General features: G+C 41.3%; 2 protein-coding genes across 3 annotated transcripts; both read left to right on the top strand.

Moving 5' to 3' along the window:
* Nucleotides 1-65,149: 65,149 nt before the first annotated feature.
* Nucleotides 65,150-93,603, top strand: LOC142487690 (metalloreductase STEAP4-like). Of its 2 annotated transcripts, XM_075587405.1 has the most exons (5): nt 65,150-65,272; nt 69,762-70,214; nt 71,473-72,000; nt 88,848-89,012; nt 92,610-93,596. In XM_075587405.1, the coding sequence occupies exons 2-5, from the start codon at nt 69,765-69,767 to the stop codon at nt 92,877-92,879; spliced, it is 1,413 nt and encodes a 470-aa protein (XP_075443520.1). In that variant the 5' UTR covers nt 65,150-65,272; nt 69,762-69,764; the 3' UTR covers nt 92,880-93,596. The 2 variants fall into 2 exon arrangements, with proteins under 2 accessions (XP_075443520.1, XP_075443521.1); XM_075587406.1 differs by lacking the exon at nt 71,473-72,000 and having other exon boundaries at nt 92,610-93,603.
* A 7,255-nt stretch (nt 93,604-100,858) lies between these two features.
* Nucleotides 100,859-116,696, top strand: LOC142487689 (metalloreductase STEAP4-like). The gene is made up of 6 exons (XM_075587403.1): nt 100,859-103,295; nt 104,395-104,565; nt 107,567-108,025; nt 110,345-110,872; nt 112,620-112,784; nt 115,692-116,696. Exons 3-6 carry the CDS (start codon nt 107,570-107,572, stop codon nt 115,935-115,937), a joined length of 1,395 nt encoding a protein of 464 aa, XP_075443518.1. The 5' UTR covers nt 100,859-103,295; nt 104,395-104,565; nt 107,567-107,569; the 3' UTR covers nt 115,938-116,696.
* Nucleotides 116,697-144,179: the final 27,483 nt, after the last annotated feature.

Below are 144,179 nucleotides of genomic sequence, written 5' to 3'. Positions count from 1 at the left end.
AACTGGTTGAAGGATAGACAACAGAGGGTTGTCAGAAATTGAACTATTTTAGGCTGGCTAAGGTCGTGAGTGGGGTACCTCAGGGATCGGTACTGGGACCCCTGCTTTTTAACTTGTTTATTAAAGACCTGGAGGTTGGCATTGAGAGTAAAGTCTCCATCTTTGCTGATGATACTAAATTGTGAAAGGTAGTAGAATCAGAGCAAGATGTAATTTCTCTCCAGAAGGACTTGGGGATACTGGAAACTTGGGCAGGTAAATGGCAGATGAGGTATAATACAGATAAATGTAAGGTTATGCATTTGGGAAGCAAGAATAAACAGGTGACATACAAATTAAATGGGGAAAAATTTGTGGGAATCCTTGATGGAGAAGGATTTAGGAGTGCTTGCAGACAGCAGGCTTAGCAATAGTGCCCAAAGTCATGCAGTCGCTGCAAAGGCAAACAAGATCTTATCTTGCATTAAACGGGCAATGGATGGAATGGAAGTAAACATAATTATCCCCCTTTACAAAGCATTAGTAAGACCATACCTTGAATATGGAGTACAATTTTGGGCACCATTCCTTCGAAAAGACATTATGGAACTAGAGAGAGTGCAGAGAAGAGCCACCAAATTAATAAAGGGGATGCACAATCTAAGTTATGCGGAGAGGACAATTCATCCCAAGAGCAGTACAAAAAGCATGGGGTCATCCCTTTAGGTTGGAGGAACAGAGATTTCACCAGCAACAAAGGAAAGGGTTCATTACAGTAAGGGCAGTTAAAATGTGGAATTCATTACCCATGGAGACTGTGATGGCAGATACAATAGAATTGTTCAAAAAAAGGTTGGACATCTTTTTAGAAAGGAAAGGTATACAGGGATATACCAAATTAGTAAACATGGGAAGAATGTTGATCCAGGGAGAAATCTGATTGCCAATTCTTGGAGTCAGGAACAAATTTATTTATTTCCGCCTTTTTTCAACCTCATCTACTACAGTATGTAACTATGTAACTGTACACATGCAGAGACAGAGTTTAGTGCATGCACAAAAAGGTTTTTAAGCTTACAATATAGCATCATCAGTCCAAACAACACCTGCCCCCGGCTGCATGAGTGTTTGAATAGAATGAGAACAGCCTTACCAACACCTTCTCATGAAAGGCCCCTTGTTTGATTATCAAGTGTTCTACTGTAGCAGTGTACTGCAATGAATGGAGCAATGCCACATCTATATTGCAAATGTGCATAATATTATGTAGATACTCATACACAGTAGAGTGAAATGTACAGCTGCTGCCCACAGTGCGCTGAACTATTATAAACAGAACGCCATAAAAAGTAGTTGCTTACAGTTTGTAAAGTAAATACCTAATGATATTTAGATATTTAGCAGTGTTCAAACAGGATCAAGTCTTTAAATAATTAATTTTACACTATATAGTCCCTATCATTGCCATGCTTGGTAGGAATAATGGAAAATTAAAGTAGCTTTTCTCTGAACCACACAGTGTGCAGTTATGGAGCACCTGGTGAAGATTTATTGACCCATCACCATTACCTTTAATTGCTATGGTTATCCCTTTTGGTCAGTTGGAATGATTGGAAAAAAAATAAGCTAACATCTGCATGACAATACAGGAGTGCATTACATTGCAATGGAGCAACTACAAAGAGCTCATAAACTGCTTTTATGTAATGCCCTACAGTATACAGTTTGTTCTTTTTATTCCATGGAATTGATTTAGCTGGTACAATTAAACTAAACCCTTAATTGGGGAAGGACACTTCTCACTGCATTCATTGCAATGGACTGTTACTATAGAGCAGAGGTGAGCAAAGTTTTACACCGAGCCCCCCTTCTCATCTGTGATATTAGCGGGTCCCCCCTGCCTGATCTAATCCAAATCACATTACTTTTTTTATTAATCAGAATAACATTTTTAAAACAGTAAAACATGACAAACGGTATCGTTTTAAACAAAAATAAAATAAATAGTAGTATAAGATAAAGTAATACTGACTTTTTTTCTCTCTTCCCACCTCTTCCACTCCCTGATCCCCTCTCTCTGCCTCTTCATCCTCTTCTCCCCTACTTTCTCCCTCCTCATTCCCTCTCTCCCCCACTCCAGCTCTCTCCCTGTCCACCTCTCTCCCTCTCCATCTCTCTCTAGCTCTATCCCCCTCCTCCATGCCTACCTGTAGAACAAGGTGGTGATAGAGGACGGTGGCAGGAGATGATAATGGCAGTCGGCCGCCAGAGTTAAGCAAATGAGCAGCCGGCAGAGGAGTTGGGAATTGCACGTAGCAGAGCAGGATGGCCAGGAAGGAGAACGTTGTAACAGTATAGTCACCGGAAGTAAGAAAGAATTCTGGGTCGGACCGCTGAGGCATGCTCCTCCACGGCCATCCTGCTCTGCCTCCGTGTACCTCCTAACTCCTCTGCCAGCTGATTCCCTCAGACAGCCCGCTTCCGCCACGTACCGTCATCTCCCTCTGTCTGTCTCTAACACCACCCTGCTTCACTCTGCGCCCCCCCCCCCCTACAAAATCTTTGTAAGTCAGAACAAAAAACAGTCAAAGACAATATTTTATTGTTGAATAATATCACAGAAATCATTACTTCTGTCAATTGCTCTGATTGCACTCATCTAGCTGTCTAGGTGTATTTTCTAAGTATTTTGTACTCCTTGATAAAATGGTAATATATGTATCTTTTCTAGCTGGCACGATTATATTAACTCTTTCCACACGGCTTAGCAAGCTGTGAATGGATAGAACAACCCCTGTAGAAAGATGGTATAAAAAAAAAAGTTTTTTTTAATTTCCTAATAAAATATTTACTTATCTTGAATTTGTTCTAAGGCTGTCAACCAAGCAAAATGTACAGTTCCAATATCCAATTTAGATAATTCAACAGACATGCACTGTAAAGCCCACATATTTAAATGGTTACTTTAAAGTGCAACATTAATATTCAGCCATCTGGAAATTATTTGCACAATGCTTCCTTTTTGTTCTACGAACTAGAAATTAAGAATGCATCACATTATTTTCAAGAATATCATGATATTTGCTTAGCTTACAGTTCCGTTCATTGCAAATTGATGTATGGTGAATTCTAATAGCTATGTTATCTCTGATGCAACTGTTACAATTTGAATAGTCAAACTTGCAAACATCTATCATAGTTATTATTAATTTGAAGAATTTCATGCTTTGAATTCTCCTCTACCCTCAAGGAAAAATATGCTTCAATTTAAAATGTATTAGAGAGATATCCTAGTGTTTTGGACTGTCACTGTATATTTCAGTCTGATGTAGAAATAGGTGATATGTTACAAGCTTTCAATCAATCAACTTGAACCGAACATGGAAGATAATTGGAAGTCATGCAGTAATATGCTCAAAGCGAGAAACATGTCTCAGCATCCAAGGTGCAGGGCTCTGCACAAGCTGGGGTGTCCGGTAGTCTTGCATATAAGGCATTTTCGTAGTCCAACAGCATCAACATAAAGGCTCTTAGATGACAGGAGTGGATGGTAACTCAGATAAAGCAGCCTCAGATAAAAAAAAAACAGTCTTAACACAGAGGCTACTTGGATTTGAATGTTGAAACTATGTACCCCATTGATTAAGGGCCACTTGCAAAAAATATCGCCCAGCAGTCTTATATACACGTTGAATAGGAGAAGTGACATCACAAACCCTTGAGGGACCCCAAAGGGGATAGGACCCACTGGTGACACATGGATCCAATAGTCACATGCTGATTCTGTCACTGCAGGAAAGAGGTAACCCATTGCAATGCGGTTTCACTGATACCAGCTATGTCCCTCAGGTGGTGCAATAGCACCCCATGATAAATCGTGTCGAAGGCCACTAAGAAGTCCAACATGACAAGGGAAGATTTACAGTCCTTGCCTATGGCCATCAATAAATCATCCGCTAAACAGATCAGGGCCAAGTCCATGACCAGCTTTAAACCCAGATTGCGTGGAATCGAAGAAGCCAGCCTTTTCAAGTCAATCTTCCAGCGGGATGAGACTACTCTCTACAACATTTTCCCTGCCACAGGAACGTTAGAGATTGGATGATAGTTGCCGAGAACATCAACATCTAGAGCCACTTTCAGGATATACTTGAAAACGAGAGGTAACTCTCAATGTATTACTTCCTGGTAAAATATTTTATAAATAAATAAATAAATAATAACTTTCTTCAGCAAGGGATGGGCGAGCACCTTTTTCAAGGCTACTGGCATCTCGCCTGCTGAGAAGGATCTTTTGATGATCTTCCCCAAACATGGAGCCACTGCATCAATGGTCTCTTTCAGGAGCCATGAGGGACAAAGGCCCAAGTCACAAATAGTCTAGTTCATCCCACCCATGATTGAGAGGAAATCCGGGATTGATATGATGCTACACTCTTCCAAGAAAATTATTGCCTGTGGGGTGAGGAGGACCACGGGATCCATCGAGCAACAAATAGTGGCATGGATGTGGGTGATCATATTGCAAAATAAATTAGATTCACCCCATTGCTTCTCAGTTGGACAAACCATGATGGAGGAGCAGTCCTGATAAACCAGTTTGCTCATTATTGTGAAGAAGCCTGCTGGATAATTCCTTGCGGAGTCGATCGTCAGCTGATGTAGGCTTTCCTCACCATGAAGATAGCACACTTATACCCCCATTGACATAACTTCACAGCTACCTGGTCAGCATCCTGATGCGATCTTAACCACTGATGCTCTTTCCTTTGGAGAGCCTGTTGCAGGTCCCAGAGGTCATGAGAATACCATGGAGCACTTATCGATCAGCAAGCAGGCATTCTCTGAAGAGGGGTCACTTTGTCCATGGCGGCACGGAGAGCCAAATTGTATTTCTGGACGCAGGCAGAGATGTTGTTGTCCCGTGAAAATTAAGACAAATTGGGCCCATGGGTAGCTCTAAATCAAATGGGCTCAAGCTGCCTCCTAGCCCATACCCAAGCTGTCTTGGGCCACTTACATCACTACCGTCATGCTTTTTCGTTACAACACAAGGGATTTTTCCTATCAAAATACTGTACAGTAGGTATCAGAACAGAGAAAACCAGTTAGCTCCTAATTTATATACCCCCAAAGTAACCACAATATATATATTTGCATATGAGTGTCAAAAACGGAGTGCTACTGGGCATGGCAATATATAGTTAAAATCAAGGACAGAACATAGAACACAGACAGAGCCCAATGCTACTTCCAATGACACAGATACACGGTAAAGAACATATATATATATATATATATATATATATATATATATATATATATATATATATATATATATATATATATATATATATATATATATATATATATATATATATATATATGTATATATATATATATATATATATATATATATCTAAACTAAAAACATATGGTCATTTAGTTTGATTCTTTGGCCAAAGTATCTTAAGCCTGCACACCAAACGTCAAGGTAGACCAAATCTGTGCAAGTCCTAACACGAATCAAATTCTTAATAACCTGTATAATACCAGGAATAAAACCTTATAATAAAGCTGTTGTGATTAGCTGCATATTTCTTAGTTTGATTGAAGCTCTTATTTACCTATATAATACCAGGAAAAGCACTCTGAATTAGATTTGTCGCAACCAAACTGCATGCATGGACTTTCGTGTGTGGAATATGAATGATCCTTATTAACCATTTGGAAGCATAGTGGGATGGGGGTGAGCTTGGAACCTGGGAAGGAGGAGCCACCCTCCCTTAATCAGCTGTGACCAGCTGGACAAGATTGCAAAAAAGAGAAAAGCAGTAAGCTCCTAATTTATATACCCCAAAGTAACCACAATATATATATATTTGCATATGAGTGTCAAAAACGGAGTGCTACTGGGCATGGCAATATATAGTTAAAATCAAGGACAGAACATAGAACACAGACAGGTAGGTATCAGCAAAGAAGTTTCACTTCAAAAGTAGGTATATATTGTATAAACAATCAATCTTTTGGAAGATTTCTGAGCATATAAATTGTATTCACATTACAGAAATAATAAAAGGTGTGGAGAACAGAATACATGGAGACAAGAGACGTTGATATACCTATCCATAAAAAGTAGCATCCATATTATTGATCACTTCCTGAGCACTCATAATGATTTACACATTTAGAAAATGAAACATAATAATATTTGGAGGAATAGGCACCACAGAGTGCAATCTATGTACCAATAATACTTCAACCATTTCTCTTCATTTCTTCAATTACAGTCAGAACAAATGAATATAAACAAAAGTCTATAACTTTTTCATTAGTTCTCTTAAAACTATTTTGGTATATATTTAGCACAGTTAGCTACATATACAATGTAGTGATAGCAGGTCAGAAGGAGACCATTTTTCCCCATCAAAAATAAAACAGAACAAACTTTGGATGTTTGTGAATTCTTCTAAAAAATAATATGAAGTTGAGAATCACTATAAAGTCATTTTTGTAATACTACATGGGAATTTCTCTGTATATGCAATGTATTTTATTCCTCAGTCCATCTGACATGAAAATATACAAAGTATATACAGAGCTACATTGCTAATAATGTACTAATAATAGATGACATGGGCAAACTGAGAATATCCTATTTCTCAAGTTCTTATTTAAAAACTATGACTCTGCAAAGCAGTCACTTACTGTAGGTTCCCTAGGCCTTGAGGCAGAAAGCCATATTCGTTTGGTTTGCTGAACATATTTACAGTAGTACATTGCATACAGAGCTGCTACTCACATACAGTATGTAGCATGGCTGCTCCAGACTGCCTCTCTATCCCCTGTCACGTAAGCCCTTAGGAGCTCTAGGCTGTGACATGCTATCCTGTGGGCATTGACACCCCCCCTCATGCTGACCCTCTGAGTGAAAGAATAGGTGGTGCCACTAGTGTCTGTGTATAACCAATCATGGTACAGATCATGTGCCCTCCCCTTCTGTTGTTTCAGAGAGGAAGTACCAAATTATAGTCAGTCAGGTTCCTCTCTGCTTGAGTGTGAGACCTATCAGTCAGTCCCTCCTGGGCTGACTGGTCAAGAGAGATGAGAGGTGTTACTATTAACACAAGGCCAAGCACCATCCAGAGACCTGGGACTCTCTGTAACATATCTGCATCCGCTGTATAACATCTGTAGTAACTCAACAATAAAGCATCCCTTTCTCTATACCTTTGCCTGAGTCTACAGTCTATTGGGCAGGGGTGTGAAAGAAGTCTGCTTTGGTGGGGACAGACTCTGGGAATACTGGAACTCACTGAAGCGGGAGGCGCTGACACCATGAGCGAAGTCTGAATTCACCAAAAGCTTGCCTGTTCCCAACACCATCGCAGACCACTCAGCTCTCCTGGACCCTCACAGGCATGCAAGCACCACAAACACCTGTAGCAGCAGTACATCTTCCAGAGAGGGAGGGAAACAGTGCTACAAGTATATCCTTGTCAAATCATTTCTCTCAATGGCTGAGCTCTACATAACATCATCAACACCTAGAAAAGCATACACTTTCCCTTAGTGCTGCAAAATGGAAGCGAATCATCCCAGCTTTCCAGGTTTTGACATTTGTAAAATTCTATGGGGCCTATTCAGTAAACTCCGAACAGTGACTTATCAACAGTTTTGAGCAGTTTTCAAGTGAGTTTTCATGTACAGCTATTCAGAGAGCTCCGACAACATGCCAAACTCATTAGAAAACTGCTTCTTCTCGATCAATAGTACTCTCGCTGGGACCAACTGAGCGGTATCTTAAGAAATCCTCAAACTTGCAGATTCAGCTCATCATATCTACAACTCGCAGATTCTGATCTCGCCACCTGAAGGGTGATGAGATGGGATCCGTGATATGCATGTGAAGCTAAAAATGTATCGTCAGAGTCAAAAGCAAAGGTCAGAAGCAACTACCCCTTCACCTACCCCCTCTACCACCAATACCACACAGGAATGGGCAAAAGAGCTACAGTATCTTAATAAATGTGAGCTTTGATCTTTAATTATATTAATATTTATTTGTATTACTTATCTTTTTTGTTATTATATAAATGTATATATCATTTTATAGATAAGAGGGAATCGCATATAATTTAGAAACAGTGTCTGTCTTTATACCAGAAAACAACCCAGATCTATGCTGATATTAAACTACATTTTTCAGTTTATATATCTGCATTGTTTCCTTTTATGGAATATTTTGTATCCTGTCCCATTTTCTTTTGTTATTTTCTATTTGATCAATTCCCACAAAAAAAGAGACCTTTCTGGATCACTGGAATTACATCTTTTGAAATGACTGGAGATACTATGCGTGTCAAGCCCTCTCTGGATATTTCTACAATGCTCACTAGCATTAAAGCAAAGGATGTGTTATCATTGGCACTGTGGGAATGGCACACATTGAAGCTACATCTGTAAATCATAAATATGTCTGCACATTGCATGGCAACATGTCCCCTGCATCACCACAGCTGCTCTAATAAAGAATGATCCTTTTACATGCAAACAGATAGCAAACAAATGTGTTTCTATCTTTATAATGCATCCTGTCCCTCAAAGGCTACACATGCCCGGCAGGTTGTCAGTTGCCTGATTAATTGTTTTGTGCGATCAAACTGAACTAAAAAATGTTGAATTAAAAAAAAAATGCTGTTTTGTATTTATTACTGGAGGGTGTATAGGGGGGGGGGAACGCTCGTCTTCTTATTCATTTTTGTACAACTTTACTTTAATCTATATGCCTTGATTCCTAATGAGCTGCTACAATACTGCAACAGCATTTTATAACTGGCTGTTTCCTTATTTCTTGAGCTTTACATTGTAGAAAACAAAACTGTCACCTACTTCATATTCATCTCTTCTTATCTAAAATGGTCCTATCTAACTACTGCTTCAATTTCAATATACGGGGTTGTAATGTGAATTGTGAAATTACGCAATACTATTAAGTAGCTCTAATTAAAATTTTGTCTAGCTATGAAAACATGCCAAACGAAACATTTTTTTTAAGATTCAACCTTGAGGAGATATTTTACACCCTTTTCCATTTTGTCCCTGCTGGTACGAGTCAAAGCCAGAATATCTAAAGTAACTAAAGAAAGACAAAGTGCAGAATATGGCTAGCTGAAGAGGGATTTGCTAAATATTATAACTCAATGTTCATATAATAATATAATAATAATTAAAAAATTACTGTAAATACAAATCAATCATATCCATGGAGTGAGGTGCTACATTATTGTTATTAAATTGTTTGTTGTTGCAACATGCACTACAGTATAAGTTAGATACACAATTTAACCAACAGAGATGTTATTATTCCCATTATTGCACAATATCGCATTACCGCTGGTGCAAGTTTTAATGTGCCATTTCTGAAGGCTCCATTCAAACAAATGAATCCTGGAAAGAACCGTGTGATAATAGGAGTAATAATGCCTGGTACAGCTGTACAGTCTGTTCTCCTTAAACACACTGGGTGAAGCTAATTGGAAATACTTAATTATGTGCCAATATATTCTTTGAAAAATGTGCTTGTTGCTTCACTAAACATTTGAATTCAATACAAATTCTCTGTCTGTGGAGAATTTATTTTTGTTCTACCAAACTAATTCTTCATGGCAGCAATCTGTGAGAACATTTTGAAGAAAAACAAGAGCTCTCCTGGGGCTCAGTCAGTCCCCATACATTTTGATTTAGAATGTGTAGTCAATGCATAATGCAAAGCAGAGCCCTGTATTTTGTGGCCTATTTTTTACAGTAGTAGTAGCATTGGCTAATCCATGTAGGTCTATGTTGTCAATTTGTATATAGATTAAAAAAGAGTACATATATAAAGACAAGAAAAACAAATGATATATACAGCACATCCAAATGCTCAAATTTGCAACTATGTCTGTGGTAAATACCGAAGATAAATATGTTGATAGATGTCCCCTTTTGGGGATTCAGCCTTCTCCTCCACCATTGGATGGCTTGTATAAGATTTAAATTAGACTGTGGGATATCTAAAAGTGCTGTATACAAAGTGTGATTGCATCAGCCAAAAATGATAAGAGGATAAAACAAGGGAAAATAATCTGTAACCAAACTCCTGTGGAAAAATATGGACCTGAATATAAATATTTCCACTATGAATTTGCAGTTTTGCCCAACTTTTTTCATCAGAAGCCAGAGGAAGGTACGTTTGTGAACGTTGGTTTTTACATTAATTCTAAATACACTCTTACTGAGGCTGTGCTATGTCTATTCTTCCAAACATGGTTTGGGTGATGCATATTTTGCTATTTGATACAGTATGTGCTATGATTATGATTTTTACAGTTGTAGAAACGCTTACTGAATATTGTATAAACATACATACAGTATAAATATATATCAGAGAGAGAGTGCGAGAGAGAGAGAGAGTGCGAGAGAGAGTGCGAGAGAGAGAGAGAGAGAGAGAGAGAGAGAGAGAGAGAGAGAGAGAAAACTCATATAGAGTGGTATATCAAATAGACATACAGTATGGAGTAGACAGCACTCAATGAATAAATAAAAGATAATAAAGTGTGAAGAAGTGATGCAACGGGAACGGGGGGCGGGGATAAACCCTCCCACTAGTACTAACAGAAGAAGTCGTTCCCAGCACTCAATGAGAAAATTGTCTGATGATAAGCAAAAATAGGGGAATTTAATGTGAAAACATATCAGCACAATTTGACATATAGTTGAAGATGTGGAATAATTGTAAAAAGGAGGTAACAATTACTCAAGGTGCAAAATGACACCTGTGGGAAAAGGGTACTAAGGAGCATAAGGGATAGGGGAAAGGAGAGAAGGGAAAACAGAGGGGGGATGAGAAGGGGGGATAGAGGAGGGGAGAGAGGGGGAGAGAGGGGGTGGAAGAAAAAATGGAAGGTGTGCAAATCAAAGGTAATAGAGGGGGGCAACGTTTCAGGTATAGACCCCTTCTTCTGGCCAGTTCCTTACTATCTGTGAGACCACAGGTACTTCCCTCTCCCTTTATCCTAACCTCCAAAAATGCAAAATGTAAGGAACAAGTGCAACCAACAGGCTCTCTATGGGGGTCAGCCCAAGCATACCAAAATGGGTATAGAAAATAGCAATGGTCCTGATTAGGACACTAGGGAGTCTAAATGGACAACAACTGTGTAACATCTTAAGAGTCATATATGAAGTGTCTGTGGACTTAAAATTGGAGTTATCATCTCTGGAAGTTTTCTATATATTTACTGAATATCTGGACTAACATTCTAATTCATTTCTTCACACAGATATGTTTGTCTCAGTTGATTTCCCTTCTATCAATGTAACCCCAAGGGTAGAATTATTATCACATTAACATCTCCTTATTATGTCTGTCTGAGTTGATTTCCTTTCTATCAATGTTACCCCAATTGCAACATAACTATTATCACATTGACATCTCCTTGGTTGTCTGAGTTGATTAGGCACAACCCCTCCCTTAATTAATATTGTCATGTGATTTTGTTAGAGTATTGAAGTCAGACTGTATTGGCTGTGTCACATTTGAAATGTCTATGGAGTTAAAATTGTGAAAAATATGGGAGGAACTGGACTCTGCACTTCATCAGCCACTCTGTGAGAATTTTGCTTTCTAAATGCTTTGATCATTTTTACACATCTATAAACTAACTGTCAAAGCTGCTGTTAAAGCGTCACTGCTACACTGCACTCCCAAGCCTGATTTTATACCCCATCTCTTTCAACTTTTATTCTTCTTATCCTCCAATACCTTCTTATCCTCCTACCTTTCTCTCCCTGCATCTCATTATGCCCTCTCTATTGCATTATTCTGTTTGCTGTTTCCTCAATCCTTTGTAAACTTTTCTATTCTCTCTAACTTTTCCACTCTCCTCCTTCTATCCACATTTTGTCATCTCTCCTTCCCGCGACCTACTATATGCTTGTGTGCATACACTGCACCACTATGTACACACCTCTTTCCCAACAACGTCTACACCGCTCAATAAAAAAAAACCTCAAATCCTTTTCTCACCTCGTCTCTCTCCTTTTTTTTGCTCCCCTAAATTGTCCTTTAGGTGTAGCCCTTATCAGGCTTTTAGGGTGGCAGCTGTCCGCTCTAAGATAAGTGTTCTTAGAATTGTCCTTTTGGAAAATATCTGTCTGAATCGTTAAAGATAGATCAATATAAAGTAAAAGATATAAATATCGTAAATGCTGATAATGATGTGTATAAGTGAATGCTAACTGATATGTATTGGTATTTAATAAATCAATAAAAAGTGAAATTGTGGTGACATCAACCTCCCAAATAAAGATAAGATCATCAATGAAACGACAATAGAATATAATGTGTTTTCTCTAGGGGTTTCTATCTCCAAACATGTGTAACGACTCCCACCATCCAATGAACAAGTTAGCGGAGGATTTTAAGTAAATATGTATTTCTGTTCATGTTCTAGGATTAAAGTTTGCTATTTTTGTTTGCTACTAGCTAATGATAACCTGCACTCCCCTCAGTAGACAGATGTAGGCAAGGTTTTGATGCATAGTGTCTGACGTCATGGCAGTGTGAGAATTTAAAAATGCCACTTTAACCACTTTTTTATACACCATGATGAAGCGCTACATGCGCGAAACGCATTGTGTGTTGTTTGGGGGTCTATGTATGATCCATTAAAGTTCTCATATTTTTATTGAATACCCTCTCTGGATCCTTATTTTACGCTCAGATAGAGCTCTGTTTTTCCTTCCACACTTGTTGTTCTACTACAGCGGATAGCACATTGCAGGACCTCCAAAGGATGGAACAGGATTTCTAAAGTGAGTTCCTTTCTCCTATTTACTTATGGGGGGACTTATGGGGGGACACTAGGCACCAATTTCCCTGATATATATATATATATATATATATATAAAACACACAAAAAAGAACTAAGACAATCCCCTGACAAGCACTCTAAAATATACCACAAATATAATTAAATTAAATTAAACTGATGTGTAAAGAACTGGATGCTCCTCAAGTGCAGAAGTTGAACAAGGTTTTATTTAGAACAGCAACAAACGTGAACTTGTTTAAAAAACATAAACACACAAATGGCAGCTTCTAAAGACGACATCATTCTTGGCTTTTATAGCAAGACATCATTGATGTAATACATGCGCATTTGTATGTGGATTAGGAGTAAATTCTACAGCTGGGATTTTTCCTCCTTGATGGGTTGGAAGCAAATAATTGATCACATACACCGGTGCGGGTGACGTCATCCATCCATCCAGATACCTGTGATTGGCTTTGAGGAACGGACCGCAGCTTGGGCAATTTAGAAATTTGTATAAAGACTAGCTCACGTCCACTTGTCTGTATCACTCCGGGATGAAGCCCACCCACGGGCGAAACGCGTAGAGTGCTTTCCTTTTGGCGGCTTCTTTCACGTTATTATTTACAAGCAGGACTCTCACTGCATGATGCAGTCTCTGTGGATATCTATACCCTTTAATACCAACACACAGAGGAGCTGAAAGAACCGGGAACTGACCCCTCTGTTACGACACGGCGGCTGAGTATAAAAATATTTTCTCTCCGGCTAGGAGTCAGGTTTTCCTGCGATACATATGCTCCTGTGTGCTTGGCTAATTTAAGGATGTCGGCACCTTAATATATCATGATACATTCTCTTGCATCCTGTCTACCTTTGTGCCTGGACCCCAGAGACTTTACACACTTTTCCCATGCTGTATTTTTTTGACCCTTATTATTATATATATACTTTTTGGTATTTGCTGGCCAGGGTATGAGTTTTGATAACATCCTCTTTTTTTCTCCCCTGTGCTTTTCCCTTGGTATAATTTGTTTTTTGTCCTATGCACACTTTTGTGTGTCGAGGTTTATTACATGTTATATTTTTCCAATGCCTGTAGCTTTAACTATTTTAGTATAGCTAGGGGTTTTTGCTTTAAGGGTGTTTTTTCTTTAACTTAGATTTGTGTAATATTATAATTTGGACACATTCTAGTTATTTGATTATTAGTTAATTTTGATAAATTAAATATATTTTTTTAGGAGTCATAGTCAGTGCCTGTTTCATATTCTTTAGAAGCTGCCATTTGTGTGTTTATGTTTTTTAAACAAGTTCACGTTTGTTGCTGTTCTAAATAAAACCTTGTTCAACTTCTGCACTTGAGGAGCATCCAGTTCTTTACACATCAGTTTAATTTAATTTAATTATATTTGTGGTATATTTTAGAGTGCTTGTCAGGGGATTGTCTTAGTTCTTTTTTGTGTGTTTTATATTATTCTTATCCCCTAGCACCAACAGTTTATCTTTTATACTTTTCTGATTTCTTTTGGGTTTTATTTTTGTTATACCCTATTAATCAGTTATATTCAGGTACTGGATTAACCACTTATTTATAGTGTGAGCAATATTCCCTTTTTGTGTGTTTGTATTATTTTTGCTTTTCTTAGCTTATGGTTTGTTAGCTCCACTATTTTGATTATTTTTTCTTTTATTCTGGTTGTTTGTTTGGACCTGGGTGCTCCTTATAGTTTAGGTAGTGAACATGAACAGCAACGAACAGAGGCGTTTAGCTAGCGCTAATGAAATTTTTTCTATTCAAGAGGAGGATGTTTTACCAGAGGTATTAGTCTCCACCAATAAAGATAAGGATAGTATCCAAACACTTAGATTACTCACTCAGAAAAAATTAAGAGTATGGTGGAATAAGACTGCCTTGGAAAAATATGTGTTTAATAAACTTATACCAAGGGGTCTGAGGTTACAGACGTTCCCAGCATTTCAATTCAATGATATTAAATTGAAAGAGCAATGGGAAGAAACATTGAGTGTTTGCTCTTTCCAGCTGATGCACATCCTCATCGCACATGATGAGAGTGTCCTAAAGGATGTTGCAGAACAAACTGAGCAAATAATTAAGGATATGGAGACTGACACAACCGATCTTATATCCAAAATTGAGCTAGAACTAGCAAAATTTGAGGAAGAAATCACTGCAATCAAGAAAACCAAGTTCTTACGTGACTCCGCAGATTATAAAGCGAATAATGTGTACCGCTGGCAGAGGGGTAAAAAATATGCCAGAAAAAATGTTTCTAAAAATAATGTGGCTGATGTCTCTCCAGGCTTTACGTCATCTGAGGCTGAATCCTCAGACATGGATACCCAGCTGAATACTGGCAAGAGAGCACCTTTTTTAGACAGAGGTGGCCCAAACAACAACGAAAGAGGAGGACAAGGAGGGGACGTAGGAAGACTTCGCGACCGCAAGAGATACGGCTACAAAGGGAAGAACAAATGACAGAGGAAACCACCACAGAAGAACTAACGGTGGTAAACCTGTCTGATGTCATCCTAACTACTGATCAAACTTCAGTCCTGAAAAGGGGCTTATCATTTGCTCCTACATTCACTTTGGACAAATTTGAATGGATAAAGGACTTACACCTTTTCTGCCGTAAGTTGTTGTTGAAAAAATTCTATTCTAAATCTAGAGAGAATGCTATCCAACAAGAAGATGTTGATGGCTGGAATGTGATAGAACGTCAATTAATCTCTGATTTGTCAACAGAGTTTACAGCTGACATTGACTCTACTTATAATGAGTCTCGGTTTCTCTCACAATTCCGCCCTAAGTCAACCTTCTGTCCCCCATTTCAAACCTGTCCACAGATTGAAGTGTTTGTTGCTTTGGTGACTAGTGATATTCTAAAACTCTCTGAAAGATCAGGGGCTAAAAACCTCACATACAAAGAGTGGCTCGCCGTTAAGGAACTTGGCAGGATGACAACAGTCGAGTTCAAGCCAGCAGATAAGGGAGGTAACGTCGTTGTATGGCCCAAATCCCAATATGAACGGGAGGCTTTCAAACAACTAAAGGATCGGACATGTTATACAGAATTGGCGGCTGATCCCACTGATAAATTCAAAATTGAACTTAATATCATCCTCAGTGAAGCATGCGCCTTGGGCACTATAACATCTAAGAATAGAGACAGTTTGACTACAAAACACCCCACAACTGCAACTTTTTACCTATTACCCAAGATCCATAAAAACAGGAACAATCCACCAGGGAGACCAATTGTGGCTGGTATTGGCAGCCTATGTGAGCCCATCAGCAAATTTCTGGACCCCTTCTTATGTCCAATGGTTGAGCTGTTACCATCATATCTCCGTGATACCATGGACGTGCTGTCCAGATTGGATGGTATCACGGTAGACAATAATACAATACTTGCCACATGCGATGTGGAGTCACTATATACATCTATAGACCATAGGGATGGTCTACTTGCTGCAGGATTTTTTCTAAGAAGATCACAGCTTAGTTCTAATCTTGTAGATCTTCTTTTACAGCTCCTGTCCTTCATTTTGTATCATAATTTTTTTGTTTTCAAAAGTAGATTTTACTTACAGATTAGAGGGACAGCGATGGGGGCTACCTGTGCCCCATCATACGCAAACTTATTTTTGGGGTGGTGGGAGAGTGAGGTGGTGTTTTGTGAGGAGAATCTACATCTGACCACACATGTTTTGTTGTGGTTGAGATACATCGACGATATTCTTATTCTCTGGCAGGGCACTGCCACAGAGCTTAGGAGTTTTGTCGATGTGCTCAACCACAACAACCTCAATATTAGACTTTTGTGCAAATCCAGTACCGCATCAATTGATTTCCTGGATCTCAGGATTTTTATTGATACGAATGGTAATGTGGGCACAGATATCTTTAGGAAGTCCACCTCCACAAACTCGATACTCCATGCCTCAAGCTTCCACCAACAGCATCAGATTCGGGGCATTCCACGCAGTGAATTTCTGAGGTTAAAGCGTAACTGCTCTACTGAGGAATGCTTCGAATCTAGGGCAAATGAGATGTGCAATAGATTTGTATCCAGAGGTTATAGCAAAAAATATATTAAACAGGGGTACAAAAATACTGTGACAAAAAAACGTGCAACATTATTGCAACCACAGAAGAAGACAGAGGATAACAAAACTCGTTTTATAGGAACCTACAACGATAGATGGGGTGATTTAAAATCTATCCTCCAGAAACATTGGCCAATATTATGTACAGATGTAGAACTGAAAGAGGTTTTGGGTGACAGGGTGAATTTAACTAGCCGACGATCACCAAATTTAAAAGACCGTTTGGTGCACAGTCACTACATTCCTCATATTAGTGAAACATTTCTAACTGTAAGGTCTAAGGGTTTCTCTAAATGTAGCAATTGTTCGGCGTGCAGGTTTATGCTAACAACAGATAAGTTCTCTAATAGTGATCACACCAGAAATTATGACATAGGCTATACCCTTAATTGTAAATCTAGGGGGGTTGTCTATTGTTTAACATGTCCTTGCAAATTGAAATACATAGGAATGACCACCCGCGAACTTCGGTTCAGGATTTTAGAGCATTCAAGAAACATAAAAACAGCTCAGCGGGATTTGGATAATTTTAAAAAGATTACCTCTGTGGCAAGACACTTTTTACAGTGCCATGCCTCAGACAGTACATGTATTTCTGCATTTGCCTTTGATAAAGTCACCTTAGGCATTAGAGGTGGGGATCTGGAGAAAGCCCTCCTTAAAAAGGAATGCCGCTGGATTGTCCTTTTAAATACAATGCAACCCAGGGGAATGAATGATTCCCTTGGTTTTGCCATGTTTTTATAAACATAATACCCTTCTGTTGACCCCATGTATATAATTTGCTCATACAATTATAAGCTAGAGGTTTTTGAAAAGCAAAGTTTATTGTCTATTAATATTGCCTTTTTCATTCACATTTCATGTGTTATCCTGCCCTCTCTCCTGCCTTTTTCTTTACCCCATGATCCCACTATTCTGTTTTACTATTTATATTCTTAATCTTTAGGTTATTTCAATAATTTGCTTATTTTAAATAATTACTGCAAGTTTTTTTCTATGTGCATTTTGCTTATACTTAATGGTTGGGAACTTAGTTTTCCATTTCTGTATATATTTTTTATGTCTAACCTTTATTTTCCTCTTCTGCTGCCTATCTATTTATAGACCTCTAATCCTGGTATGCTGCCCTTTAAATCTATTATCGCCCGACGACATCATTCTTGGCTTTTATAGCAAGACATCATTGATGTAATACATGCGCATTTGTATGTGGATTAGGAGTAAATTCTACAGCTGGGATTTTTCCTCCTTGATGGGTTGGAAGCAAATAATTGATCACATACACCGGTGCGGGTGACGTCATCCATCCATCCAGATACCTGTGATTGGCTTTGAGGAACGGACCGCAGCTTGGGCAATTTAGAAATTTGTATAAAGACTAGCTCACGTCCACTTGTCTGTATCACTCCGGGATGAAGCCCACCCACGGGCGAAACGCGTAGAGTGCTTTCCTTTTGGCGGCTTCTTTCACGTTATTATTTACAAGCAGGACTCTCACTGCATGATGCAGTCTCTGTGGATATCTATACCCTTTAATACCAACACACAGAGGAGCTGAAAGAACCGGGAACTGACCCCTCTGTTACGACACGGCGGCTGAGTATAAAAATATTTTCTCTCCGGCTAGGAGTCAGGTTTTCCTGCGATACATATGCTCCTGTGTGCTTGGCTAATTTAAGGATGTCGGCACCTTAATATATCATGATACATACTCTTGCATCCTGTCTACCTTTGTGCCTGGACCCCAGAGACTTTACACACTTTTCCCATGCTGTATTTTTTTGACCCTTATTATTATATATATACTTTTTGGTATTTGCTGGCCAGGGTATGAGTTTTGATAACATCCTCTTTTTTTCTCCCCTGTGCTTTTCCCTTGGTATAATTTGTTTTTTGTCCTATGCACACTTTTGTGTGTCGAGGTTTATTACATGTTATATTTTTCCAATGCCTGTAGCTTTAACTATTTTAGTATAGCTAGGGGTTTTTGCTTTAAGGGTGTTTTTTCTTTAACTTAGATTTGTGTAATATTATAATTTGGACACATTCTAGTTATTTGATTATTAGTTAATTTTGATAAATTAAATATATTTTTTTAGGAGTCATAGTCAGTGCCTGTTTCATATTCTTTAGAAGCTGCCATTTGTGTGTTTATGTTTTTTAAACAAGTTCACGTTTGTTGCTGTTCTAAATAAAACCTTGTTCAACTTCTGCACTTGAGGAGCATCCAGTTCTTTACACATCAGTTTAATTTAATTTAATTATATTTGTGGTATATTTTAGAGTGCTTGTCAGGGGATTGTCTTAGTTCTTTTTTGTGTGTTTTATATTATTCTTATCCCCTAGCACCAACAGTTTATCTTTTATACTTTTCTGATTTCTTTTGGGTTTTATTTTTGTTATACCCTATTAATCAGTTATATTCAGGTACTGGATTAAACACTTATTTATAGTGTGAGCAATATTCCCTTTTTGTGTGTTTATATATATATATATATATATATATATAATCGGAATACTATAGGAGGTCCTCCTTCTCATCATTACTCCTTATAGGAGATATGTTTCTCAAAGCACCGGATCTACACCTCTCTTGTACTGCACACTAGCAGATTTATTTAAACATCTGAAGCGACTTTTTAACACTCCAAATGTCCACTCTATTAAAAAAAGTATTGATAAGTGTGCCTCATTATACAGCATTATACAGCACTCTACCTGTGCTCTGCTGGAGTTTCACCAGCAGGAAAGAAAAAAAAATGTCCCCAAGTAAATTATTAATACATGCCATTCATACATGTCTGATATGACCGCCACCCGTATTCATACAGTATCTCCCCTCGTCGAGGTGCCTGGCAACTGAAGCGACACAGAATATGGGAATCATATAGGAGCCTGGAAAGCCACATTGAGACTATTTTGAGATGCATCACATAACATTAGAACATTGAAAATGTTTCCTATTATGAAATTATTACTCTCTCTCTCTCTAGGTGGTGCCAAAGCTATACTGTTTGTGTTCAATCTCTCACTCCGATCACACAAGAGAAACCACCTAGACTAGTATTCCATAAAAATTATTTTACAGTTTCTGCCACGTTTTCGTTTTATTGTTGTATTGGAATTTTATACCCAGTGTGTCTTTCGTTTTCAGTGCTAGGAGAAAAACATTGCAAAATTGTTGGTTTTGACCAAAATTGTTGGTTTTGAAATGCCACCAAATGCAGTCACTGTATTCTGAAAAGAATACAGAAATGATATAATGTAATAAGCACATAATTTTCACAAGTCCAGGAATTGATTACTTGGGTCTAAATCTTGTATCAAATCTGGTCTCAGTCATTCATGTAGAGACAAAATTATCACTGTACTCAAACGAAAATAGTCTATGACCGCCTCCTTTCTAAAGCGACGTCCATGATCGTCGAGACCGCGCAGACGAGTGCACGTGCGACATGATCACAATGCCTTAAGGCAATGATTGCATCCATAGACCACACGTGCGACAGCGCGAGTGGGGCGAGGAATCAGATAAGTTTGATTCCACTGCGTGACTGTCAGGTCATGTTAGCAGTTCGCTCAATGTGGACAAACCAGCTCGGTGACATCACGGCCACAACCCCAGCCACGTCTCCCCATCTCGTCTAGCCTGCCCACAAATGCTTCCGCTAAACACGGGTGACGTCACGCACACGGACTCAAGTGCGCGATCACCTAGCCTAAGGCCTGCGAGAGTCTGCCTGGCCCTAAAATATTTGGGTTTCAATTGAATTTGCTTCTATTGTGCTCTCTCCCACTTCTCCTACTTCCTCTCTCCATCCCTCTCACTCTTTCTCTGTATCATTCCTCATCTCTCTGTCTCACTCTCCTCCAATCTCTGTTCCAAAGGGACCCCTGAGTCCCTTAGTAAAAGTTAGACCACAAAATGATATATTTACTTAAGAAAACATATACAAAGGCACCATATCAATTGCAAGGGAAAATATGCTGACAATGAGCACAATATAATAGCAAAGGCTATGAAGGCATAATAGATGGAAGCAATTAAAACTTAGCTTCGGCTCACTTAAGGTGGCTTCAGGACAATTCAATGAGGTACACATAAGGAAACATATACTGGTAAGGAGGGGGGGGGGGTGGGTGGATCATACTGGGGGAGGCAAACCAAAAAACCAAGGGAGAGAAAAAAAAGGAGGGGGAGAAGGGGTGAGAAAAATTCTCCCCCACCCAAAGGGGAAAATAAATAAAGGGGGCAACGTTTTGTGAAAACACATTTTAATGCCTTTTCCTGTCGGTTCTAATCCATCGGTTGATATGGTGTCTTTGTATATGTTTTCTTAAGTAAATATAGCCTTTTTGATTTAAATAGTTGTAGCGTATTTCTCTCTCTGAATGTGCGGGTATCCTCCTGTGTGTTGTCTAACTGGTATTTAATAAGAAATATTGCTTGGTAAAAGCCTTCTCCCGCCTTAAACCCTTTTCACTGACTGCCCCACACCTCTGGAATGCCCTTCCCCTCAGTACCCCACTAGCACCCTCTCTATCCACCTTTAAGACCCACCTTAAGACACACTTGCTTAAAGAAGCATATGAATAGCACTGTGGATATTCTGAACACATGATACATAAATCTTGGCCCCCTGCAGACGCACTTACCAGAACTCCCTCCTACTGTCTCTGTACGTTCTCCCTACCTACCAATTAGACTGTAAGCTCCTCGGGGCATGGACTCCTCTTCCTTAATGTTACTTTTATGTCTAAGCACTTATTACCATGCTCTGTTATTTATTTGATTACCACATGTATTACTACTGTGAAGCGCTATGTACAGTAGAGGCAGCGATTATTCTAATAAAAACCAGCGGCAATTCCCCAAAAGACCCAGTTACACCCAGGTACATTCTGAATACATTTCCTTAAACTAGCCCCAGCATTTTTGCATTGATTAATGGCCTATCAGATTAACAGCGGGGGTCCCTGGCAGTCCCATTCAAACTGAACTGGAATGCCAGGGATCCCTGCTGTGTTAATCCTATGGGTCGTTAGTCAATGCAGATATGCCTTAAACGTGCCTCAAACTAGCCCAGAACATACCCAGCACATACCCTGAATGTAACCCGGCTAGTTTAAGGCAAATGTTCGAATAAGCGTTGCATCTACTGTACATTAATGGCGCTATATAAATAAAGAAATACAATACAATACCATTTGGAACAAAAATTACATACTGCACGAGTTTCAATTTGCTTTTCAAACGATATACCCCTGCAATTTCGCTCCAGTCTGGAAGATATGTGCAGAGAGAAAGTGCATCTCCCTGCACAGCAATTAGGCTATGGCCCCAGTGCTTCCTGCTGAACGTTGCCTGGCGACATGGAGGCGCGTGCAGAGACTACAGCCATGATCGGCGGTCTGTAGGGGAGCTCTAGGGGATAAAGGGGGGCGGGGCAATGAAGGGGGGCACGGGGAATACCTTGCCATTGGCCACGCGCCAACCATGTGACCACATTGTGGCACGGGAAGACAACATTCTTGTCTTCTTTGCTAGCGTACATGTCACAGCGCTTTGCACGTCCACACAGCCACTGGGGCCTTCTGTGTTGTGGTGTGTTGCGCGCATGAAGACCAGGGACTCAGCCATACAGGCAATCACGCTACTTTTATTTTAATTTTATTAAACATAGTATTAAAGCAGGGGGTCTCCGGAGATGAACTGCATTATTTTAAAGTCCAGGGACCCCCTGCTCCCAGAGTTTTATAGGCCTCCGTATCGGGTGCCAGTATCTCCGACAAGTTTAAATGTCCGTGTTACGGTCACATGACACAGGAGAAACTTGCCGGAGTTACCGGCACCCCATACTGGGGCCTGTAACTCTGGAAGCAGGGGATCCCAGGAACCTGAAATTAATGCGGTTCAGGTCCAGAGACCCTATGCTTCAATACTGTATAATTAAAATGAAATGAAATAAAAACAGAGCTTCATTACTTAGTGGTTAACCGCTAAGGTAATGAAGGGGTTAAATAATTGTACTTTTTTTTTGGTGGTGGAAGGGTAGGTGAAGGTTATACAGTAGTTGTCCCAGGATTGGTGTGTAGGCCTCCCGTGAGTGGTTACAACCGCTAAGCAAATGAAGGAGTTAACCCCTCCCGCGAGGCCTAACCACCCAGTCTGAGGCAACTATAACTTTCACCCACCCCCTGTACCACCAACACCACAAGAATGTGTAAAAAAAAATCCATTAACCAAATATGGATAATAGGGCTTTTTCCCATTCAAATAAACAATGCAGTGCAATAAAATACTATATTAAAAAAAATACAGTAACCATTTAATCCATTGATTGTCAATATAGCATTGAATGTGGCTATCTATGCCCCTAAACGGGAGATAGATAGTCACATTGGCAACTAATAACCACCTTACTATACACCTCAAACACATACAGTAATGGGCAAATGCCCTATTATCCATATCTGGATAAAAGCGCATTTAACCATTAAAATAAAGCAATATCCTGCCAATATATATATAGTAAATAAAAGTAGTACTTACCCCTGCCAGGAGGAAGGCCATCCTCATCTTCGTTCTCCTTTTCCTCTTCCATGGTACCAAATTTAACTAAAAAGACTAGCTACTGGCCAGTAACCCTTAATCACCTTAGTGGGTAGTAACCACTATAGTAATTAATGGGTTAACCCTTCTGCAACCCACCCAGGTGGCCTAACCTCCCTCCCTGGGGAAACTACCCTGATTCCACACCTCCTCTACCCCAATGACCACACCCACAAATGGGCAAAAGCCCTAGTAAGCTTTGGTGATCAACCAGCTGGTGGCCAGTCAGATGTGGCACTGGCTGATAGCCATGAGTCCGACCCGTGAATTCGTCAGTAAGATCCAGACAAAGTTGCTCGACCTCCTCTGAATGGAGAAGCACTGGGTCTCTGCAGCTGTTGTGTGCCTCCCAAATACACACTTTCCATCTGCAATGCCGGCAGATACCTTTACACAGATCTGCCTCCCCAGTCGTGCGAGTTGGCATCCAGCTTTTCTGGCAGGTGTGCAATATGGGGTATGATAGAGAGCTCTTTATTATAAAGCCAGAGGGATTAGGTAACAACTCTAAGGTACTGCCAGCATACTACTGGGACCTACTAAATTCCTGGAACCTGGTCTACAGGACGAGGAAAAGAAGGGCAGTGGTGGGGGCGATTTCCTTGCAAAGCCTCTGCTGCTAAATCCTGCAATGTGGCCTCAAATATTGGAGTCTCCCATTATCCACCACCCACGAATCCTGGTGCAGACCTCCTGGACTATATGTGATGTATTTGGGTAAAGGCTGAGGTGTTCACGCACCATATCGATCTGCCGTATCCTCACATCCTTCTCTTTCTGATCAAGGAAATAAAGGACACGTTTTCTCCCAATTCACGTACCTTCATCAAGGGGATTTTTCAGACCAGAGAGCCAGGCTCACCCTGCTTTCTGGATTTTTGCGGGGAACCTAAGCCACGGCTACCCTATCAGGGTCCTCCAATTCCCAAACTAAGCAGTTTGGAGGACATAACCCTGGCATGGTTTCCGTGGCATACCAAGGAAGGGGCTATACTCTCTCGTGTTCCATATAGTGCACTACCTTGCCCTTGTTGCACACCCTAATGCTATCTGGAGGTGAATACTACCAGCTAACAAGGGAGAGAGACCCTTGTGAAGGGAACCCTATACCCACTGGAAATCTAAGTTGGTGAACCCTTCACGGTGCACTAAGCACAGAAGAGTACTTGGAACACGTCACTATCCCCACAAATTGCCCCTATTGTGGCAAGTTGATGTCGGTGTATCATATTTATTCTTCATGCCAACTGCAGCCCCTCTTATCCACCTTGAGGGGCCTTCTCCTGCAGTTCTGGATCCACTTTTCCCCACATTTATTTATTTTTGGGTACCCAGTGTCCCGGTGCAATAAGCCCAGTGATCTCCTTACCAACCTGCTCCTAGAATTAGCAAAGCTGACAATATACAAGACCAGAAGAAAACAAAACACACATGCTACAGACATCACACAGACTCCACATTACCAAAGGAGAAGTGAGAGACGTGGAAGGTCTTGATCGAGGTGGACAAAGACAATGCTGGAAAGCTATTCACAAATGATAATGTGAATTAGCTGTTTGTGAGTGCATCCTGTTTTAACTATCTATTGTTATTACATTTTATTATGCCATGTCCTTTTCTCTTTACTACCTTTCAAGATAATTCTTACTAGATGATGTGAAGTGTATATACTGCTGTACTCCAATAGGATCTATTCACATGTAAGGGTGTGCTATTTAAACCTAGTGTCTGGTATATATCTGTGTGACAGGGTGAATGAACGTCACCAGCCATAGACCTTTGCAAACCTATGTTTAGGCTTGCAGTGCAGCAGTGACGAGGTTAAGTTTCAGGTGAGAAGGGCTGCTTAATTAGTCTGACCCTAGCTGCAAAATCAAAGTGTTTTAAAACCCCCAGGCTGTACACACATGCAAGCTAGCTGGTCAGGAGACAGGACTGAAATACTGAAGAGATTACTGTTATAAGGTCTGTTTTTCAAAGTACATGTGTGATAACTGTCTGTGTCCTGCATGCTGAAGAGAAGCTGCCTTGTTTTCTCTGCTGAAGAGAAGCTATTTTGTTTTTGTCTGCTAAAGAGAAGCTATTTTGTTTTTGTATGCTGAAGAGAAGCTATTTTGTTTTTGTGTGCTGTATGTTTTTAAGGCTCAATAAAATAAGCCTTATCAAGAGAACCCGCGTGTGTGGTTGCATGTACCCTGCAACATATGGTATCAGAAGTGCTGGGATTTTGAGAGGCCCCTGCAGTTCAAGGGCCACACACACAAACAAAAATGAGAAAAATGGAAGAATTTTTATAAGAGTTTCTGTGCGAGCAGACCAAACAGCAGGGACTGTTAATGCAGGAACAGGCCCAACTACAAGCAGAGAGAGATGAAAGACTATTGCAGCAGCAAACCCAGCTCCTAACCCAGCAGCAGACAGCACAGGAGAAGCGGATGGCCAGGCTGCTGACCCAATTCCAGGGGTCTGCCAGTCCAGAACTTGCGAACAAACCCCCGGTCCTCCTGAGGAAAATAGCTTCAAACGAGGATCCAGAGGCTTTTTTACTGACGTTTGAAAGGGTTGCCGAAGCTCAGGGCTGGTCTGCAGATCGCTGGGAAACAACTTTGGCCCCGCTCCTCATAGGAGACGCCCAGGCCTCATATCAGGGCCTCCCAGCAGATCAGGCAATGGACTACCAACAAGTAAAAGCCGCCATACTGGATCGCTTAGGTCTGACCCCAGAGACCTACCGGCAGCAGTTCCAGAACCTGAAGTACACCCCTAAGATGAGACCCCGGGTACTCGCTCAGCGGTTATTGGACTTGTGTAACCGCTGGATACAACCCGAGGAGCGCAATAAGGAGGCAATTCTTGAGCAATTTGTTTTGGAACAATTCCTACAGATAATACCCCCTTCCACACGCTCGGGGTAAAACGCCATGCTGCTGAAACCCTAGCTTTGGCGGTCCAACTCGTTGAGAACTTCCTTGCGGCCGAGGACCAGGCGAGTGCCCTGGACCCGATGGATCCAACTTCGCCAGCACTTGCGGACACCCAAAGAGGGAGATCGGAACAACGGGGAAACTACGGCCCCTCTATACGCAACTGTCAAGTGCCCCGAAAGGAGCAGTCCTTCCAACAAGGAAGAAGTCAAAACGCCGGGCACCACCGAGACCCTCATCCCCTTACTGATTACGGCTTGTTGCCAAATGAGAGGAACCTCCAAGGCTGTTGCCCACAGGACCCACCAGATGCCTGGTCACCAGTATCCAGTCCAGCGGAGCGCTATCTGCGGCACCCTCCTGCGAGGGAACCCTCTCCATGTTCCACTTGCAAAGAACAAGGCCACCGGCATGTGGACTGTCCACAAATGGATTGTTCTTTCAGCAGGACCGTCGCCTCGGCCTTCACTGGAGAAAATTACAAGCCCTGGCTACTTCCAGCCCAGGTTGGGGGTAAAGGTTGGGGGTAAAACCGTCCAGGCCCATGTTGATTCGGGCTCTGGGAAAACTCTGGTCTTTCAGGAACTGTTACCGCCTAATGTGTGTTCTTTTGACTCCCCATGGAGTATAGAATGTATACACGGCGATGTAAAACGGTATCCGACGGCCAAAATCCGGCTACAGGTAAAAGGTCAGGAGGCCTACCTCGAAGTAGGAGTCGCTCCTTGGCTCCCTGCCTCTGTTGTGCTTGGCCGGGACTGGCCTTTCTTTTTGGACCTAATGGCTCCAGTCGCTCACGAGGAGCCTTATTCTATGGCTCAGGAGAACCCTGGTAAACTATTCCCCTTCTCGGCAGACCTTTTTCCCAGTAGACACTGGGTTCAAAAGACTCAGAAGCAAAGACGCTCTAACAAACAGGACTGGTTACAGAAATCTGGGTCTCAAGGTGACCATTCTAGTAGCCAGAAGTCACAAGTGATGGCTGGGGATGGCCAGAGGGAGGGGGATATGGGCCCTGGAGATATACTAGACCTATACCTCCCTGATTTTCACCAGAGACAAAGGGAAGACCCAGGCCTTGCTAGGCAGTATGATAAAGTGGTAAAAATTGATGAGCAGATATTGAATGCACAGGGGGTGATGGTATCCCCCCATTTTGAATTATCAAATGATATCCTGTATAGGGTGAATAGGCAGACACAAACAGGGGAGGTCACCAGACAGATATTGGTTCCCAAGGAGTTTGTTAAATCTGTGTTCACTCTAGCCCATACTGTCCCTTGGGGTGGTCACCTTGGCAGGGATAAAACATTGGACCGTATTTCATCCCGATTCTATTGGCTAGGGATGCATAGTGATATTGCTAAGCTATGTGCGGCATGTCCGGAGTGCCAGCTAACTAGTTCGAAGGGACAAAAACCAGCCCCTTTGGTTCTTCTACCCTTGGTTTCAGTTCCCTTTGAGAGGATTGGGGTAGACTTGGTAGGACCTCTAGAACCTTCTGCGAAAGGACACAGGTTTATTCTTATAATAGTTGCCTATGCAACAAGATATCCTGAGGCGTTTCCCCTGAGAACAGCAACGGTGAAGCAAGTAGCTAACAAGTTGTTGGAGCTGTTCTTCCCCAGGTTATATTGACAGACCAAGGTACAAATTTTATGGCTAAACTGATGCAGGATGTCTTAAAATTACTAGAGGTCAAGTCGGTTCGGACATTGGTCTACCATCCACAGACTGATGGATTGGTGGAAAGATTTAACCGAACTCTAAAAGGGATGCTGAGAAAATTTGTAGATTCAGAGAAGAGTGCCTGGGATGAACTTCTCCCTTTTCTGCTGTTTGAAGTGTGGGAAGTTCCCCAGGCCTCCACGGGATTCTCTCCATTTGAACTGCTGTATGGCCGTCAACCCCGGGGTATCCTAGACCTCCTAAAGGAGTCCTGGGAGGAACAGCGGTCCCCTTCTAAGAATACCCTGCAATTTGTATTGGACCTTAGGAAGCGCCTAGATGTGGTCGGGCATTTTGCTAATGAGAATCTTAGATCAGTCCAGGACAGTCAGGAGAGACATTACAATCAAAATGCTCGTATGAGAGTGTTTCACCCAGGAGATCAGGTGATGTTGTTGTTACCCAGTTGTGAGAGCAAACTCCTAACCAAATGGCAGGGCCCATTCGAAGTACTCCGTCGCACGGGTGATGTGGATTACGAGATCGCTTTACCAGGGTCCAGGAATGGTAAACAAATTTACCATGTGAACTTGCTGAAACCCTGGAAGATGCAGCGGTCTCTATTCATCCACCCGGTGGAGAAGGAAACAAATTTGGGTCCTCAGCCGCCACGGGAGAACATCGGGGGTGACGATAAAATCCCAATGGGTAGTCAGTTGTCCTCTGAACAAAAAGGGGACTTGTTAACAATAATGACACAATTCCATGATGTTTTTTCTGATTTACCAGGACAAACTAACTTAATTTCACATGCGATCGAGACAGCACCTGGGGTAAAAGTACGTTCCCGTCCTTATAGGTTGTCTGAAAGTCGTAGGGCCCTGGTAGAGAAGGAGGTGCAAGAAATGTTACACTTAGGAGTGATTGAGGAATCATGCAGTGAGTGGTATAGTTCACTAGTTATGGTCCCTAAACCCGATGGGAAGGTAAGATTTTGTGTGGTCCTCCGAAAGGTCAATGCGGTATCCAAGTTTGACGCATATCTGATGCCAAGGGTGGACGAGTTAATTGACGCACTTGGTAACGCGGAATATATATCCACGCTGGACTTAACAAAAGGATACTGGCAAATACCTTTAGAGGAAAAGTCCAAGTGTAAAACAGCCTTTGCCATTCCCATGGGTTTATACCAGTTGGTGACAATGCCATTTGGACTGCATGGAGCCCCAGACACATTTCAGAGACTCATGAATAAAGTGCTGAAACCCTATAGGGCTTATGCCGCAGCCTACCTTGATGACATTGTCATTTATAGTAAACACTGGCGGGCCCATCTAAATAGGCTGAAAGCGGTCCTCAAATCTCTAAGAGAGGCAGGGGTCACAGACAACCCTAAGAAATGTGCCTTAGGTAAGGCGGAAACCAAATACTTAGGGTATGCAGTGGGAGGTGGGTTTAGCAGGGTACTATCGGCGGTTCATCCCCAACTACTCGGAAGTTGCAGCCCCATTAACGGACCTCGCAAAAAAGTGTGCCCCTACACAAGTGGTATGGTCAAGGGAGTGTCAGAGAGCCTTTGAGGACATAAAAAGGTGTCTATCACAGGGTTCCGTCCTTAGAAGCCCAGACTTCAACAGGCCTTTTGTAGTGCAAACCGATGCATCAGAGATAGGGCTAGGGGCAGTGTTGTCACAACAGTTTGAGGAAGTGGAACATCCAATCATTTTTCTGAGTTTGTTCCCGAGGGAAAAGAACTACTCAGTGATTGAGAAAGAGTGCCTTGCAGTAAAGTCGGCAATCGAGGCTTTGAGGCATTACCTGGCAGGAGTCCATTTTACTCTGGTGACAGAACATGCTCCATTGAAGTGGTTAAATTGTATGAAGGACTCCAATGCTAGATTGACCAGGTGGTATTTGGCCCTTCAACCCTTCTCATTTGAGATTCAGCACAGGCCTGGAAAAGAAAACGCAAATGCTGACTTATTTTCTAGAGAAGGGGTGGATGGTCGGGCTTCAGCCGTGCGTGGCCCCAGCCACATACTAACAGGGGAGGAATGTGACAGGGTGAATGAACGTCACCAGCCATAGACCTGGAAAACCTATGTTTAGGCTTGCAGTGCCGCAGTGACGAGGTTAAGTTTCAGGTGAGAAGGGCTGCTTAATTAGTCTGACCCCAGCTGCATAATCAAAGTGTTTTAAAACCCCCAGGCTGTACACACATGCAAGCTAGCTGGTCAGGAGACAGGACTGATACTGAAGAGATTACTGCTATAAGGTCTGTTTTTCAAAGTACATGTGTGATAACTGTCTGTGTCCTGCATGCTGAAGAGAAGCTGCCTTGTTTTCTCTGGTGAAGAGAAGCTATTTTGTTTTAGTCTGCTAAAGAGAAGCTATTTTGTTTTTGTATGCTGAAGAGAAGCTATTTTGTTTTTGTGTGCTGTATGTTTTTAAGGCTCAATAAATAAGCCTTATCAAGAGAACCCGCGTGTGTGGTTGCATGTACCCTACAACAATCTGGTCATACTTTTATTATACCATTGAGTTTTTGTTTTGTTTTCTTCTTTCTTTTCCCATCTTGCACACCTGGGATGACAACTTGAGTCTATGTGCTGGAGGACTTTTTCTCTTTTCTACAAGCTGTTTCTGGAGGGAGTGGAACTACCTCCTTGGACTCTAGCAGCGGGACTCTAAGTACACTATACATTTTTATATTTTTAGTATTGTATATATTGTTATAGACTACGTTAATTCCTGGTATATTGGTTGGCGCTACTTCCCATCTCATTTCAATATTCAAGGAAGCAATATTTGTAAGGGGAGGTCCCAATGAATCTCATGGGGATGTTCCAAGTACTGGTGCACTCCCGTACCCGAACAGAGTACACCCTCTGAAGTAAGAGTTTGTCTACCAGTGGGTACCATGTAGGGGATTCTGCTCAGTTTCCCCCAATTAGATTCTATTATTCTCCCCCACCCCCTCCCTTATTTAGTGCAATTTAACACTTATCATTATTTTACTGTGCACTGATCTGGCGTTTGTCATTGGCGTGCCAAGCCGGCTCGAAAAGCCAGGTGAGTGGGAAATATTAATTAGCCAATGGGAGAAGTGCCTATGAGCTGTATCTCACCCGGCTAACTCATGGCCACCCGCTGGGCCGGCTCCGCCAAGTCTAGGAGACTCAAAAGGTGTCCCTCAGGATGCCCTTTGTTTTCCCGACCTGGACAATCGCCTTTCCTCACCCACCAAACGGTTTTCTCATCTCTGGACATCCTCTCCTCTTTGAACTACAGACTCTATGCAGACATGCTGCACCTTAAGCAGATGCCCGGGCTTACTGCACAGAGACATAAGAAATATATAAAACACAATAAAACATATTTTAATACATGGGGGACCTTTGGGAGACTCATAGCTGTAAGGGAAATAGGACTGAGATATTTGGGCTCGAAAACAGGAGTCTGGGGGACACTGGACAGCCACGGTGTAATTCACCCAGCGTACAGGCAAATCATGCCTGCTCGCCGGGGAGAATTAGGGGACTACTGGTGGCTTCGGCAAACGAACCCCTGCAAACAAAATAATTGTATTTCTACCCAAATATCCCACCTAAAGCTTACACACAGAAAGTTTAATGAATCTGGGGCAAAGGGAACATTGAAAGTTGAAAAGAAGGGGTCACTTTAACTTTTTATCAATGATACCTGGCCCCTGGCTTATGGTGTTAGATAGCTGCCAGGGACCCACGGGGCCCAAGTGTAACTACTGTAGTTGGGTTTAACCTTTATTGTATAGCCTCATTACCCTTGCCCGGAGACTCTCACAGCCACCACCAGTCTAAGTTCTTTCAAAACTAAAGCTGTCTCTCATTTTAATCTGGTCTGTAACTGTTACATGTGCATGCAATGTATTTATATATAATGTATAACCCTGCTCACTTAATGTAACCATGTATTTGTCATCATAACTCATAACCCAAGACATACTTGAAAACGAGAGGTAACTCTTAATGTATTACTTCCTGGTAAAACATTTTATAAATAAAATAAATAAATAATAAATAAATAATGCTCATGAGAAGCATCTTCAGGAGTGATGGACCTCTTGAAGGAGCAGTTTATGGAGCAGCTGATGGAGCAGCTAGAGAAACCGGTGATGGAGCAGGTGGTGCAACAGATGACAGAGCAGGTAGAGCAGCAAATGATGGGCCTAGTAGTCCCACAGGTGATGGAGCAGGTGGAGCAGAAGATGATGGAGCAGGTAGACCAGCAGCTGAAGAAGTTACAGCTGTATATTCCACTTCAGGAACCTCTGTGATGTTTAGAATAAGTGTTTCCACCTCTTTCAGCTCTTTAACTAACAGGAGGTTCCTCCAAGGAGGTTTGCATTTCAAAAGATTAAGTACTACAACCTTTATATAACAAAATAAATATTCATATTGTGTGAATAAGCATACATTTCTTAACATGTTAATGTGCGTTGAATGTGTATTAATATGTGAAATATATTAGTTTATTACAGAGTCACTTATTTGCTCTATCATGGGGGAATGGGTGATAGGCTCCTGCATCTATATGGATAGGGTGGAGGTCCGCCAGTGTAACGCTTGCGCGAGCCCACAACCAAGACCTGACCCAGGCACTGAGGTGGGAAGGACTGTGCCACACACCCACAGTAGCGGGGGTGGGCCCAGAAAATGGTTTGTAGCGTTGCTGGATCTGGGTATGAAGAAAGGGTTAATCCAATATTTGCCAGGGTCCGTGGGTTGGAGAGGTACACGTAGTTGACGTCCGTAAGCCTGTGGTCTGGGGTTGGAGAAGTACTCGTAGTCGTTATCCATAAGCCAGGGGTCAAAAGCCAGAGAGAATCCAAATACAAAGCCAGGTCGGTACACGAGAGGTTAACTGCAGAGAACAAGACAAGACTGGGCTGGACAAGACAGGCACACGCAAAGGCTACACAAATTTATGCTCAGCAATGAGACTGAGCACTGAGCAGGTTCTTATACAGGAAGTGACCAATGACTTGGGAGGCGGAGCGGAGGCGCGGCCTAAGAGGAAGCTGGGATAGGTGCAGGCAAACAAGGGGCTTGTTAGTAGCTTGACACACATCGGGGGATCGCTGCACGATACAACACGTGCACGCTGCGCGGAGGCGCGGCTTGACCGAGGGGGTGGAGCTCTGCTCCGTGACACTCTGGAAGAGGAGCGAGTGCGCGCGCACTCTGTAAGCACAGCGGGGTTGCGCGCACCAGCGGGGGGAAGAGCGGAGGCAGCAGCAGTTGCAGTACTGGAAGTAAGAGAGGAGGGAACACGCCGCAAGGGACGTGTTCCCCGATACCTCACAGTACCCCCCCTTGAGGATCGAACTCCGGACGATCCATAAAAGGCTTCTCTGGGTACCTGGCATGGAACCGTCTGAGTAAGCCAGGAGCGTGGATCTGGTCCTCAGATACCCAAGATCGTTCTTTGGGCCCGAAGCCCTTCCAATGTACAAGGAACTGTATTCCTCCTCTGGAGTACCTTGAGTTGACTATAGACTGGATCTCGAATTCTTCATGACCTTGTACCAGTACAGGAGGAGGAGGAGGACGACGAACATCAGGATACCTGGGACTCTGCTTAACAGGTTTCAGAAGAGAGACATGAAATACCAATGGTATCTTCATAGAAGGAGGTAAGTCCTGGCGATATGTCACAGGATTAACCTGCTCCAGGATCTTGAAGGGTCCCAAGAATCTGGGAGCCAATTTTAAGGCAGGGGTCTTTAATCTGATGTTCTTTGATGAGAGCCATACCTTGTCTCCTGTTTTAAGCCTGGGCGCCTCTAGACGATGTCGATCCGCCTGGGTCTTTTGTCTCCGAACGGAATCTTGGAGGGTTTTCCGAATCTATTTCCAAGACTCTAGAAGAGAGTTGACTCTGGCATCAGCAGCGGGAACTCAAGAAATATTAGACGAGATATGAAGAGAGTTAGGATGGTAGCCATAATTGACGAAGAAGGGTGACTCTTGGGGGGACTCGTTTCTGAGGGAGTTGTGTGCGAACTCAGCCCATGGTAATTGATCAGCCCAATCATCCTGTGTATCCGAAACAAAACATCTTAGGTATTGCTCTAACGATTGGTTTACCCTCTCAGTCTGTCCATTGGTTTGCGGGTGGTACCTGGAAGAAAAAAGAAGAGAAGTATTGAGCCTTTGAGAAAAGGCTCGCCAGAATTTTTACAGAAATTGTGATCCTCGGTCAGAGACGATTGAGACAGGGGCCCCATGTATGCGAAAGATCTCTCTGATGTAGACATCCGCTAGAGTGGCCGAGTTAGGGAGACCCTTGAGGAGTATGAAATGGGCCTGCTTGGAAAATCTATCCACAATGACCAGGACTGTATTCATACCATTGGAAACAGGCAGCTCTACAAAAAAATCCATTGATAGATGGGAACAAGGGCGTTCCGGAATGGGAAGCGGACGTAGCAGACCAAAAGGCTTTTTTCGAACAGACTTATTTCGAGCACAGACTGAACAAGATTAAACAAATTCCTGCTTGGCTGCCTGCAGTAGGAGAAGTTTGCTGCCATGACCTGTTTTTTGCCATTGGACATTTCCTGGATTTACTGGACTCAAAGCTCTCCAGCATGGGGCATTAACCCTTTAGCACCCTGCTTTGCCAGCTAACTCCACTGCTACTTAGATAGCATTTATAGTGTTGATATATACCTTTTAGGTTTAGACCCTTATCATCCAGTTTCCCTGTTACTCACTTAGGGTTAGTTGGTCTGAGTCTTGTGCCTCACAGCCTACCTTCATTCTGTTGGGATATTCAGTGATAGCTTGTCACTGTGTCTCCCAGGGACATTGTTGCAGGGTTTAGGGAAGTACCAGGTGACTACGGTCTACCTGGGAACGGGCCTGTAGAAGGGGTTCCTATACCCCGAAACGTGATGTTGCCCCCCCCTTGCCCTGGACTTTTAACTCCCCGTCTTTTCGTTTTTCTTTCCCTCTCCCCTTTCCCCTTTCCACTTCCCTGTCCTTGTCCCTGCCTTAGCACATAGTGCTTTCTTTTTTGGTCTTTGTTTGACCATTTTTTACATCATTCGTGTACCATTAAATACTTACTTTTGGCTGATCCATTTACTATCTGTTCTTTCCGTTTGAGTGCTGGGAACATTTGTGTTTTATAAATTCCTTTATGTCGTTCAGCATCTCTGGCCACCAAAAAGTATGTATGATTAAATCGGTGGTTCTTCTGATCCCAGGGTGACCGGCCAACCTGGAAGTATGACACCACTCAAGAATCTTTCGACGGAAGTTGGTTGCAGCGTATAAGCAGCCCTCAGGTACCTCTAGGCCATCCGGAATCCGAGTTTGAGAGTCTAGAATTTTGTCCAAAATATCGAAGGAATTTGCTGCAATGATACATTTTGAAGGAAGAATAGTCTCTGGAACGTCGTCGGATCGGTCTTCGGAAATCAATTTACGAGACAAAGCATTGGCCTTCAAATTCTTTGTACTAGGAATGTAATATATTACATAATTAAATCTGGAAAAAAAAAGATCCCAGCGAGCCTGAAGGGAAACAAGGCGTTGAGCGCCTTCAATATACAATACAGTTTTGTGGTCATTATGAATAAGAATCGGTTTCTCGGAACCTTCAAGAAGGTGTCTCCACTCTTGAAGTGCAATTTTGATAGCCAAAAGTTCTCTATTACCAACGTCATAGTGGATCTCCGCGGGGGAGAATTTCTTGGAAAAGTAGCCACATGGATGCAGGTGATCTTGAGGAGAACGTCTTTGGGAGAGCACTGCCTCGGCTCCAATATCCGAAGCATCGACCTCCAATGTGAAGGGAAGGGAGGGGTCGGGGTGATGCAAGATGGGAGCGGTGGTGAAGGCCTTCTTTAAAGACTCGAAAGCAAGACAAGCCTCCGGAGGCCAGGAGGAAGGATCAGCACCTTTCTTGGTCAGGGCAGTAATAGGAGCAACCAGTGTGGAAAATTTATTGATGAACTTTCGATAATAATTGGCAAAGCCAAGGAATCGCTGGATGGCTTTAAGCGACGTAGGCTGGGGCCAATTTAATACCGCCTTTAGTTTCTCAGGATCCATGGAAAATCCCTTCTCGGAGATTATATAACCCAGGAAGGAAGTCGAATTTTGATGAAACATACACTTCTCCATCTTGGCATACAGATGATTCTGACGAAGATGAGAAAGTACTAGCTTGGAATGCTGGATGTGTTCAGGCAAGGATTTAGAAAAAAATAGTATATCATCAAGGTATACGATGACGAATCAATTGAGAACATCACGAAAAATCTCATTAACAAATTCTTGAAAGACCGCAGGAGCGTTACAGAGTCCAAATGGCATTACTAGGTACTCATAATGGCCGTCGTGGGTGTTAAAGGCCGTTTTCCATTCGTCTCCTTCCCTTATGCATATCAGGTTGTAGGCACCCCGAAGATCGAGTTTGGAAAAAATGGAGGCACCTTGTAGACGGTCAAACAATTCTGATATGAGTGGTAAAGGGTAACGGTTCTTCTGTGTTATCTTATTCAAGCCTCTATAATCTATGCAGGGGCGAAGAGATCCATCCTTCTTTTTTACAAAGAAGAACCCTGCCCCAGCAGGAGAGGTGGAGTTCTTAATAAAGCCCTTTTTAAAGTTCTCCTGGATATACTCGACATGGCTCGGGACTCTGGAAGGGACAAGGGGTACGACTTGCCTTTAGGAAGAACGGCACCAGGGATCAGATCAATGGGGCAATCGAAGGGACGATTCTTCCTCCAATCTCTGAACGGACTTTGTTGAAAACATCAAGAAACTCATTGCAGGCTTCAGGAAGGGACCCTTTGGAAGGATCCGCAGTCTCTAAACCGTCAAGAGAAAGTGAAGTGGGAACACAAGGAATGGCACATGGGGTAGACCAACGTATGGGTTGTTTATCAATCAAGGGATTGTGTAGTTGTAACCAGGGGAGGCCCAATATTATCTGTACAGATGGTGAATGAATGACGTCCAACGAGATTTGTTCCTTGTGTCCATCCTTGGTGGAAAGGGTGAAGATCACGGTCTCCAGGGTGATAAAGGCAGGCTGGAGTGGACGACCGTCTATCGCTTCGAGTCCTATGGGAGTGGACTTCCTAAGCAGTGGAATCCGGTGTTTCATTGCAAAATTCGGATCCATGAAATTTCCTCCAGACACAGAGTCGATGAAGGCAAGTGCAGAAGTGTGAAAGTCCGTACCCTCCATTATGATAGCAAGGATGAAGAGGAGCACAGCAGCGTTTCCCAGCAGCTTCCAGCTAGTAGATCGCCAAAAAATAAGGGTAACTCCAAGCAGGGATGAGTATTAAAAAGGGAATTTAATGGTCAGTTACAGAGAACAAACAATGGCAGGAACGCACCTACGCGTTTCGTCCGTAAAGGACTTTTCTCAATTCCAGCGTGCTCCTCTTCATCCTTGCTGTTTGTGTTTACCTTCAGAGGACAGCACGCTGGAATTGATCCATCAGCCGAGGACACCACCAAGGAAGGTAAAGGGCTATAGCCCATTATACTCTTACCATCCAGTGCTGGACTGACTTGAGTTATTTCCCCAGGGTTGAGTATACCACTATTAGGAAACATATTTCGGGGTACCCGCGTGGGGACCACCAGGCCTCTAGTCTCTCACCCTGGGATGTTATGAATTATACTCTATGTCCTTGAATTTGGATCTATTATGGAAAATGGAATTATTCTACTATTAATGAGCTACTCATGGTGATGCACCAATACACTGCCTGTCTATCTATGAATCCTCCATTATGATAGGCTGAAGGATCCTTTTTGGCATGTTTTCCTTGGAAGGAGGGCAAGAAGATATATACCCAAAGAAACTCCATCATACCTCATAGGCCGCTGGCGTTCTCCCGGACGCATAGGACAGCAGTACGCCAAATGATCACCTAGGCCACAATAAAGACATAGCCCCTCGCTTCTCCGGCGCTGCTTTTCTGTAAAGGACAACTGGTGAGTACCCAGCGGCATGGGGTCAGGTGTTTTAGGAACTGGAACAAAAGAAGGAGAGAGAGAAGGAGAGAGAGATATAGGTGCAGGCGTACGTGTAGTCTGGCGTTCACTTCGTCTCTCTTGGAGGCGTTGATCCACCCGTATATATGTAGAGATCAAATCTTCCAGGGCAGTGGGTCTTTCACGTACACCCAATTGATCTTTCAAGGAGTCAGAGAGGCCCTGCCAGAAGGCTGCAGTTAAAGCCTTGTTGTTCCAACCGGTCTCCGCGGCAATAGTCCGAAATTCAAGAGCATACTTTGCGATGGTCCAGTGGCCCTGGGTGATGTGGAAAAGAGAAGAGGCAGCAGTAGCCTCGCGACCACGAGTATCAAAGACCTGCTGAAACTTTTTTTTTTTTAAAGAAAGTTCTGCGTGAGTTCAGGCATTATCTCCAAGATAGGAGATGCCCAAGCCAATGCGTCTCCAGCTAGCAATGCAATGATATAAGCCACTTTAGATCTATCGGGTGGGAAGCGAGAAGGGGTTAATTCAAAGTGGATATCACATTGGATAAGAAAGCCTTGGAATCCTAGGGGTTCACCCGCATACCGATTGGGTGTGTTTCCCACTATAGTAGAAGCAGTTGTGGTTAGGCCCACCTCAGGGGGGTCAATGTTTGTTGGGTTGAGCATACTATAACGCTTGCGTGAGCCCACAACCAAGACCTGACCCCGGCACTGAGGTGGGAAGATCTATGCCACACACCCACAGTAGCAGGGGCGGGCCCAGAAGGTGGTTTGTAGCGTTGCTGGGTCTGGGTATGAAGAAAGGGTTAATCCAATACTTGCCGGGGTCCGTGGGTTGGAGAGGTATACGCAGTTGAAGTCCGTAAGCCTGTGGTCTGGGGTTGGAGAGGTACTCTTAGTCGTTATCCGTAAGCCAGGGGTCAAAAGCCAGAGAGAATCCAAATACAAAGCCAGGTCGGTACACGAGAGGTTAACTGCAGAGAACAAGACAAGACTGGGCTGGACGAGACAGGCACACGCAAAGGCTACACAAAGTTATGCTCAGCAATGAGACTGAGCAGGTTCTTATACAGGAAGTGACCAATGACTTGGGAGGCGGAGTGGAGCCGCGGCCTCAGAGGAAGCTGGGATAGGTGCAAGCAGACAAGGGGCTCATTATTAGCTTGACACGCAGCTGGGGATCGCTGCACCATGTCACGTGGGCACGGGAGCGGCGCGACCGAGGGGGCGGAGCTATGGTCCATGACACTCTGGAAGAGGAGCGAGTGTGCGCGCACTCTGTAAGCACAGCGGGGTTGCGCGCACCAGCGGGGGAAGAGCGGAGGCAGCAGCAGCTGCACTACTGGAAGTAAGAGAGGAGGGAACACGCCGCAAGGTACGTGTTCCCCGATTCCTCACAGCCAGCAAGCTAGTGTACCCAAGGTCTACTCAGTATTGGTAGAGGATTACGATGGGTGGCCAGGTAAAAAGCCGGACCCTTGCCATTACCACCAGGGGTAATACAGTTATCCCTGTCGGAAGTGAGTGTATATGATAATATGTATAACCATGTTGTTTATATTTATGTCATCTTGTAATTTCAGGATGAAGGATGGTGCAGCAAATTTAGACCCATATGAGGGCATTGGGAATTGCACCCAGGGAAGAGTGTAACATTGTAAGTCAATTCTACCTGTCTCTCCCACTGTTACGTAAGCCCCTAGTAAGTTCAGGGCAGTAACAGGTTAATTCTGTTGGTATTACACCCCCTGCAGCCTCCTCTATAATGGACAGAAGTCAGGTGGTGACTCATGACCTGTGTAAGCCTATCAGGATAGGTACAGCTCATGAGCCCGCCCCTTCTGGAATCCTAATCAGAGGAGTGGCCCATAGTTAAAGCAGTCTTGCTCTGCCTTCCAAGGTGAGAGCATGGGCTGTCAGACTCTCCTATGGCATGGATGAGCTGGCCCACCCTATGCCGAAAGGCCTAGGGAACATCAAGACTCAAGGCCCCATACTATCGGGGGGAGCACCATCTGAAGTCCTGAGATGTTGGACAGTATCACCTATGCTGCATGAAGAGCTGTGCAGCATGTCAAATAAAGCTACGTGTTCATTATACCTCTGCCTGGGTGTCAGTTCATGGGCAGAAGGGGTAAGGAGTGCAGTGGTGGGGACTGACATCCATATACCAAGGATCCCATCACAGCTGGAGGCGTTGACACCATTAACCACAACCCAGAGACCACCCAAAAGCCTGTCCTGTTGCCCCTTACCATCTCGGCAGACTCAGCTCTCCTTTACTAGCAGGTATGCCTCAGCACCACACCAGATAGTAATTCAGTGTATCTCCCAGAGAGGGAGGGAACATGGATTACATACGGTTATATTAATATTATTTCCATGCTCTAAGTATAGATAAGAGTGTATTCGTGTGATCTACTGTAATAGGGAAAAGTTTAAATTACTATGGGGATAAAATATACCTGATTACTTTATAGTTATTATCACTGTTTTTAGTCACTTAAAAAAACATACTCTATAGAATTGTTTTTTAATTTGTAAATAATTTTCTACCATATATTGATTTTTGTAAATGTCTTAGGTAGTGTTTTCCGCTAATAAGGTAGCTATGGTGTGGATTGTAGGATCATTATTTTATTCATTAACACGGTTTTCTTTTGTTATATTTTATTTGTTATACATATGAATTTCCATGGTAATCAAATTACCTGAGCATCCAAAAGTTCTTATAAAGAGGATAACAACATCCCAGCGGCACAAACAGAGAGTAGCAGTGTGGCAGGACGGCCTGTAGCCGAGGTCAGGGAACAGTCCACACGTGTAGTTTCAGGATAAATGAAAACGTTCAGTGGCTTTATTTCTCCACAGCAACATAACATGCGGGTACACTGTCCCTTTAACAAAATAAATCCTGCTCCACTTTGGGAGAAAAACTGACTAACACAGGAGTCATAGCAAGCAGGCTGGCTGGTTAAACCATACCCAAACCGTAAGAGTCTTTTTAAGCAGTCATGCAAACAAATGAAACAAATCTTACTTTGGCTGCAGTAAGTAGTGTGCTGTATCCTTCTGGCTAGCAGCACATCTATCCATGTGCTCTCATCTGAGACAGGCAGCTACTGCTAGTAACAAGATCCTTATCTAGCTTGCTGGCTCTCAGGTGTCAGCTTACATCCTGATTAGCTAACTTCCACCTGAGTTAACCCTTATTAGTTCTGGATGAAGCACTCAGACATATGTTTCCCAGGCATAACTGATAGGGGTTGACTTCACCCTGTCACAAGCAGGCCTCAGAAAGCGGAGAGGCATTAACTTATCTACAGTAGTGTGATTCAACAGGATGTTTTCTGCTTTTAATTTATTATTTACATATAGTAAATTGCTTTTGTAAGTAGGTGGAATAGTACTTACTGTGGAAGTAATATACTCTATGGTAAAACTGGGACATACAGTACCTGAAGGTGCCTTTATCCACAGAGAGAGAGACACACATTTCTGAAAAATGTTAAACACATTTAAACAGATTCACATGTCTCTTATGCTAAATTTGCGTGATATATGGCTTCAATGTAGCTAAGCATTAAGATACATACAGTAATTCACATCTTTTGCTTTTCTGATCTAGACATCACACAGCTCAACTACTGTAGCATGGAAACACAGTCATGTCTATTAAAAAACGATATATTTAAATACAAAATATATTTTAATATTTTGTCAGATTTTATAAAAATTAAAAGTGTTGCTGTACAAAAAAAGTGATGTACATTACAAGGTATAGAAGTTGGATATGGAGTGTGAAAACGTTTACAGTATGTTAATACAGTACATTATGGAATAAGCTGAAAATAGAAGCTTCTTTGGTATCATAAGTATTGGTTTTGTTGTCTACACATAAAAAAATATTTCAGCATGATCAGACAGAATTAACTTCCTAAGATTTAAAAAAAAAAAAAACACAATATGATAATAAACAGAGGTACAGTAATGTGCAAAATTCATTAGGATGTTAATGTAATACAGGAGGCTAGAATTGTTTTATTTAAATGTAGAGTATGGCAAGATTTCGTTGCACTGAACTGTCAACAAGCAAGAGTGTTCTTTGGCCTAGAAAACCATAGCAAGAATATTTTAATGTGAATTCCAGAATTATGCAATATGTCAGGAACACATGTTTATCTTCAGGCTTAGTACAAAGGGACTGCTGTACAAACTGCTGCAAAGTACATAGTAGCCTGATAACTAAAGTATAAAAGTTGGCAATATAGTCTGTACACATTGAACTCTAAATATGAAGTATTCTCAACTTATAATTAAGTGTATTAATGTGTATTCTCTCAAGCTGCTCTGCAAGCACTGAGAGTGGGGGGAAATTGCTGTTTTACAGTATGCCTTGCATAAATATGACTACTTTTTAGCATGTTCCACATGAAATCGAATGTGTTTTCTAATGTTCACCATAATGTCCTCAGAATTGTACGTGCATTAATGAATTTTACAGTAGGTTTTATCTCTAGATGGAAAAACTTAATCTTCTATTGTTGTCATGTTGTTTGGTCAAGAAATTACTTGTTTGAAGACAGATTTGATGAATGGGCTTCTGGTTTCTTAAATTAGATAAACATTACATAACAAATTATCCACATATGAATTCAGGCCAACTATTCCTTCCCTTGGGTAATACTAGTTTCTGTAGGCAATGTGCAATGATTACATACAGATGAAGTGGTCTCCATTCTGTTCAGATACTTTGATACTGTGAAACAAAACAACTCTGAAAAATAACAAAACAGATGTTTTTTGGTACCTTATTTTCCCCCCATTTGGAATGGTCCATATTCAATATTATTATTATATTTACTTATTCATTTATTTTAGATGTCATTTTATGACTTCCCTGCATCTCTCCAGCATAAAACCTGTAGCATGTAAAATGTTAGTGACATGTATGCGTGTGTGAAGGTTTTTATCAAATCCAAGAAAGGACTCTTCTGTTGCCTCTTTCAGAGCATTCAAAATAGTTTGAAGATTGACTGAATAAAACTTTTACCTCACGAGAATTAAAATGGTGTTCAGGTGCAATAAGGACCTTAGTGGTAGAAAACTGTCCTGAGAGACATAAAAGAAAAATAAACAACAGTTTGTATATATCTTAACCTTTAACCTGGTCTATTGCTATTCTTAAAATGCAATAGGAATCAGCACTCCAGAGGCCCTCTTCAGAGACTTACTTTTTGTCCTGGTGTATTCCTGTGACTGTTTGGTAAGCAGCAGAAGTGCAAAAGTAGAAACGGAGTGCACATCAAAAGGATCAGGGCAGCAATCCAAGACAGGGTACATGGGCCATCTGATGATTTTTGTGTCCAATAAATTGATCAGATATCACATATCTCTTGTAAGCTCTATAGGGCACATTTATAAAGTGCTGGTACGGGTTATGGCAATAACTGCCATTATCTTCAATTGCGTATTTTAGCATTCCCACATCTTACCAACTTAGCAATGGGAAGCAATGAGAATTAAGGCTGAAACGGGTGCAATAATGTGTGCTGCCTATTGATAAATGTGCCCCTATGTGCAATGAAAAGCACATTATTTTTCTATATTTGTGCACTCCTGAAGTCACGTGGTAAGTTGTGGGAATGCTAAATATTTTCTGATTTCATCCTCCCATCCTACTTTTGGTCGACGTCTTGGTCTTATAATTGCCCTTGGAATTCAGTCAGGAATTCACATTTCTTCTTACGATATATCTGGTACCATTTTAATTTTGTGACCCTTGAGATGAATGGACTTTTGTTTGGTTTTTAACCTATTCATTCTTTTTCCTGTCTCTTGTCTTTAACCTATTCATTCTTTTTCCTGTCTCTTGTCCTGTCTCTGTCAGCATACATCTTTCCCTACTTCTTTGAGTTGTCTTAAGCTTCTAAATTATTTTCATATAAATATACTATTTGTAAGGCTAAATAGAGTCAAAATGACCCAATTAATTTTCTGGACACACAGCTCAACCCCATTATAGCGCGGCCCTTGAGGGCCACCTGATCCGACTGCGTTATAACCGTGGTGGCGCTAATTTTTTTTAAATGGTCGTGCACGCTCGATTGGGGGAAGGGGGGAGGAGGGAGGAAGAGGTGGAGGGAGGCCCCACACGTCCCCCAGCCCTACATGTCCCACAGCAACCACCGTAACTCCCTTCGCACTTCACCCCGCCAGCCCTGCTCCGATTCCCCCCCGCCAGCCCCGCTCCGATGCCAGCCCCACTCTGATCCCCCTCGCCAGCTCCGCTCCGATGCCAGCCCCGCTCCGATGCCAGCCCCGCTCCGATCCCCCCCGTCAGTCCCGCTCCGATCCACCCCCGCCAGCCCCGCTCCGATGCCAGCCCCGCTCCGATCCCCCCCGTCAGTCCCGCTCCGATCCACCCCCGCCAGCCCTGCTCCGATGCCAGCCCCGCTCCGATCCCCCCCCACCAGCCCCGCTCCGATCCCCCCCGCCAGACCCGCTCCAATTCCTCCACCAGCCCTGCTCCGATTCCCCCCACCCCCGCCAGCCCCGCTCTGATCCCCGCCAGCAGCCGACACCAAGGGCCGACACCAAGGGTAGGGGGGCTGTGAGTGTGTGCAGTGTGCTGTGAGTGTGTGCAGTGTGTGCAGTGTGCTGAGTGTGTGCAGTGTGCTGTGAGTGTGTGCAGTGTGTGAACGCAGTGTGCTGTGAGAGTGTGCAGTGTGCTGTGAGTGTGTGGTGTGTGTGGTGTGTGCAGTGTGTGCAGTGTACTGTGAGTGTGTGCAGTGTGTTATGAGTGTGTACAGTGTGCTATGAGTGTGTGCAGTGTGCTATGAGTGTGTGCAGTGTGCTATGAGTGTGTGCAGTGTGCTGTGAGTGTGTGCAGTGTGCTGTGAGAGTGTGCAATGTGCTGTGAGTGTGTGGTGTGTGCAGTGTGCAGTGTGCAGTGTGTGCAGAGTGTGCTGTGAGTGTGTGCAGTGTGTTGTGAGTGTGTGCAGTGTGCTGTGAGTGTGTGCAGTGTGCTGTGAGTGTGTGCAGTGTGCTGTGAGTGTGTGGGTTGTGCAGTGTGCTGTGAGTGTTTTTGTTGTTGTTTTTTTTAACATTCGAGGACCACGCTCAAACCGCATTATAAGCGGATCGCGCTATAACGGGGTTGACCTGATATATTTGTCTAATTTCAGGTGCCTTGAATCTGCTCTGGTTATTCTCAATGCAGTGGAAGAAATGCATGAGACAGTATAAAATTGGAAGTGTAGGAACTACTGAAATGGGTCTTCTATGACGTGGTTGTCAGCTTACAATATTTTGGCTAAGTTATTGAACTAAATTACCCTTTTTTATGAAGAAAGAACACAGATAAAATACATATTAATGTACTAAATAATTTGTCATGTTTGATCTAGCATTGGGACTCTTATCTTTTGTTGTATACATTAGGTCACAAACCCAGTAGCACTCCAAATTATATATATATATATATATATATATATATATATATATATATATATATATATATATATATATATATATATATGTATACATTACCGCATAGCAGCAAAAAGGGAGACAGCACTCAGGTGAATGAAAATAAATGTATTAAATACAGCACATAACTCCAACGTTTCGATCCCACAGGGGGATCTTCCTCAGGGTGGTGCAACAGACACAGGACAGTGAGTGACTTATATACCCCAACGGTTGGGGTATATAAGTCACTCACTGTCCTGTGTCTGTTGCACCACCCTGAGGAAGATCCCCCTGTGGGATCGAAACGTTGGAGTTATGTGCTGTATTTAATACATTTATTTTCATTCACCTGAGTGCTGTCTCCCTTTTTGCTGCTATGCGGTAATGTATACTTTTATTATTTATATGGGACATGCACCTATTCATTATTGAATTTCTATTGGAGTGCCAGTGATTTTTTATCACATATATATATATATATATATATACAATGCAGTGGGTTTGGTTTTTGTGCTGTGTACATTCTCTAAGACCAAATTAAAGAAGAACAAACTCTCATGGTTTTGTGAAAGCAGTGTTTATTAGCAGTAATCCATGTTTCCATCTTAACCTCAGACCTTTCTTAAGGCTTTGGGAAGCTTGGTTTGCAAAATCAGTTTTGTCATAAGTAATGGTGGCAATCACATGTTACCGCAAGCAATATGATTGGTTGCTGTACCATGTGATACCATGACATGTCTTCTGCGACAGCCATGTCACCTATAAATGGCAGGGCTTTCACAGAAAACTGAAAGTTGTAGCAGAGGCCATGGCAAGTGACTGAAGAAAGATGATAGAAGACATCTAGAGGAAGAAAAGAAGATTAAAGAAGAAATACTTATAGATGAAGTCTCTTCAATCAACTCAGGATTGAGGGCATCGGTCAAGATGAGGATCCTTCATCGCCAGGCCAAGGATTGTCTCGGATTACAAGGACACCATTGGGCCTGATATTTTTTTTTTTTTAAATTCCAGGGGATCTTGTTTCTGTTTTGTTTGGGCGTGTGTATCGTTTTCATTTTTTATGATTTTGTGATTTTTTCTCTTTTCAATGATTTTTGGCCATCAGATCTATGGAATGTATATGTTATGGTTTGGATTTGGTCCTTTTTGGAGGATTACCTCTGTGGGCTCCATTGCCCTAAGAGGCTATCTGCTAGGATGGAATAAGTCCAATATTGTTTTCAGGTACCCATTGAGTGACATTGTGGCTACCTAGGCTGTTTGTGAAAGAGCCTAGGTAGCCCCATTGACACTCATTTGTTTATTGTTAACCTTTTAAATGTTTTTTTTAATGTGTGTAGCCAAGCCACCTGTGGCTACTATTCTATCTTTCTCTTGGCAGTAAGTCCTGGTACAAGCAGGCCTTGCCAGTAGTTGATATGGGGTTTTCCCCCTATGAGGAGCTGCACTTGAGTGACAGCAGGAGGTGGTGACATCAGGCCTGGGTATGACCAATCATGGTCATGACAAACCTGATGCCCTCCTACTGGCTGTGCCACCCCAAATTTTGGAGTGCCTTTCCCTACTTGAAGAAGGCAGGTTACACACTGGAGAGGCTGATTATTGAGCCTTCTCCAGTCCTCTTCCCTCCGGGGGAGAGTGAGTATTGACCATGCCTCTGCCTCTGCTAGGGAGGCAGGGAAGAGCTAGGATGGCTGCGAGTGCCCTTGGCCTATAGTGACGGTCGAGGGACCACCCTTCAGTGGTAACTGAGAATTACTGCATCGGGTAGAATCCAGCCTTGTTACTGTGCTGTACAGAAGAGATAATAACCCGTTCCTGTTGTTATACCTCATGCCTAGTGCGTGACCTTACTGGGGGGAGAGGTAATAGTTCTACATGGGAGATCACCTTCAGTTCTGGAGCCTACAGTAGATAGAGGCACTGCACAGCTAAAGAGATATGTAGGGTATGAATCCCAGAAGCCTAGTCCTGTGTCCCCACTACCATCGGCGGACAACTCAGCTCTCCTGTTACCAGCAGGTATCATGCACCACAAGTATAGTAATGGCCAAATCTCCCACCGGGTGGGGGAACCACCGTTACATGTGTGTATGTATAACTACATATACATATAATGTGCAATAGTAAAAAAAATGAATTGGATTGTTTATGGTGTAATTCTTTCTTGTCATTATATTGGTCATTAGTCCTATTACCCACCTTTTGCTAGAAGGATTAATGGCCAGTACTGTATAGAGGGTCTAGGCTTGTTTAAGGGGTCATTTAAGGGGACATACGGGCAGTTGCCCCAGGGATGGAGGTTAGGCCATCCAGGGGAATTAAGGGGATGCTAACCCCTTGTACAGTATGTTATAGCGGTTGTACCTCTTTGCCATACAATGGGTTGTAAGGTACAATAGTTAGGGTTTTTGTACTAACCCCTTGACTACCTTAGGGACCATGAAAGCAAACATTAAAACAAATGGTGTTTGTCTAATTAAGTTTCGACCATGAAATACTATATGATATAAATTCTGATCTATTTGTCTTGGAAATAGAAAGATAGTTGGTGTTTTTTTGTGTGTAGAATACGGATCTGCAAATGTACTACACTATCAGTCTTAGGCCAGGTCCCTGCTGCCTGCAGCGGCCAGGTCCCCGCTGCCTCCTACAGCACCCACTATGGTGGACGCTGCAGGGACAAGAGCCACCCCTCAATGGGGTCGGCCCCACTATAAAGGGTGGCCACATTGCTGCGCAGCCAGTTTTTCATGAAACCAGGAAAATTGAGCTCAATACTGACGACGAGTGCAGTGGCCATGCCCCCCGGCGGTTCAGCCAATGAGGGCGAACCTGCCGGGTGACAACATGGCCGCGCCCCCACCACACCTCCGTCAAGCCCCCCCATCTTTCCCCCTGCAGCTTACAGCAGACTGGAGATCAGAGCTTCACGCGCCTGCCAGGCAGCGCAGACAGCGGGCCGTAGCCTTAATCCTGTCTGTTTAATCAGAGCCTAATCTTTAGAGAAAATATGATACAAACAGTTAGAATTTTTGGAATGTTTTCATATTTTTTACATCAACATATGATAAGCGATCTATATTTGGAAGACAAAAATAAAAAGCTCACCTTGTATGAAAAAAATATATTATATAATTTTCAAAGGTACCGTACTTAGAAAGCCTTTCATCTGCATTAATGGAAAGGAAAATGCTGAAAAAATGTCTATGGCCACATACTGTAGATGGCACTCTTAATAGTGAAAACCTGTAGCACACGTGAAGAAGTGTAACATGCCTATATTGTGCAGCTCAGAGATGATACAAAGGCTGTGATGTACGATTGTCATCACTAATATCCAAAATGGTCATCTCCTATGTTATGTGCAAAATCGTTTGTTCCTTGAGCCAACACTGATGTACACTGGCGACACACTTTATTCGAGCTCGGCTAGTCCCACGAATTCGGGTATACCCGGGTGTATTGAGGTTTGTGACTGTTTTCTGCCCGAGTGCATTGGGTTATTTTCCAAGCAGGGATTGAAGCATTTTATTCCCACTGGCTGCAATACTGCACAGTATATATATATATACTGCATTACAATTCATGAATTTATGCCATCTGGTAGACACGCGAAGCATTGCAGCCTATTAAATCCTAATCATTATCAATTAACAGATCAGCCGCCCGTCAGCCAGGCATGAACCCGGGCTGGGAAGGCAAACGCAACGGGGCTTGTCAGAGGTGAGGAGCGGCGCATTCCAGGTATCTGCCAGGTACATACTGGGTATTTGCTCGAATAAAGTGTGTCGGTGCAGTAATCCCTCTTTATTTTACCTCAGACTATAGAACCTGTCACTGAGGTGGGGGCCTGAGTCCTGTTACTTGGGTTTAACTCTTATTGTGGGTGGCACACAGAGTGGGAAGCAGGAGTAATTAGACAAAACAAAACTGTAAGGAATTATGATAAACGTTATATTACTTTATCTATGATTTTGAACAGGAATACATACATAGGGCTACCACATAACCACACCGTATTTCTGCTTTCCTATTATACAATCACTAAGGCTATGCATCTGTTTTTATATATCTTACAGTCACTGAAAATTAGTTCTCATACCCTGTTGATCAGACAGGGTATTTTTACAATAACCTTTCATTGGAGCTCTGGATTCAAACAGATGCAGGCTGGTGCTTGTTACAGTTAATTTGAAAAAATAAATTGTGTTCCAATTGAGGGTGATCTCTTTCTTCTTTCTGTTAAATCCTGATATTTCTCCTCTTTGCTGTTGTAGTGCTCCCTGAGGTGTCACTGTACTTTGTACTGGCCAGCAAAATCCACCAGTCTCCCCACTCCATGGATCTGTCAGGCACTTGCAGAGTGTTCTGCAGCAGCCTCACCATATAAACACAAACTACCACTCCAGTCCCTCAGTGTTCCACTCCCACACTGGCTGATCCCAGTCACATGTCCACTACTTAGTATAACTCTTAAAGGGGCAATGTCCTGTGCTGCTTGCAAGTCCGGGGGGGTTAGATCGATATATCTAAAATTGTCACCCCAATCAGAAACGACATTTATGATTTACAGTATTTGAACAATTTAACACACAACTTTTGTTCTTCTGACAAAAATGTGTATTTTTACATTGACTTTCAGAGGAAGAACTACAGTATGCTTATCAAATCAAAAACATCTGAAGAAAAAGAGACATTAAGATATATTGCTGGTGACAGAATACAACAAACGACAGAAAAGTGCAATGCTACATCTAATGTGACAAAATATATAGTAAATAAGTATATAGTTAAATACTTAAATAATAATATTCTCATGAGTAAGGGTCATTTAGTTAAACCCTTTGGCCAAAGCATTATAAGCCTGCAAGCCACGTCAAGGCATAACCAAATTTGCAGGTCCTAACACTAAACTGTGAAACTTCTCCTTTACCTCTGTTGGAGGAGAATGACCGCAGCGGGTCTGTCCACACAGCAGAATGAAAAAAACTACAAGTTTAAAAAGTGGGGAGGATTAAGCTTAAACCCTGGGAGGAGGGCCACTAACCTCCAAACAACTGATGCCAGTTGAAAATTGAAAACCAGTAAATCTCTGGTTGGCCAGTGGCTCCTTCCCATGTAATGGTTAGCCACTGAGGGCTATGTAAGGAGTGCCACCGATCAGAGTACCAGACAGAATGTGGAGTTTGACAGAGTTCAACTGGTGGAATATTTTCAGAGTGGCTGCAGTGTGTTCAGCACTCTGATATCCCGGATGAGAAGCGGACAGGGCAAGCCCACTCGAAGCAGGCCCCTGCACCTAACGAGGCTAGAATCTACTCCCCAGGTCGCCAGTTGGTATCGTATCTTGTTACATATTGTGTATTTTGTCTTGTCAGCTGGCTTGCCATAATAAACCTCAATTTATTCAACAACTTTGCCCCGTCTGGTGCTAGTGATCCCGGTGGTTTCGGTGTAAAAGTACTGGTCTCCCGTGACAGTCATGAACATGGTAAACAAGTTGTGCTGGTAAACAAGCTGTGCTGCTGAACACTGACTCCATTAAACATTTCCTTGTTTTCAGACATCTATTGCACATAAATACAATACTTGTTTAGTAAAGCTGGTGGATTAATCTATCAATCAGACTGATCTATCATGCTCTCAAGTCTAAATTAGCAAACAAAAATACATTTTGTACACAATTTGCCAAAATAATTAGCATCAATAAACTTTTGGAAAATAATATTCTTTGAGTTAACTGAAGGGAAACCTCTCCAATGTTTCCTCATTCAATACTTGTTTGTTTCCTATTTTATTTATTTATACATACATGTTTTATTGTTATTACTAAAGAATGCCTAGAATGTCACCTAAATGTATCCATTTGGCAAGTTATTGTTCAGACCGAACTTTCTTCATCTTAAGATAATATGAGACCCATTCAGACAAGTGATGAAAAGGGGAGTAAATTACCTGACCCAAAGGTAACCTAGCCACACTGGTGTTTGAAATAGGATTATCTCCAGGCCAGACACCATGCAGGAGTTCCAAAAGTAACTTTTGTTACAGATGCAAACCAACAGTAAATCGACTGTACTGCAGCAGAAATGCAAAATGTAGCAGATGCAAAAGCACAGCAACCCTCTAAACCAGCTATACAGACTGTGAATTGGCACCCAGGGGTCAGTCACTTCCTCATTAAGATGACAGCAGAAGATGACATCATGGTATGACTGTGTTCAAGGGGACTGCCATTAGGGACTCATGGCTGAAAGAATGTTGGGCCAGCATTGTTGCATCCTTCTTGCTGGGAGAATACCAAAAAAACTATTCATGATTAAAAGCAGAGATCTTGGTGCAAACGGGTGTGATCATGACTGTCCGAGCTCAACATTTTCATGGCTGGCAATATGTTGAGGAAAAACCTACCTGGTCACAGGTATGTGATCTTTCCCACCTGATAAGGAAATGGTTACACCCAAACTTTTTGTCCATGAGAGTCATAGACCTTGGTTCTGGACTGCTTTATGTGCAGTTTACCAATGGGTCTTGGTGAGTCAGTTACCCAGCCTAAAAGATCTCAGCTTATTTGTTGAATGGCTCATAGCAGCTAAAGAATTGAACAAGGCCCTACCACGCATATACCCACCAACCCTGCAACAGCCTAATTGCCCAAAACACAGAGATGGGGGTCCTAGTAGGACCACCATGGGGTAGTCAGTTTGTGAAAGACTGGTAAAAGGAATTAAGGTTACAGTGGGCTTTGGCCCCCAGGAGCCCATCAGGAGGTCTGATGTTACAATGGACTGGACAACAGACTCATACTAAGTCGATTGTTTTGATTGTGGGTGGTTTAGGACACCTTGCAACTACAGTAGCTGTCTAAATAACCCTGAAACCATGAATTATAACATGGGAATACATTTTTCAAGTATTGTGGTTAATTTAGCGAGGGCAGTCAAAAGAGCTCACACTTTCTTAAAGACAGTCAACATTGAAGGGAAACCTGCCAATTATAAATTGATTTGGAGAGCGAAATAACCCTTATTTCGGAATGCCAATTTAGTTGATTAAACCTAAAACAAATAGAATGGGAATTTTGTGTCTCCATGGTACAGTGCATTATAAACACTCCCCTACAGTGTGGATTGAGGTGCAAGGATACATCGCCGTGTCTGTTGGGGTAGTACAGATGCAGTCACAAGTATTAGAACTCTTGCCGTTTAAATTCTTGGGCAGTATCACAGTGAAAGCCGCAACATACAGCAACATTGCCTCAACATTTCTGTGAGATTCTTAATGGCTCATCGGATTAACACAGCAGTGGTCCCTGCAGTCCCTTTCAGTTTAAATGGGACTGCAGGGAACCCCCGCTGTGTTAATCCGATGGGTTATTACAAATCTCACAGAAATGTTGAGGCATTTACTGTGAGAATCTCGCAGAATTTCCCAGGTAAGTGTTCTAATTCTGGTGGCTGCATCCTGTACCTCACTTGCAATACATAGTGGACTATCTGGGTGTCAACACTAGTGCACAAATAAGAAGGAAAAAGAGCCCTGAACAATTATTGATCCTGGAGACACGCACTCAAAAGAAAGCCTCTCACACGTTTCCCCTTACAGATCCTGACCTGCTGCCTGGAAAAGGTCAGAAACCCAAGTCTAAGTATGACATAAAGAGGAACAAAGATTTGAAATGAGTCTATCACTGGAGGCATTGGTAGAGGTAATGAGGACTTCCAGGCTTTTGTAACCCATGCTTTCCAGGAACTCCCTCAAAAGACTAGAGACCCCTTGTGTAGAGACACAATATATGTGTGAAAATAAATTGAAATGAATGGAAGCCTGTAGAAGGACAAGGTCTTCTCACTATTACAGTTTAATAGCTCTATTGAGTAGTAACAGAAAAGGGGTAAACTTCAGCAACTTTTGGTATCACATTCTAGAAGGAAAGAAATAAAGGAACTAACCCAGAATCACCTATTTTGGGGGGCACCTGGGATCTGAAAAAATGTGTGATCATATATTATGAAGGTTCTGGTCTGGGGTACTCTATTTATAAGGAGTTAAACAGTTATGTCAATGCTGCCCAGAATGTCAGATGAATGCTCTGTGAACACACTTTAAAACTCCATTAACCACACTGATAATTGCATCCATCTCTATCCGTCACCCCTATTGATTCCTTGATATAGCCATGGTATTAGAGGAATAGCCTATAACTTCTCAAAATAAACTGAACTATGTACAACCCATGAGGGACCACATAAACCAATTTACCTCAATCCTGTAACGCGTAGCTGACCATAAACGAAGCGCGACCACGGTGCTGAGGCAGGGAATTGAGATACGCTGACCCACAGCCACGCGGGCGCGCCTGGAGTGTAGAGTAGTCGTTCAGGCCAGGTCAGGATTATAGATAGTAGACTAGTCGAGGTACTTGCCAGGTTCAGGAGTGGAGTGTTGCGGATCGTCAGTGTGCGTAGCCAGGTTCAGGATTGGAGTGTATCAGATGGTCGGGGTATGTAGCCATGTGCAGGATAGGAGATAGTCGGATAGTAGGTGTACTTTAGCCAAGGTCAGGACAGGAACCAGGAGAAAGGACAACAAGCCGGATCAGGAGTAGAGAGAGTCGGAGTCAAGGTACTAGCAGGGTTCAGGCAACGAGAGGTTAACAGCAACAAAGTCAGACAAGGCAAGGTACAGGAACTGGATGTGGCAAGGCACGGCGTCACAACGACTATGCTCAGCGAAGATAAGCTGAGTGAGCAGGGTATATAAAGGATGAGGTTATTGAGCAAGCAGGGGTGGAACCAGGAAGTGGATCCTCATAGGCTGCTGGTGCACGCAGGTGTGTCCAATGATACAGCCGATCAGGTAGGAGGTTGCTTGCAGCCCACGCGTGTCACAGAGATCCGATGGCGGGACTTGGAGTGAGTGATACTCCCACGCCGGTTCTGCGAGACGACAGAGCTGGGGCAGAGCCTGAAGCGTGCATCATTGCCATGCTGGTTTTGTCTATCAACAGAGCGGAGGCGGAGCCTACCGCACGCGTCAGCTGGGAGACTAGATGAGCGCCCGTGACATACAGCCAGGCGAGGGGCAGGGTCAGAGACCGCAGGAGGTGGAACAGACTGCGCAGGGTCTGTTTTCACTACGGTCCAGGTTTTCTGTCTCTCCTGCCCTGTCTGCTCTCTGTGGCCATTATGGGTACTGGCAGCCTGCTTTATAAGGCTGCAGTTACCATAGGGAGTCACTGAGTAAAGTTCTGTGTGTTTGCAGCTCCTGTCGGTCTTTGCAGTTACGCCTTACCCTCTTGCTTGTTTTAAATTCCTGCTGCTGACCCCGGACCGTGCCCCCGACCTCCCTGCCTTCCGCCTGCCCTGACCTCCGCTTGCCTCCTCGACTTTGCACCTCTGCCACCAGCCCTGACCTCTGCCTGTCCCCTGGACTTTGCAAATCTGCCGCCAGCCCCGACCCCTGTTTCCATACCGACTACGGATAATCCTACAGGACTCTGCAGGTCCGCCTCCTGATTTGAGATGAGCACCGTCACAGTTCCCACTGCCGAGAGTAAACTTCTTCCGAGGGGCAGGGCCCCTGGGTATTTGGGGATGTAAATTAAAAAGTTAGGCATACCATGTGAATCCCTTAAAACTTTAGAGGGACAGAGAGGCCATTGTAGCCTCTAGTGAGGTAAACATCCATAGACTACTGTAATGCCGACGAGTATTCTAAAACAAATCTTGGGCAATCACCAACAAGACCCAGGTACATGCTGGGTACATGCTGGGTACATGCTGGGTACATGCTGCAACATTTCACTGACATTTCTGCAGACAGACTAATGGCCCATCGGATTAACAGCGGGGGTCCCTGGCAGTCCCATTCAAACTGAATGGGACTGCCAGGGACCCCCGCTGTTAATCTGATGGGCGATTCAAACTGAATGGGACTGCCAGGGCCCCCCGCTGTTAATCCGATAGGCCATTAGTCTCTGCAGAAATGTCACTGAAATGTGGCAGCATGTACCTAGCATGTACCTGGATCTTGTTGATGATAGCCCTAGATTTTCCAAGGCAAGTTTTAGAATACTTGTCGGTGCACCGGTACCTAGCTTTTCCATCTTATTTACTGATAAATTTTTACAACAAATGTAAATGTGTTATCAAGTTTACTCATTACTCATTAAACACGTCTTTCAACATACTGTATAATCATGTATAATTTAACTCTGCAAATTTAGAAAGATAACACTCAGGGGCTTATTCTACATATGCCAATGTGGCCGATAGTGCTGTTTTCGGATAAAACATTATTTTAGGTGAGCAATAAGTGTTGAAAGTCCCGGGTTACATTCTCTTCTACAATTTTGTATTAACATTTCCCCTAGTAACATCTTGAAAGTATTAGCAAACCTTTGCTTCTTACATTTATACTTCTCATTTCTCCCATGGCCCTGGGACTATTAACTCTTCAAACCCCATCACCCAAGGGTTTTTGAGACCTGAAACGTCCCTCCCTTTAAATATTTCGGAGTGTATTTCTGCACACACTTCACTACCACTATCCACACATTTGCACCATAGTTTATACTTACAATACTTCACCCAAAGTTTCCTGCAAGGCTATGCTGTCAGAGATGTGTTGACATGTGCAGCACCTTATTCTGCTTTATGTTGCTGACCAAGATGGGTCAGACCAGAGTTGATTGTCTTCTCAGCTTCTATATAACGAGTTAGAAATGAATTCTTCATTCTAAGCCCTGTGCCTCCAAATGTTGAAAACAGGATTACCCAAAGAACAATATAGCCTGTGTCTTTTTGACGTACCTGTAAACAGGGCAACTGTGATTTAAAGGTTAACTTGCCACTCTAAGGTTAGAAGTGACCTAGCCCTGTGTAATAAGTTATATATTATTCCTATTGTGTTTGTAACTGTTTGGGTTTATTTTGTTTGACTCATTCTATGCCTGAGCCAGGTATAAGTGCTATATATTAGGCCTACAAGGAGTCAGTTGTGTGGACAAGGTGCTATGTCCAGGGACAATGGGAAACTAGGGAAGGACACACCCACATGATAGGAGAGTACACACTCCAAGGCAAGGGGAATTGTTCTCTAGCTGCAGCAAGGCATCCACCCCTGCGGAACGCCTGGAGATGATCTCAGGGACAAGCATTTGGGTCCTAGCTCCATTGACATTGTCGCTATTGGTCATTTCTAATTTCCCATGCTCCCAAGCCCTGTCGCTCTGGGCTGTTCTTTGCCACTCGGCTCTACCCCCTCTCTGGATTTTTCTTTTGCTGACTACCCCTTTGCTTTGGATTGGCTCAGTGGTTTAAGAGACACTGCTGATTGGTCGGCACCCGGTCCTCTATGGTTCGGAATGGAAGCAAGAAAACTTTACAAGCAGATGCCGATCTGAGTACCACAGAAGTTGCACGCTGGTCTCGGTGACTAGATACCTTCCTATCCCTGGACTTTACAGACCCTGGAGTGGTCCCCTTGTTACTGGAAACTGGGATTCATTGATTTTGGTGGAGGCATCCAGAGTAAGCTAGTTTTGGCAGCACCCTGCACCTAGTGAGTTAGGATTCCCCTGGAAGTGTCTGTATTATGGATTTTGTGTCTTACTTGTATGACTGTTGCTTACTTACTAGACAAATAAACTCACATCTCATTAACCTCTGCCTTCTGTCTGTTAAACTAAAAGACCATTTTATTTATTAGTTATATATACATGTATATTTAGGCACTGTACCGTATATAAGTTTTCTGGATGTGCACTGAGCTTTGTCTGTGTTTTATGTTATGTCTCTGGTTTTAAATATATATTGCCATGCTCAGTAGCACTCCTTTGTGAAACTTATATGCTTATATATATGTTGTGGGTATTTTGGGGGTTCAATTTGAGCTTGTAGGTGTTCTGTAAGTTGTTAACTGCGATCCCAAGGTATCTGGTCAAGATGTTGACAAAAAGAATATATGATATAATACATATCTAAATCAAAGTACCTTTCCAAAAATAAAAATAATAAAATATGAATTGTTTTATAATTCAGAGACACTATATATATATTGAATATAAAACTTGAAGTAATAATTATTATGATTATCAGACTATCTTTATATGTAAGTTTATCTTAACATCTACCTTGTTAAGAAATCTTTCATAAGGTACCTTAATAGTTGTTAACAGTACATGAACGGTATTAAAAAATCATCAGAAATCACTGAAAAGCATGAAAGGTTAAAGAACTTGGCAAAATATCAATAAGCTCCTGAGAGTATGAAAAACATGCCAAATATAGGCCGGAAAGAAATGTTTACTAACATGTTGGTACTGTATGTAGAGGGAAAACATCTGATATGTATATTGTATTATAACCCCTTTGCTTTCACTAAAAGATAGGGCAGATGTTCCAGTCTTTCACAAAATATCTTACCATCTGCTCTTTTAAACTTTATGCAAAATATTCCTCATACCTAAATTAAAGTTACAGTTGATGCAAGAAGAATGATGAAGGAATTAAATAACAATAAGAAATGATATCAATGTTAAACAGCAAAAAATATACACATGGTCTTTGTCTTTATTTTTTTTTTATTTTTTTTTTCAACTTGTAATTTTTTTTATTATTTTTGAAGGCACCGCCAAGATACAGGTTATGAACATTACTGCGTCATGCAATATCAATAACATATGTGCATCTTAGCAGGATGCAAACGTTAAGCGAAATTTAACAGGGTGGTATAAACAATGAACATATACGACAAGTATTAAATAGTATAATATATATTAAATAATATAAGACAATGGAGAGGGGGTAGGGGAAGACAGGGGGGGTGGGGGAGGGAAGAGGGGGCCGTGAGCTCCTACTAAATCTGTGGTTCCTGAGTTTATCAATCCGCGTTGGTGGTGATCGAGAGTATTGTAATACTAATGTATTGCTCCCTAAGCTCTAGTAGCCCTTTCAGACTGTGGGCCTTCGTTATCAACCGCATTATAGGAGAACGCATCTACTGATTATTAATGCAATATTGTAGATCTATCCACCCCTGGGATGTCTGTCTGTTCCAGCCAAGGAGTCCAGACTTTTAGGAAATTTTCGCCAGTGTCATTAACTAAACTCGTTAATTTTTCCATCTGGCATACGAACCAAATTCTGTTCCGAATCTTGGGGATTATAGGAATTTCATTCTGTTTCCATAGTGCTGCAATCTCGCACCTCACGGCTGTAGCAAAATGAGCTATTAATTTGAGTTCTGTTTTTGTGATACTCCGCATTGCTCTGCCTAACAAGAAGAGCCCGGGATCAAATGGAATTTCTATGTCCAATAACCTTTGTAGCCAATCTTTGATCTTTTCCCACAATGGGATTAACCGGGGGCAAGACCACAGCATATGTAACAGATCTGCGGGTTCTCCACATTGTCTAGGACACAATGGGGAGCTTCCCTTTACAAATTTAGATAATCTAAGCGGGGTGAGATACCACCTCATAAGGACTTTATATGCGTTCTCCTTTAATGTTGTGCAGATCGAACTTTTTGCCGCAGAGGTTGCGATTTGGGTCCAGTTTTCCATATCTATGTTCTCTCCTAAGTCTGCCTCCCATTGTAACATATATCCTAATTTGTGTGTTACTTTAACGCTAGAACCGACCACTTCTCTGTACAACTGCGATGTAAGTCCTTTTGTATTTGTCTTTCTGAGACAGAGCTTTTCGAATTTTGTCAATGGTGAATGTGGTTTAGAGTTGTTGAAAAAGGCTCTAACCTGGAGGTATCTATAAAATTCTGAGTGTGGCATATTTTTAATCTCTTTAATTTGTTCAAATGTTATAATTTTGTTGTCGTCCTCCAGATCCTTTAATCTTGTTATATTATTGTGTTTCCAAATTTGAAAATTTGAGCTAAGCATCCCTGGAGCAAAATGGGGGTTTCCCCATAGTGGGGTCATTAAGGTATTTTTGGTTGTAAGTCCACATTTGAATTTAGTGGCATCCCAGATTGCTAAAGAATTGGTCATTGAGGATAGCGGTGGTTGTATAGCATTTTTCCTTGCTATTTTTGGGGTCCATAATAAGTTGCTTAGCTCCAGTGGGGAGCAAGCTTTATTCTCCAATGCAACCCATCTTTTCAATTCTGGGTGTGTCTGCCATTGGGAAAGTTGGCATAATTGGGCCGCTTGATAGTATGATAACAAGCAAGGTACTGCTAGGCCTCCCTCTGATGGTTGTCTCAGTAGGGTCTGTTTTTTAACTCGGGCTTTTTTGCCCCCCCAAATGAAGTTAAGGATGGAGGCCTGTAACTCGCTAATATCCTTCAGATTCAGTGGTATCGGGAGGGTTTGGAACAAGTATAAGATGCGTGGGAGGAGGTTCATTTTTACGCTATATATTTTGCCGATCCATGAGATCTTGAATCTCGCCCAGCGCCTTATATCTTCCTTCAATATTTTGATTAGTTTAGGGTAGTTTGCTTTATATAGAGATCTATAGTTGTCTGTGATTAATACTCCTAGATATTTGATTGCTGTGCGTTGCCAGCGAAAGTTAAAATTTAGGGAGATTCATTTTTCGTCTGTTTTTGGAATAGTTACATTTAGGGCTTCGGACTTTGTCTGGTTTATTTTAAACCCGGATATTTTATTAAATTGGTCTAAAAGGCTAAAGAGGTTAGGGAGAGAGGTGAGTGGTCTTGACAAAACCAGCAGGACGTCGTCTGCGTATAATGCTATTTTATGTGATTGGTTATCAGTTTGGAGTCCTGAAATATCAGGATTGTCCCTAACTTTGGTTGCTAATGGCTCCATGCACATGGCAAAGAGTAGGGGCGAGAGGGGGCAGCCCTGTCTCGTCCCACTCTTAATCTTAAATAGCTCTGATGGAAAGCCTTGGTGTATGACTTTGGCTGTCGGCCCTGCGTATAGCGCCATGATAGCGTGTATTAGTTTATTCTCGAAACCAAATGCTCCAAGTGTGGCCCGTAGGTATGCCCAGTCGATCCTATCGAATGCTTTTTCTGCATCTAGACTTAACACCATAATTTGTACTTTTTGTGAATTGGCTATTTCTAGCAGATCAATGATTCGTCGGATGTTGTCTCCCGCTTGTCTATCTTTAATAAAACCGACTTGATCTGGGTGTATCAGTCTAGGTAGGATCTGACTTAATCTATTGGCAATCAATTTAGCGTAGATCTTTATGTCTGTGTTAATAAGCGAGATGGGTCTGTAACTTTTACAATCTAATGGATCTTTACCAGGTTTGTGAATTATAGAGATCGACGCTTGGAGCATGTTTTCTGGAAATGGGTCTCCTGCTAATACCGCGTTAAACATGTTAGTAAGTAGGTGCGGGGCCAAGGATTCGCTAAATTTCTTATAGTAAAGGCCTGTAAAGCCGTCTGGACCTGGGGCCTTTGAGGGTTTTAGATTATCGATAACGCTAGTAAGTTCCTCCATGGAGAAATCGTAGTTCAATCCCTCTCTCTCTTCCCTCGTCAACCTTGGTAGATTTGAGCTCTCGAGAAAGGAGGCCCGCGCTTGCTCCGTAGCCTTATTTTGTAATGTTTTATCTCCATTATATAACTTCTCGTAATATGCCTTAAATTCCTCGACAATTACGGAAGGATTCCCGGAAATGACTCCAGATGATCTTCTGATGGCTTGTATGCTATAATTAGGGGGTCTATTTCTTAATTTGTTTGCGAGCATAGTATCTGGCTTGTTTGCTTTATCAAAAAATTTCCTCTTTGACCAACTCATTGAAATATCAGCCTGGGAAGTCAACAATAAGTTAAGTTCAATTTTGGCGTCTTTAATTGGTTTAAGTAAGTCCGGGTCGTTAGATTGTTTGTGGGAGTCCGCTAGGTTTTTTAACTTGGATTGTAGGAGCTTGATCTTTGCCTCTCGTTCCTTTTTACGTCTTGAGGCGATACTAATTAAAACGCCCCTTAGCGTGGCCTTATGGGCTTCCCACAATGAGAGGCTGGAGTTAACAGAACCCTTATTTAAGGTGAAAAACTGATCAATTTCCTCAGCTACTACCTGGGCTGTCTTAGGGTTTTTTATTAGGGATTCATTTAGTTTCCAATTTGCTCTAGGTCTGTCTAGGGTTAGCTGGGTGCACCTTAGCTCTATAGGCGCGTGATCCGACCATGAAATATCATGGATCCCAGTATGGGAGATCTTCGGGACCAGTCTACTAGAAACAAAGAAGTAGTCGATTCTGCTATAGGAAGAATGAGGGTGCGAATAAAAGGTATAATCTCTTTCATAAGGATGTTGTTCCCGCCATATATCTATGAGACTGTTCTCTTTTAGGCCCGAGCGAAGTGTGCGGGAGGCGGTTTTCGTGTTGCGAAGCTGTGGGCCCGATCTGTCTAGCTTGGGATTGAGGGTTGTATTAAAGTCTCCTGCTACTATCAGTGGACCTTGAGCGACTTTGCTTAATTTGTTGAATACTAAAGTGAAGAATTTAGGTTCAGTATCTCCTGGTGCATATATGGATGCTATTGTAAGCATCTGTCCATTTATCGAACCGATTAAGATTATGTATCTGCCTTCTGTGTCTCTGACTATTTTATCTGCTTTAAATGGACATTTATTATGGAACATAATTGCTACGCCCTTTGTCTTTTTTGTGGATGATGAGAGATAAAATTGGTGGAATCTTTTATCTAAGAATTTTGGGGCGCTAGTCGAACTAAAATGAGTCTCCTGGAGGAGTACGATATCTGCTTGTTTACGTTGATAGTCGGCAAAGGCAATGCGACGTTTTCCGGGGCTATTTAGTCCCTTTACGTTATGTGACAAGATTATCAGGCCCATTGTAATATCCCTGGCCGAACTGTCATAACCATATCTTGGAGTGTGAGGAGTGGGTGTTTATGTATTACCTTCTCGATGACCCACCGATTTGGAGATGGACGACTGAGGTGTCCTTTGTAGTATTGTGAGTCACATGGCCAACTGGGATAGGGAGGGGTAGGGAAAGAAAACATAAGGTAAGACAAAAAATACAAAAACTTGGGAGATCCTTTTGGGGTAAAAGTCCCCGTCGGATCTCTTGCCTTTGGGTGAAAGTTTGCAGCCCAGCTTCTTAGTACTGGCGTAATGGTGACCGGAAAGGTCCAGTCTGTTTCACCACAAAGGACTTTGTTGAGTGTCCTGTTTTTATCCAGGACAATCACTTTCGGCAACATTGTGAGGGCCGGGGATGGGAGCCGGCCTCCCTCGACGTTGCTTAATTTAAAAACATTAAATAACACTCATAGAACATTCACAAAGAAATAGCAATCCCATTATTAATAACTCTCTAGGTGGGTATGACTCTTTTGAGACCAACATAGTTAACTTTACTAATACAACATAACTAAGGCTATAAACGTGGCAGAATGTGTCCCTTAAACAGGTATATCCCTTATTGTAGACTGTCTTGGTCAGCTCTGATCCTCCAGGTTACAGGGCTAGCACTATGTCTCCTGGCTTCCGTTCGGCTATTACCTACTAGTATTACCCCATAGCTTTATAATAAGAAGGAAAAGTGGTATTAAAGTTGGAGCATACTCCCTCTTTCCCCTATGTGTCTTCTCATATTACTTATAAATCATAATACATTTGACTGCCGGGCCTACATCTGCATAAACTTCAACCCCAACTATTTTATTATCCTGACAAAATAGGAGTCTATATGTAGCAGCTACATTCACATTATGGTCCTGAATTGGAGGGCCTGTATATCTTTGCAGTATTATATTGCCTGCTTGTCCATATTGCAATGACGCGGTGTCTGTTTTGCTGGATCTCGGCCTGTAATGCAGCTTGCCGTCGGTCTATCCACATATTCTCGACTGTTGGCTGGGGGGGACGAGGGGGTGATGTTGTGTCCTTTCTTCGTTATGCTGTTCTTCTGTTCTCCTGCCTCCTGGGGTAAATCTGCGTAGTTTATAGCTGATGTCAGGAAATCCTGATGGGTGTACCAAGATGGCCGCTGTGTCTGGGTGTCAGCTTGAATTGACCAACTTTATTCCACCGTTCTGCGAACAAACGGACAGTCTACAGGTATTGCCCTTTTAAGCCTTAATTGATCCTTAATTGGTATCAATTGTGTGTCTTTTCTTGGGCTTTTCGCGCCGAAGTCGTCACTTTGCTCCAGCTTGGCTCAGGGGAGGACGTGGATGCAGCAGCTCCCTCCCGGTCAGTATTTTCGCCCCGTAGGCCAAATTTTTTCAGAAATTGGCCCATTTCTTCAATTAATCTCAGGGTAACGGCAGCACCATTCCTGAGGACCATTAGACCAAAGGGGAAAATCCAACGATAACGTACCCCTTTGTCTCTCAGCATCTTAGTTCTAGGCAGAAGGGTCCTTCGCTTCGCCAGGGTAGTGGGGGACAGATCCTGGAAGATTAACATTTTAATTCCCTCGAATTCCACTGTGCCTGCTGCTCTGGCGATTTGGCAAACCGATTCTTTTATTCGAAAATAATGAAGGCGGGTAATAATATCTCTTGGGGGATCGTTAGGCTGTGGCTTAGACCTCAGGGCTCTATGGCACCTGTCCAAATGTAACTCTGCTTCAGATTTGTCAGGGAAGAGGCTGGTCAGCCATTTTGTGACAAACTCCTCGTGGTCTGCAATCTCTTCAGGGACACCTCGTATCCTTATGTTATTACGACGGTCTCTATTCTCGGCGTCCTCTTGCCTACTGGCTATTTCGTTTATTTGCTCCTGGAGATTGGCCGAGGTCTTATCTTGTTTGCGCACAGCTTTTAATGTGGAATCTAATTTTGTCTCCATTTCGTCCGTTCTGGCGCCAATGTTGTTAATATCGCGTCGCAGCTCTGCAAGTTCGTTGTGCATATATGTTTTCATTTCGTTGCAGAATTCTCGCATCACTCTGCGGGTGATCGATTCTGTATCTTTTGGGGCCGTGCTGTCCTCCGGTGTCTGATCTTCCTCGGAATCTGAGCCTGTGGGTGGCGTCGGGGATCCCGTTCCATCTTTGCGGGCCGCATCAGGTTTATTGAAATATTTGGTGAGTACCGTGGATGCACGGCCTGATTTTGGTTTAGTTGGCATTGCGAGTGTTTCCCCTGCTGCAATCGCTGTATTTTGCGTGGTTTTGAGTGAGATTTACGTGTTTGAGTGTTTAATTAGTCGTCGAGAGGTGCGGAGCTCACACTCTAGGCTTCCATGCACCTAGTCCTCGCGCATGCGCCCCTTTATTTTTTTTTTTTTAATGAATTTTAAGTTCACAGAAACTTGGAGAATGTTGAGTAGAACTCACGGTGCATTTGTATGCCCAAATTCATGGGATCTTCCCTGTCTCTTACTTTTAATACAAATCGATTGTAAATCACCATTCAGAAAAAAAATACTTCTGCAAAGAGACTCAGAGGATTTTCCATCATTTCACAAAAGGGGGGTGGTTTGTTTTATTTAAACTTGCGCAACAACTGATGAAATAAATAGCACATTCCAAGATACTGGCAGGAGAGTGGAGAAAATATTTCAGCTAACGTGGCACACTTACTCTGAGGAAAGCAGCTGTATTTTATTAACCTTTACTTTACCATCTTAGAACAACGAATAACAAAAATATAGGTAAGTCCTGTTTCATTTTGTGCAGATTTTATAGAAGTTCTAGAGTGGTTTAACGTATGTATTAATCTATGGTTAATCTTTGACTCTTTTCCGGACTACAAGATGCCGTTCTTTCTCCAAAATTAATCTCTCTAACTGTACTTTCATTGCTACATTTGTTTGTAAATGGTGTTGAATGCACACCACACAAACATTTGCATGTTCCCCCATTTCCCCATTACCTCAAGGCAATAATTACTGCAGTTACCCTTTATTTCAGTGTATTGAACTGAAAATGTACACACGGAACAGCTCACGAGCACACAAAAAATCAGGTAACTAGATAATCTAATCTAAGATTTCTTTGTTCCTCTATCTCTAAAAGAAACCTTAATTGAGAAATAAGTACAGTTTGGTAACATTAACACATTAAGAACAACATTAACACATAAAAAAATGTGGAATTTAAATAAGGTTCCTAAAGTGTTAGTAAAATAATAAAGTCAAACTATATATTTGAGTTTCTTAAAGAAATCATAATAAAATAATACTTACATACACAATAAGGAAAGAAAAATGTATTTCATAGTCTATTGTATGTAGCTAAAGTGAGTAAAACACAATGGATATGAATGCCAATTATAGCAAAGACCATAGACAAGCAACTTTACAGCCATATGTAAACTAGTGAGCATCTACGTGATAAGTATTTGTATGTTTAAACAAATGTACCTCCATTAATGTATCTTTCTGTGTGGATGTGTGTGCGTGTGTGTGTGTATGGTGCATATACCTGGTAAGTGTGTGTGTGTGTGTATGGTGCATATATCTGTTGTGCATTTGTGCATGTACTTTATCTGGTGCACAGGAGGGCCCCTGGCATGCAGCGGGTTCCTTTCTAAGGGCCCGCCACAAAGCGAAAATCGCCGGAAAGCGCAACCGACGACTTTTGGCGTGTGCACATGCGCAAACCGGCAATTCCCCCTTCTGCGTGTGCGCACCCTCGGCAACAACCCATTCTGCGCATGCGCGACCTCGGACTTCCCCGTTCTGCGCATGCACAGACATGGCGGCCCCCTTCTAGAGACCGCTGTATCAGAGAAACGGGGCCTTGCTGTATATGTTTGCATGGTACATGTATCTGGTATGTACTGTATGTGTGTATGATCATATATATATATATATATATATATATATATATATATATATATATATATATTACACACCCTACCCGACTTAACAAACAAACAAGTCATTACCAATCATTATTATTATTGATAATATTGTCATTTATATATAGCAGGACCCCCCTTTCCTCCGGTTGCGTGCGCGCACCCCGACGAGGTGCCGGAGGTACTGTGGGGGTAGTGGAGTGGCGAGTGGATCGCCTGTGGCTCCCTTTGCAGGGCACCGGCATCTTGCGCATAGTCGCGCATGCGCAGTGAGTGCTGGAGTGCGGTGGCCATGGCAGAGCTCGCCCATGCGCAGTATAGGTGTAAATGTAGTACTAGGCTCCACGGGGAGCTACAGTTCCCAGCAAGTACAGTATCTGCTTATGAGCTGGTTTGTCTTTCACCAGATTTACTAACGGTTCAACTGGGCCTTCTTAGTAGTGAAGCCAGCCCTAGAAGTCAAGACTCTCTTGTTCATATTGTTTACCATAAATCTTCAAAAATAGAAACAAAATTGTAAGGTACAGAGGATTTCAACTTTGTTTTATTCTACCTTGCATTATGTAACCTTTGTACAATACTTTTATACTATAAAGAAAAAGAAGTAAAGTAGGGGGTATTGCACCTTTTATACCCATTACAGCTATTACTTGGATTGTGTAGCTTTGCTACTAAGTGCACTAACAGCACTTTTATATCCTTCAAAATATATTTATTCTATATAGGATTTTTAAAGTGCTCTATAATTTCTTATAGATGAGACAGTTTGTTAATGGTAAGTGTTGGTAAGGGTGTCAGACATTTGCTAGTGTTCGTGATGTTACTGCTACTCTGATTTTGGTCTTGTATAATTAAGCCTTTCCAACTTCACACATTACCTTGCTCTCACTGCTCTATCTCTGCAAAATCCAATGTACTGTACTTCTTCCCCAACTGCAGCTCCTTCCAATAACAAGCAGCTCTCAGAACCGCAACAACCTTCTTCTCCCCCCTGTACCTTCTGTTTCTGCTCTCCCTTCAACATACTGTAGATTGTAAGATTGTAAGCTACTTGAAGCAGGACCTTCCTTATCTACTTAACCAATGTACAATATGTTAATGTTTGATATTTTATTGTTATTTTATTGTTATCGTGCTATGATTTTATTTACTGTATATGTTGGCGCATTATAAATGTAGCGCACTTTCCCCCACCCCCTGGGAGATAAGGCGTCTACAGTGTGTGTATGCATTACCTGTGGCTCGCAGGAGACCTGAACCTCCTCCGCGGGGTGCCTGGGGTGTACCTGATTCGATATGTGACAGCGCCTCCACCTGCTTGGGATCCCAACTAAGCGGGATAACCCCGTGCAGGATATGTACAACACACACTGATGCAATAAAACAAAAGCACTTTACTGTTGGGCATATATGCAATGACAAACAATGATAACAATAATACTACTGATTACAGCTGACCATACAGCCACGCACGGCTTTTTTCCACCACCATATTACCCCACACCATGTCCACAGTACCTGACGGAGCCCTCGGGCACCCAACCACCCTGTCCACAAGAGTCTAACCCCAACCCCTATATGTGGTCAGCGCTGCCACTATGGTGAATATTACTTGGTTGGTGCACTTAGTGATGTAGGTATCTGCCTGGTGCTCCAGCCTAGCTGGGGCCTAGGGGAATCTCTGGTCTAGAGCAGGAGTCACATGCCCCTATCCTGTCCCAGCACGACTGTCATGGTCTCTGCGCGCCAAATCTATCAATCTCCTGATCAAAGGAACAGGGCCGCGTTATTGGCCTCCCCGCAGCATGTGATACACTATCCAAGCATTAACTGCCATTCACATCAATAGCAGGTAAAGACATAGCAGGGTTACGATACCCGCATCAGACTTGGGTGAAACCTGACATTTGTGTTCACTCAATTTTGTTGATAAAACAATACTGTACTGTATATTCAGAATTACTAGTTTTTGGATTCTGCTTGTATGGAAGTACAGTAACAGCACTGCCATAAGCTCAATAGGAGAGCATTGGTAAATACAGTATGTGTTAAAGTAAACTAAGCTTTTACAGAAAGATTTGTAATATTATGAAGTAGGGTCTTATTCTTCTGTCAAAATGAAAATTATAATTATTCTGTGGATACAGCACCTGGTATTTTCTCAATTCATCATACACAGACACAAATCATAAATCCAAGTACTGAATACTTTCTATTTCTCTTTTTTTGCTCTAAGTACTTGGGAGAGAAATTACGGTACTAAACAGTGATAAGTGATTACATCTCTTCTCACTTGTGTATGTGTACATGTCATATATGTACAGTATGTGTTCATGATGAGTACTGTATGTGTGCACATGTTTTTGCAATTGTATCAGTGTGTGAATGTATATATGTTTGTATACATGATTGTGTATGAAATGTTTTGTATCCGTGTGTGCATTTTAATTTATGTATATGTTTGTCTTCCTCCTGTAGTGAATGAAACTAGACCCCATATACAAACAAACAATATACTTGACATAGATATTATTATCTACAAAGGAATAATGATATACCAGTAAACTAAAATAAACAATGATATACACTATTTGCATAAGGTACTCTAATTGTGTAAACTGCCTAAACAGATGTTCTTCTAAGCACAAAAGGTCACCATTTTGTTTACTAAATTAAAATTCTCGTTATTTTATTAGGTATGAATATATTATCTAATTAAACCATGTAATATTTGATATTTCTTTATTTTGCTTGTTATAGGTGAATAGCAATTAAGTAAAATAAAACATTTTTTAGAAAACATTAATTATCTGTAATCTGTAATCTGTATACTCAAATATAACATTCTTCTTTTGTTTTTTAAATGACACTATTCAAACATCATGCCAATTTGGGTATATAAAAAGCTACACATATTTATGTTAATCACGGGAGAATGGCCTTTAATTTTACCTAACATTCCCTTTATGTTAAACTTCATAAAATAAGGTACTCTGACATATAAATATGCATTGCATGATAGTAAAATATACATATTGGGACATTCATTTTTTTTAATACAGTAGCATAAAACAAAATTCTATTTAGTTTTGTATAAAGGTTGAATACAGTATAAAAAGATATTTAGATACAGCCAGTTTAAGTGATGAATAATACTTGTTACATTTGTACAGTATATAGGGGACATAATAATGAAAGTGGTCTGTTACATGTATGTTTATAAATACAATTAAAGCTGTTTATTTTAAAAAAAAGAGCACTTTACCATGTCTTTTGTTAAATCATACAGTAAATCAGATTAGTTAATATGTATATATGTTTTTATATATATTTTTCAGATTATGGAAAACTCATCAAATTGTATCCCTCTTTGTTCCACTGAGTCTAAAAAACAGGACACCATTTGCATTTTTGGAACTGGAGATTTTGGTCGATCGCTTGGATTTAAGATGCTTCAGTGTGGCTATACTATTATTTTTGGGAGTCGAAATACCAAGTCTAACTTCCTCCCCAAATGGGCAGAGGTCCTGAGCCATTCAGAGGCTGCAGAAAAATCATCCATTATCATTGTAGCAGTTCATAGAGAGCAGTACCATTTTCTAGCTGACTTAACTGATATTCTGAAAGGGAAGGTGTTGGTGGATGTCAGCAACAACCTTAAAATAAACCAATACCCAGAGTCCAATGCAGAATATCTTGCCAAGATGATACCAGGAGCAAATGTAGTTAAGGCATTTAACACAGTATCTGCATGGTCTCTGCAATCAGGCACCGTAGATGCAAGTAGACAGGTAAGATTACGTTATCATGTTAGATAATATTTCATGAATGTGATACTTTTTGATTGATATGCAACAAAGATCTCTACCCTCACAGCATGTTATCTATTGCAAAAAACTGCTTTTGACTTATTGTATGAAGAAACATTCCAGTTGTAATGCTTTTCATTATGGAGCAATCCCCATAGCTTCAACTTAGACAAAGCCACATTTTCTTTTGTACATACAGGCAGTCCTCGGTTATCCAACGGAATCCTTTCTGGAAGTAGCGTTGGATAGTGAAACCATTGTAAAGTGAGTCCCATGTTAATCAGTGGCGGTGAGCGTTGGACCATTGGATGCATTCCGGCATCGAAAAACGGCCCTTTGGGTTGCATTGTAAAGCGTTGGATATGCCATTCTTTGTAAAGTGAGACGTTGGATAACGACGACTACAGTACCTGTACTGATTTTAAAATAAAATATATATTGAAAAAAATAGTTGATGCGAAAAAGTTTCGCTTCATTGTTCAAAAGTTTAAGTTCATTGCTTCATATAATTTATCTGTAGTTATAATGTTATAATGACTAAAACATAAAATATTGCTGTTACAATAGTGTTTATTTCTAAATACAGTGCATACACAACATATATAAATATAGTGCATACACTGTAGCTTTTTTAATGTATAGTTTTCAAACCCCCTAACATGTATTGCTGTATATCATTAAGAATCAATACACACATCAATATGACCCAGCTTTAATAGACATTGTCAATAATGAAAATGCAATGGTTATCAAACGACTTAAAGATTTTAGCTTAATCTCTTTCTTGTATTTGGATATAGAGACAAAATCATAATACACACGTATTTTAATAAGATACTCACACAAGCACTGGTAGTAAAGTATGATCAGATCGACCATTTATTTTTTCAAATGTTTATTTTCAAAGGAAAAAATGAAGCAAATTAAGTTATTATAGCAGAATACAAAGAAAGAAAATAATAACAAGGAGTTTTGTGCTAGTGATCAATACAGAAATAGATAAACCTGTGAAATGGAAAAAAAAATATTTCACTCAGTATTAAAATTTACATCACAATAATCACAACACAGATGACCCAATAAGTGAAAGTAACAATTTTCCTCACATAATGTAGATCATCAATGAACACACGTACTTGATTTGTGTCCAATTGAAAAAGAATAAGGAAATAACTTGATTCTTTTTATTTACTCACAGTATTTTACGTATATCTTTGTAAAATAACTATTTTTACAACAGGTTTTTCTTTGTGGTGATGACACCAAGTCAAAACAAATGGTTATGGATATTGTGCGTGCTCTTGGACTCACACCACTTGACCAAGGATCCCTTCTGGCAGCCAATGAGGTGGAAAATTACCCACTGCAGTTATTCCCAATGTGGAGACTTCCAATGTACATCTGTACAGGATTTACTGTATTGATTTTCCTTTACTGTGTACTAACTGAAGTAATCAATCCCTATGCTACAACGAGAGAAGATACTTCGTATCTGATTGCTATTTCCATTCCTAACAGAGTGTTCCCAATTGTGTCTCTCATATTACTTGCCTTAGTTTACCTTCCAGGAATAATAGCAGCTATTCTACAGTTATTCAGAGGCACCAAGTACAGTCGCTTTCCAAATTGGCTTGACCAATGGATGCTCTGTCGGAAGCAGCTCGGACTTGTAGCACTGGCTTATGCGTTCCTACATGCTATCTATACTCTTGTGATGCCCATCCGCTACTATGTACGATGGTGGTCAAACAAATACCTCATCTTACAGGTAACTCTCCAATTCCTAAGACATTAATACTCAACCTGCAGCTTGGGAACAACTACGCAGTAAACGTGAATATTTAACGCAATCAATCAGTTTGTTTGCTAACTACCTTGATTGCTAACCTAACACATCTGGTTGGTGTGTGTGTCTCTCTTTAATACAGAGGCTTGTAACAAATCCTGAGCTTGTGTCCTGATCTGTGTGACTGTATTACTGTTTGATTTCAATGTAGTTTGTATTAAGTGTGAAGTTAGAACCAGAAGGGAAGTGCTGTGCTGTGCTGTGTATACTAGTGTATACAAGCAGGGGTAGCTGAACTTGGGGAGTGTACAGTGGGTTAATTTATTTTAAAATTGTGTGGTAATTGAAAGTCGGTAACTAACTTTTTTTTCTCTCTTCTGCCTAATTGAGCCTGCAGTGGGTAGGATTAGGTGATTGCTAAACTTATACACCTGGTTGGTCTGTGTGTGTAGTGAAGAAGAATCAGGCACACGGTCTTAATCATCAAATGAAAAGGGGTTTAATGTGCCAAGGTATCCAATGTTTCGGCAGTAATACTAGAGCCTACACCTTGAGAAAGGCAGTATTACTGCCGAAACATTGGATTCCTTGGCACATTAAACCCCTTTTCATTTGATGATTAAGACCGTGTGTCTGATTCTTCTTCTTCACTGGATCTATTTGGGACATCAGGAGCTCCCCAGAACCAGCGCACCAGCGGTTAAGTACCCCACTTTCACCCTTTTTGTTTGAGTGCGTGCACTACCTTCATTCCATGGTCTGTGTGTGTCCCTCTTTAAAACAGAGACTTTAAATGAATCCTGAACTTGCGTATCATGATCTGTGTGACTGTATTACCATTTGATTTCACCTGCTGTTTGTATTAAGTGTGGAGTTAGAAACAGGAGTGCTGTTTGAATTAAGTGTGGAGTTAGAACCAGGAGAGCTGTTTGAATTAAGTGAGGAGTTAGAACTGGAGTGCTGTTGGAATTACTGTAAGTGTGGAGTTAGAACCAGGAGTGCTGTTGGAATTAAGTGTGGAGTTAGAACCAGGAGTGCTGTTGGAATTAAGTGTGGAGTTAGAACCAGGAGTGCTGTTTGTATTACAGTAGCGACATACTTTATTAAAGTAAATGCCGGCGGCATGCCGGGATCTACCCCAGCTGCCGCCAGTCAGAAACGCGCGCCGCCGCGTTTCCCCCACGCACCCCCCCTCCACATCGCGCGCAATTACCCCCCCAAAGACACCCCGAACCCGGCTTCTACTCTGCCCCTCTGCTTCCCCGCACCCCCGCTTACCTAGATTTGAACTCCAGGGGTGTCGGGGAAGCCTGGGGAAGCCGGGGAAGACGGGGAAGCCGGGCGCGCTTGTGACCGTGACGTCACAGTGCGCCGCCACGCGCCGCGGCTACCCGCTTCCCAGCCTCATTCAGCCAGCGGCATTTGCTCGAATAAGAGCTGCCGCTGCTGTAAGTGTGGAGTTAGAACCAGATATATTTTAAAACCTTTTAACTGATTTGCTGGCGAAGCCAAGCCAAGTAAGTACAGCATCTGGTTAGCCAGTCAGGACCAACCAGAAAAAGAAATAGGTTTAAAACAAATATACAACAAAGACCAGTATTTAAGTGCACCTGTAACTGAAAATAAAGTGCACTAAAGGAGGATGTGGAGTTTAAAAGAAAAAACATGGGGAGATACCGAACAGAGCATCCCGCTTAAGGCACGCTGGGAAATAAATGCAACATCCTACCCAGTGGCCATAGCGTGGGTGAACTATGCTCGTATATGGGAGCGCACCAACCAGAAGGAGTTGGAATAAGGAAGGTGGGAAACAAGGTATAGTATATTGAAGTGCAGTTCATTGGTAGCACTTATAACTCCATAGTTGCAACAATGAGCAGGATTGCGAATGCCACTCAATGCTCATCTTGCCACATATATATGAACTTGGAGCAGCTATTCCAGGGTGCATACCACTGTGAGAAGTGTGAGTACTGTAAGTGGTCTCTTCAGATTCTCAGATTGCTGATCTGGCTGGGAATAGTGGTGCAGATGGTGGAGCTGTGAGTGAGGAACAAGTGGGTAGCTAGGTAACAGTTAGAAGGGGAAGCAGGGGGAAGAGGCAGGGCAGTTCTGAGCGGACACATCCCAATGGATTTGCCATATTGAAGATATTGGGAGTGTCAATGCAAGAATGGCAAGGCTGGGGGAACCGGATCTTTCTAGCAGCCAGGGGAATAGTTTCTCCAGCACAGAGGGGATTCGGGATACGCAGATGTGCTATCTTTGTGGTAGGGATGGATAGCACCTCAATGAAGATGGATCTTCTGTGCTAGGGGGGAGAATGTTAAAAAGGTTGGAGGAGCTTTTAAACTAGAATGGAGAGGAGGGACAAGAAACAGATAATGAACTAAATAGAATAGAAGGGGATGGGGAAATAGCAAGGGGTCATGGAGGTAGAAGGGGGCAAGTGGGAATTTGGCAAGGAGAGATACACCCATATTAAATACAGATAATACTAGAATATTTCTAAAGACTAAATTCAATTGGAGTAGAAAGGAAGGAGCACATAAGATAATAGTACAGACTTAAATGTATGCTTAGTAATGCAAGAAGCCTGACAGATAAAATGGGGGAGCTTGAATTAATAGCTTCAAGGGAGCAGTATGATATCATAGGCATTACTGAAACATGGTGGGATGAAACTCATGACTGGGCAGTAAATGTAGGTGCGTATTCCCTTTTTCAGAGGGATCCAGAAAAGTTGGAGAATGTTTATATGTTAAACCGGATCCAAAACCTATTATAAGGGAAGATGTTTATGTAGGTAATGATGAAAATGTAGAGACCTTATGGATAGAAATTAGCAGTGGAGGTAAAAGTATAAAGAAAATGCTTGTAGGGATATGCCAAATATCATACCAACCACCAAATATCAGTGAGATTGAGGAAGCCAAAATACTTTTGAAAATGGAGAAGACATCAAAACTAGGTCATGTTTGCATAATGGAGATTTTAATTATCCAGACATTGACTGGGGCAATGAGATAAGCATTACAACGATAGGAAACAGGTTTTTGGGGGTGCTAAAAGACAACTAAATGACCCAAATTATTGAGGAGCCAACCAGGAGAGGGGCAATACTGGATTTTGTCATATCAAACAAGGTACAATTAATAACAAATATTCAAGTCCAGGAACATTTGGGAAACAGTGATAATAACATGGTCTCATTTGAAATAAATGATCAAAAAACATTTTACTTGGGTTCAGCAAAGACTTTAAACTTTAGAAAAGCAGATTTTAATGAATTGAGGAGTAATCTACAAGGAATATATTGGGGATATGTTTTCACAGGGAAAAATGTGGAAGATAAATGGGCAGTCCTTAAAACATTGTTAGAAAAGCTAACTTATCAGTGTATACCCTTGGGTAATAAATATAAAAGAAACATTCTAAACCAATGTGGCTAAGTAAACAGGATGGGAAGAAATGGAAAAGAAGAGGCAGGAGTTTAGATCCTTAAAGTCAGAAGGGACATAGGCATCATATCAGAATTATAAGGAATGTAACAAAAGTTGCAAAAGGACAATACAATTAGCAAAAATGGATAATGAAAAAAGGATTGCAATAGAAAGTGATCCGCCCTAAAAGATCCTTTAAGTAACTTAATAACAAAAACATTAGAAAAAAATATATAGGATCATTTCAGTGTGAGATGGGCAGGCAAATTCTTGGCGATAAGGAAAAAGCAGAGATATTAAACCAATTCTATGCCTCTGTATTGGCCTTGATGTTACTCTATTTCTTCATGATTCCTTGGGATTTCCAAGATTTTTCCTACATCTAGGAGCACCGGCATATTGTATTTCGAGACCTTTATGATGTGTGCCTGCAGAACTCTTTTTTTTTTACCAGGGAAGAATCAATTGTAATAAAAGTACTGCAGAAGGACACCACAATCTCTATATTAACGAACAATTGGTTAACTGAGGAAGAAGTTCATAGGCGGCTTGATAAAATGAAAATAAATAAGGCACTTGCCCCGATGTTATACATCCAAGAGTTTTTAAGGAGTTAAGTTCAATAATAGCCAAACTATTACATTTAATATTCAAGGACTCCATTTCCACAGGCTCAGTACGACAAGATAAGCATAAAGCAAATGTGGTGCCTATATTTAAAAAGGGGGCTAGATCACAACCAGGAATTTCAGACCAATAAGCTTGACATCAATAGTGGGGAAGTTACTTGATGTTTAGTATGGGATAATATTCAGGAATACCTAAAGGAAAATAATTTTTTTAAGTAATAGAAAGCATTTATTTATGAAGGCTAGGTAATGCCAAACTAAGCTTATTAGTTTCTTTGATGAAGTAAGTTGTACATTTGACCAGGATAATGCAGTTTATGTGGTCTACTTAGATTTTGCAAAGGCTTTTGATACTGTTCCACACAAGGGATTAGTGTACAAAATAAAGCAAATTGGGCTAGGTAAAAATATTTGCACATAGATAGAAAAATTATTGAAGGCTAGACAACAGAGGGTTGTAATAAATAGAAGTTTTTCAGGTTGGGCTAAAGTTGTGAGTGAAGTACATCAAGAATTGGTACTGGGACCCTTGCTTTTAACTTGTTTATTAATGACCTTGAGGTTGGCATAGAGAGCAAAGTCTCCATCTTGTATGTATGTATGTCTTTATTTATATAGCGCCATTAATGTACATAGCGCTTCACAGTAGTAATACACGTGACAATCATATAAAGAATAAATTATACAAATAACAGATCATGGGAATAAGTGCTTCAGGCATAAATGTAACATTGTGAAAAAGGAGTCCCTGCTCCAAAGATCTTACAATATAATTGGTAGTGAGGACGTACAGAGACAGAGACAGTAGGCATTCTTGTATGTAAGTGCGTCTGCAGGAGGCCAAGCTTTATGTATCACGTGTATAGTATTAGCCACGGTGCTGAAGACAATCAATTGTGTGAGGTACAGTAGTAGAATCACGGCAGGATGTAATTTCTCTCAAGAAAGACATTGATAGACTGGAAATTTGGCAGGTAAATGGCAGATGAGGTTTAATACAGATAATGGAAGGTTATGCATTGGGGAAACAAGAATAAACAGGCAATTTACAAATGAAATGGGGATAAATTAGGAGAATCCTTGATGGAGAAGGATTTAGGAGTGCTTGAAGATTGCAGGCTCAGCAATAGAGCCCAAAGTAGTGGAAAAGGCAAATAAACGGGCAATGGATGGAAAGGAAGTAAACATAATTATGCACCTTTATAAAGCATTAGTAAGACCACACCTTGACTACGGGGTACAATTTTAGGCAACACTCCTTAGAAAATACATTATGGAACAAGAGAAAGTGCAGGAAGAGCCACCAAATTAATATAGGGGATGGATAATCTGATTTATGAGGAGAGGCTAGCTAAATTAGATTTATTTACATTAGAAAAGAGGCATATTAGAGGGGATATGATAACTATATGTAACGGGTTTTCCCCCACCCAATCTCACATTGGCCCATGTGGTCTAACCAGTCCCCATTACATGTTCGTGTCTGGTGGTGCACCTGTAGGCAACAGGGCTCCTGAGTCTCCCGCTTGATTGTATTAGGAGATGTCATCCAGACAGGCAGCTGAGGTAGTGTGTGCGAGTCCTACCTATATCCAGTGCAGCGCCTCCACCTCATCAGTATCTGTGCTTCCACAGGGAGATGGTCCTGGTGAGGAACTCCTTCTTGGTGGTGCCATCCACTGCTGAGTAACTTCACACTCACTCAGTGGAGGTATATTCAAACAGGGCATCTTTATTGATGGTTGGTATGGGCAAACTGCCCCTCACAGATAACAGCTCAGCCGCTCATCTCTTTGCAGTATTCCATTAGGAAGGTCCCTCTCCTCTAATAGAGCTGCGTATGCTCACCTATCCTCTCAGAGAGATTCCCCAGCTTCACTGGCTGCTGAAAGCTCCTCTCTTGAGCTGCTTTGTCTCTCTCAGCTCCTGTAACTCTGCTGCGTATGCTCACTGACTCACAGCTAGCATGAGACACTGCAACACTGTTGCAGACCTTCACGTGCCTCTCACTGAACTGAGCAGCACAACAACAGGAAACTGAACTTCTAACTTTAGGCAGTGCTGTGTCTTATATCACCCCCCAGAGAACAAACATGCTCTGTATCACTAAGTGGGAACACACTGCATGTTGTCACTTCCTTTGGGGACATATGACACCTTACCAGGGTGTGAGGGCAAACCTCATTGATTGTTGCTGGCAATCCTGCACACTTACCAGGTTTACTGCCAGCATGAGAAAGAGATATGTACACCAATCTTAGACATGGCTACATTCTCCCCCTGGTGGAATCCCAACGCCCTCGCTTGGGACCTAAATTCGCGGAACCTTCCTTCAGGTAGCACTGCAAAACATAACAACACATTATTACAATACATATCTTTCCTCAAAACATTATAACAGATACATCCTAACGTAGATGTGTAACAACCAGAATTATTCCCTGCTGTAGTACCCATTACTGGTACCCCCCAGACCCTCTTAAGGTGGCTTGCGCACAGCATGGTCCACTGGGCTTAGAGCATCAATGCGGTAACACGATGGGTGACATACTGGACACCCACAATCAGCCCATAATCCTGGCATGGATGCTAATGGACTGAAAGGATCGTGCCCATAAACCTCCCTAATGCATCTCCTGGGAACGTAGCATATCCCCTCTTGACTACACTACTTCTCGTCCAACCCGCCAGGATCCCAATTTTCTTCAGCAAAGGAACCCATTTCGAACGTAAGTTCGCCCTCCCAGGGATGGTGAAAATTACGTACCCACTTTTGGCGATCCCTAATAACTCTTGCCGCCAGTGGAGGCACATAGGGGGTTCCCAGGGCAATAGGCATATATTGAGCAACATTACCCAAATTCCCAGATGAAACTCCCAATGTTCCTGGGGACCCAAAATTTGACCCAATGCTCTTAGAATCACACCCCACCATAACAGTACGATTGTCATCATTAGTGCAGTATAACATTCTTGGCATAGCCATCTCCCTCCCCGATCCCTCATCGGAAGTAAAGCAGTCACCCCAGTCCAGATTTTCCCCAGTCCATTCTTCAAAAGTGGCTCGGGACTCCCCAGACAACCCTTGGCTAGACTGGGATCCATAGGAAAAAGTGACAGGGGCAGGGGTTTTAACTATGGCCGGGGGTTGGGCATAGGGAAACACTGCCGGCATACGCGGGGCCACGACCCGCAACGTCTCGCTACCTTGCCCGGTACCATCGGACTGGCACTCCAGTTCATCCGTGTCCGGGTTCTCAGGCTTCCGCAGGGCCTGCTGTCACTTCTCGGACCCAGGCAACCTGGTACAGCTGCTTGGCCGAGAGGACACGGCCATCTCGCTGTACTCGCCGCCATCTTGCGATGGGTTCCCAACCGGAACCTCTTCCTCCAGAACGACATCCGCCACCATACGTGATGGTTCTGCTCTCCGCTCCATTTGGGCCTGGACTAGGCCCGTCTCCGCCGTTGCCACCACTGGTGCCTGTGGAGGGTACGGATGTATCTCACCGCTCCGTCGGCTCGGGATGGGTTCCTCTCCACCGTCTGCTCCGCCATTCACCACGTCCGTGGGACTCCGCCTCTCAGGTTGTTTCTGCACCGGCGACAAGAGACTCCGCTCTGCCGCGACACAGGTAAGTGCCGGTTCTTTTACAGCACCGCTGTAGTGGTCCGCCGGTAGGCGCATCACCACCGTCGTTGGGGTCGCTTGCTCCTCGGCCGAGGAGCCGAACTTCAACTCGGGGAGTGGCACTCCTGCAGGGAATCGACAGTGAGGTTCCGGGTTCTCACCGCGGTTGCCGACCCCTTTCTCTTGAGGCTCCAATGCAATCATTAGGAGCGATCCCCATTCTCCGGGATCAACTGGTTCTTGCTTGACCAAGGCCGAGGCTTCAGCTGTCAGCTTGGCTGTGTCCGCTCCTGCCTCCACGGTCTGCCGTGGTAAGAAGGGCTGCACGGCCCCTAGGTAGTGGATGCCACATTGGGGGCACCTAGCCGTTGTGCTGGCTTCTCTACCGGGCAACCTGCACTACATGCACAGGCACCGCAATGTCTCTTTGTCCCCAGCATTGACTAACAGGAAGCCTCCTGGCAATGAATAGGGATATACCGCAATGTCCATCTCGCTCTTTGTAGTGCTGGTTACAGGAGACATTTTGCACAGTGGTCTCTCCTGTTCACCAGCTCCTTGCAGCTGAGGGACAGAAAGCTCACATCCAGCTCCTCCCTCAGACAACTCGGGTCTTGCTTGGCAGAGGTAGAGACCCCTCCCCCTGGTGGAGATTTGGGGAGGGTCACACAGATTCACGTTATGGCCCCTAATTGGCTCTGAGTCCGTCACAGTCCCTGAGGGCACGGCCACAGCTTTCGCGCCATACCTCCCCGCAGGGTGGGGTTTTTCTTTTGGCGCCAATCCCGGCCAACTTTCTGCACTCTTAGCATTTGCAGCATGTTCTGCAACTGGCCCACGCGGTCTCCCAGGGAAGCGGGAACCGCCATTTTGGATCGATCTGCAACCCCTATTAGCAGCAGTGGTATCTTCATGTTTCTGTATCTCATCCCTTAGCTTCGCCCAGGAAAGGGGTTCACCCCGCATCCAGGAGCACCTCGTCCTGACTACAATAGGATGGTCAGGTATCGCTCCTCTCAGAAATTGATCACAACAGTACACATTCATCTCGGTGTCCGTAATACAATCCCTTTTCCGCATCGACCATAAGACTCTTCTAATGCGCAGGAGGAAATCAGATAGCTCCTCTCCGTCTTTCTGATGAAGACTGTAGTACCGCTTCATCAATTGTCCTATGTCCTCTTCACACGCAACGGACTGAGTGGGCATTACTCCTGACTCCAACGCCATCGCCATTTGGTTGCTGTGTTTGTTCTGATTGTACATGGAGCTCCTCTCTGCGGGGCAGCTGCCATACCGATACAACAAACATGCCTTGTGCACCACCTTGTGTACCTAATGTAGATCTATAAAACATACAGAACACCTACAAGCTCAAATTGAACCCCCAAAATACCCACAACATATATATAAGCATATAAGTTTCACAGAGGAGTGCTACTGAGCATGGCAATTTATATTTAAAACCAGAGACATAACATAAAACACAGACAAAGCTCAGTGCACATCCAGAAAAACTTATATACGGTACAGTGCCTAAATATACATGTATAAATAACTAATAAATAAAATGGTCTTTTAGTTTAACATTTTGGCCAAATTGTTGTAAGCCCTTGAGCCAAACTTCACGGCAGACCACGTTCAAGGGTCCCTACACTAATATAAAATCTTAATAACCTGTGCATTGCCAGGAAGAATGATTTATAGTAAATCTGTCAATATGAGTTGCAAAAGTTCTAAGTCTGATTGAAGCTTTTATTAACCTGTACATTACCAGGAAAAGCATTCTGTAATAGATTTGTCACAATCACACTGCATGCAGGCAAGTTCCCCTGATAGTTGGAGATGCCATGGAGTGAGCTTTTAACCATTTAAATGTGGGAGGGAGTGAGCTTGAATTGGATAGGAGGTTGCCACCCTCCAAAACAGCCAAGACTAGCTGCACAAGAATTATAAAACATACAGAACACCTACAAGCTCAAATTGAACCCCCAAAATACCCACAACATATATATAAGCATATAAGTTTCACAGAGGAGTGCTACTGAGCATGGCAATTTATATTTAAAACCAGAGACATAACATAAAACACAGACAAAGCTCAGTGCACATCCAGAAAAACTTATATACGGTACAGTGCCTAAATATACATGTATAAATAACTAATAAATAAAATGGTCTTTTAGTTTAACATTTTGGCCAAATTGTTGTAAGCCCTTGAGCCAAACTTCACGGCAGACCACGTTCAAGGGTCCCTACACTAATATAAATTCTTAATAACCTGTGCATTGCCAGGAAGAATGATTTATAGTAAATCTGTCAATATGAGTTGCAAAAGTTCTAAGTCTGATTGAAGCTTTTATTAACCTGTACATTACCAGGAAAAGCATTCTGTAATAGATTTGTCACAATCACACTGCATGCAGGCAAGTTGTGGGTATTTTGGGGGTTCAATTTGAGCTTGTAGGTGTTCTGTATGTTTTATAATTCTTGTGCAGCTAGTCTTGGCTGTTTTGGAGGGTGGCAACCCCCTATCCAATTGAAGCTCACTCCCTCCCACATTTAAATGGTTAAAAGCTCCTACCCCTAGCGCTACCTCAAGGTGACTAGGACAGCTAGTCCCCCTCTCCAGACCCACTAACTCCTCTCAGGTTCCCAGGTTGTCCCTGCGGTTCCATCCCAACACAGCACAAAGTGGCAGCATACACTTTCCCTGTTTCCTAGTGTGCCTAGCAAAAGCCTGTCCTGTTGACAGGTATCTCAGCAGCGCCTCCAATTGTAACGGGTTTTCCCCCACCCAATCTCACATTGGCCCATGTGGTCTAACCAGTCCCCATTACATGTTCGTGTCTGGTGGTGCACCTGTAGGCAACAGGGCTCCTGAGTCTCCCGCTTGATGGTATTAGGGGATGTCATCCAGACAGGCAGCTGAGGTAGTGTGTGCGAGTCCTACCTATATCCAGTGCAGCGCCTCCACCTCATCAGGATCTGTGCTTCCGCAGGGAGATGGTCCTGGTGAGGAACTCCGTCTTGGTGGTGCCATCCACTGCTGAGTAACTTCACACTCACTCAGTGGAGGTATATTCAAACAGGGCATCTTTATTGATGGTTGGTATGGGCAAACTGCCCCTCACAGATAACAGCTCAGCCCACCTATCCTCTCAGAGAGATTCCCCAGCTTCTCTGGCTGCTGAAAGCTCCTCTCTTGAGCTGCTTTGTCTCTCTCAGCTCCTGTAACTCTGCTGCATATGCTCACTGAGTCACAACTAGCATGAGACACTGCAACAGTGTTGCAGACCTTCACGTGCCTCTCACTGAACTGAGCAGCACAACAACAGGAAACTGAACTTCTAACTTTAGGCAGTGCTGTGTCTTATATCACCCCCCGGAGAACAAACATGCTCTGTATCACTAAGTGGGAACACACTGCATGTTGTCACTTCCTTTGGGGACATATGACACCTCACCAGGGTGTGAGGGCAAACCTCATTGATTGTTGCTGGCAATCCTGCACACTTACCAGGTTTACTGCCAGCATGAGAAAGAGATATGTACACCAATCTTAGACATGGCTACATATATAAAAATATATTCGGGGACAATACAAAGAGCTTTCAAAAGAACTATTCATCCCAAGGTCAGTATAAACGACGCGGGTCATCCCTTTAGGTTGGAGGAAAGAAAATTTCACCAGCAAAAGGAAAGGGTTTTTCACAGTAAGGGCAGTTAAAATGTGGAATTCATTACCCATGGAGAGTGTGATGGCAGATGCAATAGATATGTTCAAAAAAAGGTTTGACATCTTTTGAGAAAGGAAGGGTGTACAGGGATATACCACATAAGTAAACATGGGAAGGATTTTGATGCAGGGAGTAATATGCTTGCCAATATTTGGAGTCAGGAAATAATTTTCCCCCCCTAATTATGAGTTATTATTAGATGATATTTCACTGGGGTTTTTTGTTTGCCTTCCTCTGGATCAATATACAGTACTGTACTGTAAGTACAAATATAGGATAAAGTATTTCCTCTAAATTTAGCATACACTGGCGACACACTTTATTCGAGCTCGGCTAGTCCCACGAATTCGGGTATACCCGGGTGTATTGAGGTTTGTGACTGTTTTCTGCCCGAGTGCATTGAGTTATTTTCCGGCAGGGATTGAAGCATTTTATTCCCGCTGGCTGCAATACTGCACAGTACATATATATATACTGCATTACAATTCATGAATTTATGCCATCTGGTAGACACGCGAAACATTGCAGCCTATTAAATCCTAATCATTATCATTTAACAGATCAGCCGCCCATCAGCCAGGCATGAACCCAGGCTGGGAAGGCAAATGCAACGGGGCTTGTCAGAGGTGAGGAGCGGCGCATTCCAGGTATCTGCCAGGTACATACCGGGTATTTGCTCGAATAAAGTGTGTCGGTGCAGTAGGTTGAACTTGATGGACGTATGTCTTTTTTTCAACCTCATCTACTATGTAACTATTACAATGGCTTTCCTGATTCACTGATGAGTCTCTACTAAATTTTTAACGTTGCTTAAAATGAACTTCCCTTTTCTATCAAAAACTTGCCTATTATTAAATGGATAATGACTCCAGCATTGGTTAAAACAGCCATGATCAACAGATTGCAGGCAAACTCAGTTGTTTTATTGTTGCTGCTAAGAATGCTCACTGATCCAAAACATGTTATACTTCAGCTCTCATCTACAGTACATCACATAAATATAAGTTTAAGATTTAACGGTGGCTTAGCATTTAATATCCAGGTTGAAATCGAAGCAAAAACTAATTTTCGCTTCATGCTTGGGTGGAAATGCTACATGAAAGTGGGTTTACTCCCTTTAGGTAGCACGCTCTTGGCTTCTCGTCACATTCTCGGCAGGGAGGAAAGGGAGAGACACTGTGGCTGCGGTATTTATAAAGCCAGATGTCAGACCAGGTTTCAGAGGTAATATTTTATTCATATGTAAACTAAGTGTATTGATTTATGTGCAAGTGTATTGTTACTCCTAAAACCTGGTGTGGTCGGTAGTCCACGAGATAGAATGATGATACATACAGCTGTCTCTCACTGCAGTTCAAGTCCACTATTATGAGGCCGTGAGAGGGGAGACAGATGAATATATAAATAGGTATGGGATTTATTTGTTATTATATATATATGATGTACTGTATATACAGTACTCTACAGATGGGCAGGTTCATGGGTTCAAGTTAGAAACTATGCAAACTTCAAAGTTCAGAAGTTCAGGTCATACATTGAAAGAAACATTTCAATCTAAGCAGAATTCGAGCCACATCTCACCCCCGGAATATTCTTTTTTAATTTTCTTTGTTTAATAAACTGGGTGAATAATTGAATAAATTACTGTCTTTGTGCAAGAAAATGCTCCATCAATCATATGTATGTATGCATGTGTACACATATATACACATATATACTTCACCTAAACCAAATTGGAAAAACAAGACTGCGGGAGAGGTGTGGGTGTGGGAGAGATTGGTGGGAGAGAGAGATGGGGGTGTGGGAGAGAGTGGGTGGTCTTGCAAGGCTGCTGACATGGGGGGAGGGGGGCACAATGAAAACTCTAGTCCTGGGCCACGGGAAAGCTATCTGCAGCTATGGTGTCACCCCAATAATTTGGCCTACTTCATCTATCAATATGCATAGTAATGTGTGCTATATAAGGCCTTGCCCCCGCTGCATGCTGCAGCGTCCGCTGTGGCGGACGCTGCGCTCACCAGAGCCCTCCCCGCAATGGCGCCGGGCCCACTGCGAGGGGGGGCCGCAGCGCTCGCGCGAGAGCTACTCCTGCTCTCAATAGAATTGAGAGCAGGAACTCGCGTCGAGCGGCTAGGCACGCCCCCCGGCGGTTCAGCCAATGAGGGCGAACCTGCCGGGTGACGTCATGGCCGCGCCCCCGTCACTCCTCCGGCACGCCCCCCCCCGGTCTCTGCTCCTGCAGTGAGCTGCAGACCGGGGAATCGCCGGAACGCGCAGCCGAAAGCGCGGGCGCGCATTAGAGCGCCGTGACCGGGGCCTTAGCCTTAGTTTAAAGCACAGGAGGTGTAAGACAGGTGTAAGACAGCAATGAAGCTCATTTCTTCCTTACACCTCCTGTGCTTTAAACGTATATAGCACACATTACTATGAATAGTGATTTTTGTATTTATCTTACCTTTTCATCTCTGGGTTTAGGTTACTTTTTGTATGGTCAGGTTTAGTATCAGGCAGGTGTAGAGAGACTGTTTTAATCTTATTTTTTAGTGATGTTATGAATAAATGTGTATTATTCTGTGTACACTGGAGTGCTTTTGTGGGATACTTGTCTTTTGTCTCCATACTAATCCATCCCGAGCACCATCAGGGGCTTGCCATAATAGCCTTATTGTACCTGACTTAGGTACTTTTTATATGTGGGGTCTGTTGCAGGTACCTTTTTCGTCTTTTATATATATTTTATATATTTTTTCAGTGTGTGCTGCCATTCTTTCTTTATATATATGTAACCCATGTTCCCCCCTCCCCCCCCCCAGATGCAGATGTCTATCTAGGGTGTAGTGAGGCTGGCTACGTGTACTTGGGTGGTGCGTACCTGCTTGGAACAGGAGGGCCTGAGTCTCCCGCGTTGGTAGTGGGAACAACAAGACCAGGCTTTCTGGGGTACATGCCTCCATCTCTTTAGCAACGATGATGCAGCGCCTCCATCTCCGCAAGTCCCAGGGATATGGGATAGGACCCTTACAGATAAACCCTGGTCCCAGGGGGAATGATCCAACTCACACAGTCTCTTTGTGTAAAACAGCAGCAATAGTCTTTATTCTTTGGTAACACAGTGAGCTAGTGCACAGCAGTTCATGCAAAGAGTAGTTCATAGAAACAGTGCTCCCAAGGTACAGGCATCTCTCTCCTCTCCTTTCCTCCAGATGTATGCTTTCCAGCAGGATGGGCTGAAAGGGGGCCTCAATACCCCTGCCTCCACCCCACAGGGTAGGCCCTAGGAGTGAGGCTAGATATCCTTCCCCTCACCCCCTAAATAGGGTGAGGGGCAGTGGTCCACCTCTATAGTCCTGTCCGCTCTACTCAGAGGGGCTCTGAGGTCTCTCCTACAAATATCACTCTCACGTTGAGCAGGGCCTCTAAGGTCAGGCATGCGCTATGCTGGGTTTTACTACACTTCAGACCAGCACTCTCCTCCGCTCCAGGACAACACTCCACATACTCCCTCCAGGCTCTCAACAGACTGCCAGTCCTGACACTCTGCTCTAAAGACTCTGCTCCAGCTCAGACTGACATCCTCACAGAACTGAGCATTCTGAACTGCCACCTCTTTCTCTCAGCTCTGACTCAACTCGCAGCACGAACTGACAGAACCAACTGACTCAGACACACACAGGACAGCCCACTAAATAGAGTCAGCCCTGCCCCTCATGATGTCAGCAGTACCACCCCTCTGTCTAGGCCTGCACAGAGTCAGGGGGCCACCTCCATAACTCCAGGCAGGGCTTGAAGGGGGGAAAACTCATGGGTACTACTGGCGCCTGCCCTTACCAGGGCTTACACCAGTAGGAGAAGGATAAGTAGCCCACTCTTACAGGGGCTACATATATATATATAAAAAATAAAGGCAAGAATCAGCACACCTCTTAAAGAAAATAATATGGCCTGGTGCTTGTCCCTTAAAAATAAATAAATAGAATATACGTTACCATCCTGGGACTGATAAAGTAGAGAGAGCACACAGTAGGAAGATGACACATCCCCTGAAAAAGACCCCTCTGTGGGGTCGAAACGTCGGTTATCTGTGATACTGTTTAAGCTAATATAACCTCTTGTCATCTTCCTACTGTGTGCTGTATGTACTTTATCAGTCCTCGAATGGTAACGTATAAAGAAAGAAAGAATGGTAGCGCACACTAAAAAAATAGGGCCTCAGCAGAGGCAGGTGTGGTGAATGGTGAAGGGTAAATAGTTACAGTCTGTACGGATCCCTAGAGATCCAATATACCAGCACAGCACAAGAGATGATAACAAAAAGTTGTTCATTGGGTCCAAAATGCCCACATATGCCCGACGTTTTGGTCCTCACAAATAATAATGTTGGGGTGACGTGGGGGACAATAAAGAGACACGGGGGAGTGTGACATGGGGGAGAAAAGTCCCTACCTCCTTCAGTGCTGCTGTGCTGTAGGGTCTGCTGGGGTTACTGGCAGCTGAAGGAAATCCTGTGTCCTGCCACCCCACCTCTTCTGGTGATTGGATCCCTGTACCAGAGGAGGTGAGGCCAGCACAATACTGGAAACTTCAAAGAGAGCTTCATTAATCCCATTTTGGGTTGCTATTCATACCACCTGACCAATCCCTCCCTCTCCACCCACCCCCTCCTCCTCAAGCCACAGTCAGAGCATTCGATGGTCAGGAATGTGTGTTTGGATTCTGGAAACGAACTTGCAGTTAGGCTCCACACCACCAGTGTCTTCGGTAGTTTCGGAAATCCAGGCCTATAAGTATTGGGGTTTCAGATTTTGAACCCACAAATGTGTCTATCCTTACTACTGTAAATACAGTTTAAATAACATTATTAATCTGTAACAATCTCTACATTTGTTATACTTTTCCAGGAAGAGAATAACTTGAAGTAGAAAAAAACATGATTATTGCTATTATTGTGATATTTCAAACCCTTTTCATTAAAACGGTGGTAAATCAGGCTTAAACGAAAATCAGAAAATGTGGAATTTTATTCGCCTTTTAACTACATGAATAAATAGTGCATGTCTAAAACACGCCACTTACAGTATTATAAAATCTCTTGGTACTGTAGCTGGTGTTACTAAATTGAGTGCATGAAATAAAGCAATGCAGGGCACTAAGCCAATTACTGCCATTTAATGAGCAAGGTCCTTCATCATTAGGTTAACATAGTAGGACTGTGTGATTTCAGGAAGAATATGTTGCGATAATTTGACTACAACTAGTTTTTGTAGCTCTAAAATGTTGTATAAGTTCTTATAAAAATGTACATAATATAATATGTGTAATAGTTTTACAATTTTAGAAATATTGTTCACAGATAGCTTGAAACGTTTCTGTTATTTTCTGTTTTCAGGTTACAACCAATACCACTTACCCATTTTTAAACTATTATGCCTGGCTTTCTGACTCTTATGTTGCTTTGGGAATCCTCGGATTTTTCTTTTATGTGCTTTTGGGCATAACGTCACTACCTTCAGTAAGCAATGCAGTGAACTGGAGAGAATTCCGCTTTGTACAGGTAAGTGTCTAATAGGTGAAATGCGAAGGTTACCATGCATGGGAAAATATGGCTTTCATTGTTATCTTTCCCTTTACTATCAGACATGGTGTGAATATTTCATCAATGCATTTCTTATTAATTATTCCTTCAAGAGGGAGTTTGTGAAATCTTCCTATCAATAATGTTCTTTTTGAATATTCCCTAAAAGATTCAACTACCCCTGGAGTACAATTTGCTTCTTGTGAAGAATAAGTCAGTATCAATTTTGCTTAATTAAAATGTTACCTGGTAATTATAGTTCTATTTTTAAACAAATGATACTGCTTACATTAGTCAAACACTGCATCAAAGTGAGAGACTCTGGATGAACACTCTCCCTGCATAAAGAACAGTTTAGACACAGCGCTATTCAGTCCTAAAAAAGATTAGTAATAGATTACTACAAAGAATGATGTTAGTATGGAAGCATTCAAAATGTAATATATACATATATATATATTCATATAATGGTGCTCATCACCTACATTTGTCCTATAGAACATGCCACAGCAATTAGTTTGCATTTGTCTTAGGAGGGACTTGCCCTTCAAATAAACAGGCTTTAAGTGGGGCACTTGACCGATATAAGTACTGTATAAGGATGTATTCATATTATATTACTATTATTAATTTCCTTATGAGACAAACAATTGCAATCCTAATATTTTCATTTGTATTACAATAAAATCCAGCATACGTTTATTACACTACAGTATAAGGTTGTATAGAATTGTGTACTGTTAATATTACAGGCATGCAGTCAAGTCTGAGACTGTGGGTTAAGAGTGGGGCATTCCTGGGAAAGTAAGCACAAGAAGTTTTAAAAAAAGACTTCAACGTGGGACAAAAGTTAACTAAAAACAGTGGAATGTTTAACATTTTAAATGAAGCAGATACGGTTATTTTGTATTGTATCTGTTTATTTTAGCAGCCTTACCTTCTCAAAAGCCACAGAACAGTGACTGCATTTTGAATGTTTGGGCAGTTTTCATGGCATAAATGGATTGCTGCGATCATTTCCCAGCCCCTTCTCCTTGCAATACCTGGGGAAATGTAGTAGGAAAAAAAATGTTGAATTAATTACATTTTTTTTTGTTAATTGTAAATAAATGCTTTGGAAAGAGTTAATGTCCCTGGTGATAAAACTATTTAGCAATCCTCAAATTCCCATTTAAATGATTTTTGTTTTGTGCTTTATTCTAAAATCATCATAATATTATCATTAGTCATACAGATGCATGTAGCATGTGAAACCTTTTGCAAAAATGGCAACGTTTGCCAGGAATGAATTTAATGTGCAATAGCAACTATTCAGAAATAGAAACTTCCTGTCTTTTGAAGAGGAACAACAAAATTGCAAAAACTCACAATAAGTATTAACACCACTCTCTCTTGAACGGAGTCATCTTCAATCATGGTCGTCTGGAAAGAAGTTCAGTACATCTTCCTTAAGTCAAAGATATGCAGGTAGCTGTAATATCAGACATCAAAGAAAATCTTCAGGATTCTGGGTTCGCTCTATACAAGGCAATGAGATAGATAGATAGATAGATAGATAGATAGATAGATAGATAGATAGATAGATAGATAGATAGATAGATAGATAGATAGATTGATAGATAGGAATGCCTAGTCCAATAAATTGGTACCAGAGGGGGACAACAAAAAAAAGGTAACTTTATTATAAATAATTAAAGCTCCATTAAGAGAGCTACCAACCGACCAGTTTCTGCATCCATGCCTCCATAAATATTTAAAACCCCAAAATTAAATCCAGTTACACACACACATGGATCACATTAATCAAATGGAAAGAGGATCATAGGAATAAACTCCAATCACATTAACGATTCAATCACTATTCACTAAAAGCCCTAAACTCCTGCATCCAATAAATCTCTCTCAGTAACAACATTTTAACTATATTAACTCGTCTTCCATGTTCAAATAAATAGATTCAGTTATGGCTATGATAGATACCATGACCAGAAACACTATACCTTGACTATTAGAGAACATGGTATTCTCTAGAGCAATGTATCCCAACTCCAGTCCTCAGGGAACCCCAACAGGTCAGGTCTTAAGGATATCCCTGCTCCAGCACAGGTGGCTCAGTCAAAATGACTGAGCCGCTGATTGACCCACCTGTGCTGGAGCAGGGATATCCTTAAGTCCTGACCTGTTGGGGTTCCCTGAGGACTGGAGTTGGGAAACACTGCTCTAGAGTTTGATTGGAGATAACTCCATTATACTAAAAAGGGTAGATTAAGGAAGGTCTCTTGTTGTATTAAATATAGATGATTTTGAGATCGAATGTAGAAAACATTTGTCAAATAATGAATATTATTCTCAACTATGTGAACATTTAGTTAAAGATATCCAGTGAAAAATCAATATATATTTTAAAAAGCAGTAGATAACTGGATTACTACAAGATTAGCAAATCATTTTACAGTGGCTCATCCAATCTCACCTGTCTTCTACAGTCTCTAAGGTGTACAAGGATTAGTTAATCCTCCACCTGGATGACCAATAGTAGCAAGCATAGGTTTGGTGATGGAACATTTGACACTATATATAGTTAAATTCCTCTACTATAGGATGTTGGCATAGACAGCTTATTTAAAAGATTCCTCACATACAATTGAAAGATTAAAAACTATGTCTACAAAATCTATTACCTACCTTTGTATTATAGACATAGAAGCATTATATGCCAATATCTCTTATACACAAAATTACAACAAGGGAACTTGGTTCCATTAGCCTCGCATACTTAGCTCCGCCTCCTGCTAATGCAGTATATGCTAATTATCTCCTCACTTCACTTAAAGACTTTCTACTAACGTTATCTTCACCCCTACTAACCACTTTAGGATATGTAGGTTGTCTTCTAACTTTGCTGCCACAGTACACTTGAAAAATAAACCTACAGTATGAGTTTGTTTCAAAAGCTCTATAAACTATCATTTCATGTATGAAGAACTATAGTGTTAGTTTGCTGAAATATATATAAGCTACAACTAATCTGCCCCTGTTCCAGACAAATACAGCTACTTAAACATTAAACTAGTGAAATAAATAAACATACAGTAAGTAGCTGATATGCATGAATTCAGAGAACCACAAGAAAAGGAAAACATTCACTTTTCAGAGGATACAAATACTGTAAGCAAAATTGGTACTTTAAGTGTGATTGAAACTTTGTAATTAATCCATTTCCACTGATGAGCTGTTATATTTAATTTGTTTGACCCACTACTTGTGTCTGACCCTTTAAAGAACTAGTACACTGTAAATATGATTTACTTTTATTATAAATTCCGACAAAATATTTTCCAATTACATACGCTAAGAAAAACAGGTAAATCAAAATAATATGCAATTAAAATACGAATGTTTGCAATGTAGTATTACAACACTCATATTAAAATATTAGAAAATATTTTGTTTATAAATTGAATAGACAGTCTATAGGGAGTTGAGATAAATTGCTTGGGTTTTTTTAATTAAAAAAAATCCATCACTAGTGAGCAAATCAACTAATTTTCTAACATCATGTTTCTATCTTTACAGTCAAAATTGGGATATCTGACTTTGGTGTTGTGTACAGCACATACACTTGTCTATGGCGGAGACCGGTTTATCTATGGACCTTTTTACAAATGGTATCTTCCCCCAGCTTTTGTTGTTTCTCTTATTATTCCATGTGCAGTATTAGTCATGAAGTTCATCATTGTCATTCCATGCCTGGATAAAAGAATTACAAAAATTCGTCAAGGATGGGAAAGGAATCCCAGCTGTCAAGGAGCGTTGAACACAGACATTAACAAAACATCGGTATAGTCCACCAACCTGCTTCAATTGTATATTACAATATAATGCAGCATTGAAATCCTTAGCAAAGGGGATAAAAACTACAGATGGGCGAAGCCTCCCAAATCCGTTTCACGGATTTTCTAGCATTTTCCCCCCAAAATCCGTTTCACGGTGTAAAATCCGCAAGCGGATTTGGTCGGTTTTAATGCTCACAGATTCATAAAAAACTTCTTTTGGATACAACGCATTGAAGAATCCGCCAAAGGATTGCAGAATCCGCGGATTGGATTCTTTCAATCCGCCCATGGGTTGCAGAATCCATGGAGTGTATTGGTAATAATAATAAAAAATATGCAAAGTGCGAATCGCCCTTTTTGAGATTGATCTGCTGAAATCCCTGGACCAAAGAAACAGACCGATCCACTGCAGATCCAAATTCTCCCCCCAAAATTTGCCCCGTCTCTAATAAAAACAATGTTTAGAATTCTCCATTTAAACTGCATATTCATTTCTTATCAGAGGAGAAATAAGGAGAAATGTTTATATTGCCTCTCTACCAGTGGCTATTAGCATGCACTTTAGCTATTGTACAGAAAGCTACTGTAGTGCCGACGAGTATTCTAAAACAAATCTTGGGCAATCACCAACAAGACACAGGTACATGCTGGGTTCATGCTGCAACATTTCAGTGACATTTCTGCAGACAGACTAATGGCCCATCGGATTAACAGCGGGGGTCCGTGGCAGTCCCATTCAAACTGAATGGGACTGCCAGGGACCCCTGCTATGTTAATCCGTTGGGCCATTAGTCTCTGCAGAAATGTCACTGAAATGTTTGCAGCATGTACCCAGGATGTACCTGGATCTTGTTGGTGATAGCCCCAGATTTTCCAAGGCAAGTTTAAGGCAAGTTTTAGAATACTCGTCGGCGCACCTGTAAAACATATCTGTGATGCAGAATCTATCTGATTGCACACTTATTATTAATCCAAAACCCTGGACATGATCTGTGGTCAGTATATGGACAAATCAGTTTTCATACATTCTGTCATTATCAAATAAAATTTGCATCAGTGCTTCACAGTGTCCATATTAAATTGTCTTCTATCTCCGTTTGGTTTATTTTTTAGGCTGTTTACTTATATTTGGTTGATAAAAATAGACTTTGATTAACACCACAGCATCAATTAAAACTGCAGATATACAATTCATTTGGCTACTTCAATAGAGAAAAACCTAATCCTTCTCCTAACTCCTACTGGAATGTACATGTATGGAGGAGAGAAAAAGGGGTCAAAGCTTTTTAACTTTACACCATGGATGCACTTACTGTACATACACCAACTGTTGTACAGCACAACAGAAACATGCCACTGGGAATGACGAGCCAATGGAGCGAAAACGATGTAAATTATATTATACAATAGCACAACTTCAACTGTGCCCATATAAAGTTTGAACAATATAAATATATGAGAAATGTTAAGGACAACAGAATATACAATAACAAATACATCATATTGAATATAATTAAATTCTATATGTGTGTAAAATAAATATCTTAAAACACCATACAAAAGTTACATCTAAACACTTCCTAATAATGTTTTGTAATAATACAAGTGATGTATTTCTATTTACCACTTACAGGATAGTTATAGCACTCATTTTGAATGTATATTATAAATATGGTACAACATGTTATGTTTTACAACTTAGTTTAAACATGTACATTATTTCTTTCATTTGGTATACTATTAACCCTTTACCTTTAGGAGCACACTGTACCTAATGAATGTTGCATTATTCTAATACGAAGCCACTGGGTGGCAATGTTAGATGAAAGGCTAACCAACCTATTTTATTAGTATTTCAGCCTTTCATACTTTACATGTGTAATTAACAAATGTATTGTCTGAAAATGTACAAAGTTCTGCAAAATTGTATAAACATTACCAAGCTTCCTTTTATGGCCTTATTCCACTTACGCCAAAGCAGCTGTTTATGAGAAAAAATCCCCCATTGCAGTCAATTGGGATTTTAGACTGAAAACGGCACAAATAGCTGTTTCGGCATATATAGAGTAACTCCATGAATGTTTTGATGCAAGTTTCTTTTTTTTCACACAAATTGTAAAATAAAGTTTAAATATTCTGATGTTTTGGGAATGTTTATATTTTGTTTGTGTATGAAAGAATCCTTATTATATTTCAAAATTGATTGAAGTTGAACCATATAAACAAATGTGTGTATTTTGTGTATATCTGTTAACAACTAACCAACTTTATGACATACTGTGGAAGGAATGTTCTTAATGTAATATTTAATCTCACCCATATTTTTTATGGTGGCTGTTTTCCTAATTTTTTGTTGTGTAGGAGAACTTACAGCCAATAGGTGAAAACTGGATGATTGGGAAGGTACTCTGTTTTGCCAAGTTTTGTCTTATTGCTTGATTTATGTGTAAATATAGTAACATCCAAATATGATCATTCATTTTGCACTGACTAATCTGTGTTATTACTAATTACAGATGCAGTGCTATCTAAATTCCATTTGGGTGCGAGGAAACTGCTGATGAACAGAGTCCCACTGCGGCCAATCGCAGCTCCCTCGCGCCCACAAGCCCAGTAATGCTGGCTTCCCTGAAGGGATTAACACAGCGGGAGTCCCTGGTTCTGAATGTAACTGCTGTCACGTTAATCCTACCGGGCCGCCACCTGTCTAAATAGGGCCGGATTAAGACCTTTAGAGTCTCTAAGCACTGAAAAGTTTACAGTGCCCCCCATATGTAATTTAAAATAAAAACAATATTAAACCGTAAAAAAAATTGCATTTTTTCGAAATGACATAAAATTTACATGTATTCTGAAATTGAAATAGCTTTTTTTTTTTTTACAATTTCGGTAAAAACTGCTTCATTTTTTTATTTCCCAAAAATGTATACAGAATTCATAAATATTTGGCATTATTACTATTATGTTTTTTTTAAGTTACAGATGCAGCTGCCGGGTTTTAGACCACTTGCGAAAGAAAATCTGTGGCTATCTCGCAGTAACTCGGGGGATGGTCCAGAGCAGGCTGAAATGGCCCATCGGATTGACACAGGGGGTTCCTGCGTTTGAATGGGACTCTCAGCCCGGTAGGATTCACACAGTGTGAGTCCCATTCAAATACAGGGACCCCCGCTGTGTTAATTCGATGTGCCAATTGTCTGGCTGCAGAAATCTCGCAGCATTGGATGAATTTTAGTGCAGAATTCTCAAGGCAAGTGATCTACAACCGGCAGTTGCAGCTGTACTATTAAAACAGTATAATACTTACATTTGCTTTGAAAATCGTTACGATATTGAAAATTAGACAAAAGTTTTGTACATACGAAATACTGAATTTTGAATACAATTTTAAACAAACAAACAAATTTTAAATTCATTGTTAGTATAGGTATTCTAATCTTTCTATAGCTCACGTTGCCCAAAACCATACCGAAATGAGATTAAGCGCGAAACGTGGGGGTTACACAAAGCCATGCATTGGCCGCGAAGTAAGGATGCAGCAACGAGCCATAGAGGACTAACATATAAAATGGCGTCAGTCCTGGCATCTAACGGTGAAAATGAGAATAACATTAGAAACTGCAGATGTTGCAACTATTGTGACCTATAATTCAACATGTACACATTTTCCACATTTCACATTTAATTAAAAAATGGCCAACTTTTTTTCATGATGGGCCAAAGTTTTCCACAAAGGGCCAATGTTACCACAGTTTTCGGGATATTTATATATATATCCCGAAAACTGTGAAGCCTTCCTTGTGAAATGCATACAGTTTAGGAAAGAGATTAAGCAGCAATTTTATTCTCCACATCCGATCATCGGGGATCAACTGCACATCTGGGATACCAGCGGTCACGTGGGACGCCAAGACACGTGTGTAGGAGTGCGGAGGCGGTGAGATGTGATATGTATCTGCTGCGATCTCCTGCAGTCTGTACTTTAATGCTTAAAATAATGGCCAGCATGTGAGTATGCATTCTATCAGATTTAATTGATTTTACTATAAAATAATTTTTGCACCTAACATCCGCACTAATATATTTCCTTTCTGTTGTCCCAAATTTGGCTGAGTAGTACAACATCTCTCAGAAATATTCCTATTGATGTTGCCACAGTATGAATTTTGCCATTTTATTTTAAGGAACATGTGAGTACGTAAATCGTACCACAGCTTCATGGATTTCACAATTTATGAAAAACTCCAAGTAAAAGCTCCAGGAAAAGCACTTATATATTCACTATAATGTCTGAATACAAGTGTAATGAACAATGGCATAAGTACAACAATGTATCCACTGCTTAAGTTGGCCGAATAAAAGAAGAGAGGAGAACACATTTAGGGTAGGGTGACTAACCGATCCAGGTAGTCCATTAGGGGCAAATATGTTACCTCAATGTCATAGCTGGTAATGGTAGTCTGAACCGGTGACTCATGTAGCAACTGATGTGGAGACACTACTGCTCCGTGCACAACACCATCTCTCCTCCACTGGCCTTGCGCTCAAATAAAAAGGCACTGCAGCGGGATCAGTACTGCCCGTGTTCGTCGTTCTAATCACAAAAGACCGAATAGGAGAAAATAGTGGATTGGTGGGACTGCAACCCCATTAAAATAGCCGAACTCACCAGATACAGAAAAAGTAAAAAGAAATTGATAACATATTAAAAAACACAGAACAAAATACAAAAAAAGACCTAGTTAATCAGGGATTTATGTGTACATTTTCTGTCATTTGACACTACGGGATGGATCTATTGAGACATTACTTACAGAGATCTTTCCCATGATATTGATGCATTTCTGGGCATATGGGAGATTTATCCACTATTTTTTATATCTGTATGTATTTTGACAGTGCCTTTGCCTTTTATATGCATCTGTATGGGATTATTTGATAAATACAGTACTTCTCTGTTAATCATATATGGTTACACCTCATGTAGTTTTGTCTATACTGGCTAGATAGTACACTACTTTCCTTGTATATACTGAGGTTTTCCTTGTAGTACATATACACCCATATCTGTATGCTGCTGCACCAGTTATTTTATTTGGTTTAGAGTTGGTATATTTACTTTTTGCTTTCACATCTACCTCTACATAGGGGATTACCTATCATTTGATTAGGTCTATACCAACTGTTGTATATATACGGCGCACGCTTCCTAGAGGATGTTAGTTACACCACACTTTATATGTTCATTTATCGATATGATATGTTATTAAAACTATATTATTTTGTCACTTTTAGTCCTATGTGGACATACAGGCAGTCCTCGGTTATCCATCACAATGCGTTACTAAAAATGGTGTTGGGTAGCGAAACGTAAAGCAAAACCCATTTTCCCATAGGAACACTGTTTAAATGAAAGGTTCTGTTCCTAAAGGCATTTTTAATGCTAAAATACACAAAATATTTTACGCAGGCAATAAGATATGCAGCACACACATAAATTATATAGTGCATATACCGTATTATATATATAATATAACATAATATATAATATAATATAAAAATATATTAAATAGTATAATATAATATTATATAATATATATATTATATACACATAAACAACTTTGCAAAGCATTGTAAGAGCGTTGGATAAGCCATTTTGGCGTTGTAAAAATGAACATAGGTATGCATTGCATAGCGTTGGATAAGCCATTTGTTGTAAAGCGAAGCGTTGTAAAACGAGGACTGCCTGTATATGTATATTATATGTCAGCTGATGATTAGGCCTTGGTTAGGCACCATTTGTTAGAGATACAGTAATGATATCTCTTGGAGTAATTACTCCTTTTACTACTTTCCATAGCGAGTGCTAGATATAGGATTATTTTGGGTTCTCTTTGGACCCACCTTGTTATTATATAGTTATCATATCCCCTCTTAGACACCTCTTTTCTAATGTAAATAAATCTTACTTAGCTAGTTTCTACTCATAAGATAGATTGTCCATCCCCTTTATTAATTTTTTGGCTCTTCTCTGCACTCTCTCTAGTTCCAGAATGTCTTTTCTAAGGAGTGGTGCCCAAAATTGTACTCCATATTCAAGGTGTGCTCTTACTAATGCTTTGTAAAAGGAGCATAATTATGTTTACTTCCCTTCCATCCATTGCCCGTTTAATGCAAGATAAGATCTTGTTTGCCTTTGCAGCTACAGCATGACTTTGGGCACTATTGCTAAGCCTGCTGTTTACAAGCACTCCTAAATGTTTCTCCATCAAGGATTCCCCCAATTTATCCCCATTTAATGTGTAAATCGCCAGTTTATTCTTGCATCCCAAATGCATAACCTTACATGTATCTGTATTAAAGCTCATCTGCAATTTACCTGCCCACGTTTCCAGTCTCTCCAAGTCCTTCTGGAGAGAAATTACACCCTGCTCTTATTCTACTACCTTACACAATTTAGTATCATCAGCAAAATGTTCTACTCAAAATGTTCCCTTTTTCAGCACACTATCAGTCACATAGGTCTTGTGCATATCTCCTGTTAGAAGATGTCCAAGAATATATCTGACTTCCTTTAATTTTATATTTGTCTAAGAAAGAATCTGCTAATTATCATTTCCCTGGTGGCTTCAAGCAGATATTTCTATTCTGACCTGGTCAGCATGAGGTTCATCATATAGATATTTGTGATTTGTGCCCCCTTATGCTAAGTCTTGTTTATGATTATTTTTCCTACCGACCTATCAGAAATGGTTTAATCTGTTGTATATTGACACTTCTTGGATTTTGCCCATTGGTATTCCTGTATACAGTTAATATTGGGTGATACTGTTAGAATAATTTCTAAAAGCTTAGTTATTCCATTTTGGGAAGTATCCTGATCATACTTTGGAAATCCTTAATTTTGATGTTTGGTTATGGAATCCTACCCGTGGGCATTATAACGAGGGTGTCTGGGGCTTTACAAAACGGTGTCTAATTTTGAAATTGCGTTTTTAATTAGGGCTCCAGCACCTGATGGTTTTTGGTATTGCTTACAGGTTTATGCTTACACAAATCATTAGCACTTGGTGTCTTTAGGTTTGTGCAAAGACATTTCATAAACGTGAAGGCACCGTGTGAATCACTGGATAACTGATACTGTATGGGTTTTTTTTTCAACGTTATATTAATGTAGTCTCGGTGTGTAAACCAATAATTTAAAGGCCTGTTCATCAGTAGTAGTGACCCCTTTGGCAACCTATTATTGGAATTTCTCACCCTTTTTTATTTTCTTTCCTATTCAAGATTTGGGCCTTAGGTGATCCTTGACAAATGCTGTCATCCTTTCCTTGGATATTAACCATATTGAGGGATAGATCTGTTTAATGTCTCTTTTTATTGGTTATTGCGAACATTGTAGTATTATTTATTTATTTTATTTATAAAATGTTTTACCAGGAAGTAATACATTGAGAGTTACCTCTCGTTTTCAAGTATGTCCTGGGCATTGAGTTAAGATGACAAATAATACATGGTTACAAATACATAGTTACATAAGTGAACAGGGTGTATTATCCGTTTGCAATCCAGGGGGAGCATATAAGGGAGATAAGACAAAATACAATCTAAGTGCAGACAGTTTGATAACTTGTGGATTAATTCAGCAATCTCTCCTCGGTCACAGTATTGTGATACATGCATTATTTATATGTTTTTATTGTAAGTGTTCAATTTTAAAACCCCATAAAGTCACGTTTTTTATGATTGGTCTGCACTATGGAAATCTTTTCTCTTCTATATACACCGCTGCTTTGCTGAGAGTGGAGGTCTCCATTATTCATTGGATTAGAAGTCCTTCCTGCAAAGACCACTGTGTCACACTGCCCGTTTTTGACTTACATCTTGTAAGTAGGCCACACATATGAGCCAAGACTAATCACTGAATTAATCCACAAGTTATCAAACTGTCTGCACTTAGATTGTATTTTGTCTTATCTCCCTTATATGCTCCCCCTGGATTGCAAACGGATATCGACGAATTGTGGGACTAGTGGAACCAGTCCCTACCAGCTGGGTTTGAGCAGGGGGTTTTAATTCATTTTTTCACGTTATTCATCACGTTTTCACTGCATTTTGTTTATTTATCACTTGATTTAAATTTCATTCACTGTATAATATAAGTGAACACTAGTAGAGTTAGCACCTTTCTTTCACTATTACACAACATGGTGTATTAGCCATGGTGAGAGTAAGAAAACCTTGAGCACAGGGCTATTCATTCTGACTTAAAGAAACATGATCAATGTATGTTGGCCAATTTAGTGGTACTGACATTTTTATTTCCTTAAATATTTTATTTCATAACATTGCTGAAACACCCTTACTTCGGCACATTTTAAATGTGGTCACAGATTCAAGCCAGTTGCATATATTTCAAAGCCAGGTTATTCCTTTAATCTAGGGGATCTACTTTCATCACATATCTGACCTCATGTGCCAGGAAACCTACAGTAGTTTCCTTAAATTGATTGCGCAAGGAGAGAAGTTGCTTTTAGGGTATGCTTGTCATTACAAACCAGTGCAGTTTTATATTAGCAAGTGCAGACCAATGATAAGTCAAAAGCTAAAGTATACTGGTTTCTTTACAAAATCTGGGGCATCTGTGAAGTATACTGTGAATGCATGAAGTTACAAAGTTGAAGTGGTGCTCCTTTAATACTTCTACACACGGTTCCCCCTTTTTAAGGTTTAAGTGTGCTATTATTATCATAATTTATTTATAACGTGCCAACGTATATTCCGTAGCATAATACTGTACAATAGGGTTGGAGGATGAAAGACAATAAAATAACAAACATTAACATATATTGTTACAGTAGGTAAGGAGGGCCATGCCGCAAGGAGCTTATAATCTATAAGGACAGTGTAGACGGACGTTCACAGAGGTACACAATTAGGAGGCTTTATAATGTGAAATTATAATAGGATTTATTGTGCCTGTTCCTTTTCATCAGGAAATTATCCAAACACAGGGGGGGGAACAAAGCTTCCATTCACTTGAGAGTATTTCTAGTGAAATCCTATGCAATTAGTTCACATCTCCATTAGTTAAGCATGTCTCGCAGCCCCAAACACATAGCATGCAATAAGCAGATATAAGCAGTCTCTTAAGAATAAAAGTCTTATCTGTTTCTTGGAGGGAAAATCTTCTCACTTCATGGTTCAGCTTCAGGTGTAGTAGTTTTCCCTGTGTCTTGAAATCAGCTCTGCTGTGCAGAGCTCAAGACCGGTCAGCTCCAAAGGTCAGCTCTCAGTCAGAGCTAAGGAGTCACTTCCTGTCTCAAAGGCAGGCTTTTTGTAAACAATCTAATCAGGCAGGTGGTGTTTAGTAATTAATTACCACACTGCTAGATTAAAGGCACATTACTGAACAGGGATAAGTCCCCTGTTACAGACAGGTAAAGGGAAACATAGGGTAAAAGGGGATGTGAAGGTTGGTGTGTTTTGGAATTATAACAGAGCAGATATAACATCAGCTACTGGCTGACACCCTTTGGCTGTCCTTTGGATGCCACTAAAGGATACCACATTTGAGATGATGCAGATGTAGCTGAAGAGGTTCTGAAAGAATTCAGCTGTGCTATAGAAGTCCTTTACTCCAGGGCAATAAAAATTGCAGCGGGTGGGGCTGACAAAACACATTGCAAGTAATACCAGATATTAACCCCTAGCATGCTGTTTCTGTGCAGAGTGAGCAGCTCTTCAGGAACCCTTTCAGATGTCGGCCTTTAGGGCAATGCAGATGTAGGCTGAAGAGGTTATCAACTAGAGTTGCTATATAAAATAATGTGTAAGTTGTGTGAGGAGCATGTTTTGTTAGTAGTTACCCATAATTGTTTCACCATAATTAACTTATTGTTTCTTACCAGTCTGTAGGTCAGTGGTTTAGATTAAGGTACATTCATACCTTACAGCTTAGGTCAGTCATGATCCCCTTAATATATTTGTCCCGCAAAGGACATACAGTACATAATCTTAGTATAAGGGATCTGTCAGAACATCCAGGATGACTGCTGACAGGAAGTGACATCACCTTCTCTGAAGCTACCACGGCCATCTTGCCTCCTGGCAATCCCTGCCCTCACAGGAAGTAAGCCTCGCTTTGGACCTCATTGCCAGCAGCTGTCTCTGGTCTTTAAATAGAAGGGAGTTGCTTTCCAACCTTGATCGTGCAAAGTACTTGTACCTTGTCCTGTCTGAGCTCTGCCTTGCCTTTGTTTTGCCTACCGCCTGTCTCGACCTTGGAACCGGACCTGACCACCCTTTGTCAGCCGCTTGACTCGACCTTGGAACCGGACCTGTCTACCATTTGCCTGCCACTTGCCTCGAGCCCGGAACCGTGCCTGACTACCCCTGCATCCCAGGCCTCTGATCCCAGGCCAAGGTTAGTGCATTACTTCCTAACTCTGCATTGCGGGTCCGTATCCTGTCATGCAGTCAGCAACGTAACACTTAGCAAGCTCAAAACCCAAATCCACAATATTATATATATATATATAGTGGTGTTACTGGGAAGGTGACCTCAAAAATACAACAGTAAACAAAGAAGGACTTCTTTGTTTACTATCCGACATTGGAGGCTGTGGTCTTGTACACAAATGTACAGTTCTATTTTAGTTAAAAAAAAGGCAGGTTTATGCTATGAGAATGTAGTTTACCTTTATTTAGTTTCATAGTTCAGCAAAATGTAAAGAGATTCATTGTAAGCACTGTGTATGCTCATCCCTAACATGATAGAGTTGTGGGCGAAGATGAAACAAGGTTGTGGCTAAAATATTGGAGAATTGGTGGGGTATATTATTATAACATTTTGAATCTGAGAACTCTATAGTTGGTCTATTTGGCTTTAAACATTGGGTCGTGCCCCTTTGGGTCTATTCTGTTTAGGGAGTGTTCCCTCTTATAATAATGGGTATTAGATGGGGATATCCTGCAGCAGCAGGGATAACCAGCTGTGGCAATGTCATGGACGCAAGCTCACTGACAGGGAACCTGGCAAGGTAATCTGGTTGGTAATATAATTTAATACAGCTGTGGCCAGGTGCTGTGTTTTTGTTTAATTGAAAAGGTTGAGAAGGGATCTAGGGCCTGAGCATGCTACGAGTTGCACTGATACGTACAGCCGTTACTCTGCCCTGAAATTCATATTTTATCAAATACTGACGGGAAACATAACTATTTCACATGGCCCCTAATATTTCTGTACATTTTGCTATGCTTGAGTTATACAAAAATAATAGATTTTCAGTGTTCAATCCCCCTTAGTGCAAAGGAAACGTCTGTAATGTCTGTAGTCACGAACAGATGTGCAAAAGTTTAAGTTGCAAAATACAAAGAAATATATTATCTCATTTCGACAAATCAAAATTGCCCATGGCAATTACTTTTTTCATTTTAAAAAGTACACAAACTGGGACTGAACAGATTTTTACTGGCTGTTGGTGTTGGGACGTGCCCTCTGAGTTTGGCAAATCTTTCAACAGGGTTTAATTTCCGATAAACTGAGGCATTGCGAAATGTACTAACAAAATAAATAGAGAGCACCAGGGATCAGCAGAGAACAATCTTGCACTTGGACTGTGAAGAATACTTTTGGATTTATTCCATGTACATTGTGTGCTGCACTTTTCTGAAAAACAAGTCTCTTATAGCCGGTAAGTTGGAGTTTGCTCAGTATTAATTTTCGATAAGTGATAGTGCATGCAAGTGAATAATTGACTGTAATGTAACCAAAAGATACATTTTATGAGAATGCGAATATCTAGAAGTTTTTTTTTATAGCAGTCAAAGTAAACATTCCCAAATATAAGAATAAATTATTATTTTAAAAATATATTTTTTGAATACAATATATATTGTTCAATAACCCTAAAGTAACAACTGTGGAATTTCAGACAGCTGCAAATTCACATTTACGTAATTCCCTTTGTTTCCGAGAACTCTTGGCATGAGACAGTACTGTACAGTAGATCACATGAGGGAATCCTTTCAGTCAACAGGTCTCACTTATGTGAGAATTTTCTCATTTCATTTTCTCAAAACATCATGAACCAGAGAAGATTTGACTACTTTCATGCAACATTTCACAGAAATCGGCAAGCTTTGCAAAAACATGTCCTCGAGCATTAAAAGTCAAAGTGCATTGTCACGTATCAAAATTGACAAAATTATCAAACTTTTGAACAATTAACTTTTTTGCAAAAACCTGAAATGTAAGAAAAAAAAGACAAAACATTTTATGAATCAAATTTGGAGACATTCTACTTACGATTTATATGAAAGTACAAGATACTGTTAATGTGTGTTTATTTTACAAAAAAATAGTTGGGGTTTTGGTTTTTGACAGTCAATTAGAGAGGATTTGGAAACAAAATAGCCTCAGAAACAGTGTTTTTCTTGTTAACACAAATCTATTACTTTTTTTTGCAGATTTTTGGACCTCAACTGTTCCACTAATTTTTAAGTCTAGGCATTTGCACTTAGAATTTGTTTTTGTTAATATTATATTTAATGTATTAGTTGTTTGTTATATATATATATATACATACAGCTCAACCCCGTTATAACGCTATCCGTTACAATGCGAATCCGCTTATAGCGCGATGCAAGCGCGGCTCCCAATTTTCGTATTTCTGAATACTTTACAACACAATTGTTGCCATCTTAAATACTTTATTGTGCAACGCATACAATTGTACATTATTTCTAACGCAATCCGCTTATAACGCGATGTGATTCTTTGGACCCCAAAAACAGCGTTATAATGGAGTTGATCTGTACTTGCATCTCTTATAGTTATGAGTAGCACTCAGCACCTCGTGGTGCTACAATATCTATGAAAGTCTGATAAGAATATATGCTATTATATTATGTTGTTTCTTACGTACAGTATGAATATTTTTCCATTGCTAGCATCATTAAAAATGCTGGAGGGGTAGAACTAATTTGGTAGAAAAAATGGTATTCAGGAGAAGTTAGTGTTGTGCCTCTCCTTAGCAGCAGAGATGTGCACTTGCTAAATGCGTTTAATGCAGTGTGTTTCGGGTAGATTTTAAGAAAGCAATATAGAGTCAGAGAAAAACACAATCGTTTGTACAGGGTGTACATGTATCTTCCATTGTATCTTTGCTATCTGTCTTGTTAATTATATATACCTACGGTATACAGATGTAGAAACAGTAACTGTCTTTGGAGCAACGGCCCATAAAGCAAACGTCTGCCACGCCAGAGACAGTGTCTGCCATTAGCTCGTTGAGTGGGGTTCATGCTTCCATATCAGACCTTCCGCAGCACTAATCACCAGGTGTTAGGACCACTGCCATTTGGCTTCATCTGCATTACTCTCACTTTATATCTTTTTTTCTTCATGTGCTTCTTTATACATACAGTATCAAAAATCTTTTTACTCCAGTTACCTTTCTTATTGCATCTATTTCCAAAGAATCCAAGAATATTGCTCTATTTAATCCTTTATTACCACATGAAGCTACATACTGTAGTTTTCTCTCCTACTACTCAACCTCAACAACATCACTCTGCTAACAATTAACAGTGGGGTCAACACATTTCCAAACAACTTTGCTCTTACTCCCTGAGAGGACAAAGTGCAAAAGTATCTGGTGTGCTGCTGAACCAGGGCATGTATGTAATTGTATAATACAGACTTGGTACTGTATTCACCAAAGCACACTGCTACCCACCCCATAAAAACAGAACATGCGCCCTTTCCACTGAACAACCTCCACTACAATCAAAGTAAATGAGAGACATTACTGCCCAACTAAAACACAAAACACACAGCTTCACTATTGAACAAATATGGCACTGCTGACATTGTCCATTGCCCTGACATTCAACAACAAAGCACACTGCTCCATTACACAAAGCATGTGTAATGTTCTGTTTGTTCTGTTTATCGGTGAACAAGTCCCAGAAAGACTTGTATGCTTGTCCATTATGCTGTCCATCCAATTGAAGATATATTGTGTATCCTCCATTTGGGTGTAATGCTGTGTGAGCGGGGCCTAAAGCTGCAGTTTACTGGAAAAGAAAAAAAGGGAACACATCACGCAGTCTGCCTGGTCCACAACTTTCTAGTGCACTCAGTGTAGATGTATACTCACATTTAGTGTGTCTTTAATAAGCATATAGGGAATATTAATAATCCCTCTGGGTGGAGTATTCCTCAGGTGGACCCACGATGGAAAAATATTAGGATAGATGGATTGTAAAAAAATAGTTGTTTGTTAGCTCCTAATATTTAACAAAAACAAAAGGAAAAGCAGAAAACACATATAAAGGGTTAAGAGACCTGTAGGTTATGGCCTTATGACGAGCAAGTATTAGCACTTAATGTGGTTTAATAGAGAAGAATGAACCACCCCTGCCCATTGCTGCCCACATCTCTTACCTTCTCCAGTGTTGCACTATTTTGTTGCTGGGGTTTTTTGGGGAAGGTAAGTCTTGTTATGTTTGTAAATCCCAGTTAATGTCGTGTTATTTGGCTTTAGTGAATCCTGCATTATAATTTAATGATCATTACATTAGGTTAACCTATCGCTAAAGAGGCCAAAGGAGCTTAATGCATCTGGGTCACAGTCTTTATAAAATAAATATATATCCTTACTACAAATTGTTTTCTATTTTATTTTTCAGACAATGGAAAAAGACGGTTCAAATCTGATACCCTTGAGCTCAGATTTTACAGAAAGGCGTGACCGCATTTGCATTTTTGGAACTGGAGATTTTGGAAGATCACTTGGAATTAAGATGCTCCAGAGGGGCTTTTCTGTAACATTTGGAAGTCGGAATTCCAGTAGTGTCAGCTTACTCCCTGAAGGAGCTGAGGTGCTAAGTCATGCTGAGGCAGCGCAAAAATCCTCCATCATCTTCTTGGCAGTTCACAGAGAGCATTACAGTTTTCTTACTGAGTTAATTGAAGTCTTGGAAGGAAAAATTGTAGTAGATGTCAGTAACAACCTTAAAATAAACCAATACTCTGAATCTAATGCAGAATATCTTACCCAAATTCTACCTAGAGCTAAGGTAGTTAAAGCATTTAATACAGTGTCTGCATGGGCTCTGCAATCAGGTACTTTGGATGCAAGCAGACAGGTAAGGACAAGTTATGTCTAAAAGATTAATGAGGATATTAATTTTAATTATGTTGGCACAAAGATAGCTTTGCACAGTTAAGAAACAATTAGGAAAAGACTTGAACTATAAGGCATATGCATTGAAAACAATGTTTGTTACTTATTAAAATGCCAGTACCACACAAATCAACGAATGGCCAGCCCAAGGGGTGAAAAATTTAATAGTACACACATTCAATATACACTGTAACTTTACATTAGTAACCAAAAGAAAAAAGAGAAAATAAAATATCATTGTTTTTTATATTTTTCTCACCATATTTGAGTGCGCGAGTTCCATTAAACTGAAGGGACCCCCGCTGTGTTGATCTGATGATCCATTACAGACTGCTGTGGACTATCTACAGTATCTGAGTGGTTACGAGATGCTCAAGAATTTTCCTCAAAATTGGTTCTGAACCGGCAGTTGCATATGTAGCAAGTATTCAAGACATTTAATTATTATATTGGCAAAGTACTTTTCTGGACCTATACTATAATACATACAGTAGTATTCATTTCGAAAAGGCAATCGATTTAAATTTCGTAGACCCCAAAAAATATTTAGAACAATATCATCCAAAAACAATTAGTTATATGGTATACATCAAGTATCCATATGGTTCATCACAAACAGCTATATTATTTCCTAATTTTGTCTTATTGATTTTTATGATTATATTTGATGGTGTATAAGGGGAAATATTTCTTTCATTGCTTTCTAAAATGTATAGTTGTGGTGGCAGAAGGTAGAATGAAAGCATGGGTCTGCTGGTGCCGGCAACAGTCACTGATCTCTCTCAGCTTTGTTCAGCGGTCATCTCCATCTGCTCTGTAGAGCATGTAAAGTAGCATACTGAAAAATACTTTGTAGAACAATTGAGAAAGATATGCAAACCTGCTGTTTTTCCGTTTGCTAATTTTTTTGTAAATTGCTTTTAATGTTAAGAAAATGGGCAAAATGTAGTTTTATAAAGTGTTTTTAGACTTTGGCAAAAAACGGAAAATGTCCCAATTTTTCCATATATCCATAACATGAGATTACATGGCCAATGGAACCTGCACACTGCTCATGTTACCCCTACTAATTTTTTTTGGGGGGGGAAACAGCTAAATTTGCTGTGTTCGCAAACTTTGGCGAAACGTTATAGTACATTATAGTACATCTATAAATCAGCACTTACAAGGTGTAGAAGGATATCATATGTAATGTAACTTTGTTGTATTGTTCTATGCATTTTCTTAAATAGTCTACAGTATTTGGTTAGACCGGCACTCATAAAGTTAAAAACTGAAAATAAATAATTTATTCCTTTAATCCATTGCAAATATATCCTGTTTCATTTAACTATTGCTTGAGATTAACATACGGTATAACGAAGGGATTTCATGTTGCATATATTCATTGTAGGAAAAACTTGGGTATAAAATAGCATAATGAAGCAACGTTTAAGGCAAACTTACAGTTTCCTCAAGATTATAGGCATTTCTTGGCCATTTAAGTATAGAATTTAGATATGTCAAAAAGCCTAATTTCTAACTTTTTTAGTGTTTAACTCATATTTATATACTTTATTAATATTTAATTTTACAGATGTAGCTCGTGACATTGTTTACATCTGTAATGATGCTCGTCTCAAGCAGGAAGTGACCTGCAGGGCGGAGGTAGGAAGGTGAAAGAACCGACCTGAACCGAGGGACAGAGTCATGATAGAGTAGTGAGTCGTAGGCCGAAGGTCAGGGCTGGCAGCAGAGTTGCGTAGTCGGTGTGGATACAGAGGTCAAGGCAGGCTGAAGACAAGGATAGCTGAAGTACGTGAGCCGGGTCTGGTAACGAGGAAGACAATAGGTAAGCGCATTGCATGAATGGAAACTTTGCTCGGCAACTTCCTGCTTACAGGGCTGTCCTTTTAAAGGAAGTTGCCCGGAGCAAAAATGGATGATCCTGGCACAGAGGGCGAGCAAGAGCAAAATCCCGGACCGGACACTGAAAACCCGGAACAAATTTTGCCAAACCTCATAATATCCTGAACCACAAAAACATAGAATATCACTGCGTTTCCAGAAGATTCAATGGTAATGTTTGCATGGTATATAACAATGTATTATTCCAGAGAGAACAATGAAGCCAACTACATCTGTAAATTGTAAAGATTGCTCTCAGTGGTCAAAAGTTAATACGATACACAAGTTAGACTAAATGATGTGATAGGCAAGTGAACAATGTAGGTAGAAATCTAATAGATACAATGCATATTTTGTTCTAAAAAACAGATGTAAAAGTCAATTTGTACTTTAGGTTTTTGTGTGTGCAAATGACAGCAAGGCGAAACACATGGTGATGGACATTATACGTGCTGTGGGGCTGATACCACAAGACCAAGGATCCCTTCTGGCAGCTAAAGAAATAGAAAATTACCCTCTACAACTTTTCCCAATGTGGAGACTTCCCATTTACATATGTGCTGGATTGACTATACTTGTTTTTCTTTACTGCATTTTAACTGATGTGGTCTATACCGCTGTCACCGAAGTAAAAGACATTTCATTTCGTATCGCAATTTCAATTCCAAACAAGGTCTTCCCTATTGTTTCACTTATGCTACTGGCCTTGGTTTACCTTCCTGGAGTATTTGCTGCCATTATTCAATTATATCTAGGAACAAAGTACAGCCGTTTCCCTGATTGGCTGGACCGATGGATGTTATGTCGAAAACAGCTTGGGCTAGTAGCCCTGTCATATGCATTTCTGCATGCTATTTATACTCTTGTTATTCCTATTCGCTATTACGCGAGACATAGGACAAGCAGCAGCATCATTGCACAGGTAATTAAATAAATATTTTGACACTAACCAATTTTTTTTCCGTTCTAATAATGTATTTCTGCTTTCACTTTGTGCTAGTCCTTTTAAAGTCTCATATTATTTATCTTTTCCATAAAAGTTTATGCAGGGTTTCTGAGAAACAAAATCACACAAAAAATGTTGATTTACAGTTAATTGTTTCAAAAGTTGAAGGCAAATTCTGATTAAACATAAAAATATACAAATATTCAGTTCCCCATTTCACAAAAAGCATACCAAAAATAATGTTTCTTACTGTACATTGAGTATTAGAGTTTAAAACATACAAAATTTGGTCTGGTCCATAGAAATTTCCCTAGATTAAAATGAAGCCCTAATTTGGTCGAGTTATTAAAACAATTACTAAATGGGTAAGTATTAGCACACATTTACTCCCTTTTCTGGATCTGGGCCTTAGGCTTTATTTTACATAATCCAAAGCAGCTATTGAAATCAATGGGGAAAAAAGCCCAAACTACCATTTTCAACAATATAAAATAAGGCCCTTAAGGTTCAATCTGTCAGCTATAATTATAGAAAACATGTTATTAGTAGTAAAGCAATTATTTCCCATGCAAGCAATTACAGTAACATCAGAGAACACACAAATACAGGGAAATGTATCAGTATCATAACCTTTGAAGCATAAGCATTACTGGTGCGACAGAATTGATTTGTGTTTTCGAGTGGAATCTGGTAAAGATGGCAACTCACATACACCAATATACATTTTGAGGAAATAATTTGACACACCTTAATTTCACATTACAAATATTAATAGCAAACAAAAACTAAGTTCCCATAAAGCACTAAATAAACAAACACAGTATTTGCCAAATATGAAAAATAGAGGTTTTTTTAACTGAAAATAAAAAGGGTAGAGTGTGAAACGAGTTGGTGGTTATAAAAGAAGTGAAGTGTGGAATAATAACCAAGCCCAATTTTACAGTAGGATGTGTCACCGTTTGCATTTTTAACTGGTAGAGTTTTCCTTTGCATGTTTAAATTCACCTAGCCTGAGTTTGCATTAAACTCAGATTATACCATTAAAAGGAATACATGTAATGAAGAACTTTCCATGCCATTTAATTGAGAATTGGCTCATATACAGAAAAATATGCTCCACGTACCACACACCATAGTGTAGAAAGTAATTGAATCACTTCAAATAAAAGCAGAATAAAATGTACTCACAAACAAACAAATAAAAGCTAATCTGTGAGTCTCAATCCACATTCCTTGTGTAGCAATGACTCCCAGATGATGTCCGTGCAACATGTATGCCTCTAATGCTAATTCTATATGCTCTCAGTGTCTCCTCAGTGCTTCCTCCAATTACGCTAAAAGTGTGCGAGGGTCACAAAACTTCCCCTATGTGTTTCACATACTAGTGTAGCTTTATAAATGAGTGTCAAGCAAGTCAATTGAGGATACTGTACTGTCTACCAATGAGAAAGATTGCCTGATTGCTCAGGTAAACCCCTAATGGTTCAGTCTGTACACGGGGAATAAGAGGTAGCATCTTGTCTTTAGTAATGAATCGTACTAAATATCTTCCTGTGCCAGGTGAAGGTGGCGTCCCAGCTTGTCTAGAGTAGATAGGATTCTAAATATCGTATGCAAGAAGTTTGGAAAAGTACATTGTAATATTTATAAAATTACACTGAGATATTAATTATTTTTAACTCGGTCTCATAAATAAATAACTACTATTTGTTTCTTTAACTAGATAAAAAACAATGACACCAGTCCCTTTGTGAATATGTCCGCTTGGCGTACTGACTCTTACATTGCTCTTGGAATACTAGGATTCTTCTTCTATTTTCTCTTGGGTATAACTTCCTTACCATCTGTCAGCAATACAGTCAACTGGAGGGAGTTTCGATTTGTTCAGGTACAGTATGTTCAAAACTATTTTATTTAGTTTATTAAGCAGTTTTAAGATTAAAAATTTTTTTTTTACTCTTTGTGAAATGGAGCCTCAAAATGTGAAAATATGTATTATGCATTTGCATAGAGACCAATTAATGGAAAGGGAGTAGAGGTTTGTCTATTTGAAGGTATATTAATGAGCCTTCTGCTAAAATGCCATCACTCCTCTCCAGCAAAAGGCATATTTTGCTTACCTGAGAGAGGACAGATTTCTGTTCATGACTTTCAGGTGATCGGCAAACTCACAACTTAATGAAAAACCCATTAATACTGTATGTAATGTTGTGAATTTGCCTCTTGAATGCAAAATTAGCAAACTGCACAAACTGGACATTTTCCTCTTTAATTCAATTGCTAAAACTCTTACGTATTCTCTATTTTCTTCTGTCCTGACTACTGTAACCTTCTACTGTCTAGCCTTCCTACATCTCACATTTCTCCTACACAATACATCCTAAATGCTCCTACGAGAATCCCTTAACTTTAGTCCCACCTGCTTAAATCCTGTTACTGGTTTCCAATTTAATCCAGTTTTAACTACTAAATTCTCATCTCTCTTTAGAGGCTTTGCCTTTGACAGTCTAAATATACAGTATCAGTTTTAATGATCCTTGTCCTGTTTCTGAATATATATAGTAGCAAATATTTCCATTTGCTATATGCTTTGCAGTGGAGGGTTTTTGTCACTTTTTTTACCCACCATAACTTAACTAAGAATATATATATATATATATATATATATATATATATATATATATATATATATATATATATATATATATAGTGAATAGATGAGAACAAGGCACTCTGTCAGGTAGATAAAGGTGGGTGCAAATTCTATATAAATCAAATAAGCAATACGATACTGTAGTAACCATGTCTCACTAAATACAAAACTTTTTTGACAACTTTGTGGAGTGCTGCCTCTGATATTCGCTCAAACGGTATCGTATTGCTTATATATATATATATATATATATATATATATATATATATATAGGGCAAAAACCCTCCACTGCAAAGCATATAGCAAATGGAAATATTACTGTATGCTCATTTGCATGTCTTAGACAGGTCTGCAAACCCACCTTTCACCATTATCACCCAGCACACAGCACTTCCACTGCAGCAAGGGATTCTGGGAAATGACATGCAAATGAGCACACAGTGCCACCTTTTGCACCAAAACCATTTTTAACATGGTTCCCTATAGGCTTAAGTTTGCTGCATGGTCACAGCTTTGAGCACAGCCAGGGTTAAGATGCATAGCTAGTAAACCCACCCACAGACAGCCATTTCGACCTTGATGGGTTTCATCAGTGTGGAGTTGGTTATACCAGCTATGCAAAAATGAAGCAATGAGGATGGGGTTTACCATACTTAGTTAAGTTATGGTGGGTAAAAAAGTGACAAAACCCTCCACAGCAAAGCATATAGCAAATGGAAATATAGGGAACCATGTTAAAAATGGTTTTGAAGCAAAAGGTGGCACTGTGTGCTCATTTGCATGTCATTTCCCAGAATCCCTTGCTGCAGTGGAAGTGCTGTGTGCTGGGTGATAATGGTGAAAGGTAGGGTTGCAGACCTGTCTAAGACATGCAAATGAGCATACAGTTATATTTCCATTTGCTATATATATACACATATATATATATATATATTATATTAACTCAACGTTTCTCAACTCTTGAGAAAGATCCCAGTGGAGACCGAAACCTTGAGTCAATAACTTTCCCTTTTTTGCATATAGGAGTGCCTGTCCTTTTCTTGGTAGACAGGAAGATCAGGTTGAGGGGTGTGGGAGAAAGAAAGGTCACCATAACACAACTGTTTTTAAACACTGACAAAACTGTAACAATGGTATTTGGTACCAAGGCTAAATTTCTAAAGCTACCAATGGCTGAGCTTCAGATCAGAACCAGCTCTAATACCATCCTATTCCCTGTCACTAGTTTGAAATATCGGGGCATATGATTTGACTCCCATTTACCATTTGGGTGGCACGTTGATACCGTGACATCCAAATCCTTTGCCAAACTAGGTGTACTTTATAGGACAAATTATCCCTGTGTCTGCTGGTCAGAAAGCGGTATCGCACAGCAAATGCTAATACCAATTATAGACTATGGTGACATAGTATATGGCGCAGCACACCAAACCCACCTTAGTAAAATAGACACCCTCTACACTTCAATATGCCGCTTTGTCCTCCAATGTAACTACAACACACATCCCTGCGAAATGCTCAAAGAACTTGATTAGCCATCACTTGAGTCGAGGCATAAAGTTAATTTTTTCCTGGTTTGCCTTCAAATACTTCTCGGGCAAGCTACCCGCCTATCTGAACAAGCTCCTCGCCCCTACCATACACAACACATCACCTGAGATCTAAATCCAAAAGACTGTTCTCGGTCTGTAACTGTCCATGAAATGTTTTTAAAATGATGTATAATCCTGTTCATTTAATGTAACTATGTATTTATCATCATAACTCTGCCCAGGATATACTTGAAAACGAGTGGCAACTCTCAATGTATTACTTCCTGGTAAAACATTTTTATAAATAAATGAATAATAAAAGAGAGCAATTTCCAAGTACAGAGTCAGACTGAACCAAATTTCAGTTATAGCAAAAAGCTGCAGAGAGCAAAGAAGAAAAAGTCATGCACAGAAAGGAATTTGTATGAAAGGGACCAGGCATGCCAAAGGGCACAAGATGCGCTTTAAATGACCATATTTACTAAGCCATTCTGTAAGGTATTTTATAGAGTACAACTGTTTAGTAAGCGTGTCCCTATACCTTATGCATCAAAGCATTATAATTGTAAACTGGTATTTATCTCAATCAATCTCAATTTTTGTTTTTCAGTCAAAACTGGGATACCTTACATTGGTGCTGTGCACAGGACATGCCCTGATCTTTGGCTGGAACAAATTCCTTAATGTGTCTAGATACAGGTGGTATCTTCCTCCGGCATATACACTGTCTCTTGTAGTTCCTTGCATTGTGCTGGTCTTAAAGCTCATTCTTATAACTCCATGTGTAGACAAAAGAATTACACAAATCCGTCAAGGATGGGAAAAATCTTCTAAAATGGCAAAAGAGACTTTGTAAATGGTAAATTATCAATACAGTTGTATATACAGTATTACAGATCACATCTGTGTTCAGTTGGATGGACCTACTATAGAACTGTAGTCTACTCTTGATTAGATAGTGAACATGTACGGCGAGTTTCATGTTTGATGAAGCTCTGTGTTAACACAGAATAGGCACAGTATTCCACGATATACTGTGCTGATAAGTACTGTATGATGTGTGTGGCTTTATGGATAAGTGTTTAGTACAGTAGGTGGTATAAATATCCTTTGTTTAATCAATTACCAACATCGGCTTTTTTCCAATTTAGTAAAACTATATTTGCAGGAGAAAGAGATATACTGTAAGGGACATGCAGTGGCTTAGCAAAACCAATACAAAATAAAAAGCAGGGGATTTGGAAATTATTATTTTTCAGTCTTTAAGTATGTAATAATTATCAGGAACTGAAAGTGAATCAAATTTCCAATGCTATATTTATCGATAAATGAGATCATTTTTTTTAAGAAGACCATCCTAACAATTAACAAGAAGTTTCAGAATCAGAATTCATTTTCTATACTGTATTTGGAAAACTTTTAAAAATAAGACAATGCATTCTGCATGTACTGTAGACTTTATTAGGACAGTATTCGTCAATATAAATATTTGTGTCAATTTTATGTTAATCTTTTTAAATTCGAACATTTATAATGCCATTTGTGTTTTTTGGCTTACTTTTCTGCTACTTTTTCTACATACTTTTAATTATAAAAGCGGAACATGTAAATCAATTTATTGTTTAATAAAAATGTATTTAAATTTATTAAAGTATACTAAAGTTGTCCTGATTCATTTCACAATAACCATGTCAGATTCTGAACTCTGCATGTGCTGGAGAACTCTGTGCTGGACTCTTCTTTATTACAGTGAAGTGAGTAGTGATAAGCACTTTTTTTTGGCGACTTTAGATCTTCAGCGGATCAGCTGGTTCCTTTGGGCCTCAGATTTTAGTGGATAACTCTCAAAAAGGGCGATTCGCGTTTTGCACATTTTCTTTATTATTACACAGTCCACCAACGGTTTGCGGCATCCACGGATTGGATTCAACAAATACATCCACGGGTTGTATCCAATTACGGATTTTGATTAATCCACTTGGATTGAAACCGCCCGGTGCTGGCAGAATGCACACAGACAGCAATTGCACTCAAAACAAAAAAAGTCAACACATCTCAAATTCTACCCCAAATTGAATGAAACAAATATAATAATATAGATTTATAAAGGACGACAAAAGGTACCCCAACAAAAAACAACGCAATACAATGGATAAATTCATGGACCAAACAGGCACTAACAGGAAAACTAAAGCAAAAGAAAGGGAAGCAAAGAGGAAAACTAGCCCAGCAATGCAGTTCCCGGAACTATATGAGGAGGAAGGCCACAGCAATACAGTACCTGGAAGAAAAGACCAAATAATGACACCCGCAGAGGCCACAGCTAAAGAGGTCATGAAACGAATGTCCCCACTATTTGAGGAGAAGATCTCAGTCCTCAAACATAATGCAAGAAACCCGAAACACAAATTAGCTCGCATGGGCAAAGACTTGAGGAAAATATAACTCAAGGCTGTGAAACAGAACTCCAAAAACTGCAACTCAAATTCGAAACAAAAAATAAAACTATAATAACAATGCAAGAAAAATGAGAGGACCTGAAGAACAGAGGCCACAGGAACAATTTAGGAATCATCGGCTTACCAGAATCTGTAAAAAGTAGAGATCTGAATCACCTACTAACAAAATGGCTTCCGCAGGCACTGAAAGTGCCAGAACTGCTGGAGAACCTTAAAATCGAAAGGGCACACAGAAAAGGCCTGGAGGGAGGCCAGGATAGAGAAAGACCATGATATTTTCAACATTAATTACTGTCCCACTCCCACAGTCACTCCTACCAACCAATGTGGCCAAACACTTCCATCTATTGTACTTATTCCCTCACCTTCTGTCTCTGTAAATCACCCAACATGCCACTTAGATTGTAAAATCTCTGGGGTAGGGATTTACATTCTTATTGTCTGGTTTTGTTTGTTGAACTGTGTCACTTACAGCACCCCTTTGAGCATGGAACTTGTTTATGTGACAGGGATTAATACACACAGCTATCTAACTGATCCAAACTCCACTTTACAAGGTACCTCAAATTAATAATATCTTCCCTCAATCTGTTTCATTTGTCATCAATGTCCCACCTGTGAGCACATGACATATGTGACAAGGGTTAATACACACTGCTAACTAGCTGACTCAACTTTCACTTATGCAAGGTACGTCAAATTAGTAATATTTACCCTCACTCCATCACAATATAGTATAAGTGTGTGTGTGTGTGTGTGTGTGTGTGTGTGTGTGTGTGTGTGTGTGTGTGCAAGAAACAAACAGCACAACCTCAAACAGTTATCTAAACAATTGAAAGTATATATCATATTGCTACAAACATATCATTACAATGGAAGGTGCTAACCCTTAATATCTATCCTTATTGCCTGCTGCAAATTAGGTCCACGGCTCCACAGATACCGAAAAAATTGAATGCCAAAGAATGACCTAGGTGCAAACAATGAGGGAAGAGAAGAATGGAAAGGGGAACAACATAGGGTAGTATGTCCAAATAATTATAGCAAGTAGATGGTAAGATATGCACTCACAATTAAAAAGACAAATAATGCCTTTATTCAATTATAGGATCAGGAACACTGCTCAGCATTAAATCCTCCTTTGGATGATGTCGTCTGGGGCAGGGATTCCACACACTTCAAAAGACTTTGTAACTGGATCTCAATGGTTAAGACACTCAGCCTCCGTCCCAGGGGTTAACCATATATAGGAGACAGTGTAGGGAAACAGTATAATGTAAAACGATGTAATTAAAATATATACGATACCCTAAACAGGCAATGAACTCACACTTTATCAGTAATAAAAGGCAGATGAGAGTATTTCACTGTTAGTCTCTCACACTCAGCTCCGCTCAGATCCCCCGGCGTCTGCATCCACTGGGAATCACTTCTGCATCACTTGGTCACATCTGGGTCTTGCGTGATCTCTGCTCACTCCTCTATCGACGCTATGGACACTGGTTCTGTAGTATGATCGGGACGTCAATCTCTCACTCCTAATCTCTGTACACTGGACAAACGCCCTGCGCGTTTCACCGCTATGGCTTCATCAGGGGGGATACTCGTGTACCTGGGTTATATAGTCACCTCCCATTTTCTATTGGATGAATGATCTGAGTGTCCGGAGTACCTTTATTTGCATGGAAAATGTCTGTTGTCATTGATGTTTAACACACTCTTTTTCTATTAATCCTATTACTTATTATATAATATATGAAAACTGTCCACATAGGTTAATTTGATATTGATAATGAACCAGTAGTTAGAACAAAAAAGTATCATCAAATAAATTAGATAATATATATATTGGATCTAAGATTAGCATAAAGTTCGATTTTCAAAGGGATATCATTGTAATTCACCTATTTGAACAGTAATTTTTCTACTGTACATAATTCGTATTATTTATGTCCCTCCAATCATAATTGTATAGTAAAGGAGAGACTAAGCACAATAGTTAATTGAAAATTACACTTATTGTACATTCCCAACAAATAGAATATTCCATATATTTTACCCTAAATTATCAAATTGATATCATTACAAACATTAATTGGTATTGTGATAAATCTTTGAAGAATACAATGAGGAATATAAACAACTATTTCATTTATAAATTAACATTAATAGCTATACATTAGATAATTATTTTCAACTAGCTGATATACCCGGCGTTGCCCGGGATTTAATTTTCCAGCTCCCCTCTGTCTCCGCTCACCCCCTATCCCCGCTCACCCTCTCTCTCTCTCTGTTCCCCCCCTCCCTCTCTCCCCATTTCCATCTCTCTCTCCCCCTTCCCCTTTCTCCCCGATTGTCTGTTTCTCCCCCGTTCACAGCAATCTGGCCAAAACCACCCCCCCCCCCGTTCACAGCTCCATCGTCATCCCCCCGTTCAGACCTCCGTTCCCCTCCACCCCCCGTTCACAGCTCCTGTCCCCCCCTTCACAGCTGCGTTCCACCCCGCCTTCAGAGCTCGCCGACGGCGGGTCACTTTAGGGTTGGGATTCCCCCCCCTTCACAGCTAGGCGGCGGTGGCGGCTCACTGGGGGGGGGCGGCTCACTGGGGGGTGGGCGGCCCACGGGGGGGGGTGGGGGCGGGCAAGTTGCAAACCCCCCTTCAGAGCTGAGCAGCGGTGGCTCACTGGGGGGGTAGCTGGGAAGGTAGTGATCCCCCCCTTCAGAGGTCGATGGCAGCGGCGCGGGGGGGGAGGGGGAGACAGTGAGGGAGGAAGCGGTGTGCGGGAGGACGGCGCCGGTGGCAGCATCTTAACCTGGCTTATCCCAGGCTTTCCCTCCCCTTTTCTTCCCCAGGCTCTCCCTGGCACTCCCTCCTTCCGGCACCCCAGCTCTCCCTCTCCCCCCCGGCACCCCCTCCCCCTGACTCCCCGGTTCGCTCTCCCCCCAAGAGCCCGCTCGCAGCCACTCTCTAGCAGTGCGGCACTTCCGGTGCGGAGTGGCGAGAGGGGGTTGAGGGTGTGAGCGGCTGCTCGGTCTGGCCCGCGGCAGAGTGCGGAGTGGCGAGGGGGGGGTGTTAGCGTCGTGTTTGAGGTCCGGCGTTGGCGGTGTAGGGTAAGTGTGCTGATCGAGGGTGTTGTTGGGGGGGGGAGATCTTGCTCGTTTGAGGACACGCGGCTGAAAGTGCCGCGTGGGGTGAGAGCATAGCAAAGGGGCCGTGGTGGTGATAGGGGGTGGTTCAGCGCCAGGAAGGGCGGAGGGTAGGTGGTCAAGGGCGGCTAGCCGTTGAGGAGGGCCAGAGGGGTGATAGTGGGGGGGGGAGTGTTGTACTAACTTTTGGTGTCCTGGTGAGCGTCTCTAGGGTTGAGTGTGTGTGTGTGTGTATATCCTTTGGCCGTCACTCCGCCTCAGGCCAATGAGAGGTGTGCGGGGGCGGGCGGGCCAAGGGACCAATGAGATTTCCCCTAGGGACACAGGAGATGCAGACAGGCATACAGTGCTTTCACAAATATAGTATAAGAAGATATACAAAATCTATAATGGTGTTATCCTTCCATATACAGATGCAGCGGCCATTATTCGAACACTTCACGCGATGTATACCTTGGAATACCCATGTAATTGCGTGTGATTTCTTCCAACCGTACCGCCTTTAGACGCGTGTGCAGAAAATGGCATTTTAGTGTTGTGGTTTTTAAACACCTGAAATTGACACAGTAGCACAGTACTGTACACATTACAATTCATTCATTTCATTGCATTTAATTGCACACAATCCATGAAATTCAAACAAAGCAACCGCGATTAACATGTGTGCCTGGGGCAATTGGCGGCGTTAATGCCGCGTCGAGTACAGCAGCGCACACGAAATCGGCGCGGTGATTTGTTCGAATAACGGCCGCTGCATCTGTATAGGGAAAAAACACTGTTATTCCACAGAGGACTCATTTATGACGGAATTTAATTATTTATAATTTGATGATTAAAGATTAACAATTATAACTTAAAATGTTTCACTTAAATTGTTTGAATTCAAACGAGAGAATATTATTCCCAGAAAAAAGGAGGATATTACATTACAGTTGGTCTCCGGAGCTGAAACGCATAGATTTAAGGCCGGGGACACCCTGCTTCTTGAGTTACAGACCCAGTTAGGGGGTGCCAGTATCCCAACGGCCATGTTTAAATTCTCCTGCATCACGGCCAACGTGATCGGGAGATTTAAACAAAGCAGAGGGATACTGGAATCCCATAATGGGGATGTAACTCTGGAAGTAGGGGGTCCCCGGACCTGAAATCAGTGCGATTCAGCTCCAGAGACCCCATGCTACAATGCTATGTTATCAAAATAAAATAAAAGCAGCTTCTTTACCTTAGCGGCTAACCGCTAAGGTAATGAAAGGGTTAAGCCAGACTACCTGGTTTATTGGGGTTAAAGGGCTGAGTAAAGGGGGTAGTTGCCCGTGGGTGGTTAGGCCTACTGGGAGGGTTTCGGGAGTAGTTAACACCTTCATTACCATAGCGGTGATAATGAATGGGTAATGAATGAGTTAGCCCATTCCACTACCCACCTGAGAGGCCTAAGCACCCACCCTGAGCCAACTACTCCTTCACATCCTCTACCCCTCAACTCACCAATACAATAAATTAAACAACCTCCCTCTCCCCCCAAACAAATACAGTACAGTAATGGGCAAAATCTCTATTATCCATAGCTGGATGGTTTGCTACTATAGCTGTCAATGTGAAAGCTCCAAAATAAAAACCCAGCACCAAATAAAAAAGACATTCAATTTGAATTTTAAAAAATGCCAATAATTTGGGATATAGATAAGCACAGTGACAAGCAATGTATTTTTTGGCAAATGCTTCTTTTTAGTTAATTGTAATATATTGTATTTTTGGTGCTTGTTTTTTTTTAGGTTGCCCATTGACTGCAATAGTGGCAAACCATGCTCATATTATGGGCATGTGTGCCACTGTGCCAATCAATTGGTTTATTTGCATTTTTTTCTTTATTATTCAAATGTAATGTCTTTTTTATTTGGCTCTGGGTTTATTTATTTGCAGCTTGCACATTGACTTCCATAATGGAAAACCATGCCCATAGGGAATGGTGTGCCACAGTGCCAATCAATTGGTTTATTGGGGGTGGGGGTAGTTGCACTGGAGAGGATGGTTAGGCCTCCCAGGTGGTTAACGGGTTAATAATAGTGGTTAATAACCGTTAAAGTGATTAAGGGGTTAGTGGCCAGTAGTTATTTTTTTTATATTTTACTGTTGGTGCCAACTGAAGAAGAGGAAAATGAGGGGGACAAGAGTGGCTTTCACCCTGGCAGTGGTAAGTAAAACTTTAATTTCCTACATGCTGGCTGGGTCATGTTTTGGTTATATTTTATTTTTTTAATTGACAAATGTGCTATTATCCAGATATGGATAATAGGGATTTTGCCCATTACTGTACTGTATTTTTTTGGGGGTGGGGGGGAGGGGGCGGTTGTTCAATGTATTGTATTGATGATTGTATTGTAATGTTTATTGGGGGTAGATGAGGAGGGTGATGGGGATAGTTACCCCAGGGTGGGTGGTTTGGCCTCTCTGGTAAGTAGTGGGAGGGGTTAACCCTATCATTACCATAGCGGTTACTACTTACTTCACTCACCCACTCTACCCCCAATAAAATAGGTCATTTGACAACCCCTTCATTGCCCTTGCGGTTAGCCGCTAAGGTGATGAAGCTGTTTTTTTTTTTTTATAACATATTATTGTAGCATGGGGTCTCTAGAGCTAAATTGCTTTGATTTCAGTTCCGGGACCCCCTGATTCCCAAGTTACACGCCCAGTTATGGGGTGCCGGGGTCCCTCGACTTTGTTTAAATCTCCCGATCATGTGGGCCGTGACACGGGAGAATTTAAACATGGCCGCTAGGACATTGGCACCCCATAACGGCCTGTATCTCAGGAAGCGGGAGTTCTCGGACCTGAAAACAATGCAGTTGAGCTCCAGACACCCCTTGCTACAATAATATGTTATAAAAATAAAATAAAAGCCCTGCGATCGTCTGTAAGATGTGCGCAGGTACATGTTACTGCGGGTCTATTACATAAAGGTGCAACTAGGTAGGATTCACACAGCGCGAGTCCCATTAAAACGGAGGGACCCCCGCTGCGTTAATCTGATGATACATTACATCCCGCTGTGGACTATATATTTTAGTGTTTGCGAGATGTTCAGGGATGTTCAGGGATTTTCCTCAAAATTAACTCAGAACCGGCAGTTGCATCTGTATATCTCAACTCTTTGCACCTTTTTCTCTACAACCCTCTCCGGTCTTATATCTTTTTCACAAATCTCTCCCCATGTATTGAATGGAATGCTTTTCCACTCAATATTCATCAAGCTCCTTCACTTTAACATTCAAAGCCCAGCATAAAATTCCCCTCTTAAAAGAAGCATCCTATTAAACTTTATACGCCTCTACTACAAACTTAAGGTGACCTCCCTGAATGCACTTTTAATAATGCACTTTTACTCCTACTCTGTCTGTAATGCTCTCAACATACCCTGAGATAGAACTAATTTAGAATAATTAAGACAATCTTACACAGGAACCTTCCACTTAGCTTCAAAAGGAACATGTTTGATCAGTGTATCCGGCTGTGCTCACGTATGGGTAAGAAACCTGGACGCTATATGCAAATATAATTCAGAAGCCTTAGACGACTCAAAGAAGTGTGTGTTTGTGTATATATATATATATATAACAAAAATAAGAAGTGCGCACACAATAATCTATGTGAGAGAGTGAAGGACTTAACTCCCTCACTGCCAAGATCAGGAGACCGCTACCTAACTATGAGGTCTGCCAGGGTGTTTCCAATCTAAACCTGATCAAAGCAGGGTTTAAAAAGCAGGCAGCTATTCTCTGTCTGTTCTCCAGAACCTGAATGGAGACAGGTTCATGTTCCCAGAGGGCTTACCTGGTAACAGCCGGGCTTCACAACCTGCATCACTGCCTGGAGACAGCTGGGACTCGCTACCACAGATAAGGCATTTGTGACTTTGGCTGCAGACGTACAGTATACCTGTTATTGTGTGACCCTTTACACTACTATATGAAGATATATTGTATCCTGTTTTCCCATTCCAGGAAAATAAAGACATTTTGTGTTGAAATACGTGGTGTGTGAAGTACATACTAACCCAACCAGGAGGCAACTCTGTTATATATGGTATATAAAGTGGGATGCAGGGCCTTAGGAGGTCAGCAGAGAAAACACGGTTATACAGTGTTAAAGAGCCAAAAATCCAGGCAGAAAAACAATTACATCATTTGTAAAACTGAATGTGCATTAGGGCTCGTTTTGTGTATTTCAATCTGTTATGATCATCACATTTGATAAATCAAAAGTACATGAAGTTGATTTTTCTAGCAGTTCAAAACACTAACATATGCTCATTTTATGTAATTTGTCAGATTAAACATACAAAGTTTCTCAACAATTCAAAGAACGTAAATCCCATTTTGTAAACTAATGTAACAGAAAGGTCAGTAGAGATGGAAAGCATTGGGGGATCTTCAGATTGCCTTTTTGTTTTTGTAACACTCATTGCATTGACATAAAAAAAAAGCTGGAGATTGTTGTTCTCTGTAAATTATAATTCGTCAGTTATTACATTAATATATTTTTAATAATGGTTTATTAAGCTGCACAAAGGGTCATGTATATTTTGTATACTGCATAACGTATACCGTATCTGTGATATCAAATGTGCTGATGCTCTTTGGTTTGCATGAGACTTGACAGTGTTATTGTGATTACTACTTGATCGTTTTTAATAACTTGGTGGCAATAAATGTAGCAGTTGTAAAAACGTAAATATCTAAAACTATATTTTTGCAAAATTAAGTATTTTCTCTATGCAGACTACAAAAATATCCAAAATATGCCCTCGCGCATATTAGCACTAAATAGAGGGACAATAACCTTTGCACAACTTACCAAAAACGTAGAAGAAGAATATACAGTAGTGGGTATTTTATGGAAGAGGAAAATCATCTAAACTGTATATTACATGATCTAAAACAAGCTCATCAGATTATCTTTATATGGTGAAGAACAAACGCAGATATTTACAGTATTGCACAATATTCATACAGTCATCTAACATTTTGTTCTATTCCAAAGGAACAATTGCAATTCATACCTGATTCCACTAACTAACATTTTATGTTGAAACATACATTGTATTGGCGCTAACTTGGATTATTAGGTCATAATTTGAAGAACAATGTGATTTATGTTGCATGTTATCTATTTAAACATATACCTCAGTAGATGCATTTAAATGATCAATGTATGAGGAAATATAGGTAGTCACTATAGTATGTGTGAGCCCTTCCCTCAAATTCTTATCTCATTGTCTCAGAGTGGCATGAAAGGTGGCAACAAGTCTTCAAGAAGAGGCATAATGCCACTTGTGTGGGTAGGTACAATCATACTATGAAAGCTTGAACGATATACCAGGATTAAGTGGTAAAGTTAATTTCCAACATGCAAATGGGGCCAGCATGGCAAGTAAGGTCTCAACCGCCAAATATGGAATACAACGAAAGCTATGGCCTTCATTCTCTGGAGGCCGGATTGTCCCTGGGGTTGACAGCATTCAGGAAGAAGTCATGAAGACAGAAGGCGCAAATAACCTAGAGGTTAAACAAAAACTGTCATTCTAACTTAATCTGGCTACCCACAATTGCTGGACTTTCTCCAGTGCAGGACCTCTACATGAACTGGAAGATGAACTTGAAATGAAATAAATGGGATATTGATTCCTTAGTGAAGTAAGAAAACATAAAGGCTTCATTGAGCTTAAAAAGTAACAGCTATTATATTACCGTGGTACAGAAAATGGATGATTCAGTGGAGTAAAATGAGGAGTATGGTAGATTGTTAACAAGAAATAGAGAAACAAAGTGGTATTTGAAAGCTTATTGGAAAGAGCAGCCGGAAACGTCATTCTGTTGACCGAGATATAATACAGACTTCAAATTATAAAAAGTGTATGCCCCAGCAAGTCATATGGACCATGAAGTAAAAGACTTATACCATGAAGTCAACCAATTTAACAAAGGGAAATGTCACCAGGATCATTGTAGGACACTTCATTGCAAAGATTGTTGCCCACCAGAAAAACAAACCATCAGTTGGTAAGTACTGTATGGTCACAGCAACAGGAATAATCGTGGGACAGATAGGATTTTGCAGCATGTGAAAACTTCTACATCATTAATTCATTCTTCAATAACAATCAAAATAAAAAAGGGAAATGGAGGAGATTAATAAAATAAAGAATTAAATTAACTATATCCTAGCCAACAGGAAACACATGATTGAAGATAACACAGTCCTTAACGATTTTGACATACTGTAAGTGGTGATTACTGATTCGATTTAGCTGCAAACTACATCTTAATGCTAATATGGAAAGAAGAAAATTGATTATCATCACCATCATCATCATTTATCTTTTAAGTAAATACAGGCATTCACTTAAGAGGGCATCGCAAGACTTTACAGTCAGTTTGATAACAGCTATAATTAAATACAATTATTTTGTTACACAGGAGTCAGGCAGGAAAAGCCAGAGTAATAATAATAAATGGTTGCATTAAATGAACAAAGGTTATACATTCTGTTTACAGACATTACATGGACAGTCTGATATATAATTATGGGCAAATGTAACATTTACAGACAGGATTAAAATTGTGTTAGAAGAGATTAAAAAGAAAACCACCAACATCAAGAATAACTGCAGAGAATTCCAACTAGACCTGAAAAATTGCTTCAGCTCCATGAAATACAGGGGACCATTTACCAAACAATTATTAAGAACTTACAGTATGAGCATTGTATTGAAAGCACGAAAAAAAACTGGAGGAAACACTAACAAAAAAAGGATAAGAAAATGTTAAATGAGACAAAGCCTTTATTGAGAAAATAACAAGAAATGAAACAATTCCCAGAAGCAAGAACAAGAATTGAATATGCAGTGTGATGCAATACAATCCTCAAGTAAATAACTGAAAAGGGGGGAAAAGAATATACAGTACCAGATCAAAGCTACAGGAAGACGAAGCATTGGAGATGAAAGTCTTGCAACTGCAATACAAGGATGATCACGCGCGGGGTGCCTATGGACCACATTCCTTACCAGACGCGCGCAGCATGCACGCGTGCCAAAATGTCATCATCCGACGCCGCGAACTCTGGCTCCGCCCCTGGATCATGACGCACACTGACTGCGCGCAGAGCTCGCATGTGACACATGCACCACGCCCCCAAGCTCCGTGTCAAGATTCATTAGCTGTACTAACAGCTGCACCTGCTCATAGATGCATTCTTTAGCTGCACAAACAGCTACACCTGCTCGTTTAGCCCTGGACCTATCACAGCTACCGCAGAGACCGCGCCCCCACTCCACCCCCCATAGGGGCTGGCTGATCCAGCCTATATATGCTCACCAATGTTATAGGCACATTGGCTGAGCATCGATTCTTGTTACTCTGTGTTTACCCTTGCTGTTCCTGCCTTGTTCCTGTCCTGTTGCTTTGTTCCAGTTTTTGATTTCTGTGTTCCGAACCGGCTTGCTTTGACTACTCCAACCTCTGGCTCCTGTTCTTGGCTATCTCTGACTCCTCGCTCCTTTCTAATCCTGAACTCGGTATTGCACCTTGACAACTCTCCACTCTCCAACCCTGACTTTGGCAAAAGTACCTTCTACGCTCCGGATATCTCCTACGTTGAACTCGGCAAGTATAAAGACAACTCTGATATCTATATCCCTGACCCTGCTGTCAAGACAAACCTACACTCCCCGTGGCCCCGTGCCTGTGGCTGGTGTTTGTTACAACTCCCATCTCAGTACCGGGGTCTCGTCCTGTTTGTGGTGAGCACAGCGTGACAGAGAGAGTTTGGGTGTAGGGGGGTATTAGTTCTTTTTTGGACATGTTGAGCTTCGGGTAACGGTGGGACATCAAGGAGGTGATCACATGGAGACAGTTGGTGACAGAGAGGTGGAGAGGTCAGGGGAGTAGAGGTAAATTTGGGTGTATCGTCATAAAGATAATACTGAAAGTCAAAAGATTGTACTACAGTAGTTCATCAAGAGAGGAGGTGTAGAGTGAGAAGAGCAGAGGGCCAAGGATGATAAGATAGAGATATATGATGGCAGGATATGTTGAAAAAAAGAGATTTACTAGAAAATAAACTGAATAAATCTCTATTTGCACCAAATCCATTTTTATGTGAGTATCTGTCACCCAATGCTTGTGTATTACTACTGTCTTGATAGCACCAACGCAATAGTCAGCAGTAGAAATGTGGAAACATATCACCTGACTGGAAATATGTTGAATATGACCCCTTTTTGTGAACTTCAAACTTTTACAAAAGTTTGTGAGGAGTTAGTCAAAACATTTTTCTAAAAATAAATGAAGCAGGTTGGAAATGTTTGCACATTTCTACAAAACAGTTACCTAAGTGCCACTGTTATATCTGGTTTTTTTCATCAATTCACATTTCCCCATAATCTAACCAAAACCAGCCTACATGGATGGCAAACACAAATCTAAAACAACTACAGAAAAACATTTTAGGAAAAAAAATGAATTGCAAATACAGTTCCAGGTCTTTAGCTGCAACCACCCACTGGGTATTTTTTCTGTTGTTTGGTGTGTTAGGAAATCTGAGGTCATTGGCGTAAATAGCATGGTTTGTGGTGGGGATTGTTGCCTAAAGCAGTTCAACTACACTAATGTGCATATTGTCACAACATTCTTCTTTAAACCAGCAGAAATATTTTAAACTGTCGACAATTATGTTTTTGTTGTTTCCAAAAATGTGTTGAGTTTGTCCACATGTTTGATATCACCAAGTCACTTATTTGCTTGCTTGGTGTTTAATTAAAGTTAGTTTATAACTTTAGGTTTCTGCATCTACAGTATTTGCTTTTTTTTTTTTTTTTGCAAGAGAGTAAAAATACTGCAGAAAAGAAATCAATGTGTATAAATAATAAACAAAATTGAAATTTGTGTATATGATCAGTTTTTCTTTATTATTCATCACATGATAGTGTCCCTACAGAGCCAAGACTATGTTAGCTTGCTTTTTCAAAGTCTAATCTTCAATCGTATTTTATTTGGGGGTTCCTACAACAATCAGAATGTATAACACAGGATAAATACATACTGGCAATTATTCATACAGTTTAAAAACATGTTGCATGGTGGAATCAGAGTAGCAGATGCAATGATTTCAGCAAGCCTACATTTTCTGTTTTATATTCTTGCACTGGAAACATAACTGACCTAATTGCTCTTACTCTGGACGAAAGTCCAGGTATTTTGCAAATGTCAGGGATACTGTATATCAAATATAACCATATAAAATAAGTAGCAGATAATAAACAGCAATCTCATCAAAACTATTATTCTTTTTTCACAGGTTAATGTTGTGTAACGGGTATTCCCCCCTACCCAATAGCAGATATCGTGTGAGTGTGGAGAACCTACAGTTACCAGGTGTGGTGTTTTACCTGTTAGGCTCACAGGAGGGCTGAGCTTCCGCCACGGGGAACTAGGGGCAATTATATTAGGAGTAACCCTGTACTCGGTGGAGCGCCTCCACCTGCGATGGTTCCCGGCAGAGCGGGAATTGGTCCTCGCAGGACACATACAAATAACCAGCACACCGTATGTATAATAACCAATAATGCTTTACTATCGTGACTGTATTTCTACACTAACTGTATTTCTACACTGTATTTCTACACTAACTCACGCGTCTCGCAGGATGCTACCTTCCCTTACACTCCCACCAGATGATCCCACCCAGTGTCCAGTAACCCCACACAGTATTACCCCACCCTTCAAGTGAGATGTGTATGTGTGACTGCGCAGCCACTATGTCCCGTGTGAATATGAGAGGACTCGTTGGTGCACTTGTGGATTACCTGCTTGACACTCCGGTGCCCGGACCTGCCAAGGAACTTCACAAAGGATCCGAAGGCTGATGTCGGCTGAATGCAGGAGCTACCGTCCGGGGCGATCCCACCTGGATGGCTACTGCAACGACGGCGAAGGTCTGAGCCCAGACCTCGGGATAGACGCACGGCGTCCGCTGTGTCCCTAACTGGCTCTTGATAGTAAGTGACAGGGTCCCTAACCTGGGGCCTGTCCCTACAACACTCAATACTACTGGGTGGCTCAGGGCTATCTCGGGCCTTGGGGGCTGCTGGCCTAGTGCAGGGAGTCACTGACTCCTGCACCCTACCTCCTTCCCCTGGGTGCTCCTGGTGCTGACTGCCTAGCGTGCTCCAAGCCCACGAAATGTATCTAATCTCCTCTGCAGGGAGATGCTGTAGCCCTATTGGCTCCCTGGCATCACGTGGGTTGTGCAGAGGCTCATGAGACTCGTAGTCCCTGCTTAGAGCCTTCCCTGGTAGGCTAGGTTTACGCGGGCTCATCCCTGCGCATGCGTGAGCTGTTTGGAGTCCTCCCGGCGCCTGGCTCTCACTGCGCATGCGCGAGACAATGTGCAATGGCGGCGCCCTCGCCACCCTGCTTCGTGAGCGCCGGGAGCCCTGCAACGCGATCGCAGCCTTGGCAACCGGCCGCACGCATCCCCGGCAACCCCCGAGCAGGACCCTGACCGCCCTAACTCTTGCGATCGGCTGGCGGGGCCGCCATCGCCAGCAAGGTGAGGGAGGTGCTGACAGGCAGGGGGTACCTGGCTACAGTTGTATACAGTATGTTGGTTAAACTAAATTAAGAAACCAGTTACTGTAATTTATGTGTACCTTTTTCTATTGAGTGTACTGTGGAATTTCTATTTTTGTATACTTATTTGACTGGCTGGTGTTCCATGTCTATCTGCAAGCACCTGGACTATTGATAAGTACTGTATATTTTCTTTTCGGTATATATTTTCTGTTTGAATGCACTCAGCATTCTCTTTGTTTGTATACGGCTTGGACACCTTACTGTGATAGCACCATAGGTTGTTGTTGGAATAACACCTTCTTTTGACCATTTTTCTGTATTTGAAGTTTAATCTATATATTATACTTATTTTTCTGTAACTATGTCCACACCAGTGAATGTAACAACATCAGAGGGCCGTCATACATTCTCCTATAGTGATATAGAGGCAGCATGTATTTCGACACTTGTGAGGAGGCAGGGGGATTTTTTGGGAGTACAAGAAGAGGAGTTTTTTGCCACTAACCTACAATGTGACTCATGTCCGGATATTAATCTTGAGTTACATGGGATTACTCTGGCTGAATATCACAGGATGAAAAGGATTCCTAAGGGTTTACGCGTCAATCTTCAACCAACAATATTTAGTGAGAACAAGGAGTAATGTGACACTTTTGAAAAAAATATTAAACAAGTGCTCATGCGATCTAATTATCCTCGCAATTGAGCAATTAAGCAGGTTCAGAAAGAGGTTGTGGTTGTGAAAGAAAAGATTCTCGCCACAGAGAAGAAGGCCCATTAAAGCTTTCATCTACTGAGTGGACCACACTAACAGAAAATCTGGATAAATCCATACTTATGCAGCAGTATACTGTTCCTTTGATTTTTCTGAGAAACAATATCAGCTTCCCTGCGTGCATTAGCACAGTTCTATACAGTAATAAACTAGTATTGATCAACTAAACCTATATAGGGGATCCATGGTATACAGTGTAAATAAGCATAAGTATTTTTCTTAGATAAGGAGTCAGCTATATACTCTGAATAAACCCACCAACATGATGATGTATGCACTATATCTACATACATATTTATCAACAATAAAATACTGTGTGAGTACATCATAACCTTTATGCATGACCACCATTAACCCTGACAATATACCTCCCTGTATCATCAATGAATAAACAGACTTATACAGATGTCCTGGAAAATGAAAACACAATACTAGGGCTATGCAATTCAATATGTGGACACCTATCACAGTGTTACAACCTGAATAGCCTTTGATATATGCAGTATATTTATTTCTGCTACGGCGGAATCCATGGGTTTTGGGCAGAAAACAAGCACAAGCATCACATATAATCTGCCACAATACCTACTAACAGAAAGACCCAGTGATAGGCAGGCAAGCAAACTGGAATTAACACACTCACTCCTATCCCACTCAAAATAGTCAATAAAGAGACATCTCTTACTTTATTGTGGCTCAGAATAGCTGTCTATAGCTTTAAAAGAGAGGTGTAGACACCTCCCACCATTCAGTAGCAGCATATATATAAGGATAGCGCTGCTCTGTACTGGCACCTCCCACCTTGAGAAAGCGCTGGTCCCCTTACGCGCGAAACGTACGTCGGCATGACGTCATCGCGTTGACGTCGTGGAGGAGGCAGTAATCGGGTGAGATCAGTCCGTGCATCGGGCAGCAGCGGGGATGCATTACACATGCTTTTTCTATTGACCTCAATTTGTATTTACGTGTGGGTGCCCTGTGGTAGATTAGAACTGAGGGTTACTTGAGACTTGATATACATTGTTTATACACGTTTACATTGTAAGCTATAACATGTGTAGATGCCCCGCTGTGTGAGCGACCAGAAGTGTGCAACTTATATCTCTGTTTGAGAGCTTGTGAGCAGCATCATGTCACAGATACTGTGTTTATTTTTCAATTTAACTAGAGAGACACCCGAGTGCTTGGTTGCAATTTGAAACCTGCGCCACTGACATTGTGATATCAATCTCAAACTCTCACCTGCACACTTTAGCTGCCCTCGTGAGGAGAGATTCACTCTACAGCAGCTATTTACTTGACTTCTATTAATTAGCTGCGTGTTGTATACACTCACCTATGATTTAGATGGTAACTATTTCTGACCGCTACACTTGTGACTGTCCCCCGTTACATTCACATTTTAATTGATTTTAAGCTAGTTTAGAGCGTGCGCTTTATGTTGTTTGTTTAAGTTATATACCTATTAAAGATTTGTTATTTTTGCCACATGGCATTTTAGTGGCAATCGTCCTCACACAATGTTGTGAGCGATTGCTTAGCTGTATTGAATGGTTGACTGAACCACATCTATATATTTGGTATTCACACCTTGTAATTTACTCCTAGCCTTGTGTGCAGCCAATGAGGATCTTTGAGGAGGATTCTATGCCTCCTTTGTATGTCTTTGTCTGTTAACACTATCCTCTTTGCACCGGCAGGTAGAAAATATATACATAATCTATCTGACAAATACATTACATATCAGGGTGAGCGGTAGATCACAAGTTATGTATACATAAATCCATAGAGGACTACAGAAAATAAATCGAATTAAGTAAGAGAAGAAAATTTCTATGTGATGCGTATGACTATGAGAATAATCAGGTCTATCGCTGGGTATATCAAAGATCCTCCAACCAACAGGGACAACGTCCTTTTCGTAAATCCACACAAGAGAGACAAGACCAGACATATTTATTGGAGTCCGAATTATCCAGTGACACGAATTGGGTACTTTGCATCCCCATGGTCTCAATCGTGATAATGATTTGACTGGTTTTGAAGGAATGTACTTTGTACGGTTTAAGGATGCCTGGGTTGGTTTTATGTGGTGTGATACAATATGGGCGAGTAGCGTTTGAACACGCTGTTACCCCTCCGCTGTTACCCCTCTCATGTCAACCACTACCGTTAAGCTCCTTTTTAGTCCATGCACTTGGTATGTGCATCCGTTCTATTCTAACATATTCCCCTGACCAATTACCAGGTTTCTCCGTGTACTTTTGTGTGTGATTGAAGTGCTTTACGTTATAGTATTTGAACCTCTTGTCTATTACAATACCCTTACTGTTGATGTTGTTTCTACTTATTTTTGGACACATTATTAAGTCCTTTTGTACTGGACTACTCTAATTTGACATGGAAGTTTGGACTGATCCTGGTGGTTTCTTTTGGTGAACTTGTCCTCCCCTTTTCCCCCACTTCCCTCTTTTTCCCTCATTTGCATACCGTTTTCCTCTTTTACTTTTGTATTTATTACTGTCTACTTTTTTGTGTTTATTGCTGTCTCTCTGGTCAATCAGGGCTGTTTTTATCTGTTTAGTTGTCTTGATATTTGGCTGGTGCACACAACTAGTTGGGGAGGGACAGTATCGCTGCATGTACCATTAGTGGACTTGGCTGTGTTTTGGCCATTTATGCTGTCACTTTTCTGACTCTATGCTTACTTTTATTGGATATGTGGGCTTTGCGCATGCGCTATGGAGTTGCTATAGCACCACACTGTGTTTATATGCACTGACAGTGTTTGCAGCTGTTGTTTAGATTCCATTCCTGTCATAGCGAGTTTCTGTCTTCTGCGCATACACGAGGCTATCCTGAGCACCGCGGGTTGTCAGGGACGCTAGCGGGTCTCTAGCTGGATTTTTAACATGATCGGCTGATAGGGGAGAGCTGTAGACAGTTCCCCCTTATTCCCACCTATGCTGGCTTCACGTAAAGTAAGTTTAGTATCACAGACTTTGGCCTTTATATGTTCTGTATGCTAATTGGTAGTGCATGCTAGTTTAAAACCTATGCAGTAGTGCTGTGCTGATAAGCAGTGTTCATTACATAGCTGCTTTAGGTCTCATGATCATGTTTCTGTCGCTTTGTTTTATGTGTGTTTACCATATATATTCTGTGTCTACCTCATTGACATTACAGAGGTTGAGAAAAGACCTTGTGGTCTGAAACGTACGTCGCTCTGGAGCTTGTTTGACTGCCTGATGATCTTTGAGATTAAATTACCTTTTTCTATTGAGTGTGATGCGTACTTTCTATTTTTATATATATATATTGTGTGGTCATTTGCATGTCATTTCCCAGAATCCCTTGCTGCAGTGGGAGCACTGTATGCTAGGCGATAATGGTTAAAAGGAAGGGTTGCAGACCTGTCTAAGACATGTGAATGGGCTCACGAGTGATATTCTCTATTAGCTATATGCTAACGGTGGAGGTTTTTTGTTGCCTTTTTCTCTCACAATAACTTAAAATGTGATATGGTAAACCTACCCAGCCTATAAATATTTCAAGGCATTGTACTTTCAGTGTCTCTTCTGCTAACACCTCCTCCTCCTCTATTGATCTCTCTGTGGGGGTACCCAGGGCTCTGTCCTGGGACCTCTTCTCTTTTCTCTGTACACACTCTCTCTAGGTGACCTAATAACATATTTTGGGTTTAATTATCACCTCTATGCTGACGACACACAAATATACTTTTCAACACCCGACCTTACACCTGCTTTACAAACCAAAGTTTCTGAATGTCTCTCTGCTATATCATCCTGGATGGCCCTCCGCCACCTTAAACTCAACATGGATAAAACAGAGCTCCTCATACTTCCTCCCAAACCTGGCCCTACTACCTCCTTCCACATTACTGTTGGAACTACGATCATTCACCCAGTAGCCCAAGCACGCTGCCTAGGGGTCACACTCGACTCCTCTCTCACATTCGTCCCTCACATTCAAAACATTTCTAAAACCTGTCGCTTTTTCCTCCGCAATATAACAAAGATACTCCCTTTCCTCTGTTGCTCAACTGCTAAAACTCTGACTCAGGCCCTCATTCTCTCACGTCTTGATTACTGTAACCTCCTGATGTCCGGCCTTCCTGCCTCTCACCTGTCTCCCCTACAATCTATCCTAAACGCTGCTGCCAGAATCACTCTACTCTTTCCTAGATCTGTCTCAGCATCTCCCCTCATGAAATCCCTCGCCTGGCTTCTGATCAAATCCCGCATCTCACACTTCATTCTTCTCCTCACTTTTAAAGCTTTACACTTTTCTGCTCCTCCTTACATCTCAGCCCTAATTTCTCGTTATGCACCATCCAGACTCTTGTGTTCTTCTCAAGGATGTCTTCTTTCTACCCCCTTTGTATCTAAAGCCCTCTCCCGCCTTAGACCTTTTTCACTGACTGCCCCACACCTCTGGAATGCCCTTCCCCTCAGTACCCGACTAGCACCCTCTCTATCCACCTTTAAGACCCACCTTAAGACACACTTGCTTAATGAAGCATATGAATAGCACGATGGATGTTCTGAACACATGATACATAAAGCTTGGCCCCCTGCAGACGCACTTACCAGAACTCCCTCCTACTGTCTCCGTACGTTCTCCCTACCTACCAATTAGACTGTAAGCTAATCGGGGCAGGGACTCCTCTTCCTTAATGTTACTTTTATGTCTAAAGCACTTATTCCCATGATCTGTTATTTATATTATCTGTTATTTATTTGATTACCACATGTATTACTACTGTGAATCACTATCTACATTAATGGCGCTATAAAAATAAAGACATACAATACAATACAAGGCAAGTATAAACCAACCTCACACTGATGATACCCATCAAGGTTGAAACATGTCTGAGTGGTTTGTACTTGCTTTGCTAGTCCCATGCTGTGCTTAAAAACTGTGTGAACAGCGAAGCATCAGCTTAAATGGGCTCCATGTGAATGGATATTCCAGGCAAAAGGTGACACGTGTGCTCATTTGCATGTCATTTCCCAGAATCCCTTGCTGCAGTGGAAGCACTGTATGCTAGGTGATAATGGTTGAAAGGCAGGGTTGCAGACCTGTTTAAGACATGTGAATGTGCTCACAAGTGATAATCTTTATTGGCTAGATGCCAACGGTGGAGGTTTTTTGTTGACTTATTCACCCACCATAACTTAAAATGTGATATGGTGTGTGTGTGTGTGTATAATATATATATATATATATATATATATATATATATATATATATATATATATATATATATATATATATATATATATATATATATATATATATATATATATATATATATATATATATATATATATATATATATATATATAGTGACAAACGGCTTACTCCGGGGCTCCGTGAGGTCAGTTAGTGGGGTTGCCTTAGTTGCAAAATTGGGAATAAACCTTCTATAGTACCCAATTAACCCCAAAAAGGTCCTTACTTGTTTTTTTGTAACTGGCCTTGGCCAATTTTGTATCGCCTCCACTTTGAGTGTTTGGGGTTTGAGTAAACCTCTGCCAATAGAATATCCCAGATACTTGGCCTCCTCCAGACCAATAGTGCATTTAGCGGGGTTAGCAGTTAGTCCAGCAGACCGGACTGCGTCAAGCACAGCTTGGACCTTTGGAAGGTGGGATTGCCAATCTTCACTATGGATTACCACATCATCCAGGTAGGCGGCAGCATACCGAGCATGTGGTTTTAAAATTTTATCCATCATTCTTTGGAATGTGGCGGGAGCTCCATGTAAGCCAAAAGGCAACACCTTATACTGAAAGAGGCCGTCTGGGGTTGAGAAGGCTGTCTTTTCTTTTGCCCTTTCTGTGAGGGGAACCTGCCAGTACCCTTTTGTTAGGTCTAGGGTTGTGAGATATCGGGCTTTGCCCAGTCTCTCTACAAGTTCATCTACCCTGGGCATAGGATAAGTATCAAATTTTGACACCGCGTTTAGTTTCCAGTAGTCATTACAAAACCTTGTTGTACCATCTGGCTTTGGGACTAAGACTATAGGGCTGTTCCACCCACTTTGGGATTCCTCAATTACACCTAGTTTTAGCATTTTTTTAACCTCTAAACTTATAGCCTTTCTTTTGGCCTCTGGGATTCGGTACGGTTTAAGGTTAACTCGGACCCCCGGTTCAGAGACTAGGTCATGTTCAATTACGCTAGTTCTACCTGGCCGTATAGAGAAGATTTCTTTGTTTCTTTTCACTAAATTCTGAACCTCTCGTTTCTGATGAACAGACAGGGTTTCAGCTATGCTAACCTCTGGGTCAGTTTCTTGATTCTCTGACGGACCTGGGGGTACTAGGGTTAACAAGACTTCTCTATCTTTCCAGGGCTTGAGTAGGTTTATATGGTAAATTTGCTCAGGTTTCCTCCTACCTGGCTGTCTTACCTTATAATTTACTTCTCCCACTCTTTCCAAGACCTCATATGGCCCATGCCATTTAGCAAGGAATTTACTCTCCACGGTGGGAACCAGAACTAGTACCCTATCACCTGGAGAAAAAATTCTGACCCTAGCACCCTTATTATATGTATTCCTCTGTGCTTCTTGAGCTTTCTCCATGTGTTCCCTCACTATGGGTAGGACTGCAGCAATGCGGTCCTGCATCTGGGCAACATGCTCTATTACACTTCTGTAAGGGGTAACCTCGTGTTCCCAAGTCTCTTTGGCTATATCCAGTAAGCCCCTTGGGTGTCGGCCATACAATAGTTCAAACGGGGAGAAGCCAGTGGATGATTGGGGAACTTCCCTAATGGCAAATAACAGGTACGGTAACAAACAATCCCAGTTTTTCCCATCTTTATCAACCATTAGTTTCTTGCTGGGCTATTAACAGCTGTTGCTGGGTTTCATTCGCGTCTTTCTGGGCAGCGACATTGCGTACCAGCGCACCCACCACGTCTTCCATCTTGTTTGCAGAGGATGAAAAAAACTTTTTTTTTTTTTTTTTTTTTTTTTCAAAGTTCTTCAACCCGCAGACCCCCTAGTGCTCTGCCCGCATTCTCCACCATATGTGACAAACGGCTTACTCCGGGGCTCCGTCGTTTGTCCGGGACTGTTTAGAACACGGTCTTTTAGGGTAGGTTAAATGATGAGGCGTCACGTACTGTTCCTTTAAACAGGCTATGCCTGGTTTATTCAGTCCCAGGCACTGAGACTGCCACAGTGCATACAACAGAAAACCGATCAAAACAAAAGCTGCTCACCTGAGCGATAACTTAACTTAGATATCCCTGACTCAGGGTTGGAAGTGGCTTTTCCACTTCCAACATCAAAACACGGTACTTTTGCAGTCTTACACAAATGAACAGAAAGATTTAACCTGTTTGGGGAAGAGGCTTCTCCCCTCTGTAGTTCAGCAGCCTTCCAGCCTCCTGGCTCTTGTGGGGAGACCAGAGCAAACAGGAAATCAGTCTTTCATACCTGATTCCTAATTAGCATGACAGGTGACAGAAATCAGGCAGCAGACAAACTCTGGTCTGGATCTCTCATCCCTCAGTTCCAGCGCTTGCCAAACTGTGGGATGGAGTGTATGTATTATAAGGCTGCACTCCCAGGCCAAACAGGATAGAAACTGTCTAGTATCCTGGGAGCCCTATATACGGAATTTATTACCATCCCCTGGTTTCTGTCACATATCCTCCACCCCAGCTCAGACCTCGAGGGATGAGCGACCATGGATATTAGGGAGTGCATCCTTGACAACCCGTCAGCATTGCCATGTTTGTGCCCTGACCTGTGTTCCACAGAAAATTTAAAGGGTTGTAGGCTTAGGAACCACCTGGTCACTCTAGCATTCTTTTCCCTGTTTTGACACATCCAGGTAAGGGGTGCATGATCTGTGACCAACCGGAATTTTCTCCCCAACAGGTAGTATTTGAGCGTCTCTACAGCCCACTTTATTGCGAGACACTCTTTCTCTACTATGGAGTAATTTTTCTCCTGGGGATTTAGTTTCCTACTTAAATAAAGGATGGGGTGCTCCTCACCTTGAGACTCCTGGGAGAGTACCGCCCCCAGCCCTACCTCAGATGCGTCGGTTTGGACTACGAACTCTTTGGAGAAGTCAGGTGTGACCAACACTGGTTGGGCACAGAGAGCTTCTTTCAGGCTTCTAAAGGCCTGTTCGGTTTCGGGGGACCACTTTACCATTAGCGGTCCTCTTGCTTTTGTGAGGTCAGTTAGTGGGGTTGCCTTAGTTGCAAAATTGGGAATAAACCTTCTATAGTACCCAATTAACCCCAAAAAGGTCCTTACTTGTTTTTTTGTAACTGGCCTTGGCCAATTTTGTATCGCCTCCACTTTGAGTGTTTGGGGTTTGAGTAAACCTCTGCCAATAGAATATCCCAGATACTTGGCCTCCTCCAGACCAATAGTGCATTTAGCGGGGTTAGCAGTTAGTCCAGCAGACCGGACTGCGTCAAGCACAGCTTGGACCTTTGGAAGGTGGGATTGCCAATCTTCACTATGGATTACCACATCATCCAGGTAGGCGGCAGCATACCGAGCATGTGGTTTTAAAATTTTATCCATCATTCTTTGGAATGTGGCGGGAGCTCCATGTAAGCCAAAAGGCAACACCTTATACTGAAAGAGGCCGTCTGGGGTTGAGAAGGCTGTCTTTTCTTTTGCCCTTTCTGTGAGGGGAACCTGCCAGTACCCTTTTGTTAGGTCTAGGGTTGTGAGATATCGGGCTTTGCCCAGTCTCTCTACAAGTTCATCTACCCTGGGCATAGGATAAGTATCAAATTTTGACACCGCGTTTAGTTTCCGGTAGTCATTACAAAACCTTGTTGTACCATCTGGCTTTGGGACTAAGACTATAGGGCTGTTCCACCCACTTTGGGATTCCTCAATTACACCTAGTTTTAGCATTTTTTTAACCTCTAAACTTATAGCCTTTCTTTTGGCCTCTGGGATTCGGTACGGTTTAAGGTTAACTCGGACCCCCGGTTCAGAGACTAGGTCATGTTCAATTACGCTAGTTCTACCTGGCCGTATAGAGAAGATTTCTTTGTTTCTTTTCACTAAATTCTGAACCTCTCGTTTCTGATGAACAGACAGGGTTTCAGCTATGCTAACCTCTGGGTCAGTTTCTTGATTCTCTGACGGACCTGGGGGTACTAGGGTTAACAAGACTTCTCTATCTTTCCAGGGCTTGAGTAGGTTTATATGGTAAATTTGCTCAGGTTTCCTCCTACCTGGCTGTCTTACCTTATAATTTACTTCTCCCACTCTTTCCAAGACCTCATATGGCCCATGCCATTTAGCAAGGAATTTACTCTCCACGGTGGGAACCAGAACTAGTACCCTATCACCTGGAGAAAAAATTCTGACCCTAGCACCCTTATTATATGTATTCCTCTGTGCTTCTTGAGCTTTCTCCATGTGTTCCCTCACTATGGGTAGGACTGCAGCAATGCGGTCCTGCATCTGGGCAACATGCTCTATTACACTTCTGTAAGGGGTAACCTCGTGTTCCCAAGTCTCTTTGGCTATATCCAGTAAGCCCCTTGGGTGTCGGCCATACAATAGTTCAAACGGGGAGAAGCCAGTGGATGATTGGGGAACTTCCCTAATGGCAAATAACAGGTACGGTAACAAACAATCCCAGTTTTTCCCATCTTTATCAACCATTAGTTTCTTGCTGGGCTATTAACAGCTGTTGCTGGGTTTCATTCGCGTCTTTCTGGGCAGCGACATTGCGTACCAGCGCACCCACCACGTCTTCCATCTTGTTTGCAGAGGATGAAAAAAACTTTTTTTTTTTTTTTTTTTTTTTTTCAAAGTTCTTCAACCCGCAGACCCCCTAGTGCTCTGCCCGCATTCTCCACCATATGTGACAAACGGCTTACTCCGGGGCTCCGTCGTTTGTCCGGGACTGTTTAGAACACGGTCTTTTAGGGTAGGTTAAATGATGAGGCGTCACGTACTGTTCCTTTAAACAGGCTATGCCTGGTTTATTCAGTCCCAGGCACTGAGACTGCCACAGTGCATACAACAGAAAACCGATCAAAACAAAAGCTGCTCACCTGAGCGATAACTTAACTTAGATATCCCTGACTCAGGGTTGGAAGTGGCTTTTCCACTTCCAACATCAAAACACGGTACTTTTGCAGTCTTACACAAATGAACAGAAAGATTTAACCTGTTTGGGGAAGAGGCTTCTCCCCTCTGTAGTTCAGCAGCCTTCCAGCCTCCTGGCTCTTGTGGGGAGACCAGAGCAAACAGGAAATCAGTCTTTCATACCTGATTCCTAATTAGCATGACAGGTGACAGAAATCAGGCAGCAGACAAACTCTGGTCTGGATCTCTCATCCCTCAGTTCCAGCGCTTGCCAAACTGTGGGATGGAGTGTATGTATTATAAGGCTGCACTCCCAGGCCAAACAGGATAGAAACTGTCTAGTATCCTGGGAGCCCTATATACGGAATTTATTACCATCCCCTGGTTTCTGTCACAATATATATTGTGATGCCAACACCACATTGCAGACTCTTCTGTCCCAAATGAGGCAGGAAACACTGTACTTTCTAAGCAGGGGTTTATTTACAGGGATAAATCATATGAATAGGCCCACCGTCCCTTTGAGAAAAACCAAATAATAAAATCAAATCCTATTTCCATTAGGAAAGCTAACTACACATTTCAGCAACAACCCTTACTAACCCGGATGGATAGCTAAGCTCATTCCACCCCCAAACAGATATTATTGCCCCGCACATAAAGTCTCTGAATACCAAAAATAAGGGTTTAGCTTATCTGTAAGTCCAACCGGCGATGTCACTGCTTCAGCACAGCTCTCTCAGCAGTGTCTCTCAGACTTCTTTTACCAGCCTCCATTAGCTGGGGAGTTCCTCTGTCTCATCCCTTCTCTGGGAAAAACTGTCTCTCGTGCCTTGCTGCTTCCATGCTTTTAAGGCACTTCCTGATTAATTAGCCAGCAGGTGAGCAGCCAAGCCAGAGAGGATTAACTCTATGAGAGCTGCAAAATCCTATAACTGCACTATTCAGCCCCTAGAGGACAACGATGGCACCACAATATATATATATATATATTCACGCACACACATATATGCATTATTACCGCAAAATCTCAATGAGGGCACAGATAGCAACATTGGAATTCAATGTATACCCTAAATAATAGTATCACTTACCCTAGCGGGATGAAGGCCATCCCCATCCTCAGGCAAACCCAAAGATGAGTCCAATAAAGGGCCGATGCCCATTCATAAAAATAAAACCAATAAACAATGCCTGCCTAATGACCAATAAAAAAAAAAAAAAAAAAACATGCTAAATAATCACTGCTCGATGCCACCAAGATAAATAGACAAAAAAAAATCAGGAAAAACAAATCCCTACCCTATGGCACAAAAATATTTAACATCTGGTAAAATAGATCCTGCCCAATGGCCATCTTCCAATCAGATGGCATCCTGGCTGAAGGTTGATGGATCCTCAATGTTAGCCCAAGCATTGGATCATCCATTGCTTGAGAACAGTCTGGTGAGTAGTTCTTCTTTGATTTAAAGAAAGTTAAGTGACAATCCATGAATTTAATGTCTTAGTTTGATTATATTATTATTTATTGTAATGTATATTTTATTTAATGCACTTTGTTGTACTTTCCAATGGGCCTGCCAGGGAGGGGGGTGTTAGGAGTTGACCACTTCCATACCCTAGCAGGTAGGGAGGCATTGCTAAGCTCTGAGGTAATGAAGGGGGGTAAGTAATGTATTTAAATATTGTAAATGTATATATTCTTTTAATGATAGCCACATTGGCAATCAATGGTAAGCTACAGTATCTAGGCACCAATTGAGAGGGCCTAGGTAGCCCTGCTGTATTACGTTAAGTTAATGACACCTTACAGAGTTACATACAGTAACGCTTTTCATGATAATAAAAGTAAAAAAGTCTTCTGTCTTTTTTTTATTTTTACAGAGTGGGAATTCTAAAGCAGTTTTTGATCTTTGCAGACCAATATAAATGCTGGAATATACCCACTTAAAAATCACAAATG

The sequence above is a fragment of the Ascaphus truei genome, chromosome 2 (assembly GCF_040206685.1).
Source record: "Ascaphus truei isolate aAscTru1 chromosome 2, aAscTru1.hap1, whole genome shotgun sequence".
NCBI lineage: Eukaryota > Metazoa > Chordata > Amphibia > Anura > Ascaphidae > Ascaphus > Ascaphus truei.
Note: the sequence above shows the minus strand (reverse complement) of the source record. Positions and strands in the feature narration are given on the sequence as shown.

What these genes read in the sequence shown, in the direction of transcription:
- LOC142487689 (XM_075587403.1), top strand. Translation starts at nt 107,570, where the DNA reads ATGGAAAAAGACGGTTCAAATCTGATACCCTTGAGCTCAGATTTTACA. An exon ending in CTTTGGATGCAAGCAGACAG is followed by an intron (nt 108,026 to 110,344) that starts GTAAGGACAAGT and finishes TTTGTACTTTAG; the next exon opens with GTTTTTGTGTGTGCAAATGA. An exon ending in GGGAGTTTCGATTTGTTCAG is followed by an intron (nt 112,785 to 115,691) that starts GTACAGTATGTT and finishes TTTGTTTTTCAG; the next exon opens with TCAAAACTGGGATACCTTAC.
- LOC142487690 (XM_075587405.1), top strand. Translation starts at nt 69,765, where the DNA reads ATGGAAAACTCATCAAATTGTATCCCTCTTTGTTCCACTGAGTCTAAA. An exon ending in CCGTAGATGCAAGTAGACAG is followed by an intron (nt 70,215 to 71,472) that starts GTAAGATTACGT and finishes TTTTTACAACAG; the next exon opens with GTTTTTCTTTGTGGTGATGA. An exon ending in GAGAATTCCGCTTTGTACAG is followed by an intron (nt 89,013 to 92,609) that starts GTAAGTGTCTAA and finishes CTATCTTTACAG; the next exon opens with TCAAAATTGGGATATCTGAC.